Source organism: Mastigoproctus giganteus, chromosome 5, assembly GCF_048544385.1.
Source record: "Mastigoproctus giganteus isolate SK-2022 chromosome 5, ASM4854438v1, whole genome shotgun sequence".
In the NCBI taxonomy this organism is placed as follows: Eukaryota; Metazoa; Arthropoda; class Arachnida; order Uropygi; family Thelyphonidae; genus Mastigoproctus; species Mastigoproctus giganteus.
In genome coordinates this window covers 178100958-178222853 of record NC_143579.1, presented here as the reverse complement: position 1 = coordinate 178222853, position 121896 = coordinate 178100958, and the positions used below count along the sequence as shown (strand labels likewise).

Below are 121896 nucleotides of genomic sequence, written 5' to 3'. Positions count from 1 at the left end.
GTTCAGTGGTGATTAAAAAAGACAACCTTATTGATTTGTTTGTTTGTTATTTGGTTTTTAGGAGCATTAGCAACTAAGGCCATATTGCTCCGGGATATGCGGTGATCATACCTTTCCGCATCCTCCGTATTTGGTGGTGATGGGCTCGAACCCCGGTCTAATCAAGAAGCGTGTACTACGCACTGCTGCTCCTTCCCACCTGGCTACGGAGGCGCTTTATTGATTTGTAAAACTACTAATTCAAAATGAGTTTCTAAGGTAGCCGATGTTTAATTTTACAAAATAACTGACAGGTGTAATTGGTAGGTGCTAGATAAGAAAATAATAATAATAAATACTAATTTTGGACAACCCTGGGGAAACCTTGCCCAACCAAATGTGTACTGCGGAAACTAATAACTTGTTGTTTTTGGGCTCGGTGTGCATCAACATCTTTTACTATATTGTTTCAGTCGTCTATGTCTGTAGAAACGTTCACATGCCAATCTGAATGTTATTGGGCTGAAAAACTTGAAATAAACTACGGTGGGGGATGCCTACTCTCTTCGTTTAAGATCGAATAGCTGCACACCTGATTGAAGACACCTTTAAGAATTCCTTCAGTCATCGGCGGGATTCCAATCCAGATCTCTCCAAACGGGTAGTGAAACCAGTCTTCTTGCTATTCTATTGTTTAACACCCTTCTGATACTGAACTTTATGAGAAAAATTTATTACAGCCACCAAAAAAAAAAAAAAAAAAAAAAATGTTTGCTCTTTTAATATTATTGGAGTGTAAATCGTACCACCCTTGAGATTTAGATCACTGTGTGATTAGCAGTTCAATGTTAGTACCTGAAACACCTGCTTGTAGAAATGTTTGACTTTAACAGTAGGTACAAACAAATATTAATATCAATGAAGAGGGGCGACGATTAAGTCGTCAATGTCAATATCCTTTGTGCCATTTAATGCGGCAATCCAAGCCTTTTAGAAATTTCAGTGTGCTCTGAGCTTGTAAGTTGCCTATGCGTCGACCGCAATTTAGTTTAGTTCCAGCTTTCTATGAAATTGATGGAATTTTATGATCTTGAGTGTTCTCCAGAGATACCACAGTGTCGTTGATTTTTTTTTTTTTTTTTTTTTAGTGGAAGAATTTAGGCTCTTTACGTGAGAACTTTTAGGATTGATACAGTTTAAATTCCGATAATATTCAGGACTAATGTGCACTTTGTATATTCTATATATGCTCTCAGATCACGTAAGAGGCCCAAGAGTCTCACCAGAAATGCAGCAACTAAGAGAGCTTCCCCAGGATAAAAGGGCAGCTGTACAGTTTCCTTTGTCTGCTGTGGTTTTTTTTTTTTTTTTTTTTACTGTGTTTACGAAATTTGTGTTCATCTTGATCGGAATTAGTAAATAATAATTAACTTGAAGCATTATGAATATATTGTGTATATATTTCAAAATATCTCTTATATTTTTCAAATTGTGTGTGCATATATATATATATATAAAAACCTGACAACACTTATGCGATTGCCAGACGATAACGCTCAATTAATTCCATAAAAAGCATCGATGTAAATTATATATCCCAACATAAATCACCAAAAATTTGAAACGATATTTAATTTAGAAAACTATTTTTAGTGAAGACTGCATCATCATTAAAAACAGTTTTCCAAATTAGGACAAGCATGAAGTTTGACTGCCCTAAAATTTGGCGTCTTCTCTTCTAATGAAAACACTTCCTTATGGAAACGATTCAAGGTAAGATTAGCATTCTTGGAATACGGGAGGGTATATTTTTACGGAGAAAATCAGATAGATTTTACTTTTTCTTTTATCGCTATAATGTCTTCGTGAGAAATCCAATAAAAGCTGTCCTGCTGCGTTGCGAAATAAGGATCTGTGAATAGGACCATCCATATTCAATATAATTGGTTAGGGCGGAGCCATCCTGGAAAAAAACAATAAATTATTTCAATTGTAATTTGGAAGTACCGGTGTCCCTCGAGTCGCGCGATTAATCGTTCCTGGAAATCATCGCGTAAGACCAACGCGAATCTCGGAAATCGTTTTTCTGTAGAAAATTATGTACATAAGGTTGTGCCACATTCTGGATGGATCAGACTTAAATTTACTTACTCCTCTCTCTGTCCGGAAGTGTACTTGTTATTAATGTTTATTAGTATTTTATTAGAATAGGAATATAATTACAGATAAAATCATTTAAATGTGTTATATATCGTACATGCTGTACATATTAAATCCAGTAATAACTGATCGTGCAAAAATGACACATTGTAATTTTAAACAAGAATTATTGGTGGCAAAATTCGTCTAATGTCAAGGTGATGGGCAAATGCGGCTACTTTGGGTGATAATCAAATGAAACTGCCTTGGCGAGCAGGCTTTATATAGTATGCAATTCTAAACGCTTTACAGCATAATTTGCGTAGTTGTGAAAATTCCTGAAAATGTCCTAGTGGTCAATCGATTACAGGTTCTCGTTAACTCGAAAAATGTCACATATTTCGAAGAACGTTCCTACGCATATCTCTAACTGATGTAACTTGTGGGATACCTGAATCATCGAATTCTCGCCTTTCTGTAGAATTTTGAAAGTTTAAAATAAAGCATTTTGTTTTCCGACATACAAGTGATGCCATTGTGTCGCGAATGATTTTTTTTTTTTTTTTTTTAATGCTAGGTTCAACGTTTTCACCTATGTTTGGATCAGGAACTTGATTTAAACTTGATGGCTGTTTAAATCAAATACAATATTTTTTCCTGTTTAGTTTTTAATTTCTGTCGATTCAGAACTAGGAGGATGCAAAGTAGTTTAAAACATTATTGCCGAGCAGTCAAAGCTTGTGAAAGAGTGTCCCTTTTTTCTTGCCTCTCAAATCAGTGTTGCAGTAAATCAGAGTTTCTTTTTAAAAGTCAAGAAGGAATGCAAATCAAGTGGTCTGCACAACAGCATGTCTTCAGTATCCGTTTATGAGGATCTTCAGTTGAAATCAATTACTATTACTATTACCAGAGCAAACAAGGAAAAGTGGGTGGGGGAAAGGAAAATCCCTCGATCTAGGAAAGAACCGTCACTCCTCTTTTTGTTCTAAAAACATTTAAACTATCACATTCAGTTTTTCTAGCCTAAACTAGAGTGGGCCAGTGGAATTCTTTTCCGAGAGTTGTGTCTCTCCATAACTTTAACAACAGCAAGAATATAGTCTTTGCCGGGGGGGAGACAATTCTTAGTAAGTAAGGGCGTCTCTGAGAATAGCAGTCTTTTGTTTCTCGTGCTTTAGACATTTTCCCCACCAGGACCTCTTAGTACACACCTTTTCCATCTTGAACAGGAAACACTTGGTTTGAACCACGTTAAAGAATAATTTTCCCACCATGTTCGCTGCAGCTGTACTGGAAAGCTTCAAGCAGGCTCGAAACCTGGAAGAGATTAAAAATAGACAGATCGTAAGTTTGCTAATGTTTTAAAATTGCTCGTGGAAGCTAAATTTTACTTTTTTGCAATGCAGCCAAGTAAGCCAGAATTCTAATTAATTTGAAGGGAGTATAGTTGAAAAAGATATAAAGAGAGAAAAGTATTTTACTCTACAGACTTTTTAATTATTTTTAAGGAATGTAAAAAATGCATATGCAATTTAAGTCACTATAACGAACAAAATAAAGTCAAGTTAAATAATGAATTTAATTATAGAATATTGTGACAGTAATGATTTAATAAAGTATCAGTAACGCTCTTTGCAAGGCAAGCGAAATAATTTTTTATAGTTAGTAACCCAAGACCATCGAATTAGTTATAATTAATCTTCTGTTTATACTCCGGGACGACCACACGGTAAGGGTAGTTATGTACATGTATACTGTATACAGAGTATATATAAAAGTAGGTGCATATTGTCTGTTTAATTTATGACACACTGAAGTACATATTATATTGGAATGTGAATGTATCGTTTTTTCCTAAATCCAGTCGGATTTGGGTCCTATCTTCTGCAAGTGTTTTTTTTTTTATTATTATTATTATTATTATTATTATTTTTTTGATTTTGTAAACATTACTGTTGCTATTGTGAACACATGGAAATCTATCACACATCATAATGTAGGCGGTAATGTCTTGCAGTCATCTTTCTGACGGATATTTTTCTGGAAAGATCAATCCATTGTTCATATTTGTTATCCTTTGAGACTGGTTTGCCTCACAAATCATTCGTGATTTGTGAGGCAAATTATGACCTGCTCTGGCAGACAATCTGCCAGAGCAGGTCATGGGGTTTTGTCAATGATATACAGGAATTTTGCTATTCGGGAGAAGAATATTTAAAGCAATGGTCCAGGTCTGGAGGCCTCGTTTTAGGAATGATATACAGAGTTGCTAGAACGAGTACAGAGAAGGGCAAGATTGGTGAGGGGGAAAGAAGGGGTGCTCTTACCAAGAAAGGCTAAAATTCTGCAAATTGCAGTGTCTGGAGACTTAGGCACCTGCGAAGTGATCTGATTGAGGTGTATAAGGCCTTAAATGGGTTGAGCAGACTCAATGCTGATGAGATTCTTCCTCTTGCTCAGATTAGAAACCTGAGGGGGCATCAATTCAAATTGAGGAAGGACAGTTGTAGAATAGACGTTCAGAAAATTGCCTTTAGCCCGCGGGTGGTTGATTGCTGGAACAAACTTCCATCTGTCGTGGAAGTTAATAGCTTAAATGAATTCAAGGAAGAGCTGGAAAATCTTTTAGAGCGAATAGTTGTATGAAATGGATTTTTTTTTTTTTTTCCTTTTGCTGATGCTATATAAGCTTGCTTTCTTGCACAATATGCCTCTACTAATGCTAAATCTATATGTGACAAATGGAAAGTGAAAGCCTCCATGTCCAGGTTCGTTTTTTGGTGGTGCTCGTGCCCTATCTATAGAATTGTGTCGGGCTCTGCAGCGTCGGCAGCACAAAATTGATTTACCGTCTGTGATCTGAACTCTTTTTCGTGCGACAATTTCCCGTGAACTTGAATTGACCGACAGAACAGTTGGTCAATACCATTATCTGTTTCCTTTCCCCTCTGATTTCGAAGATATTGGGAGTTAATAAATTTGACGATGGGCGGCGTGGTGTGTCGTCATTAAAGAAAGAAAACACTATTGCAATCACATAATTTTTAGATTAAAGCCACTTGTCTGGTTTGTCCGCTCACAGTGGCTCTGGCTCAGAACCCCAATATGTACAGTATGGACAGACGCACTCCACTGATTTGGTACGTGAACAGCGTGTTCCGATATCTTGGATTTATTTTTAACGCGAATATTTTTTTTTAATGATGTCGTTTTTTTCTAATCAGAAAATTTATATAATCATAATTACTGAACTGTGGCTCTTGCAGTATCACAGTAGTTATAAATCACCGTCCTCCGACACGAGGTTAAAAATTCTGAGTTCGAATCCTCAGTAAAGGCAGCCCTGCACGCCTCAAACCAAGAGTTCAAACTTGCGATTAGCACTTCCGTACCAGTTAGAGTGCGCATACGTGCAGCAATTTTTTTTTTTTTTTTTTTTTTATAAACTTGCCTGTTTGTATATGACAAAGAATTTTTGTCTTCATGCAATCATATACTTTGTATATTACTGTATATTTTGTATATTATTGTATATTTAATCCTGTAAAAGTCTCTGGTCGAGCACGCATGTACTTTTGTTTATTGTACATTGTGTTCCTCGCACCTTAGTCTGTAAATATTTCACACCCTTCTGGCACAGAGCCGTCCCGGTGTGACCCAAGGTTTCTTGGGAAATAAACTGATTTTAATAATAATAATAATAATAATAATAATTCTGTGAAGCAACCCTGAAGCAATCTTGTCACTAGGTCAAGAAATTAAACAGCATAATAAATAAATTTTCGAAGTATCGATATACGTGACATATCGACATATTGGTTGCGATATATTCCTAGTATCGATATATGGTTTTTGATTATCATATGATCTATATATTGATTTTTATTATTTCTGCCATCCCTACTTCAACTAGCCCCAGTTGGCGTCTTCAGCATGGCAAGATTAGATTCTGCTGTTTAATCCTGACCTTGATGTTTCTGAAGGCATAGCCATGGTGGAGATCGTATCATCTGTCCATTCCTACTAACTTGTACAATTACTGCTTAAATTCAAACTACCACAACACCAGATTGAAGTTTTGTTTCAACATTCAGTTACTTCTGGCTGAAAGCAAATTTCCGGATATCTATCCTGCAACCATCCTTTTTCAATTTAAATTTATTTCCCTTTATGAATGGCATTCGAGAAAGAGTAAGGATGCCATCAGCATTTAGTTTGCTAAATCCATTTAAAGCCTTGAGCACTTCTCCTCGTAAGGGCCTAGGCTCTAAACCCTGCAGTTTGTAGAACTGAGGTCTTTCATGAGAAGAGCACGCTTTTGTACCCCTGACTAATCTTGTTGGTCTTGTCTACACCAGTTCCAACAGCTCCACATCCTTCCTACAATAAGGCTATAAGAAAAACATCAGTTTACTAGAAGATTTATTATACTGAACAGTAGTTAAGATGCGGCATAACCGTTGCAATATACAACGGGATAATGACCTCCTTGTCCCAGCAGGCAAGAAGGAAGGATATGTGACGGAAAAATTTTGTACCAGGCTCGCAAGTTGCTTTCGCATATGAACTCTTACTTCTTCACAAGTCACAACATCGATCTTTAAGTGTGATGAGGCTCATTTCAATTTTCTTATGGCCAGGTTATCAAACAAAATTGACGTATATGGGCTGAACAGCTTCAAATTCTCGTTCTTCTTAATAGGGAATCTTGTATTGGCTGTCAGTTGTAGTGCTTAATGGTGATTAATGCATTTAAATTTTAAAATTTTTTAGATCACTCAGCCGAATCATATTTTATTGAATAAAATCAGAGAAAGTTCAATCGAAAGCCAGTTAACCTTTCTGTGACTTTTGCAGTAAAATGAACTTGCTGACGGGAATCTCAAACGGATGTTTCAGATCAAGCCTTTTTGCGTTTAGATTGACCTGTACGCACATACGCGGGTTTCAAATAAATAAATAATATATAAATTTTCTTGAGTCCGTTACTTTTAAACTACATTTATTTGTAGAATGAAGGGCTGGTTGGCTCAAATTTACATTGCTAAATCCTACCACGACCATAAATTTATTTTCCAAGTATAACTGTTTTTTCAGACTTCTGTTTTATTTTTCTTCTATCTCGGGGATATACGAAATCTGTTCCTCGTTTTCTTCTCCAGAAATGACAGAGTTGACAGTTGGGTTTTCTTTAGCTGTTGATGTTCTTATTAAAGATCGATATCCACGTGAGTCAGGTTATTTGTCAATAACGTCTAGGGTAATTAATCCCCCCCACACCCACCTTTCAGGAATGCAAAGAAGAAATACGACATCATCCCGAGACAAAAACTCCCATCACTTGCTAATAAGCTTGCCGAGGTCTTCGCCTTTATGATTAGTTTTCCAATAAACTAAGAGGGAGGCTATGTACGAGTACACATGCAACCACTTGTAGTCGGGAGGTAATTTGATTTCTTACTTACTTCGCCTTACCTTTAATGAGCGGCTCGACAGTGACCTGCCACTTAAGAAACTGAAGTGACTTATCTCGAGATGCTGACTAGACTTGACTTCATTAGCGGCAAACAAATGGAGTTTTGCATCACTAAAGAATGTTTAACGTTCGAAGATCGGGAATGATGAAGTACCCTGGAAGTGACGGAAATGAGGGAGCTTTCTTGTACACTCCCTCTGCTGATTTTCGTACTTTGAAGTGAATGTGACGCATTCTCAGTTAGCGCAGTGCACTGGAGTAAACAAATTCTGCCCTTTCCGCAAGATTTTTGAGGGCACCCTTGATACTATACTATATTGGGTATAGTATACTCACATATACTATACCCAATCGTCCGACCCTCTTCACTATTTTCCCCTCCCCGCGGTGTCTTACATGGTAGTATAATGTAGTATAGTGTCCTGTCATTAGTGCAGTGATAGCTTTTGGCTTTCTACACTGTAGAAAAGGCCTGTTCTGATTCCTTTCGTAGACAGATATTGATGGATGCCTCTTGTCAGAAAATGAATTTTTATGGACTGTTTTCACACAACGGCTGAGTTAGCTGGTTATTAGCGAGCGGTTTATGTCCCTCCTCGCATGCCAGAATTTTTTTTTTTTTTTTTTAATGCAAGGACACAGTACAGTAGATACATATATAGAGTGGCTCGGTTATAGGGGTCCTTCTGTAGCCCCTCTCCCTTAGCTCCGATAAAATGAGCGATAGTTGTGGACATAGTTGTTTAAAATTTTCGCCAAGACAACTGCATTAAACCTCAGTACATTGTGTATATACAGTATGCTGCATGTAATTCTGTGGGTTGCCTGCTTTTTCGGGAAGATTTAAAAAAGTTTTCTGTGGGGAAAACAAGCATTGTCTTGATCTACTACGATGTCTCGAAGCCGCATCCTCCATCCCTTGGGAAGCTCTCAATAATTGCGATCTCCAGTTGGCTGTGGACCTCATGATCAGGTGGATCCGAACTATTGCCAGTTACGGAGCAACAAAGACTATCTGCATCACTCCCCGTTCAAGAGCTTGGTGGACACCTGCACTGAACAAAACCTTCCAAGAAAAACAAAATCTGCATAAGAGATGGAAAACGTCAGGCGCTGTGCAAGATCGGATTGCCTTCTCCAGAGCAAGGGCAGTGTTCAACCGCCAGAAATCATCTGCAATCAAAAAACATTTAAAAGCAATCCTACAAAAAGGCAAACCATTTTATGATTCTCGGCACACAGGAATTCCTAAAACACTGGACCTTGAACTGTGGATGTATGTTTGTATTTAACTGTCGAAGGGTGGCACCCAGACATACATCCATCTCCACCAATTTGGCATATAATACCATGTTCTCATAATGGTCTGTTAGTGTAAGTGTGTGTAATGTGTTGTAAAGTGAAACAAGCTACTCTGCCACCAGGTGATAGTCCATTAGGCAATTACCACCTGGTGCCCATCCCTGGCACGAGGAGTTAAGCCTGGGTCTACTAACTCTGGCGGTGCATATTGCACCTAGATCCCGCATCCACCAGTAAGTGTGCAAGACTTGTGGGTGCCAGCAGTCCCGCTACTGGGCTGCCCACACCCAAGATCCAAAATATCTTCCACGTTCTGGCCCAACTCAAGCGACGGCAACCCCACGATTGACGTTGGTATGTGTATGCATGTTGTGTGTATATATGTGCATGTGTGTATATATGTACTTGTATGCACGCATATATGCACCCAACTCAAGTGACGTCAACCCCACGATTGACGTTGGCACTAGGGCTTGCATAAAACCGAGAAATTTCAAAACCGAGTTTAACCGAAGTTTACTCATAAAACCGGTTTTAAAACCGATTTTCTCAGACTTAGAGAAAATAATTAAAAGCTTATAACACAGGTATTTATTTTATCTTGGGTAGATTTTACAAATCATAATCAAATCTTTTAAACAAAATCTATCACCTCATAAAGTAAAAAAAAATAAAAATAAATTAAAATGCTCCAAAAAAGTAACTAGTTTGAGATTAAACAAAATTACAAATTGTATTCAAATCCTTTGAATAAAAACTATCTTTTCGTATAGTAAACAAAAAAATAATAAGCCCTATAATAATAAATAAAAATAATGTGAAAAAAAACAGCTTAAAATATTTGTAAAATACTTTACAAATAGTAAAGTATTTAAAAATAAATACTTTACTATTTATTGCTCAGCTTTTTTCTGAAAATGAACCTTAAAAAAAAAAAAACAGTATATTAATCATTTTTCCTGATAGACTTGACCTTATTTTTGTGTTAAAGAGACCAGTGATCGAAAACACTCTCAGATTGGACACTTGTTGGTTTAATGGTCAGTAGTGCTCTATAAACTTTCTCCAGCTTTTCACTTCTACTGCTAGTTGCCTCCAAAATTTTAAATTCTTTGCTGATTTCCAATTCACTCGGATATTTTGAAGGCTCTTCAGTTACTCTTTATTACACTATCATACTCTCGCATGAGTGTATCTCCAACATCGGAACTAGACGAGTCTTTGTTTTCTTCTAAAAGAACAGTTCGTTTATTTTCAGTTTCTTCATTCAACGCTAAGACTCCTTCGGAATGTTTTGCAAATAATCTCTGATAAATCTCTTCAGCATGCTTTTTCAAAACTTGCTTACTTGGAAAATCAAAAGTTCTTGAACCTGAATCTTCTTTCCTAAACTTTTTGGGGTTGTGTAGATAGCTCAGCAAAGCCACAGTTGGGCAATTTCGTCTTGCATTGTAACACTGCAAAAGGCTTTGGTGAAACTTTAAAGCAAATGGGTTTTCTGCTGTATGAAGCTTAGCCAGCAGAAATTCTATTGAAGACTCTGCTTTAAGTAAGTCTGTATCTTCTGAGGTTATAGCCTTCAGAATCATTTCAACTGGTCGCAAAGTTTCACATAGCAATTCAAGTGTTTTACAGTCATCGTCAGACACAGCTTCAGTTGACAGTACTGCACAGAGCATTTGGAATGCAGTTTTTCAATTTAAAAAATCTCTCAATCATATAGAATGTGCTATCCCATCTAGTCTTGCAATCTAATATAAGTTTATATTCTTTCTTATTAAATTTTGCTTTAACAAAATTTTGTAATATGTCATTTTTGGTAGGCGATTTTCGAAAAAGCTTGCAACTTTTTCCGACTTTGTTAATAGTTTGTGCAATATTGGCCATTGGATTGAATAAATAAATGAGCTCATCGGTAAAGTCGGTTTGATAAAGCATGCCTTGCTGTCTTTCTTCAATTTCTTCACCATCACTACTTTCTTCATTATTTTCATTTTCTTCATTGTCTTTGGGAGACTCAGACTATGGAACCATAATTGATTACTTTTTCATAAAGTACATCTATAACTGACAGATGTATACAATGGGCTATACATTTTTGATGATTAGGCGTAATTTACTTGCCAAACTTAATCATCATTGCTGCTCCATCGGTGGTGCAGGCAACAATATCCTCATCCAAATTTAAACCAAATTCCTTCAAGTGTCCATTCACAATTTGCTCAGTTCTTCTGCTATCAAGTGAACCATTAATCTCAATAAGACCTAACGACCAATGATTGTCTTTTGAATGCGAATTTATATTCATATACCTTTTATTTTGTATAGACGTATATTCGTCTAGAGTCAATGAATACCGTGCACCCAAAACCAATGAATTTTTGAAATGCTGAATGAGTTCTTCTTTCTTAGTTTTATAATAATTCAGAACCATATTTTTAATGCCATTCACTGAGACTAGTGGTAATTTATCATTAATTTCTCTGAAGGTGAAGGCTTGATTGTATAAACTCACTCTTGGCAATTGAATTAAAAGAAAATCCATCTAAAGCAACTAATTTTGAAATCTCTTCTTCCATAGATTTTTTAACGATAAAGTTTTTTTAATGTTCTTACCATTTTTACGGGAGGTTCACTGTTATCTTGTTTAATGTCGATCTGATGCATTTTTTTTAAATGCAACATCAAAGATGATGTAGATCCTCCAGACGACTTCATTATCTTCTAACATTTCGAGCATTGTGCTTAATCTTTGCTTTTTCGAGCAAAATAATTCCATACATTTGATTTCATGTTAGACATATTAAGAGTAATAAATATTAATTAGTAGGAATTTATATCACCGACAATTTTAAATAAAAATATTGAAGATAACACAATACTATGAGTCACTCCCGCAAGCACTGAATGAAGGTCTAAACGAGGCAAGTTTCAAAATTTTCACGAGAGAAATTTTATTTATTTACTCGCAATTTTTTTTTCCCCAATTAAATCTATTGTATTTTCACAATTACATAAAAGCTAAATTTGGTGAAGCTGCTTTTTGGAGAACATTTGATCGCAAATTTAATAGGAATAAAGAAGAAAAAACTTTCTACGATCGAAATTTGATGCAATATTCAGCGAATCTGTTTCTAGTGGGTAACCATCAATAAGGCGCGTTCCATAACTTGCCTAGCGAACAAGATAGATGGAACGGAGAAATGTTGAGCATTTTCTTTTACGCTATCGGTCCGACTCAGTCGTAAATGAGTACACCTGCATCGTGCCATGATACAGGTGGGAAGATAAAAGGTACCGCTCCTAGATTTGGGCCACTTGCCCATGAGATTCGTACCTAAACATAAAATAAAATAAAAAACATGTGTAAAACATAAAGCAGTTGAACGATCCAGACAAACGAACAAACAAAAGAAAATGTGCGTAACAAAAAACTATATTCGAGGGCTAACTAAAAAAAATTCGAATCCGGTTTTAGAAGCTCGGTTTCGGTTTTAACAACTCAATATGAAAACCGGGTTTAACCGGTTTATAAAACCGGTTTGCAAGCCCTAGTTGGCACATGTATGCTGTGCATATGTGCATGTGTGTATATATGTGCTTGTGTGCACGCATATATGCATGCAATATAAATTAAATAAATATTTTTTTTTTTTGTTTTTAGGTCCTAGCCACTGAAATCTCAGGAAATTAGGTGGCAGAATTTGCCAGAGTAACTTAAGCCTACTGGGTTCCTGGTCTGCCTCCACGGGGCAAAGGTGGGGCAACGTTGTGCCTCAGCAGGGGTCCAGCGGCTAAACGACCAAATGAACAACGGTACACGGCACTACACATATACAATATCCATACTTTTAAATCTCTGGCATTTCCAGTAAACTGGTACACCCACAATGAAAACTACGCGGAGATGGGGGAAACCCCTGGTGCCGTCTGACACTACATACACCTTACCTTACACCCAAGAGCCAGCAAAAAAAACAAAAAAAAAAAAAACCATGCACCATTCTTACTAGTGAGTGCAACAATCCCGCCTCATGGTCATTCCACAAAGCCTGCAAAAAAAAAAAAAAAAAAAAAAAAGTTTTCTCCCCCCAAGACAGAATGCCTATCCATCCAGAAAAGGAGAAAGAAAAAGAAAAAAAAAAAAAAAAGGGTACAGGTCTCTCTACTCAGTATTAGTAACCACAGGTATACGCCTCCTTTTATTAAATATCAATCTGCAAAACCGTTGAAATTCTGCAAAATTCCTTTCATTAGACAGCCAAATTAATTCAGAACCCCTAATAAAATTAGGTACCAAATTAAATAAGTCTAATCTAAATTCGTCATACCAATTGCATTCACATAAGATATGATCCCATGTTTCCAACCCTCCACAAACACAGTAAGGATCTTCCACTAAACTAAATTGATGCGACTTACTTTTTAAGGAACCATGCCACGTAATCAAATATGAGCATTCCATACTTGGATAAAACCAGTGATGCAATTTGTTATTAAAATTAAATTCGACACTACGTATAAATAAATAAGTTACCCTACCAGTACTACTGGAATCCAACGGTCCTGCCATAATTTAATTAATTTCACCAAAATTTCTTTCTTCTGTTTGCTAATTGCGGAAGAAACTTCATTAGTAATCCCCATGAATGTAATTTGTTTTCCCTTACGTATAAAATAACAAAAAGCTCTATACACGACTGCCAAATCCAAAGGCAATACCCGCGCAATCACCTGTAGAGCATTAGTCGAAACAGTCTTACAAACACGCAAAATAGTTAACATTATTCTTTGTAATGATAATAGTTTTTGTTTAAATTTTACATTGACAGTACGAACGTACCAGATTGATGCAGCATACGACACAATCAGAATAAAAATAGCTTTATAATATAGATACAAAATGCGTTTACCTAATCCCCAATCTTTTCTGGTAACCCTAAATATAGAAGCAGTGTAATTTTTTATTTTCCTACTTAAATAATTCAAATGTTGTGAAAACAATAACTTATCATCCAAGATAACCCCTAAATATTTTACTTGGGAAACAAGAGGAATTTGTTTACTGTTTACTAATAATCGAGGTGGTCTGTTGTAGCCTAATTTTCCTTTCAATAACATCGTGACAGTTTTAGTAGATGAAATTTTTAAATTGTTTAATGTAGCCCAATCAGTCAAATCCTGAACAATAACCTCCATTCTACTTTCAAAGACTGTTCTAGATCTCCCTGTCACTCACAAAACCAAATCATCGGCATAAGCCACCTTATGACAATTAAGGATTGTTCTACTTAACCACTGGTTTAAGACCAGATTCCATGAAATAGGACTCAACACAGATGCCTGTGGACAACCGCGATCAATAACTCTATTAAATGTTAGATGTTGGGATCTTATAATAATCTGCCTATCCATTAATAACTTTTAATAATTTGGTATAACAAATCGTAACAATTTAATTCTCTTAATGAAAAAAGAACACTTTGATACCATCAAATGCTCCTTCGAAATCTATGAATAATGCTAGCACATATTTCTCACCAGAATTTACACTAAAATTAATCAAATCATGTATGGCTATTTCTCTTAACGTGGAGTAGTTGTTGTTTGGTAATCCACCGCATTTTGCAGAATTTTATGAGCTTGTCAATGTGGGGCTTGAAGGTCAGTTTGCAATCGAAGACGACTCCCAAGTCCGTATGTATATTTACCACTGGAAGGAGAATGCCATCTAGAAAAGCTTGGACTTCAGTGGGTTGGTGCTTCAAAGAAAAGACAATTTGGGCTGATTTTGCAGGATTAATAAGTAGTCCAAATTGATGGAGATAGGATCCTAAGTCGTGTAGCTTTCGATTGATCTTTTCATTAATCTGGGTGTATAGCTTAATATCGTCAGCATAGCAGGTTATGTCTTCTCTCTGTTGCACAAACGGAATAATGACTACAGTAATAATGCTCCGGAGAGGACTCCGCCTTGGGGAACTCCCGCAGTGATTTTTCTTGAGATTATATCGTGATCCGCTGTAAGAAGAATGATTCTGTCAGAAAGCAGGGTTGTGATAAACCACGTCACCTTTTATATGGAAGTAATTTTTTAGGAGGTGAACGAGGGAGGGAATGCTGATTGAGAAAGCAGCTTCCAGGTCGACGTACGTGACGGCGAGTTCTGCTTTAGCTTCTAGTGCTCTGAGAATGGTGCTGGTTATGGATGTTAAATTGGTGACTGTGGATCTTCCGGAAATGTCATAGTGAATTTGTGAGGGTTTGTGAGGCATGATTTGATTGGTGTTGGTTGAAAGTAATGCCTTCTCCATACGTTTCAAGAGGCTGGAAGAGCGAGAGATTGGCCTGAACTGTTTAATGTGGGATGCAGATTGGAATTTAGGATGTAGCCTCACAGCATGTCTGTTCCAGAGTTGAGTGGCAGAAGACAGAGAGTGGTAATCAATGGACACTGCTCAACGTGGACTAATGTTATTAGTGGAGTTCCTCAGGGTTCAGTGTTGGGTCCGTTGTTGTTTTCGGTGTTTATGAATGATATTGATGATGGGATATCAAGTTTAATGTCCAAGTTTGCAGATGATACAAAGGTTGGCAGGGTTGTTAAGGACACTACTGACGCTATGCTGCTGCAACAGGATCTGGAAAGGTTGAACAGATGGGCTGAGAGGTGGCAAATGAAGTTTAACATTGACAAATGTAAAGTACTACATATGGGAAACAGTAACCCCAGAGCAACGTATCAACTCTGCGGTACTACACTGACAGTGGTGGAGAATGAAAAGGACCTGGGGGTAATTGTGCAGGCAGATATGAAGTTCTCTGAGCAGTGCAGACGAGCTGCAAGAGTAGCTCATGGTGTCTTGTCAATGATATACAGGAATTTTTCCAGCAGGGATAAGGAGGTGATTATTCCATTGTATAAGGCAATGGTCAGGCCACACCTAGAGTACTGTATACAGGTCTGGAGGCCTCATTTCAAGAAGGATGTAGAGCTGCTGGAACGAGTACAGAGAAGGGCAACAAGATTAGTGAATGGAACAAAGGGGTGCTCTTACGAAGAAAGGCTTAAGTTTTGCAAATTACAGTGTCTGGAGACTAGGCACCAGCGAGGTGATCTGATAGAGGTGTATAAAGCCTTGAATGGTTTAAGCATGCTCAATGCTGATGGGATTCTTCCTCTAGCTCAGAAAAATCACCTGAGAGGGCATAAATTCAAATTGAGAAAAAGACAGATGTAGGATAGACGTGCGGAAATTTGCCTTTAGCCAGCGGGTGGTTGGTTGGTGGAACAGACTGCCATCCCTTGTGGTGGAGGTTGATAGCCTAAATAAGTTTAAGGCTCAGCTGGACAGGTATTTTGAACGAACAGAGGGGTGAAGTGGAAGTGGGTTTTTTTTTTTTTTGGCTGATGCTGCATAAGCTTGCTTTCTTGCATCATATGCCTCTACTAATGCTAATGCTAACTAATGCTAATATGCTGCGTTAAGACACATTTAAAAATTGAGAGTAGTGATCGATGGTAAACGTGCTGAGACACTTGATCACGAATTGTGGCACAAGGTCGGGGCCTGCGGTTGCGGTGGGTGGCAATCCATTTATAGCAGTTATAAGCTGTTTCCTGGTGATGCAAACGGTGGCGATCATATCCATTGGGACGTTTTTAACAGGTACGTTGTCTGGGTATGCTGGGGCCACATTGTTCGAGAACCATGCAATGTGATCCGACCTTGACGAACAGAAACTTGCTTCTTTTGAAACCTCACCTATTTCTCATCAAGTGAACTATATTCAAAATGCTATAATAAAAGCGTCATATAAGTCTTCTAGGAAAAAGAGGGTTAACCAGAAGACGTGCTCATGGTGGACGCAGGAGTTATCGCAGTTAAGAAGGGAAGTTCATCGAGCCCGTAGGTACTACCAAAGGCATAGAGACTGGCCCCAAGCCGACGTTAATCGTTTTTACCAGCAGTATTCTTCTTTGAGGAAAAGCTACGTGAAGGCCATTGCCTCTCGAAAGCGTGAAACGTGGATGAATTTCGTTCACACCTCTGGAAATGCTAACCCTTGGGGTCTTCAATACAAGATTGTAAGAGGAAAAACCTCTACTTCTAATATATTTGGCTCAATTGTGGCAGACTCCGTGGAAACACTGAACTGGCATGATTCTACAAATGCAATCTTAGATGCTCTTTTTCCGTTGGATGATCCTACCTCAGACTTACCTATTCACTCTAAAATCCGATCAGACAATGAATTGTATGTGTCCTCAACAACCACCGAACCTTTTACGTTGGATGAACTGCAGGCTGTCTCCCATAAAGTTAATGTTCAGAAGTGCCCAGGACTAGATCTTATAGAAAACATTTTTATCATCAGAGTCTTGAAATTAAAACCTTACATTCTTCTAAACTTATTCAACAGATGCCTTCAGGAAGAAACTTTTCCGGAAATTTGGAAGGTCGCTCTAGTTAAGTTGATCAGAAAGCCGGATAAGCCTCCTGGAGCGGCTAGATCGTACAGGCCGATCGCTCTGCTGGCTAACTTGGGTAAATTGCTAGAGCGACTAATGGCCATTAGATTGAATACCCTACTGGTAGAACAGGATCTGCTTTCAAGAAGTCAATATGGGTTCTGTCCCGGACGTTCCTGCGAGGATGCTCTTGTGGACTTTGTCTCTTCAGTTCAAAACTCAGTACATAAATATACCCTGGCCGTTTTCATCGACTTCGAGGGTGCCTTCGACTCCCTTTGGTGGGAGAGCGTCCTGGAGCGTCTGCGATCGGCTAGGTGCTCCAACCACCTTTACCTTTTAATCCGCAATTATTTTGCCAATAGAACCATAATAGTCAAGGCTAAACATAGCCAAGTATCAAGATCAGTATCTAGAGGGTGCCCACAAGGCTCTATATTGGGTCCTTTTACATGGAACATGGTGCTGCAGCAGTGGCTCTCCCGATCTTTCGGTAACGTCAAAATAATAGCGTATGCAGACGATCTCACCATCTTGGTAAATGGTAACTCTAGGGCCGATCTGGAAAATACCGCAAATTTTGTTCTCCGGGATCTCTACGATTGGACTGTGGCCAATAAGCTTAAAATCAGCTTGTCAAAAACAAAGATGATGATTCTTGGATCAAAGTTGGATATCACTCGTCCTCCGTTGGTCAAGATCAACAACATTCGTCTCCCCATAGTTAAAGAGTACAAGGTTCTAGGAGTGGTAATTGATTCCAGTCTCAATTTTATTCCTCATTTGACAAACTTATCATCTAAAATACGTAGATTTACTGGTGCAATTGTTAGGGTGTCCCGTGTTGAATGGGGGCTCTCCAGAAAAACTTTAAGGATTTATTACAATGCAGTTTTCCTCCCTCTAATCACGTATGCTGCCGGTGCATGGTTTCACAGGGCACGGCTCAAACACTTCTTTACAAAACTCGCCTCATTGCAGAGAACCATTTTGCGGTGTTTAGTTAAGGCATGCAGGACAGTCTCGACGCAAGCTCTGCAAGTACTAGCCGGAACATTACCTTTATTTATTTATTTATTTATTAAATCAGTTTATTTCCCAAAAAACCTTGGGTCACCCTGGGACGGCTCTGTGCCAGAAGGGTGTAAATATTTACAGACTAAGGTGCGAGGAACACATGCACAATAAACAAGAGTACATGCGTGCTCGACCCGAGACATTTACAGGATTAAATATACAATAATATACAAGATATACAGTAATATAAAAAAAAAAAAAAAAAAAAAAACCAACAGTCTGTCATATCCAGGAGCAGGTGAGTATTATAATTTCATAATCTGGTAGCAGTTCTTCAGGATTTCCTTCCTGTAGGGCTTGTCTTCACAGAACCTATCAGGGTGGATCCTAAATTTATTGAAGATCCGAAGACAATTGGCTGGAAACATGTTCCTCAGGGAATCAATGTTTGACAGCGTAAGACGTAGAGGAAGACAGGAGTCGGGGTGCTCCCCCCTTGCTCTCCTCGGGCCAGAGATTAATGTGGATACCGATGGAGCATCAATTCGCCTCGTTAGAAGCCGTGCGAGCGTGAAGACATTTTTTGTCATGATGATATGTCTCCAGGGAGTGGTGCCCAGATTTGCTTGTAGGATAGATCTGGAGATAGTTAGGGGGTGGCCTACCACCCTGTTCATCCATCTAAGCAACCAGTACTCTAAACTGAGATACTTTTGAAGGTATGAGGCAGGGGCAGATGACCAAATTTCTGAAGCATAGAGAGGAATCGGCGAAATACACCTCAGGATGTGCCGAACAAGCAGCGCTGGCTGATGCACACCAACGAGTTCTTGACGCACTGCCCAAAGAGCAGCGTACGTCTTCTGCCTCATCCTGGCAAAGTGAGGCTGAAAAGTGAGACCAACATCCCAGATGAGGCCAAGATCAGTATGAGAGGTCACCTTTTGCACCGGTTCCCCACTAACAAAGATTTGGATATCATTTTTGACTTTCTTCTTGGTTATCGTCAGTTGCGCTGATTTGGAAGGGCTCAGATGTAGCCCAATTGTGGCAGGATAACTTTCCAAGCTTAATATCTGCCTAGAAGCTTGTTCGTTGATATGTTGAATCTGATGACTATGATCTGAGCTCACGTAGAACTTCAGATCGTCGGCATAAGAGACAAAGTTCTGATTCTGAGCAAGGAAAGGCTCCAAAACTGCTGCAAACAGGATAGCTGACAGTACACTTCCTTGTGGGATGCCTCTTGAGACGTCAATAGTTACTTGAAAGTCATTGTGGGTCACAGACAGATGTCTAGGAAGTAAAATAGACTTCAAAATTTGAAGTAAGGTATCTGCCAGGCCGAAGTAGTGTTTCAGAATGGTAAAAAGAGCTGGGAGGTGTATTCTGTCATAAGCCGATTTTATGTCGAGGAATATGATATCAATCTGTGATTTGTTGTTAAGGGTGCGCTGAATTCTGAAGAGGGTATCAAGAAGATTGGTAGTTGTCGATCTCCTTTGTAGAACGGTATGCAGGTACTCGGGCCTGTGTGCAAAGCAATGCTGGGCAATTGTTGGCTGAATTACTTTTTCAAAAATTTTGAGTAAAGAGCAACTGATGGATATTGGTCGCAGGTCTTTAGGAGATTTGGGTTTCTTGATCTTTGGAATGGGCTTAACATGGTAGGTTTTCCAAATTGAAGGAACTATTCCAGATTGCAGAATTTGTCGGAAAAGGTGAAGGAGAAGGTCGATTATATATGGGCTGCAAATTTTGATAATAAAGAGTGGGAAACCATCTGGACCTACAGTGGCTTTGTTGGGTAGTTTATTGATGACATCAATTAGGGTCTCTCTAGTTATTTCTATTTCAGACAAGTATGCCCTAGGTAACCAGTCCTCCTGAGAGAGAGAGGAATCAGAGTCAGGAAAATCTGCCTGCAGTATGTTGAACTGTGCCCATTCCTGGACAAGCTTTTTATCAATGGCTAGATGATGATGATGTGAAAGGATCCTTCTACCACTCTTCAACCTATTGAGAACAGCTTGGTTTAGACTTGCAAGTTACTTATAGAGGCTTTTTATACAGGCTGAAAAGGCAGATTGAGACCAAATTTCTTGGAATAACCATCAACCTTCAAGAAGATGCTAAAAGAGAAAGAAGGAGACTGTGGAACGAGTTAGTAAACATTTGGCAGTCTCGATGGGATACAGCTCCCGTTGGTGCAACAACGAGAAAATTTATACCACAAGTTTCATTTCTCCTTGATAAACGTGTTCGATTGTGGTTCTGCATGGACATATTCACGTCGTACCTGTTGACAGGACATGGATCGATGAACCAGAGTCTTCTTAGGTTCAATTTATCACAAACAGACCTCTGTTCGTGTGGATCACCAGAGAGTTGGGATCACATCTTGTTTCATTGCTCCCTGTATGACGATCTCAGACTGCCTCTTCAAGCACTTACTAATTTTCAATCAGGACAGGAGTCGTCTCTGCTTCAAAGCTCGGAGTCATTTCAGATTCTTCAGGCTTTCGCTCAAGGCGTATTTCTTCGAAGGCGTTCAGTGTCGACAGATCTCAACAGAATGCAGCACAACGGTCCTGCTGATGAATAGCTGGTTAGATCTCCTTATAATACATAAACTCAAATCCTCAAGAAATGAAATTTTCCTCGGCCTGCAGACAAAATTAAGTGCTTTCTTCCTTTTTTTTTTTTTTTTTTTTTTAATTTTATTTATTTTATTATTTAGTTACATAAATGTTTTATTTTAATAATTTTGGTTCCAAATCCAGCACCACGGGTGATCCTTTTTTTTTTTTTTTTTTTTTTTCTCCCTCTGGAATGGGCCCCCAGAGGATCCTGGCCTACCTTCTGACAACATTAGGTGGGTCAGAGTCTCTCTTGAGACAGTACGTGCTTTACATGGACTGGCCCACCTTCCTGTGGTGTGGACGAGTACCCAGAATCATCTGTCCAGGTGACTGATGCTTCTGGGTAGCCAAGCGGCCAGAACAGAACAACAAAACACACACATAATACACACAAACCGACGTCACACACATATCTGGCCCATTTGTAGTGATACTCTTCTTCACAGAGATACGAGGCGGAGTTGAACAAACGTTCTAGGAGCCGCCCTTTACATATACACATGTCCATGTCCATCCACAGTTCAAGGTCCAGTGTTTTAGGAATTCCTGTGTGCCGAGAGTCATAAAATGGTTTGCCTTTTTGTATCACCTTGGTAAATAATCAATTAAATAGAAGAGTCAGTTCTTGGGATGTTGTTACAAATATGACTAACAGATTATTAATAATTATAAATGTATCATAAATTAGCAACACAGATATGTCAACAGATGATACTTTGAGATTTAATTATAAAAATATTAAGTGGGATAAATTTAAATGTGCTGTGTTACATAGTTTTTCAATTTATACTAGGGACAATTTTAAATTCATTAACTGCTTCTGAATATGCATTTTTTGTTCAATCTTCTGTTTTTAATTCTTTAAATTTGGCCGCTAAGAGGTTAGGGGTAGAAGTAATAATGAAGCATTAAGGTATAAAGAAATGTATAAAATTAAGAGGAGAGAATATCATAAGGCAATCTCTCAACACAAATTTAATGCATGGAAAGAATTGGTTTGTACTACTGGAAATAATGAGCCATGGGGATTGTTGTTTAAGTTAACCAGAAACAAGTTGAATGTTAATAATTTAATTAATACTGCGTATTCAAATGATACTGAGTCTGTTGATTGGTGCTCTACAATTGCTACTATTACTAGTACTTTATTTCTGAATGACAATTGTAGGGAAGATAGTGTACAGCAGCAACAAATTAGACAGGGGAATGAACAATATACTGGATAATCTGAGATGGAGTTGTTTACTATTGATGAAGTGAAATTTGTATGTTCTGTGGTTGGGGATAATAAAACACCTGGTTTAGACTTGATTGAAAATAATTGTGTCAAAAAGTTTGTTGAGTTGTGTTCAGAAATAATGGTTGATATGTATAATAATTTTTTATTCAAAGAAGTTTTTCCAGGATTTTGGAAAATTGCTCTGTTAAAATTATTACAAAATCCTGGCAAATTGTTGACTGATCCTAGGGGTTATAGATCCATTTGTTTGTTAGCAACTTTGGGCAAAATACTGGAAAGATTGTTGTTGTTAAGTCTAGAATAATTGTTCAATGAAGAAAATCTTCATTTTAAATATCAATATGGTTTTAAGGATCTGGATGTGACTCGGCGGTACATATACACCCCTGTATACTCCGTGGTGTTATACGCCTCAGAAATATGGGCATCTGCAGCCCCCCAATGGCGCCTCCGTAGCCAGGTGGGAAGGAGCAGCAGTGCGTAGCACACGCTTCTTGAGTAGACCCGGGTTCGAGCCCGTCACCACCAAATACGGAGGATGCGGAAAGGTCAGGGAATGACCACCGCATAACCCCGGAGCAATATGGCCTTAGTTGCTAATGCTCCTAAAAACCAAAAAACAAACAACAACAACAACAACAACAGCCCCCATCCCAATAATATCAAGCGCGTGTACTCCTCCGAATACTGGCTCCTTTGTTGGATCACACATAAAACATCATCATCCACCCCAGCAAAGAACAACTGCGATGGCAACCGCACCGAACTTTGCCCGACTGCCAAACCTTATAATGGAAAGACGCCTCACACTAACTGCCAAAATGACCACTGGAATAATCTCGGAGCCAAACATATATGAGAACTGTGCAGCTGGAGAATCCCTCAACCCGGACTAAGGTCAGCTCCAACACTTATAGCCAACCATAATAGATTAGCCCTTAGCGACCGTTTTCTCCCCAAGCAGATGCTTATCACAGTCCAAGAAATCGAAGGCGACCTCTACAAATTTGTCAAGGATCGCAAATACCGGAGAAAGATCCTTAATGACCTAAACTCAACCAGGCAAACTGCACAGTAATGTGGCAGTATAATAAATTTAAAAAGGATGTCTGTATAATATTGTATATAATGTCAAAAATACTGTATAATGTCTTTATGAGTATATTGTGAATAATTTAACTGAAACTTATTATATTGTTGGCCCTGGGGGATGAACCTGAACTTTGATGTGGGCCCCGTCCTCAAGGCCTTTGTCCACCAGCCAATGTGAAGCCCCTGCATTCCTGCTGTGAAGGGTACATTGTATACATCCTTTTGTACACAATAAAGATTATTTATTTATTTTATTTATTTCAAACGGGCATGATTGTGGGAGATTGTACGTCGGGTGCCTCCATATAGGAAATGGCACGTCTTGTCGGTTGCTCATGGCTAACTGTGGTTAAGAAGTACAAAGAATGGTGTCTAACTGGTCAAATCACCTCCCCCCCCGCAAACAAAACTGTAACGGTGGATGTTCGTAGTGAGCGAAGGGTGCAGCGCTTGTAGGGGCTAAACGGCAGGTCACTGTGTGACAGTTGGCATCGTAATACACTGTGGGGAATGCAAGAACAATATCTCAAATGACGATGCGCTGCACACTCAGACTTTTTCTCACGGAAGAAGTTTTCTTCCGTGAGAAAAAGGTGCTCATAATTTCGGAGATTTTCCTGTATCTTCGTGAATAGTCTAGTCCGGTGGTTGTCATACTGCCGACAGAGGCATGACATGTTATCAGTTTTCTTCACGGCCACAGAGACAGAATGGGTTTTATTCAATTCCAAGCGTGGTTAATTTATGTCTAATTGGGCCATGTCCTGTAAGCAGGAAGGTGACTTAGAGACCTGGAACAAACTAGGTAGGAGGCTTTGGGTATGTCACTGATACAGTTGGAATAATTTTTTTGGTAACAGCACCTTTTGTTGTTGAATCCCAGTGATATTGCCATATTTCACGCAGTTTGTCTGCTGTCCTCTTTTCTTGTTTTGGGTCATTTGCCATATCAAGCTGAATGCCAGCGACTGTGCAAGGGATCCCTTTTCTGAGTTTATGATGTAGTCCGCTCTTGATGACTTCAAGGTGGAGGGGCATACAGCCATCCAGGACCTTGAGAGCAGGGGTGCTTACTGTGCAACAAGCTCTTGTGATGGTTAAAAGCATAGAACGTTGGATAGAATCCAGTTTTTTGCGATTTCTGTCAAGGATAACTCTGTGACACGACACAGCTGCACCGTAGCAAAGTATGGGAAGGAAGATAACTCTGTAGATGAGAGAGAGAGAGAGAGAGAGGGGGCACTGCGTTTAAGTCCCCAGTTTACCCGGATGATGCGTGTAATCATGGCTGTGTACTTCCTTATCTTAGAGGTTACTGCTAATGGGGAAAAAAATGTTAGCTTTGCGTCTATCAAGATTCTGAGGTATTTAATCTCAGAGTGGAGCCTGATTGGTCTGTTTCCGATCTTGATTGTTGGAAGTCTTAAAATCTGCAAGGTTCCCTTCAACAGGATTTACTTGGACTTGTCCAGGACAGTGGACCAGAAGAATAGTCCCAGGACAGAGCCCCGTGAAACTTGCCTGGTGAAGCGCTGAAACTTTGCAGCAGCAGTAATTTTCTGTGGGTTAGGTATGATTGTATGATTTTGTATGAGCTGGTTGGGATGTTGAGCTAACGGAGCCTCCTAAGGAGACTGGGCCACCATATCCTATCGATTGCTCCCTTAAGTCAACAGTTATTGCCATAGAGTACTTGAAATCGATGGTTGTAGCTGTAGAGATCAGGTGGTGAATTGCGTCTACTCTACTGGTTCCTTGCTTGAATCCGAATTGAGTCGTTGAAGTTAGGTTCGCAGCTATGTAATGGCTGTTGAGTCTATAAAGTAGCAGTCTCTCCATTAATTTAGATAGCACGGGGAGGAGCGCTATCGGACGGTACGCTTTCAGGTTTTCTATGGTTTGTCTGGGCTTTTCAGGATTAATTTAAGGTGAGCATTCTTCCAGGTTGAAGGGAACTCACCATACTCGAGGGACCTATTCAAGATGGCGAGCAGCAGTAGAGGTTAGTAGTACTCTGCACATTTTTTAATGATATCTACCTCCAGTAGGTCATGGCCTGGAGTCTTTCCTTCCTAGTCTTGTGGAGGGCAGCTTGTAGTTCATCCATTGCGAATGGTTCTTGTGGACTAACTTACCGTTCATTGGGAAGATCTACCGGCAGCTCTTAGGAGATCATGTTGCAATTTTTCTTCCAAGACAATGCGCCGTGAAATTACTCATGAAACTACTGTTCACGAGTAGTTTCAGGAACACAGGGAAGATAGCCATCATGGCGCCTCCGTAGCCAGGTGGCCAGGAGCAGCAGTGCGTAGCACATGCTTCTTGATTAGACCGGGGTTCGAGCCCGTGACCACCAAATACGGAGGGTGCGGAAAGGTCAGGGAATGACCACCGCATATCCCTGGAGCAATATGGCCTTAGTTGTTAATGCTCCTAAAAACCAAAATAACAACAATAACAACATAGCCATCATGATTGGATGATATCTTCACATCAAAGGCGGATATTGTTGGGATATCAGAGACGTGGTGTCACACAGATGTTAGGAATGCAGAATGGTAAATTGGGTAGTACAATGTGTAAAGAAAGGCTAGGAAGGGAGGAGGAGTTGTGCTGTTCATTAAGAAAACCATAAAATCTAAGGACGTGCATCCAGTTGATATAGAGGGCAATGCAATGTTGAGTCAGTTTGGTGTGACATAAGCACTGGGAAAACAAAAATTAGAGTAGGAGTGTTTTAGAGGCCTAATGACTCTAATGAGTAGAACGAACAGTTGTACACACAAATAGAATGGGCACGTAAATCAGATTGTGTTATAATGGGGGATTTTATCTTCCCAGACATTGACTGGAACTTGTGGATTGGTCACTCGCACACTAGCGAGATTTTGTGGATTTATTAGATGATTGTTTTCTGCAGCAGCATGTTCGAGCGGCCACCAGAGAGTGTAATACTCTTGATCTGGTTATCAGCAGTGATTATTCGTGTATAAAGAATTTGAATTTTTACCAAAATTTTACCAAACCTTTCAGTCAAACATGTTAAAATAAGTGTTAAAAGTCAAAAGAGCAGATTTTAGCGCATGTAGGATTCTGAAAGACGAGGTATTCCAGTTTCCTCTTCTAATGTATTCCAGACATGCTTGTTAGCCACTCAGCTGAAGGATATCCTCACTTCAGAGGAATTCATCGATTAGCCAAATCCTTTGTGAAAGAGCATTATCATCCTTGAAAAAAAAATCCAGGCCCATGCCACCCCTGAAACGTTTACATAGGACAGAAGGGCTGCATCCCTATGCCTTGAGTAGTAAGAGGGATCGTTCTCAAAACTGTGTAGATCGACTCGGGCGTTCTTCATAATGCTCCCCAGACCATTGCCACATTAGTATCCTTTCGTTTAAGTTAGAATGGATGGAAAAGCATGTTTTGCATCTCTCCAGAAAGTAATCCGTCAAGAGTCCGCGTTCTGTGCAGTAAAGGACAATTTGGTGTACGAACGGCAAAATATGTTGTATACGATTATGCATGTTGCTGTGCTTTGCCCTGTGGATGGATTGTGCGTTGCAGTCCCGCCAGGAAAGCTCCTAACTTTTTTTTTTTCTGTCCAGTACACACTTTCTGAACATTGTCCAGTACGTCCGACTATCCCGGCAATTGCAAACATTTGGTTCCTTTCTTTTCGAAAGCCGACCGGGCTAGCTGGGGGTAAAGTGCCTGCCTGGCAACCCAAAGGTCTCGGGTTCGATTCCCGCCTCGGGCTTGAATCAAAGTACTGTAAACACCTTGGGAGGTGCATTATGGCCACAGAAGCCTATGCACTACCAAAAAAAAAAAAAAATCTTTTCGAAAAATTTTATTGATGATTTTTATGAATTCTTTTTGAATTATTTATATTGAGCAAAAATGTTTGCGTATGGAGCTAAAAAGCATTACAATTTATCGAGGTTTGCGAATTAACAAAGTAGTTTTTTTTTTTTTTTTTAATTGGTATTTTCAGTCTCTGAATATTTTAAAAAATTCGAATTACGCTGAATTTCGAAATGTTGGGGTTCGAATTAACAAGGTTATATTGTATTATCACACTTTCACTTTCAAGAAAATATTTTGCAAATGAATATATAAAGAGATTGACTTAAAATTGCTTCGGGATTGACCAGTCAATCCCGAATTTGGCCATCCCTGCCCTATAATGTCTAGCTTTTAGAACCAGATGAGATTCATTTTGGGATTCTCTTGTTCGACAAGTTGACTTTGAGACACCTCTCTTGTTTACTGATGTTTTTCCATTAATCGTGAAATTGACATGTTTAAGGATCTGGACACCTCAGCTTACGACACTTCTACCATTAGTCAATTAGTTCAAATTTTCAAACGTCTAATTTGCTTTCTACAAACAGAAAATAATAATCAGGTGCATTTTTTACCGCGTTAGATTAGAAATGAGTGATGCTGTTATGTATACTTTTCTATACTTCTTCATACTCTGAGGCTTTAGCCAACAAATGTCTTTTACACTAATCCATTGCACACCATCAGGCATCTCTCATATTGTGGAGTTATACTTCATAACTGAGTTGTCATTATTGCAACAATAGGAGGGTACCTGCCCATCCACCGATGAGGAGCCAATAAGCTTCGAAAGTGCCGTTTTGTTGGTGGTATCCGCCGAGAATAAGTAAAATAGTCTTCTCCATAGGTGAAGCGTTACTTATTCGAGGTAGTGTAATACCATAGCAACTCGTGAAGGTATTCACAATATCAGGCATAATAAAACGATGCATTAAAACTACCTGGGTAGTATAAATGATGTGTGTGCAGTAACCCCTGCATTAATAAACTTCTTCATACTCTGAGGCTTTAGCCAACAAATCTTTTACAATTCACTTCATGTTCTTTTCTTCCCTCTCCCAATAAAAACACGTTTTTTCACGCGTTAGTCCTCTGAAGAGGTGTGGGTTCGAATCCTTTAAGAATTCCTGGTATCTCTGACGGAGGAATTCGTAAAGGTCTTTTCAGTCAGGGCTTTAGTTAGCCGGTATCAGGCGGAGGGTGTACGGGTTTTCTCCGTGAGTTATTTCGAACCTTTCAACTCGCGCATCATGCAAATCAACGGTGAACACACATATGCATACGTAATAAAAACAACTAAATGAGACCTAAGTCGGTGATACACTGTATAGATGATATATATATTTTTTTTTTCATAAGCGATACGCGCGCGCACAAACACACACAAACCACAAGATAGATCTATTTCCCATGTTTCTGGAAAATGATTGGAATTATTAATACAGTTGAGAAATAATAATGCGTCGTCATTATTATTTCTTCTTTACATTACTGCTCAAAATGAATTCTGTACGGTGGTAGATATTTTATAATCTTAATGATATTTTTAGTGGAGATATTTTTCACATTTCCATACACTTCATTTAAAAATACGTTCGGAGAACTGCTAGTTAATAATACGAGTGAACTTTGGAGATTTTTGGGCACGTAGAGTACATTGACCATAGTACGTTAGTTCACTTGGCACTCCTACATAATATATATATATATATTTTTTAATCGGTTCTTTCTCTCCAAATATCGGTTGAAGGATCCATTTGTATGTGGTGCTGGCTAAGTCTAGAATAATTCAGGGAAACCACTACATTCTCCGCCTGAGATCTGTTAAGTACAACTGCGATTAAAGAAGTCTTTTAAAATTCCTTCAATCTTCCATGAGAGTTAAATACAGACTTTTCCAAACGGGTGGCATGTGGCGAACTTGCTATGTTGTCACAGAAAGATATAGAAATATGAGCATAAACTGGAAAATACAACTATAAAAGAAATGAATGTTTTGCTGATTAATATAAAGTATATTGTTTTATTATTTTGCATAAGAAGGCACTCAGCAACGGATAAATATGCCAAGAAATATTTTCTGCAATTAATGAAGTGGAGTTGAACTGGACAAGCCATGCTCAATCGATTGTGTAGGGCTAGGTTCATTCGAATCTGGACTTGTACAATCGATAAAGCATGATTTGCCGACTGAGTTAATGAGGCGTAGTATCCCCCCCCCTCCAAAGATAAGTTACCTCCCTACATATCGAAAATAAAAAATGGTAATAAAAAATGATATGATATCCAAAAAGAAAGGTTTTATTTATTTATTTATTTTTTATTCGTCACTTGCATATGTTTTCTCCACCCAGTTAGGCATTCAGTTGACAGACACGCGAGAATTATACATGTAATATTATATTTCAATTATTTTTACCGGTAATAGTAATTACTAAGAAATCCGACGTATAATTAAACTTGCGTTAGTACTAGTTTTCGGGTCTACACAGCAGGGCGCGCAGTTGAAATCTCTTGTTTGCTTTGTGATAATGGGAGTACAAGATGTCATGAACTGATGCACAACGAACCAACTTACAATCTGAACTTCAAGTCCTGAGCACCTCGAGGGCAAAAACGCTACTCGTGTTCAATTAGGTTGTCATTACGGGTTGTGCACTTTTGGAGTACACGCTTTCATATATACCTACTGCCCGCCAACTGATGCGAAAGGAAACTTGTCTGCTTCAAGCATTTCCATTGTTGAAGTCATTCACAGCTGTATGAAACAGGCTTTATCATGCAGGGCTTCCCCCCCCCCCTTCAATTCAAATAGTCACAGTTAACAGCTCGTACTATTCTGTAGATAACGCAGATTTTTTAACTGGTGGGAGGTGATTTCTAGTAATGTCTCTCTCCATCATGGTCTTTCTTCCAAGACATTGGGGTAATTTTTGTTGCAGGAAAAATAATAAATCTTGTCACTTTATTTTTTCCAATTTTTTGCTATTTACGAAAGAAATGAAACTTTCCCCTTTGAAAATTGTTCTTCAAGAAGTCAAAAGGGAATTCGCTATATTGTGCAATTTGTGCTGCACAGGTTAAGATTGTGCAATGTGGAGAGAATCTCTTTTTCTCTCAGTCTGTTTCCAATTCTGAAAAGTTTTCTAAATTAATAAACACAACTTGGTGAATGTGTTGACTTTTGTTCAGAATTTGCTAACATTGTACCTTGAGTATTTACTAACCCTATGAAGAATGATATCTTAGCGACACCTTAGAATTTCTCCAAGAGAAAGACAGGAAAATGGTGACACATTTTGCCAGTGTCTCTCAAGTTCGGAAGATTGCGGTTTAGAAGAGAAATTCTTGTTGACATTCAACAGCAAGATCTATGGGCTTTATTTTTAGATTAAGACAAATTAGTTAATGTACTGCACTGCGTACATTAACTGATTTGTCAGGTACGTTCAACTGTTTAAAAATTAATTGAATTTCTTTTTCTGTGATTAATCAAAGTTAAAAGTAAATATAGTTATCTTTTTATCAGTTAATTACTAATCAGGGTTATAACTTTATAGAATACTTATAACTCTATAGTTTATGTTCTCTAAACTTAGTTGTTCAGTTTAATTACAATTGCATAATATGTATTACTCTCCTCCTATACTTTTTTTTTAAGTTCTCCACTTGATTTCTGTCTCTCTCTATATATCTCTTCACAAGCGACACCACCAGCCCACGTGGCGACACCACCAGCCTACTAAACACACTGAATACTGAAATTAAAACCATGTTGAAAATTCATGGATTTCTTTTTTTCATACAAACTGTATAGAAAAAAGAAACAATAATTGCTGGATTTCCATTTGTCTGATTTTAATAAAATTTGGAATAGCTCGACAAATCTTTCTAAAAGAACTAACTATAACTTATGAAAATCCACCACTGGAAGTCGAGATGTTACATGCGGACCGATATGTTGAAGACAATAGTCGCTTATTAATAAATAATAATAGCTTTCTGTTTATACTCCAGGATGACTGCACGGTCAGAGGAGTTCACAAAATAGAGAGAATACAAGAAACAGCACCGTATTTAATAATCCTTGAGGTTGTCACAGACATTCTCTCAGATATGCCAGACAAGCTGTACTTGCTACCTGGGAGTCTAAAACGCTGATGGAACTGATATTCGGGTGACACTCAAGTCAAGTGGACCCAATTTCGGCGAAGTCCGGACGGTCTGTGACAACCAAATCCTCTGCTTGCACCTTCACGATGGTGGGACTGTTAGTAATCCTGGGTATAACCTCCATGCACAAGCACATGGTGGGTGACCACCCAGGTGTGAACCAACGTAAGCAGGGGTCGAGGTGTGGCGCCCACACCACATGGAGGAATGCCGCCCCTCTATGTTACCAGGCAGTACTAGGTGGTAGATGACTCTCATCAACCGGTGAAATACCACCACTTTGCTTATTGGAGGCTTGAAGTGGTGGAACCCATGTTTAGTCTCTAGAGCTAAGTTCCGGTCAACCCTTCCCTATCTCTTCCATCATGCAGTATGATTGATGACTTTTGAGGTTATGATGAACGTTGTGGCGAGATCCAATATTCCTTACATTTCGAGGGTACAGCTCTAAAACGGTTTTCGCAGGCCGGCCGCTAGTTAGTACACCGGACCGAACCTATTGGTAACTCTCTAGGAGGCTTCCGGATCAGCTAGTGTATAATCTTGCTACCTCTACTCTGCCAGATAGTGACTGGAGGGAGTCCGAGTAGTGTGTATGCGGGGAGCATTGTCGAGGCCACGTTATGTCAAGGATCTGGGTATATTCTTCCCACATGTACGCCATATCCAAAAATTTCATTACTTCATACAGCATGTCCCACCCACTTTTTCTTACTATTGAATACACCATGAATTGTCAAACTAATAGAACAAGCTTATCTGCGAAAAGATCTAAACCTCCCAAGGATTTCCTAATTCATTTCACAAATATACGTGGTCTCAATTCTAATCTCAACGATGTCCATTTCCACTTGCAGTCTGCCAAACCCCATGTACTTTTTCTGACAGAATCTCAGTTATCGGCTGATTCAATACATGTTCATCTCAGATACCCAAATTATTCGCTGTATGATTCCTTTCGCCTCAAAGGTGGTACTTGTGCATATGTCCGTTCTGATATTCCCTGTCAGAGACTTGGCAATTTGGAATCTCCTCTCTTTGATCTTCTCTGGCTTAAAATCTCTCTACCTCATTGTGTCAAATTCATCTGTTGTCTCTACCGTTCTCCCAACTCCACTAATCACTTGGAGCTCTTTGACTTCCTCTCGTTGCAACTTGACTTTCTCCAGTCCAACTTTCCTAACAGTGAGGTAATTTTCCTTGGTGATTTTAATGTTCACAACTCCAGCTGGCTTCCGTTTTCTAGTCACACCGACCCAGCAGGTCGAGATGCTGAGGCTTTTGCAATTACTAATGACCTAGCACAGATTGTTCATTTACCTACAAGAATACCGGACAATCCTAATCATACAGCCAATACGCTTGATCTTTTTCTCACAAACAACCCTTCTAAGTACACGGTCGAAGTGAGAGGTCCTTTAGGCACTTCAGATCACAACTTGGTGATTGTCTCTTCTCCAATGGAACCTTTATCTCATGGCTATTCTCAACCTCGTGTTGTTTGGCATTACAAGAATGCAAAATGGGATGACCTGCGAGACTTCTTTTCTTCTTTTCCTTGGTCGGATTACTGTTTCAAAACTCCTGATGTCAACGTTTGCTCAGATCGTGTCAGTGAAATTATTCTTGCAGGAATGGAATCCTTTATCCCACACTCCACTTTAAAATCTCGTCCTTTATCTAAACCTTGGTTTTCCAATAAATGTGCTAAGGCTGTTCAAGAGAAGAATGTTGCATATCGTAATTGGCTTGTTTCTAATTCTTCAGTTTCATTTTCTGCCTACACCAAAGCTCGCAACAATTGTAAAGCAGTTATTAATCAGTCCAAACTAGAGTTTGAACAGGCTAAGAGTAGAAAACTTGCTTCTTGCCCTAATGGTAGCCGAGCATTCTGGTCTCTTGCCAAAGCTATTGGCCGCAACTTTTGCCCATCTCTGCTTCCACCTCTGACCAAACCAGATGGTTCTGTTGTCACTTCAGCCAAGGATAAAGCTGACCTGCTAGCATCCCATTTTTCTTCCAGCTCATGTATTAATGAACTTGGTAAAACACCTCCCACCATTCCCAACACGCTCCATTCAATGCCTCCTGTGGTCTTCCGTCAAAAGGATATCAGAAGGATTTTGATGAATCTTGATGCTAAGAAAGCTCCAGGTCCTGATGGTATTTCTCCACTTGTTCTCAAAATCTGTGCTCCTGAACTTACTCCTATTCTTTGCCGCCTTTTTTCATTTTCTTATTCCAAAGGTGTTTTTCCTTCTGCTTGGAAATTTGCTCATATCCAGCCAGTTCCTAAAAAGGGTGACAAATCCCTCCCATCCAATTATCGTCCCATTGCAATTACTTCTACTCTTTCTAAAGTAATGGAGAAATCAATTAACTGCCAACTCTTAAACTACCTAGAAACCTTCCGTCTGATCAACGATCGCCAGTATGGATTCCGTCGGTGTCGATCCACTGGTGATATTCTGGCTTATGTTACCCATTTATGGACTACTTCAATGGAAAGGTTCGGTGAAACACAAGCAGTTGCTCTTGACATCTCAAAGGCTTTCGATCGTGTTTGGCATAAAGGTCTTCTAAACAAGCTTCCATCTTATGGTTTGCCAACTGTTTTTAGTAATTGGTTATCCAGTTTTCTCTCTGATCGCTCACTGAGGGTGATGGTAGATGGCTCTCTGTCTTCTAACTTCTCCACTAATGCCGGTGTCCCCCAAGGTTCAGTTCTTTCCCCCACTCTTTTCCTCTTGTATATCAATGACCTTCTTCCATTGACTGGAAATCCTATCCATAGTTTTGCCGATGATAGCACATTGCATTCAACTTTCCATTTTGAGAAACCTTGCCCTGCTCAATCAGCTTCAACTTCTCGAAAATCTGCTACCAATTCCTTAAATGCCGATCTTCAGGTAATTCTCCAGTGGGGCAAAGACAACTTAGTTGATTTCAACCCTTCTAAAACTCAGTCTTGTCTTATATCTCGCAAAAAGGATTCTTCTGCTCCTATGCTTATCTTTAGTGACCCTCCAATTTCTAGGCAAAAGGATATATCTCTTTTGGGGATTACCTTGACTTCTAATCTCTCTTGGCACAAGCACATTACAAATATTGCTTCCTCTGCATCTAAAAAACTTGGTTTTCTCTTTCGCTCTCGGCGTTACTTTTCTTCCAAACAGCTGCTCACTCTGTATAAATCGCAAATCCGCCCTGCCATGGAATATTGTTCCCACATTTGGGGTGGTGCCCCCAAAACCTCTCTCAGGCTTCTTGATTCCATTCAGAAGAGGGCAGTTAGGTTAATTAATGATTCATCTCTAACAGAGTCTCTCCACTCGCTTTCTCATAGACGTACTGTTTCTGCTGCATGCCTCTTCTACAGATATTTCCATGGGCACTGTTCTTCTGAATTGGCTTCTATAATTCCCGCTCTCTCTTTTTCAAAACAGTCCGAACACGTGCCGCCACCAGCCAACATCCATTTACTGTCCAACTTCAAACCCACAGAACCAACTTTTCATCTTCCTCATTTATTCATTCAACTGCCGTTTTCTGGAACAACCTTCCTTCATACGTATTTCCTGAAAATTACAATCTACAGAAGTTCAAGTCCAATGTCAACAAATATCTTCTTTCGTCTTCTCAACCTCCAACCCAAGCACGGTACTAAGTACTATAGGTTCTAATACCTCTCGTGTTTGGGGTTCACATAAAAAAAAAAAAAAAAATCACGCGGGCTCGAAGCACTTGTACTTAGGTTACTCTAAAACTGACTACTCGGCTACGTTGTCCTCAGACGCTTCTACAAAAAATTGTAACTTATAACTTAATCCATCATCCTGAAGATGTGGATGTATCTTCTCCAGGTTCTTTGTTCAACTCTATCGCACGCTGTAATTTTTTCCGCTGTCGAAATAGCTTATATCTTTCCTTTGTACTCAGTGGAGGTGATTTCGGTGGTCGCATTGCACGTATACGTCCTCTTTTCGCTTTACAACGCTCGCTATTAGTCTTCGATATGTAGAATTATAATCTTTTTTCGTTGAAATATTTTATTAAATACGGTGGTGAATGACGAAAGAAATAGCATGACGCAAACAGTAAGGGTACTGATTGGGTCATGAGTTGCTCGTGCCAGGTACGGAGTGGTACAATGGTGGGGAAGGATAAATCATTTCGTGTCGCATTTTCTTGCCGAATTTTGTCAATCCACTGACGCATTGCACCTGTGCGTGCTCTATACGCCTTAAAACGCACACTGCAGTGGACCTCCGCTTTACGATTGGTTCCCTGTACGATCAAATCACTTTACGACGATGAATCCATAACAAAATACTGTTCACTATACGATATCGCCGCATAGTGGTTAGGCGCGCCGGTTCATAGGTATACATGCTCTGAGTGACCGGGGTTCAAACCCGTGACGGCTAAATGCGGTGCTGTTTCTTATATTCTGTCTATCTTGTGAACTCGTTTGGTCCCGGAGTATAAACAGAAAATTTGTTTTATCTAGTAAGCACTGGTCATTGTGATCACGTTTACGAATTGAATTTTAATCTATTAACGGCCATTCTAATAAGCCAAAATAGGAGGAATATTATCCACAGGCTATAAAAAAAAAAAAAAAAAAAACACAGAGTTACATTTTTATTACCTCACCAATTAAAGAGAAATGAAGGCAAAGAGCCAACTACACCGGGTAGTCACAGGTTCACATGCTTCCATTTACTAACCGCCTAAACTTTCTATTATCGGTCGAGAACCGGTGCATTCTGCCTAGTACGGTGTCGACTGTTCAGAGTGGCTGTAATGCGTTTACTTATGTTTTAGCTTGCTCTGTCACAATTTCGTTGCGCATTTTTCAATCCACGAACGCAAGTTACTCCCATCTGAAAACTGCCTGGAGCGAGCTTAAAAAAATTGTCAATTCAAAATAGCGTTCACTGTACGATATGTAGTAAGCGCCGGTCGTTGTGATCACGTTTACGAATAGAAATTTAATTCTATTAACGGCGATTGTAATAAACGAAAATAGGAGGGATGTTATCCACAGGCTATAAAAGTAAAGATATAAAACACAGATTTACACTTTATTACCTTACCAATTAAATGACACATGAAAATCGGAAGAATATTTTTCACAGGTTAACAAAAGGGAAAAAAAACAAGAAAGGCAAAGTAAGTCCTCTACACTGTTTATTCCCAGTGTCACCTTCCCAGTTACTAATTTAACTTCGGTAATTTCACGAGAAACACAGCAATTGTTGGATAAATGCTGTGCTTGTCTGTATTGCAACGGTCGCATTTTCATTGCGTTTTTTGTAAATTCACGAACGCAAGTTACTTCCATCTGAAAACTGTCTGGAGCGCGCTTAAAGAAGTTTCACTTCAAAAAAAGTGTGCCGAGAACGCATAGCGAAAGTTAAGTGTAACTTCTTTAATCGAAAATTTATCACTTGACCGAGGATCCCGTATTGAACGTATGAATGCCGCCGGCAATGAATCTGCATGAATGGGAGCCTCGGAGATATGAAACGTTCCATTATTATTATTATTATCAATTTGTTTCTCTGTTGAAGAGACACCCCTGGGACAGCCATTGGCTAGAAAGGTGAGAGTTACATTCTAAGGTGTGAAGCGGACCCATGAGCAAAGGTTACAAAGTTCATGGGACGTTCACCCTGAAAGGTTGAATACAGAAAATTGGAATACATGAGTAATTATGATTTTATAATAGAATATTTACATTTTTGGCATCTTTGAACATCATAGAATATTTAAAATTTGACATCATCTGAGTTTGTCATCTAGAGTACCGAGAATATATAGTTTTTTGAGCCGAGTGGCTGTGCACTAGTTACAGGAGACGATAGAAGTCGGCAAAGGCTTGCAATCTATAGGCTTTTTCGTTACAGAGCTTTTCCGGTTCAATTCTCAGTTGATTGAAGAGTTCTATTGTGTTTGCTGGAAAAAGCAAGTTAGGCTGTCCAGGTTTTTTAAGTTGCTTTGAAGAGGATGTCTTGTTTCAGCAATTCTGGTGGCTTCTCGACGAGAGGTGGAACAAGCCGTCAATACTGGGAGCGTCTAATCTTCCTGTTAGCAGTTGGGCTAATGTGAAAATGTTCCTTCTGTTGATTGTCTGTTTCCAGGGAGGAATGTTGAGACTGGAAAGTAGGATGGCTCTAGAGATAGTAAATGGGTGGTTCGAGATTCTGTTCAGCCATCTCAAGAGCCAGTATTCAATACCAAGGAACGCTTTCAGGTTGCTAGATGGGGCGGAGGACCAAATCTGTGACGCATACAGTGGGATGGGAAGTATACATTTCAAGATATACTTTTTGACAAGATCTGGGTTTCTAATTCCAATTAACTCCTGTTTGGCAGCCCAGAGCGCTGCATATGTTTTAGCTTTGATGTAATCAAAGTGCTCGGAGAATATTAGTCCTTCATCCCATTTTAGGCCAAGGTCTATGTGCGATTTAACCTTTGGAACTTCGCATCCGCTTACCAGCATAGAGATATTGTTCCTGCTCTTTTTCTTTGTAATTGTCATTTGGGCGGATTTGCTTTGGTTTAAACGTAGTCCAATACAATAGAGGTAATGCTCCAGTTCATTTATTGTGTTATTGGCTTCTTGATTTGTTTGCTTAACTTGTAGATCTTTACATTTGACAAAGAATTTCAGGTCATCAGCATATGTAATGAAGTTGTCTTTATGGGATGCAAAAAATGGTTCCAGAGCTGCAGCAAATAACAGTGGGGAGAGAACGCCTCCCTGTGGCACTCCCTGCGAAATGGAGTAATGGGCAATAAAATCGTCATTACGAATTATGAGACGTCTTTCCTTCAGAATGCTACATAAAATCTTCAGGAGATTGCCTTGTATTTTGAAGTAGAAAGATAAAATTTGTTCCAGAGCCGTTATCGAGATATTGTCAAAAGCTGCGGATATGTCTAGGAAGATAATATCGAGCTGTTCCGTATTGTTGAGAGCTTTCTGCATCCGGAAAAGGTCTCAAGGAGATTTGTGGCGGTTGATCTTCCAGATAAGACGGAGTGTAGGTGCAGAGGACGATGCCCGAAGCAGTGTTGGGCGAGGGCTGAGAGAAGGGTCTTCTCAAAAATTTTCAAGATGGTGCAACTTATGGCTATGGGTCTATAGTCTTTGGCGTTTTGTGGTTTCTTTATTTTGTGAATGGGCCTGACTATGTAGCTGTTCCATATACAGGGGAGAGTACCTTTTTGAATGATTTGATTGAAAGTGTGATGCAACACCTCAATAATGTAAGGGCTGCTGATTTTTGCCATGAAAAGAGGGAAATTATCAGGACCAACAGTTGCTTTATTAGGAAGTTCATTTATTGGTTTCATGAGATTTTCTTTGGTAATTGTGATGGTTGTTAGAGGTGTTTTTCTTAGTAAGTTTGAAACGGATTCTTCTTTTTCTACGATTCGGTGAAGGAGATCAGTTATTCTCTTCCTGTTTTCTTCTGTTGCTAATTGGTTGGGCGCGGGAGGTTGTCCAAATGCCTTCTTGGACCATTCAGTGAAGATCTCGGTAATCATGAGACCCTTTTTTTCTGTTGTCCCGAACGATCCTTTTTCCTTGTTTGAGCTTTGATAGTACATCTGCGTAATGTGCGCTTGTCTTTTCAGCTTTATAAAGTGAGCACTCTCTTTTTTGTACAGAATGTGGTCATTAGGATGTCCTGTCTTCAGCCATTTCCTGTAAAGTCTTTGCTTTTCACGAAAGACATATTTTAACTGTGGATTAAACCAGTTTTTGGATTTCCCGGTTATCCTTATGATCTTCGATGCTCCTTCATATGCAATTTTTGTGAGCTTTAGGGCCAGTAGCTGGAGAGCTTCCTCTGCCGGCTTCGTGCTTAGTTCTTGCCATTTGTATTCTCGAAGTTCTTTGAGAATGATGTTTGGCTTGATGTATTTTAAAGAAAACGTCGTTCTGTGCATGCCGTTAAAATTTCCGCCGTCCCTCTGATTGGTTCCAGCAACATTGAGTGTGGTCTCTACAGCTATGGGATTGTGGTCTGACTTAAACCGAAACAAGTTATCTGCTAATCTAATACTGAGTGTATTGTAATAGACAACATCTAACCGCTGATTCCCTCTAGTTGCTGGAGTAACCAGCTGTTTCAGATTTAGTTGTGCAACAATAGAGTCAAGATTTCTTTTTGCGTCGGTATGTTTTGGAATTGGCATGTTATATCTCCTAAAAGGATCGTATCTACAGCTGGATTGAGGTTAATGGTAAGCCATGCAAGGAGTTCATTTCTTGAATCTCTGGTGTGCTCAGGAGGCAGGTGTATAAGGCAGATTTGTAATTTTATTTTCCCATTGAAAAAGGTAGCACAGGTGGCTTCAAAATTATCTGATTTGGAGAGGTGTTCCTTTGAATTCATCTTTATATAGGATCGTGGTTCCTCTACCCCGTTTTTCAGTTCTTCCAGTACCAATACATTTGTATCCAGGCGGATTAGCGAGAATGTTTAGTTGTCTGTTATTGCGTAACCGCATTTCAACAAGGCAAATGTAGTCAAAGTCAGCCATCATCATGCAGGTTTGTAGTGCGGGAAGCTTGTTGGAAATGCTTCGAAGTTCGGCAAGTGCTGTGGCATCGGATGATATGTAAAACAATTGACTTTGACTTTGACTGAGCCAGAATCACCTTGAGAGAGCAACGGCAACTGTTACGGGCCGACATTTGATTTACATCCTCATTTGGAAATGCTGTTTGAAGAAGTGCGTTATCTGCAGCTGCTACAATCTTCACCTTGTTCTTGAACCGAAGCCGACACATGGAACAGACTGAACTGAAATCATTATCCACGAATGTACGTTTAAACTGTGCGTGGATGCTTCGGTGTTTCTTAAAATCCTGTTGCTGCTCCGGCTGTGTATTACGTTTTGAACGATTTGATGGAATACTTCTGGCAGTCGGTTTTAGCTCCTTCGATTTTCGTTTATTTACGACTGGACTTCGAGGACTCTTCATCGTTTTCATTTGCAGTATCAACTTCCATGACTCCTTCGAAATTAATTTCTAACATTTCTGGGGAGATGTAAGCCTCTGAAGATGTGGATGTATCTTCTCCGGGTTCTTTGTTCAACTCTATCGCGCGTATACGTCCTCTTTTCGCCTTACAACGCTCGCTATTAGTCTTCGACATGTTGGATTATAATTTTTTTTTTCCGTTGAAATTTTTAATTAAATACGATGGTGAATGACGAAAGAAATAGCATGACGCAATCAGTAGGGGTACTGATTGGGTCATGAATCGCTGGTGCCAGGTACGGAGTGGTACAATGGTGGGGAGGGATAAATCATTTCATGTTGCATTTTCTTGGCGAATTTTGTCAATCCACGGACGCATTGCACCTGTACGTGCGCTATACGCCTTACAACGCACACTACAGTGGACCTCCGCCTTACGATTGGTTCCCTGTACGATCAAATCACATTACGACGATGGACAATCCATAACAAAATACCATTCACTATACGATATGCAGTAAGCGCCGGTCATTGTGATCACGTTTATGAAGTGAATTTTAATTCTATTAACGGCGATTCTAATAAGTGAAAATAGGAGGAATATTATCCACCGGCTAGCTTTACTTTTATAGATTTACACTTTATTACCTTACCAATTAAGAAAATTAAATGATACGTGAAAACCGGAAGAATATTTTTCCACAGGTTATTAACAAAAGAAAAATAATAAAGGAAGGCGTAACTACACCGGGTAATCCCAGGTGTAATTACATCTTCCCAATTATTAACCCAGCCTAACGCTGCTTAACTTCAGTAAGCATACGAAAACCGAGGGATTTAACTTAGTACGATAGTTGGTTGTTCAGAATGTAATGCGTGTACTTATGGCAACGGTCGCATTTTCGTTGTGTTTTTTGCCAATCCACGAACGCAAGTTACTTCCATCTGGAAACTGCCTGGAGCGCGCCTAAAGAAGTTTCACTTCAAAAATGTCGTTTTCAAAGAAGTATTATAGAGACTATACTACATTTTGTACGTGTGAAATTGTTACGCAACGTGCACATTTTGAATAATCAGAAAGATGGTGAAACGAAAGAAAATTTATGTTACCTCAGATACAAGAAATGAGAAAGGATTCCACGCGTACTGGCTTACCTGCTTACAGCAAAACACGGACTACATTTCTTTAGGACAGCTAGAGAAAACCCCTGCTACACTGCGAAATTTTCGCAACGGGTACAGCTAGTTACTTTTTATTTTATGATTTCTACAAAAGTGCTTTACCGACTAAATTTAAAATTGCCTAATCAAATGGTTTTTCTCGATAAAAAAGTTGTTTTCCGCCCTCCGCCTTGCTTCAAAACGTCATCGTTGTGTTTCTGCAACGAAGATAAGCCAATTAACAAAAAAAAAGGAGGAAAAAGAGGTTTTAGAGTAAGTAGAGGCGACACAAACTGCTCTCGTACAGTACGCATGTTCAGCAATTCTGCACAGCTGAACGTGTGCGTATTACAGCGCGAGCATCGCACACAACCGTTGTATTTGTTACGTTTTTTTTTTAAGTAAAATTGATTTACGTTAATTTCACAAATACACCTGAATGTAAACGGTAATATTTGTTCCAGTTTTAACATCAAACATTTGAACTTAAATACAACAAAAAGATTCAGACGACAAATAGTTTAAATCTAAAACTAAGCGAGATAGACTGCAGTCCTACCCAAGTGAAAAGTCTGAAAGTCTACAGAGTAGCTGTAATTAAAGTGCTTCACTTTGTCTGCCTGTATGTGGTAAACTATTACTCGCCGAGTGATGAAATTTGGAACAGACAGTTATCATCAATTAACATGCAGAAACGGAAGGCAGAAAAGCGACCAGGATCCTTTTGGCGTTCACACAGTCACACAACACAATTTGTTTAATCAAGTTTGAGTAAAGCATTGGTGCAAACTGGAAATGATGTGGTCATCGTCAAATGTGGCCCGAATCAAGTCTTTTACGGGCCAAATAATGAGTTTTGGAGCTCCATCTTATAAAAATAGTTGTGCCCAGACATCCTCTCTCTCTTGAAGCGCAGAAATATCGTATCAAAGAAGATCACAGTGACTTTCATCCGTAACGGTACACTGTTGGAATTAGAGAGAATAACACCATTTTCACCATAATCCAACAGTTATGGGTATTCACACGGCCACGCACCGATTATCCAGAAATGCACCTAACTTTAATAACCAAGGGCAGAGGAACAAATATATTTCGCTGCAATGCGGACCTGAGTCTGGAGCTTAATGAGTTACGTAACCCAAAGATTATCACCCAATATGCTTAAAGGTGTATCGTTCCGGCTATGATATAGATTTCTAGGAGCTAGTCTTTAGCTCCATCCTCATACCTAAAACGACACCTTAGATTCCAGTATTGGTTCCCATAGTGGCTAAATTAGGTTGCACCGAACCTGTTCACATCATATTGTGGAAGCATTTTATCATTTTAACATGTAACATCTAATACTGAGTCAGTTCGTGACTCATGAGCTAGACGCGCTGGATATCAATATCATAATCGTGCGCTCTAGGCGGAGAAGAGGAACCAACAGTTCTGCACTGACCAACTATTGGAGGAAACTGCGTAATCATTTGATTATCATTAACGTGTGCAATTCTGTTCAGATTGATCTCAAAAGCTGCGCTGTGCATGGGCAGAAGGTACTGGACCCAGATCTTTGCTAAAACCTTCTTTGGTGCAATTCTAACACCACAGAAGCCCAAAGTCACAGACTGACATTTCATCTAATCTGATAGTGTGACTGTTTGCATAGATGATTGTATTTTTATGTGAAGGCATTTTTTTTAAAAATACTTACTGTTTTTGTTAACGGCGATCTGCATGAATGGGAGCCTGGGAGATATGAAACGTTCCATTATCAAATCTAGTTTCGGTAAGTGCTGTGGCATCGGATTGAACTAATGCACTATTGGATTAATTCAGTTAATATCCAATAATTGAACAATTGGATATTAACTGAATTAACTACATTAACTATTTGTATAACATTTTGTGTGTATCCTAATGTATGCCTCACTGTATATGGCAGGAAAAAACAGGCGGCTCAAGGTCACTCTCTAGGCCTTTTCTTCCATAGTGTATGTAGTGAGAAGCTGTGTGAGCGTGTATATAGTGGGAAGCTGTGTGAGTGACCTTGAACTGCCCGTTGTTTTTTGCCCTGCTGAAGCATTTTGCTGTACTGAGGTGAAACTATGGTCTCAAATCTGCAATAAATAAGTTACAGGTCTGTTATCATTCATGCGCGGATAAGATTTGCATAAGATGCGCGCGTCACAAGTCACATCATTAGATTTGCTCCGCAGACTAATTTCACGGACATCAATAACATTCTGGCATCTGTGTGTTTCTTTCGTTTCGCATGATCTAGGCATCCCAAATTTCATACCTGCGCGACTTATAATTTGTCGCCTATAGGTGACCAAAAGTTACGCACTTGAGAAGCACCTGCATACAGTTAGTACCTTTCCATTTCCGAGTGTTGCATTCCCGAAGATGTCTGTTAACTGCAGATTGGAGATTGTATAAAATACATTGTATAAAATGTATTTTGGTACTGTATTGATATACATTATACAGTAGAATTTTGGCTATCCGAATTTATTTTATGATTTTTTAAGTCCTTTTAATTTTTCTTAATTTCATTCAAAGGAATTAATATTTCCCATGCAATTAAATTTCATGGGAAATATTAAACATCTAACCCCTCCTCTGATAAAACTAGGCTTCTTTCAATAATCACTCATCCTTGAACACCAGTTCACTCTGAAAACCTTTAGGAATAAATTGTTCTCTTTTGCAACGATATGAAAATATAAAATGCTGCCTCAATCTGACTTCAGCTAACAGAATCCATCTGTAATACAGTATTCTGATCTGCTGCAATAGAGATTGGCTATATAGTATATCGAGACAATTTCATTAAAAAAGGCCACGAAAATCAGGAATTACTTTCACAAAAATTTAGTCACACACCTCCTGAGGGAGAAAAATTTTAAAATAATGAAATAAAAGAGCAGTATCAAATGAAAATAAAATATATACGTATAACTGAGGGACGATAAAACATAAAACCAAAATAAATAAATAATTTTTCTGTTTACACTCCGGGACGACCACACAGTCAGAGGAGTTCACAAGATACGGAGAATACGAGAAACAGCATCGTATTTAGCAGTTACTGGACATGGCTCGTTGCTGGAGAGGCCTTCATCCTGCAGTGGATTGAAAATGAATGATGATGATGATGGACATGGGCCCTTCAGGAAAAAATTAACAGATCTGAGCATCGAACAAAACCCACTTTGCACATGTGGACAACCTAAAAGCTGGGAGCATGTAATGTACTACTGTCCTTATTATAAGGATTACAGAACAAGACTGATCACAAAAACACACGGAAACCTACACCATCAGGAATATCTTTTTCTGCAAGATGAGCTCTACTATCATGCCCTTACCGAGTTTGCTTAATCAACCTTTCATCTCAGACGTACTAATCAGACAACAGTCTCCTAGGCAACAGTTCGACAGTAGTACAAAGGGAATCCACCTAAACGCACTGCAAACCCCTACGGGGTAGGATAAACTAGTGCTTCTGCCGAGGTACGATACGCTGTAAACGCCATCCGGGGTAGGATTAACTTCAAACCTGCTGATACCTTCGGGTGTGGGATGACTTTGCACCTGTATACTGGAAGGTGGGTCAGGTGCTACAAACGCCTTCGAGTGTAAATGCCATATGGCACCTCATTGCAGGGTAACTGTTACCCTGCAGTCTTTTTTCTTTTCTTGGACCCCTGGGTGGGTGGGCTCTCCAGGCCAGGGGCTCAGCCTTCATTCCCTCTCTACTTCCGTCATCTGGAGGACGCCTTCTTTACACGTCCTTCTTCTTTCCTACTTTAACTTCCCCCTCTTTAGCTATCTCCTTCGAGCTCTTCTTCTTCTTCTTTTTTTTTTTTTTTAACTTGGTCTGTCAGGAAGCTCAGGAAATCCTGACAGAGGCCAGCCAGAGTATTATGGGCAACCTGGCTCATCTCCCAGTGGTGGTGGCGGGCAACGCGGGGTCCCATTAGGGGTTCTGCGGCCAAGAAGCCAGTGACATAACAACAGAACATAACGCTACTCTGACACAAACCAGACATTACACTTTTTCTGGCTATTACAGAAATTCTGTATTTCTTCACAAAGTTACCATGGCGCAGATGTGGGAAAACACCGGTGGCGCCGGCCACAAAACACTATTCCAACCTTTCGGTTAACAGCCGAACGCGCTAGCCAATTGCCCCACGCAAGCTGCGATCTAAAAGCGATAAAAATAAACCTACATATCCGTACTGTGATGGAATTCGATTGTCCACCTTTTATTCTTGTATATGATGGAGCAATGTCAGCTAATTTATTCTCCATATCCTGTTATATACTACCATACCAAAAGTATTCGGACTCATTGCGTTTGAAAAATCACGAGTTTCAATCTTTAACTCAATTAGGCGTAAGCTCACCCTTTGTCCCAATGAAAACACTGATCTTTTTGTGGAACACTTTCAACCAATTCGTTGTAACAGGCAGAAGGAACTTGTGTACACTCCCCCTCATTAAGTTGAAAGAGGAATGGGTACAAATTCCTCGCCATTATTGGCAGTGCCCTGATCCGGCATTCCACTTCGATCTGATTTAGGTTTGAACTTTAGGGCCGGCCAGGCGAGTTGCTGGACTTCGTTTTCCGCAAACCAGATTTTTATGCTGTTAGTTCTAGGTAAAAAGCACGTGCTGGAACGTGGAGGGAACAATTTCCATAGGACTGCCAGATCTGCGCCTCAAGAAGTACAGGATAGGAAACACTTCAAATGATGTCTGGTGTGATGCGGGGTATGTGACCAGCAGTTTCGCCATGAAATCGATGTCGTGCATCTCCTAACGGAGAATGAACTACTTATGCGTATATTCAAGCTTCAGCGTAATTATTTCTCACTTTGCTCTTACCATTTTCTTTAACAATCTGCCATTCTTATCTGCAGTTTTTGGTTCCTTAATCCGAACGCCTGCATTGTCCTCGTTCTTCCCTATTTTTTCCCAAATCGGCTACCGTTGAAAAACAAATATATGGCTCACGTAGGCAGTGATAAATTGCTGATATCACATCCTACTATTAAACCTCTTTGAAAGGCTATAAGCGATTTATTTTGCAATTTATTGCGCCAGTTGTCTTTGTTATTTCAATTGTCATTACCTCTGGTTTGTTTGTAGTTGGAACACTTACGGTACTTGTTCTTTTCCTTAGTGTCCACCGAGAAACATTGTGAAAAGAATTCGTTGAATGAATTCGCCTCAAACTGCTTTAATTTTTCATAAACTATTGTACCTTTTAAGACCACTGCATTTTAAGTCTAAGAAACTTTCGCTTTCTTTCTTTTAATATACAGGGTAGGTCATATGTCAGTTTTCCAAGAAGAGGTGGAAGTTATGGTTTTGCCAAAAACGGTTCTAAAAATTCATTTAAATATCGCAAATAAAATTATATAAATGCTGTATAATATTATTAATGTTATATTATATATATATAATTTTATTTATGATATTTAAATGAATTTTTAGTACCGTTTTTGGTAATATGAGCATGAAATTGGCTTCAAGAGCGCAAATTATTTTCCGATAACTGGCAATGCCCCGTCCTGTACAAAGTAATCTGTACCTAAATTAGTCCTCCTCTACGTTATGCGTGCATTCAGCTTTTTAATAAAGGCATCTTGTATGTCTTTATTTAACTATAGTTTGAAGGAGATTCCAAAAATGTTCGGAAAGATCCGAACATATTTGGAATCACCGTCAATTGTGCTGCAACGTTAGCCAGTTCTGAAAGGAGGGGGAAAGGTTGCCTTTTTGACTATTAATGATATATCATCACAGGCTTAGGACCTGGTGAAACGTTATTTATTTATAATAGATTTATTTAGATCTGAAATCATGGCTCCTTCTGGGAGGTTGGGGTGGGAGTGGGGAGTTCTAGTCCCTGAAATGTCACTTCTGCTGTGGATTTCAAAACTAACTTGCTTACTACATATTTCTGGCCGTCTGCCGGAAAAACACTCCGAGCAACAACAACCGCTATTCTGCCACGCAAACGTTCCGACCCATTGAGTGATAGAGTCGTAAAGCGTCCGCGCCTTTTGCGTTCCCCAGTGACAGAAAGCTGGGCGGGCGCTCCCGTACAAAGAGTTGAGCCAATAAAACAGCGCCAGTTTCGACGTGCTGTGGTCAGCTGTGACAAGGAGGCCTCTAGCGGGAGCTCCTGCGTCGCAAATCGAGCTGACTCATGCTGCCAGAGCACATGTTGAATGAATGGCGGGAGAAAGCATTGGCATCGTCGTCACGTCATTACGGACAGACTTTCGCAGTTAGAACGTTGTCGACTGGCGATTGTGCTCCATTTTATTAGTGATTTATCGGCATAACACTGTGATATGGACATAGTCACGGAGCCGACACGCAGAATAATCGAGATTATAGGGAACCGCAAAGAAAGGGAAGCCACCACATTAAACTATGCTGTTTTCCCGCTCTCGCTCAACCGTCTTTCCCGATTGCGCTTTCTCTTATTACTCGTCTGATTAGTGGATGTTGCTTGTTATTGATGCACTCAGTGTCCTAAAGAAAATAGTACTAAGCGTTCAAAATAAGTTGTGGGAGGTGGGTTATATTGACTGTTATCGTTTATATCACTGTTTCATTAATTACAATCATTTATAAATTACTGTTTGTACTGGGTACAGTCATCAATTCACCAAAACAGTTTACGACTTCTTCGTTACTGTTTGTACTGGGTACAGTCATCAATTCACCAAAACCGTTTACGACTTCATCGTAACTGTTTTTCTGGCTGCGGAAATACCAGCCCCAAAGTTAACTGTGGACAGAAATATTTTTGTGACAGTGTAAGAATTCGACCATTTAATGAGAAAACCGGTGAACGCATACTACCCCAGGGATTATTATGATCTTTATATATACGACATAATGTAAATTTACAGTTTGTGAACTAAAATATTAACGATAGGAATACTGAGGTGAATAAATCGAATATATATTTTTGTTAAAAGCTTATTTAACATGTGCAAATATTATAGGCCAGTTTCAAATCCTCTGACATTCTGCCATCCGGAATAATTACAAACGTGTTTGAACTTACAATCGGCAATAAACATCTTAACATTTTGGAAAACCTGTTTGGAAGTTTTGAGTTTATTTTAAAGAGCAAATTTGTCAACTGAAACTGATTTCCTCTTAATTAAAATATTTACAACATTTTATACAATTAACTTATTATGTTATAACATATTTGTTATTTGTCAGCATTTGTTAAATCAGTATTGTGCCTTCACTTTCGAGAAGCCTTAAGGGACATCATTTAATTATCATTGTGGCATTTTGTTATCATAAAATTAATGTGATTCACAACCTCTAGAAAGAATGGGAGAGCTCGAACAGGAACAAACTTGATTTGATTTGATTCTGGTCTCTGTGGGAGAGCCCTGGGATGCGCCCTGGGCAAATTCCTCACTTTCCTCGTCCTTATTACGATGCTTCTCTGTGGAATATGCTTTCTTCTTCTTCTTCTCCTGAAACTGCATTCGCTTCTTCTTATGGCCCGGTGGCCATCCTTCTTCCATTGCGACTGCTAATTTCATCTTCATATCCAATTGAAAAGAGACAAAAGTTGCGATCTCTCGAATTCTGGACATCAACGAAGGTATTGAGACGAGGGATAAGCAAACAGCATGTGGAGTTCTAGAATTTTGAGACCCTAATTTACAGTAGAATTTGTCACCAAGTGAAAAGTGGTCCACTTATATCGCAGCTAAAGAGATGATAGTGTTCACCAGTTCAAGGAACTGGTGGGCCCGTGAGCTTAATACAATGTGGTTCGATTAAATTACATGTTTGATATGTAACACTGTTTTGCAGGATGAGGGAAATACGCGCACTCACGCTTAAACCAATATATCGACTTGCCCTTTCATAACGATCTGCTTGGTTTCGTTTGCTCTTTGTTAGGGGTGTGTGTTTCATATAACATTTCAAATAGGCAGCAAGAACGGTGCATGCAGAAGGGATCAGCATGCAGTGATTCAATTTTTAACTACTGAATGGCAAAATAGCAGAATATTGACAGTGTGTATGGTGAAGGTTGCTGGTGTAAAGTGTGTTAGCTGTCTGACGGTACCAGGGGTTTCCCCCCATCTCCGCAAGGTAAAGGTTGCTAGTGAAAAACTACTGTCGCGGGGTGATCTAGAATATTTCCAGAAGGAATATGAAAAACATTCAATTGGCCGCGTTCTGGATAGCCCGCTACACGAAATCCATTGAGTATTGAATTATTGGATGTTGTGCCACGCGGTAACTGACACGTGACGCTTAGAGAAATTTTACAACTGGTGAACCGTATGGGAAGTGTCTGCGCCATTATTCATGCATTTGGTTACCGTGAAGTCGCAACTCATTGGGTTCTAAAGTTAGTGAAAGAAGAGCTTGAAAATAGAATTATCGCTTGAGCTCGTGTTAGGCTCTTACGAGGTCTATGAATTTTTTAATAAGGTTAGCATTAGTAGAGGCATATGATGCAAGAAAGCAAGCTTATATAACATCAGCCAAAAAAAAAAAAAAAAAAAAAAAAGAAACCCTTTCCTGTTTCACATATTCATTCACGCCAAACGTTCATCTAGTTCGGTCTTGAATTTATTTAAGCTGTCAATTTCCACAATGATAGATGGAAATTTGTTCCAGCAATCAACCACCCGCTGGCTAAAGGCAAACTTCCTTACATCTATTCTACAACTGTCTTTCTTCAGTTTGAATCTATGCCTCCTCAGGAATCTGAGCAAGAGAAAGAATTCCATCAGAATTCAGCGTGCTCAACCCATTCAATTCCTTATACACCTCAATCAGATCACCTCGCAGGTGCCTAGTCTTCAGCCGCTGCAGTTTGCAGAACTTAAGCCTTTCTTGGTAAGAGGCCCCTTCGTACCTCACTAATCTTGTTGCCCTTCTCTGTACACGCTCAAGCAGCTCTACATCCTTCCTAAAATGAGTCCCCCATACCTGTACGCAGTACTCAAGGCGTAGCCTGACCATTGCCTTATACAAGGGGATAATCACCTCCTTATCCCTGCTAGAAAGATTCCTATATATCATTGACAAAACCCCCATGAGCTAGTCTTGCAGCCTGTTTGCACTGTTAGCATAGGTTGTGGCAAGTACGAGGGGTATTTTAAAAGTTTATGATCTGTGAGTATGATGGGTTTATTTGAAGAGTCTGGTAACATGTTACTTTTCAACGTAATGCCCTTTGGGGGTAAACACAGTTTGCCACCCATACTGCAATGTGTTGATTCCAGATGAGAAGGTTTTCTCTTGAGCCTCCAGGAATGCGTCTTTTGCAGCAGTCACGTCACTGTCGGTGGGAAAATGGATGCCAGCCAGGTATTTTTTCAAATTAGGAAATAGATGTTAGTCCAGTTGATAGATCTGGTTGAATAAGGGGGGGTGGTGGAAGATTTCAAAGACACACTCATACAGTGCAGCCATGGTAATGATAGATTTGCGAGCAGGCGCATTGTCCTGCATTGTCCTGGTGGAACAAGACGCTGTTAGTGTCATTCCTGGATCACTCATCACCAAACCATGCACACTGTCAGCAACTTCTGGAGTGATGGACGTTGTAGATCTTCTACAGTGCGGGTCATCTCCCAGGCTCTTCCTGTTTCTTGAAATTCTGCTCCCCACTTCTTAACTATAGAATAGGAAGGGGCATCTGCCCCCAATGTTGTAACCATATCCTTGTGAATTGCCTTAAGTGACGTTAGTCCCTTTTACCCAAATTTTGGATGACTGCACGGTGATTGATTTTGTCCATCTTTCCTCATTCACGAAACTCTGTTGACTTCAGGAAGTAAATAAAAAAAATGAAAAAAACCGTTATTGAAACTGCAAAATTTGGTGGGTTACTATTTGAAGTGTTGTGCAATAAGTACAGAAATTTTTAACACTGCACCATTACTTTTTTATACCCAGACTATGCACTTTTTTGAACTGGAGTTTGAGCTTTCCAATATGTAGTGGAAACGTCTAATTCAACAAGAGTGACAAAATGTCGAATTATGGAAACGTTATGATAACTGTTTTATTCTTAAACTGTATTCTGAAATGTCGAACTCCTCCGCCTCATCTGCGAGCTAAAACGACCAGAACAACTGACAGAAGGAACTGTCTTGTTTGTCAGCGATGTGCTGGGATGCACTCAGACACCCTGTTTACAGTTTCGCATTATTACCATGCGACTTTCATGTTTTGGGTCCGTTGAAAAAAGCTTTAAAAGGACATAGTCTCTTATTCGGACGCCGATGTCGAAGAATTCGTATGAAGTTTGCAAAAAAGGAAAACTTTTAATATGGCATGTGATTATCATGCTGAAATCATCTAATATACTTTCTTTTTTTAGTGCCCATAATACTTTTTTCATGGGCATTCTATAAAGAAGTACCATGGAGAGGTTAAAGATTAGGAAACAAGAAGAAAGTTGTTCGCACTTTCGCTTCTGTAAGGTTGAATTTTTAAGCATAGTGTTTTGTGGCAGACGCCACCGGTGGTTTCCCACATCTGCGCCATGAATTTTCAATTAATACAAAAAAGTACAGAAAGAGGCGGTGGCAGCGGCGAAATTACCAGGTCCGCCATCGGGAGGAGGCCCCAAAGGTGTGTGATATATGTATTAAGTGCCCAAGCAACTAGGGCTATCAGACGTCAGTATTGTTTGTTGGACGAAAAGTTTGAGTTTCTGGGAGAAAAAGCCATGCAACTGTCTACTGAGACCAGCTCATAAAAATTCCTCGCGTCATTGGGATTCGAACTATTCCCTTTTTTTCAGTGTGGGTGACGGTGATTGTAACCACTAGGCTACCCGTAAGGACGGGCCCGAAGACTCAGGGGTGTCTATGACGATTGGTTTGGCATTGCTGTTAAAGAGAAGGGGGTATAGTTTGTGAATATAGCCAAGGGGCTCAGAAATTATAGTTTCGCTACCGAGTGGTAGTGTATATTAAACGCTAGACCAATTAAAGTACATTTTTTAAATAAAATTAAAGCCATGAGGCCCCATGTCTGTAATAGCACATGTTCTGCGGTCTCGCGTTGCTTGTTTGCTTTTTGAAAAACCCAAGTTTTCCAGCAAATAAAACCGGAGACTCCTAACCGAGACCCGGCTAACTCGGCCACGTTATAAAAAACATATAGAAGTACGTTGTTCCAGGGATTAGAAGTAAAAGGGAATATATGAGAAATAACAAAATTTTTGTTAGCGAATTTGGAGTTTAATCATTAGGACGAGACTAGCTGGTTGATGCACACCTTCTCAGATTGAGAAGGTGTGCATCAACCAGCTAGTCTCGTCTTTGGATTACCCAATACATACTAGCGTACTACTCATTTTAACAGATTGAAATCTGTTAAAATTAGTAGTACGCTAGTATGTATTGGGTAATCCAAAGACAAGACATTTGTTTAATATAGCGATCAGGCATAAAGAAAATGTATTTTTTTTTTTTTCCCCCGTTTCTTTTCTTCTGGTGTCTGTCTGACACAGGGAACAGAAGAAAAGTAAATTCATATTCTTCTTCTTTTTTTGAATGCTGTTAAACGTATTCTTTTCTATTAGCATGGATTAGTTAAGGATTGAGCATATAGAAGACTCGAAATGTTATAAAAAATAAATAAATAAAAAAGACAAACTGCCAAATTTTTATTGGTACAATTTTAGTGAAATTTGAAATTCCTTGACACCTTTATAAAATTTATGAAAATCCCGCCAATAGGAGTCGAGTTATATTTGGACGGACAGACAGAGTGAATAGTGAATGGAAGTTTTGCGGAAGTGAATAGGCCACTTGTATATTTGCGAACCCGCTTAAAACTAGTTATCTTCGTTCTTTATTTTATTCACATCTAGTAGTCCTCTCTTCTCTCTTCCCTGCCCTCAAACTACCACCATATGATATATATATATATATATCATATGGTGATATATATATATATATATATATATATGCTAAGCGCCTATTTTCTCCACCATGTCCTTCCGCCCACAAGTAACAGAGGGACTCCCAGTGGACGGATTTGAATGATTTATTATTATCAGTTTATTTATCCTATAGGATTCACCTCTGGATAGCCGTAAGCTATTTATAAGTCCTAATTAAGTACTAAATGCCACAAGTCCTCTTTACTCAGTGTTAAGTACTAAGTGAAACCTGTCCTATAAGTCATTTATAAAATCTTATCTACAACAACAACTTACATTCATAGTGTCTTTAAATTTACTATTGAGAGACATTCACTGTAAATGGAAGATAGTCTTGGGTGAGTGCTAGCAGGATCAACAGGATGACTAAGATACAAGACGGCCAACGTTATACAAAAGTCTCTGTTGATATAGGCTCCATTAGACTTAAGTGAGATCTGCTCTCTGTTATTCCTAGAGTTTTGGCTTCGTGATAGCTCAAAATCTCCTACAGACAGACAAAATTTGTTGTACTTGCATGCATAGAGATACTGAATGTAGTGTTCTTGTTTATACTCCGGCACGACCACCAGGTCAGTGGAGTTTACAATTAATCAATCAATACAAATGTTAATCGTATTTAGCAGTCACGGGCTTGAACCCCTGTCCACTCAAAGAGCGTGTACTACTGCACTCGGCTACGTCAGGCATAAAAGTGTATAGTGTTTCCTTAACTCCATGTAGCATATCCTGTTTCTTGTCAAACGGCATTGGGGTTCCCCCTAACTCCATGTATTTTGTGTCTCAGTACGATAAAAGAGATACTGAACAGTGATTATCAATTTGGAGATATTCTTCACAGTTGGGTCCCCAAAAACATGTCTTTGGTAAGCAGCAAAGCCTTTCAGCGTTAACCTTGAGTGTATTAAATATCTTGATTGTGTTTGCTGGGAAGTATTGCCGAAAACTGTCAAGCATGTTGAGCGAGGAGTAAAGGAGTAGTCGCTTTGGGCCGTGGGCTTGAAATTGTGTTGTCAATCTTTGGTGGCTCGAGCTTCCCAGTGAGAAGTTGAGCAAATTCCTTGGATAACAAGCAGTGTCCAAGGCTTGATGTTGAAGTTTGAATAGAGCGTGGCTCGTGAAATGGTGAAGGGATTCTCAGCGACTCTATTGAGCCGTCTTAGAAACCAATATTCTAGTCCGAAAACGGCTTTAAGGTGACAACTAGGAGCGGAGGACCAAATCTGCAGAGCGTATAGGGGTATGGGGACGACGCGTTTCATGATCTCCGGGCAACCCCCGTATAACGCGGTTTCGCTATAAAACGATTGATAAATTGTGTCAATCCTGGCACAACACGGTACTTATATAACACCATTAGAGAATTGCCACAAACGTCGCATAACACGGTATTGTTGAGCTGTTGTGCGGGGAAAACTCTGCTGTTATGTTGGATGTAATTTTTCACCATTTCCATTCTTTTTTTATGAATCCCCGCTGTTGACTCGTTAGTCGTTATGCAAAAAAAAAAAAGGGGGGGGGGGAAAGGGAAAAAAAAAAGTTTTTGATGATATGACTACTGAAGACGATCAAAGAAGTACTGGTAGAAAAAGAGGCTGGCAAAGAGGATTTGGTGGAAATGGCATTCGAGGTAAACCTAATCAGTTCAGAGGATGATAACACAGATGAAATTCTGAAGTTCTAAATTTTACTAAAAAGCATAGGGGAAGGCATAGACTTAGCCGAGCAGTTAGAATCTTATTTTCTGAATGCAGATCCTGCGACTGAAAGGAGCAAAAAGTTCAAAAGGGAGCTTCAAAAATACTTAGCTCCATACCATGCAATTTACAAAGATCTATCAAGCAAAAGCAAATAATCCCAGCATGCTGATTTTTTAAAGAGAGCAGAAGAGTTCAAAAGGTGAAGAATTCTGCAACAGAGAAAACGTTCTCGTTTGATTGTGCTTAGCAGCAATGAAGAGGAAGAAAACTAAATAAACGTACATTATCTGACATATGTATCACAGTTTATAAGACGTTTATTCAGTTATTACTATTTTTAATAAAAATTAAGTTTCCGATAGTTATAGTATATTTTTGTTAGCTTTTGGAACGTACCCCCCCCCCTTTTTTTGTACTGGATCTTAGTCCCGTATAATACGGTTTCGTACTAACCGAGATTTCTTAAGGTTTTTTTTTTTTTTTTTTTTTGTTAGTTGTTGGCGCATCGGCTTCTGTGGCCATAATGCACCTTCCAACGTTTTTTCATTTTACTCTGATCCAAGCCCGAGGCGGGATTAGAACTCGCGATCTTTGAAGTGTGGGCAACGTCGGGCCTCAGCTGGGATCTGGCGGCTAAATGGCCAGAAGAACAACTGTACACGACATCACACACCTCAAGATCCATATACTTTTAAATCTCTGGCCTTTACTGTGAACTGTATCACACCACAATATAAACTACGCGGAGATGGGGGAAACCCCTGGTGCCGTTCGATCCTAAACACATTTTACACTTTACCTTTGGGTTGCCAGGCAGGCACTTTACCCACCTGGCTAGCCCGGTCGGCAAGGTTTTTTTAGTAACTTAACTACCGTGTTATACGAGGGTTACCTGTATTTTTGCTTGTGAGCGCCAGGTTTCAGATTCCTACTAGTTCCTGTCTGGTAGCTCACAGAGCGGAATACGTTTTTAGATTTCATATGGATGAAGTGGGGTACAAAAGTTAGATCCTCATCCCACATTAGCCCAAGGTCCAAATGAGAGGTCATCTTCGAAACTGAAGCATCCCCCCCCCCCTCCACCGTAATTGGTAAGTTAGTTTTGGTTTTCCTGTTAGAGATCATGAACTGGACTGATTTGTTTGGGTTGAGTTCAGTCCAGTGTAATCAAAGTAGAGGCATTTGATGCAATATCCCATTGGCTTGTTGACATATTTCTTCTGCCGTTCGATGCCTACGGGAATTGATAAAAAATTTTAAGTCGTGCGCATATATCGTAAAGTTGTTGTTATTAGCTAAGAAAGGTTCCAGGGCAGCGACGAAGAGGGTGGCAAAGAGTACGTCACTGTGCGGAACAACCTTTGATATTGTGAAAGAGGCTTGTAAGCCCTGATGCTTAGGGGTAATTTTTTTCTCATTCGACATGCGGCTGAGTATTTATTTATTTATTTATTTTTTTTGTAGTAGGCTTCCTCCAATATTAAAATAGTTCTCCAAGATTATGGTGAGCACTGGTATAGAGGTATATGCAGCAGAGATGTCACGAAAAATGATGTCTAGCTGCTCTTTTCTGTTAAATATGTTTTGTATAAGTAGGAGAGTATCTTGGAGGTTGGTTGCTGTTGATCTGCATAGTAAAACTGAATGTAGAGGTTGAGGTGTGTGCGAAAACAGAAGGTGATTGAAGGCTGAGAGAATCCTCTTTTCAAAAATTTTTTGTAGGGTGAAACTGATTGCAATTGGCCTGTAGTCCTTGATTCTTTTAGGGTTCTTAACTTTAGTAACTGTTGAACAAAATAGTTGCACTATGCTTGTGGAAGTACTCCACTTTTGATAATTTCTTATTTTATATATATACAGTATATACTTTAATTAATGCTAGTACAATAGAAAGGGCATACACATACTTAAAAATAAAAAATGTCCTTCGTGCTGGGCGCCTCAAAGAGGAGTTTCCATAACATGTAGAGCTTACCGAAATTCGAGCACGAACTGCTTGATGGCAGAATAACACTAAGAAGCAAAAAAGCAAAGAGATTGTTTCCGACTTCTTTCGATATCCTGTCTATCGATATATGTATGCAGAATTCACTGTAGCTGGACATAATAACTACAGGAAATAACTTTGTGGCTTATTACGAAATATTTTATCTTTTAAGAATCCCCACAAAAGTAATCACATGGTGTTAAATCTGGGGAGCGCGGTGGCCATTCAATGGAACCCCGCTGTCCGATCCATCTACCTGGGAACTTTTCGTCTAAGAATTCGTGGGCAGTTTTTGCATAGTGAGCTGGTGATCCATCCTGCATAAAAAGCAATGCTGAAAATTGATTTTGGACTGCATTAATGGAATGGTTTTGTCTTTTACCAGTCTTTAGCTTACTCCTGTAACGGTTCCCTCAAAGAAAAAAAAAAAAAAAAGGTTCAAGAATATCTGCCCAAATTCCAAACCAGACTCAAGTAAGAAGCATTTAAATCCTTGTTAAAGAATAAATTGGCGATTGGCAGTTCCATTTAGTTTAAATGTGACTTCATCATCCACAAAACGTCAGCGACATCTGGATTTGGAACACTCACGGCCAAAAAAATGTTCGGCCAGTTCCAGTCTTCTGTCTGGGCGGCTTCATTCAAATTTCGTAGCAACATGGAATGGTAAATCTTGTATTTATACTGGTTTTACTTATTTTAAGTTCCAAACTTCGCTTTCTTTGAGATTGTTTCCGACTTCTTTCGATATCCTCTCTACATATATATGCAGAATTCACTGTAGCTGGACATAATTACCATAGGAAATTGCTTTGTGGCCTAATTATCCATCAAATGAAGTGGGCAAATTTTTTATTTATTTTTTGTTTGTGCTGTTGAAGCTTTTCTTCCTTGTGTCATGTTTGCAATAAGTAAATACATAAATAAATTCTTATTTGTCCTACCATAAATAAAAATAAGAAGATAAATATACATTGGTAAAGAGACAAATTCCCTTCACGACAGTAGACGCCTGGGGATTGACGCACTAAAATTGATAATGAATAATTGAATAATTTTTACTATTAACTGGTAGTTTACAAACGTACAATGTTGTCGTTACAAAGTTACAATACTAATACTGTCTATACTATAACGAGTATTAAAGAAGATAACAGTAACCTTCTTGATTTCTTAATATACTTCTTTTCTTTCCTACCCTCATCTCATCCGTGTTTATTAAACCTGTCCAAAAATTGTTATGTTGGGGTTACCCGAAAACTTCATGGGCCAGACAAATTATTGACTTCCAATTCCAAAAATTGTTGAAGATGACAAATGGATTTTAGGCTTTACACTTTCTGAACAGATAAGAAAGGATTGTTCAATAAAATATCAGTTTAATAAGATCACTTATCAGGTTCTTGGATACGTACTACAGTTCTTGATTTGTAAATATATAATGGAACATCTTCTTCCACAGAATAATTTGGATCTTCTCACACCAATTACAGAAGGACTGGAAGTACAAATTACATCTGACAATATATTCTTTGGCCATTAAAGATTATATTGTCAAAAATAATTTGGATGCTTTATCCTTTTGGCTGTCTCAGTATTTTTATCAAAGCATTTTTGAAGCAAAGAAGCATTTCATTTTGAAGCATTTCAGATACAAAGGATCTTGACGAAGAAAGTTTAGCCTTCTGGTTTACTGCTGTTAGACAATCTTTCAGAATGCTGTGAGAGGCGGGATAAATTATTTATTACATCTGAATATCGCTGTCAAAAAAGTTGCACTTCTGGGTTATGGGGTTTCAAATTCTTACAAGATTGAATTTCTCAAATAGAGAGCATTTTAACTTCTATTTCTGAAAGCTTCTTAAACTGAATTCCGGTGGAAATTTAAATCAGAGCAAGAACTTGAATCAGTTTATCCAGTGCCCTATTTTGAAGAAATCAGTTTATCCAGTGCCCTATTTTGAAGAAAAACACTGTGACATATGTATTTTTATACCTCTAAATAATGAAATTTCTGTGTAATATAAAAACAATCTCATGTCTATTGTGCCTATACGTTGCGTGCATTCGCTGGTCGATTTGCTTGTTTTTCTGGACGAAAAATCCGAGTTTCTGGGAGCGAAAAAATCTTGCTTTTCCACGGGGTGGAAAAAAACCCATAAAAGTTACTAGCGACATTCGAATCCGGATTTTTTTTTTTTTTTTCACTCCGTGTGTACCCAAAAAAACAACCCCACCTCTAATATTAGGGCCACCCAAGGATTGGCAAATGTACCTGTGTGTAGCATGTCTGTAAATTGCGTGGGTTTTCTGATCGCGTCGCCTGTTTTTCCAGACGAAAAACCCCGAGTTTCTGGAGATAAAGCCTTGCTCTCCTCGCCTGAGACCGAATAACTCAGCCACTGAGCGAAAAACGCCAATTCTCAAGACTTCGATGCTGAATCTCCAAAGCTGAATTATTTTCAGTATACGTGGACACTGAATTTGCATTTAACAGCGTTAATGTGAGACCCCTTTTACAGAAACATGAAACAATGGACTGTTCTGTCAACGCTCTTTTTCATTGCATCGTTTGTCTACAAGGGATGATATTTCATGTATGCAGATTAAGTTGCTTTCGAAAATTCGACCAGAGCACCCTGCACACACACACACATACACACACACACACACCACGACAACTATTAAAAATGAATTCTTTACAGATGGCGTTTCTGATCCCACTTTGGTTTAATGCTTTAGTATATTGAATGATCGGGATGTGGGGTTTTTCAGCATTGCAGAGCTAATAAACAAACTGTTTCGAAACGTGAAGTTAGGTATTATTAATTTATTTAATTTAATATAATTTAAATTAAATTTAATTTAATGTTATTGTTAATTTCCACTTCATGTCAGTCACTTAACATAATAAATCTTTATTGTCTGAACAGACTTCGTACAATGTTGACAATAACGACTAGCAATTTCCCGGTATTTTAGCAGTGACTGCAGCCCCTTGGTTGGAAGGTAGAATGTGAACCCTAGTTCATCCTCGCATATGTAACATGGGGAATATTTACAGGGTGGGGGGAGTACAGTTGGTACAAAATAAAAGTACATTTGTAGCAAGCAGACACATAAAAGAAATAATTAATTCTAAACAACTGGTGGTGTCATCCTAATGTGCAGTGATATAGCTATACCCACTGGGTACACCAACACATTTTACATGCTATTGTATAGAACTAAAAAAATATATACATATTCACTTTATTTTAAAATGCAGTCGTGCCTCAGCAAGGCGTAACTCTCTCTCTCTGCTAGTTTTATTTTCCTTCAGGCTACCTTTTATATGTTTTTTCTTCTTTTCTCAACTTCCATTTTGCATGAATCTTTTTTTAAGTGAACTATAGCAGCACCATCTACACGTTGATTGTCAGAATTGTGCTAGCAGTGATAAATGCCACGCAGTGTACATTAATTCTTCCTAGGTTTAATCGTGGGACTGATCTGAATATAAGGAAAGAATGGGGGAAGCGAAGGAGAAATAATGAGATTAGAGGGGAGCTGGACGGCTACAATTGTGGACTGAGTACATCTGTGCCCTCTACCAGAAAGAGAGGCGGGGTAGAAAGAAATAAAGAAGTTTGAGAATACAAAGCGGATCCCTACTTTTTTTTCCTACTTTTTTTTTATGATGAAAGAAGTCGCGATGGATTTTGCCAGAGGACAATTGATATATCATCCTCTCCGGGGCTAACTGGACTTCTCAAATACTCCTTGTATCAGTATTTACTTTGAATACTAACAGGTGTATTATTTGCTTTATGGTATGATGTGATGCAGTTCTGAGACGATATATTTCTGCTTCCGACGAGCCTTTGCAATTAGAATATAGGTCGGCAGTTGTCACGAGCCCTGACAAATTATGGGTCATAAAAAAAAGTTGTCATATTAGGGCCACCAGAAAATTATCTCATCTACCGTGTGTATTGTGTCCGTAAATTGCGTATGGCCTCTAGTCGGTTTTCTTGTTTGTTTTAGCTGGACGATAAATTAGAGTAAGTAGGGGAAAAGAAATTGCTGTCCTCTCCTGAGACCGGCTAACCCAGTCACAGAGTTAATAATAAATAATAAAAAAAAAACTATTGACGGGATTCGAACCGACCCTTTTCCATATCAGGAGGAGGACGATTATAACCATTGTGCTACCGCAAAAACAAATTATGGGCCATTGAGAATTGTCTTATTTTTTTAGACATAAGTTCAAACAACTGTGTATGACCAACGATTTGGTAGACCAAAGCTGCAGGCTGAAAGCTTTTTTTTTTTTTTTTTTTAACGCACACAAATGATTAGTCTATGTAGGTAGGCTCTTCTGTTACCTACTTGTCAACGTAGATAACAGAAGTTCCGCAAGCTTTGCCCGCAACTTATGATATGCAGAAAAAATGCAATAATATAATGAGGATATAATTATTATCAACGTTTTATTTTAGAACATGTTATCCTAGCTATATGTTCTTAAATAAAACGGGGGTGAAAATCGCCTTCCTCCTACACCAAGTAGAAAAAGCTCTGTTCGAATCATGTCAATGGCAAAAAAAAAAAAATATGCGCTTTTTACCGAATTAGTTGGAGTTGTTAGGAGTTAGATGTGTGATAAGTGCCAAAGCAACTAAGGATATGAGGCGTTAATATAGTACCCTCGTGGGTAGCCCAGTTGGTATAAGCACCATCTTCCCCACTCTGGGCCCTCGTGGGTAGCACAGTCAGTAGAATCACTGTCTTCTCTACACCGGGTGGAAAACACCTGAGTTTGAGTCCCGTCAATGACACGAGGAATTTTTATCGGACTTTTCACAATGTGGCTGAGTTAGTCGGTCTCAGGCGAGGGTAGCATGGTTTTTTTCTTCCGAAAACTTGTATTTTCGTCGAGCAAATAAGAAATCCATCGCAGAATACACGCAGTTTACAGACATAATATATACGGCGCATTAGCATTATGGCCTGAGTTGCTGATGCGCCTAAAACCCTACAATAGCCAATAAACAGCTGTAATTACTTGTATTTTTTGGACAGTTTGCTGCTTGCTGGACGAAAAATCAGCGTTTCTGGGAGATAAAAACCATGCAACCCTTGCCCAATACCGATTAATTCGATTCCAGGCGAGGATCTCAAGGTTTTATCTCCTGGAAATATGAATTTTTCGCCGAGAGAACAGGCAAACCGACCACAGGATACACGAAATTAACAGTTACAATATATTAGCATTAGCATTAGTAGAGGCATTTGATGCAAGAAAGCAAGCTTATGCAGCATCAGCCAAAAAAAAAAAAAAATAATAAAAAATAATAATAATAAATAAAAAATAACCACTTCCACTTCACCCCTCTGTTCGTTCGAAATACCTGTCCAGCTGAGCCTCAAACTTATTTAGGCTATCAACTTCCACGACAAGGGATGGAAGTCGGTTCCACCAACCAACCACCCGCTGGCTAAAGGCAAATTTCCTCACGTCTGTCTTACATTTGTCTTTCCTCAATTTGAATTTATGCCCTCTCAGGTGATTATTCTGAGCAAGAGGAAGAATTCCATCAGTATTGAGCATGCTCAAACCATTCAAGGCTTTATACACCTCTATCAGATCACCTCTCTGGTGCCTAGTCTCCAGACACTTTAATTTGCAAAACTTAAGCCTTTCTTCGTAAGAGCACCCCTTTGTTCCATTCACTAATCTTGTTGCCCTTCTCTGTACTCGTTCCAGCATCTCTACATCCTTCTTGAAATGAGGCCTCCAGACCTGTATACAGTACTCTAGGTGTGGCCTGACCATTGCCTTATACAAGGGAATAATCACCTCCTTATCCCTGCTAGAAAAATTCCTATATATCATCGACAATACACCATAAGCTACTCTTGCAGCCCGTCTGCACTGCTCAGAAAACTTCATATCTGCCTGCACAACCACCCCCAGGTCCCTTTCATTCTCAACCACTGCCAGTGTAGTACCACAGAGTTGATACGTTGCTCTTTGGTTGCTGTATCCCATATGTAGTACTTTACATTTGTCAATGTTAAACTTCATTTGCCACCTCTCAGCCCATCTTCTCAACCTTTCCAGATCCTGTTGCAGTAGCATAGTGTTAGTAGTGTCCTTGACAACCCTGCCAACCGTCGTATCGTCTGCAAACTTGGACATTAAGCTTGATATACCATCATCGATATCATTTATAAATACAGAAAACAATAATGGACCCAATACTGAACCCTGAGGGACTCCACTAATAACATTAGTCCACGATGAGCAGTGTCCATTGATCCATTGATATTGACAGCTCTTAGCCTCAGTTGCTTTGGCGCTTAACACACATACACACATAGCTGTCGTAATTAGTGACTTGCATCATTTATTAGAAGCACACATCATAAGCAGACCGCTTCGTATTTGAAACTCAAGCAGTTTCTTGTTCCAATTATATGTGATTTATAGATTTCATTGTCGTTGTTGTAGGATTTTAGGCGTATCAGCAACTTTGGCCATATTGCGCGGAATATAATGTCTGTAAATTGCATGTCCTGTGGTCAGTTTTGTGTGTGCTAGACGAAAAATTTGAGTTTCATTAGAAAAAAACATCTATCTTCGCCTGAGACAGACCGACTAACCCAGCTACGTTGCGAAAAAGACCCAATAAAAATTCCTCTCTTCGTTGACGGGATTAGAACTCAGGTCTTTTCCATCCTGTATGGGGAGGATTGTGCTGCCGACGGGAGCCAAGGATTTCATCCCTACAAGAATAATTTCACTGTCGCGATCTGAGGAAACGTGATCGGAAGATTTAAAACAGTAAAAGGAGGAATAAAAATAACGCAGATCATCCTATTTTGCATTCTTGTAATGCCAAACGATACGAAGCTGAGAAGACACGAGAGAGTGTTCTGAGGTTCCTAGAGGAACACTGCGCTTTGAAAGGTTGTTGGTGAGAAAAATATCAGGGGTGTTGCGTGTTCGGTTAGGATTGTCTGATATTCTAATAGATAAACAGACAAGATACATCGGAATAAAATTTATTCCAATCTATTAAATAAATGTTTTATTAGTAACTACAAGTATTTCGCATGTTTCGCCACATCAGCAACTTACGGTAAGGCCATATTGTGCTGTATATATTGTCTGTAAATTGCATGTGTTCCGTGGTTGATTTGCCTGTTTGCTGGACAAATCTGCGCGGGTGGTATCATCACAGTCCTTCCCACACCGGGTGGAAAAGGCCCAGGTTCGAATCCCTTGGATGACGTGAGGAACTTTTATGGGCATTTTCCACTCCGTGGCTGAATTAGTCGGTCTCAAGGGTAGATAGAAAGGTTTCTCTCCCCCCCCCGGAAACACTGGAGTTTTTCATCCAGCAAAGCAGGCAAATCGACCAGAGAACACACGCAATTTACAGACAGTACACCTGGGTAGGTGAAATAACTTTCCGGGTGACCCTAATAAATAGTTTTTTGTTTGCTGGACGAAAAACCCGAGTTTATGGGGAAAAAAAGAACATAAAAATTCCTCGCGTTACTGACGGCATTCAAACGCAGGTCTTTTCCACCCAGTGTGGGGAAAAACCTGCAAAGAAGTTCTCAAAAAAAGGACGGCAATTATACCGACAGTGCCATCCACGAGAGCATTATCTGGGCCTATACAGTATTAATCAAAGGACAAGTCAGCTTTTACTCATATTCCCACTGTAAATCACTAAATTTTCTGTTTATATTCCAGCACTACACTAATCAAAGGAGTGTACAATCAATATTTTTTGACAGTGAATACAACAATCATTAGCCATATTTAGCAGTCACGCGGACTTTAACCACCCTCTCAAATGCGTGTGATGCCACTCTTACGCATGGCCTCTCGAATATGTGGGATATTCTTGACAGGGGACGAATAGCCAAATATTTTAATTCGTGTATATTCGCTATCAGCAGGAATAGCAAAAATTCATCTCCGTGGACATTTTAAAACAGATTCCGCCTCTGAGCAGATCTCTAATACTTAGACATAGACTGAGGAAATTTTTTTAGAAGTCAAACGGAAAAGTAGTTGAATACATAAGAATAATCATAATTCATTAATATGCAGAAATGGTAAAAAAACAGCTGTTCGTACAGTCTCTCCATATTTGTGCAGGTACTCGTAGGTCAAATAGCCAGTTAGCTCTTCATATTTTATGAAATAATCTAACACCGCTGATAATTGATAACGTTATTCCAGGAGATCAATATGTATAAGGAAGTTATTATTAGTTATTACAAAATACACATGATAGTCTAACATTTACTGAAGTGCAGCTTGGTAGTTAATATTGTAAGGGTAAAAGAGTAATCGCCAAAACGTTTTATCTTAAAAAAAGTAAGAACAAGACATTCGTCACGTATTTATTAGTTTAGTATTAGTAACGGCCGCATGGTGCAAGAAAGCCTATGGCTTATGCTGCACCAGCCAAAAAAAAAAAAAAAAAAATTCCGAACAAAACAATGATAAAAACAAAAAATAAATAAATAAATAATAATAATAAATAAATAAATAAATAATAATAATTAATAAATAAAAAAATAAAATAAAAAATAAATAAAAAGGAAATTAAACCTATCATCCTATGCGCTTCCCTTACCCGAAAGTACTATCCAAATGACCTTTGAATTTCCCCAAACTGTCGGCCTCTACCACCCATGAAGGCAACTTATTCCAGTAATTTATAACCCGCTGGCTAAAATAAAACTTCCTGCAGTCCAATCTAAACATTTCCCCCCCGTAACTTGAATTTATGTCCCCTAGTTCTACCATCGTTTATAATCTTGAAAATTTTGTCCTCATTCATTTTGCTGATGCCTCTCAGAGCCTTAAACACCTCAATCAAATCTCCTCTAAGGTGTCTAGTTTCCAAACTCTGCAACCCACATATTCGAAGTCTTTCTTCATAAGGACGCCCTTTTGCCGATCTCACCAGGCGAGTTACCCTTCTTTGCACCCTTTCAAGAAGCTCGATGTCTTTTTTTAGGTGCGGTCTCCATACTTGAACACAGTATTCCAAGTGTGGTCTAACATAAGCCTTATATAATGGAATTATCACGTCCCTATCTCTACTTGCAAAAGTTCGATAGATCATCGATAGGACACCATGGGCCTTCCTTGCAACCTGTTTACAATGCTCAGAGAATTTCATGTCTGATCGTATCGTAACACCCAAGTCCCTTTCCTCCAGTACTGGGTTTAGTTGAACTCCACCAAGTGAATAAGTTTTTTTGGGATTACTGTTTCCCAGGTGTAATACCTTACACTTTGTTGGATTAAAGCACAGCTGCCATTTTTCTGACCATTCCTGAAGTCTATCTAGGTCTCTCTGAAGAAGCTCAGCTTGACAGTGATCATTAACTACTCTACCAATTTTAACATCATCTGCAAATTTAGACATCACGCCCTCTATCCCTTCATCAATGTCGTTTATGAAAATTAAAAACAACAGTGGTCCTAATACTGATCCTTGGGGAACCCCACTTCTTACATCAACCCAGTCTGGGGAATAGCCATTTATCACAACCCTCTGCCTCCTGTCCTGAAGCCATCCTTCTATCCATCTAAGGATTTTCCCAGTGATTCCAACCTGTTCCAGCTTATAAAGCAACCGCTCATGTGGGACTGAGTCAAAAGCTTTGCTGAAATCTAAATAAACAATGTCGAAATTATTCCCTAAATCCAGCTCGTGAGTGACCCTTTCGAAATAGCGAACCAGATTTGTTAAACATGATTTTCCCTTTACAAAACCATGCTGAGTATTCTTGAGAATTTCAATTCGATCCAAATGATCCTGAATTCCACCCTTGATCATTGCCTCCATGATTTTCCCTACTACTGAAGTCAGACTGACAGGTCGATAATTTCCAACTTCACTTTTAGAGCCACCCTTATGTATGGGAGATACATTTACACTTTTCCAATCCAAGGGAATCTCCCCAGAGTCTAGTGATGCTCGCATAATTAGCCTCAATGGTTCAATGCACTCGCTTGCCGCCTCTCTTAAGATTATAGGGTATATTCCATCAACTCCTGGAGCCTTACTGGTCTGTAGGCTCGAAAGTTTTTTCATTAAATAATCTTGCGAAATTTCAATATCATTAATTACATATTTTTTAACTTCGCTCCCACAATTTCCCATTGCCACAAAAGGCTTTTCATTTGTAAATATCGATGCAAAATAACTGTTGAGTTCATCTGCAACGGCAGCTGGTGTATTTATTACTATCCCCTTTCCCTTACGTAAAGGTCCGATTATTTTAGAGCAGTAGTTTTCAACCGGGATGCTTCGGCACCCTAGGGTGCCAAAACAACATTCCAGTGGTAACACGTAATTTGGGTTTAAGTTAAATAAACTTATTATTTTTTAAAATTTATATATTTATTTCATTATAAAACGGTGTACAGTATCCATTGTACGGTATCTTTTTAATTTTGTGGTCTCGTATAATTGATGTTTATTTAGTAAAAAAAATATTAAAATTATTACATAAGTATATGTAATTTGTATCATGAATTTTAATTTTTTTTATAATTATATTATTATAACTATCACATAACATATTTTTTAATATTAGATATGTATATACAAAGAGAGAGAATCGGATCTAACAGGAAGAAAATTGAGTAGGGGTGTCACAAAATAAAATAAATTACTTAAGGGTACCATTATTAAAAAGAAAAAAGTTGGAAACCACTGGTTTCCAACTTTTTTTCTTTTAGCACATTAGACATAATGTTCTAAAAGAAACATAATGTTCATAATGTTCTTTTAGAACATTAGACATAATGTTCTAAAAATACAGTAAATTTAATCCCGTCTCCTTTTCGAAAGAAAAGGGGAAGGAATTACTGAATGGGGATTATTTTGAAAATTAGAATCAACAGCAAGCTTTGTACCCGTGCAATATTCAGGCAACAGCTTTACAGAAACTTGAAAACGAAGTAATAATAATGGTGATAATAATAATAATAATGGCTTCGGCCAGAGAAAATTCAGCGGACTAGCAACAGTTTAACACTAACCTTTCCTAACAAAAACCAATTGACGTATTTTTGAATGCTCCCTTCATGTTAGAAATCTGTGCAAGATTGATTGACAAATTTTCTCTTCTCAAGAATATAGGAGCAGCTTTCCAATGAGATGCAAAGAAGGTAACTGTAGACAATTTCCACAGTTAATAAACAAACAATAACTAATTTTCTTTCAAACAATAGGCAATATGCAATACTCATATACTACTGTGCAGGTAATAAATAAATTTTCTGTTTATACTTCGGGACGGTCACATAGGAAAGTCATTTAGCAGTTATCCGATTTTAATTTACGATCAGTTCAAACGCGTCTAGGATTTGCGATTTGTACAGAGTGAACAGCTGTTTGGAAGAAAAGTAACGTTGAGAGTGAAAGAGAAAACCAAGTTTTTTTAGATGCAGAGGAAGCAATATTTGTAATGTGCTTGTGCAAAGAGAGATCAGAAGTCGGGTAATCCCCAAAAGAGATATATCATTTTGCCTAGAAATCGGAGTGTCACCAAAGATAAGCATAGGAGCAGAAGAATTCTTTTGGCGAGATATAACACAAGACTGAGTTTTAGAAGGGTTGAAATCAACTAAGTTGTCTATGCCCCACTGGAGAATTACTTGGAGATCGACATTTAAGAAATTGGTAGCAGATATTCGAGAAGTTGAAGCTGATTGGGCAGGGCATGATTTCTCAAAATGGAAAGTGGAATGCAATGTACTATCATCGGCAAACCTATGGATAGGATTTCCAGTCAATGGAAGAAGGTCATTAATATACAATAGGAAAAGAGTGGGGGAAAGAACTGAACCTTGGGGTACCAGCATTAGTGGAGAAGTTAGAAGACAGAGAGCCATCTACCATCACCCTCAGTGAGCGATCAGAGAGAAAACTGGATAACCAATTACAAAAAACAGATGGCAACCCATAAGATGAAAGTTTGTTTAGAAGACCTTTATGCCAAACACGATCGAAAGCCTTTGAGATATTAAAAGCAACTACTTGTGTTTCACCGAACCTTTCCATTGAATTAGTCCATAAATGTATAACATAAACCAGGATATTACCAGTAGATCGACATTGACGGAATCCATACTGGCGATCGTTGATCAGACGGAAGGTTTCTAGGTAGTTTAGAGTTGGCTGTTAATTGATTTCTCCCTTACTTTAGAAAGAGTAGAAGTAATTACAATGGGACGTTAATTGGATGGGAGGGATTTGTCACCATTTTTAGGATCTGGCTGGATATGAGCAAATTTCCATGCAGAAGGAAAAACACCTTTGGAATAAGAAAGTGAAAAAAGGCGGCAAAGAACAGGAGTAAATTCAGGAGCGCAGGTTTTGAGAACAAGTGGAGAAATACCATCAGGACCTGGAGCTTTCTTAGCATCAAGATTCGTCAAAATCCTTCTGACATTCTTTTGACGGAACACCACAGGAGGCATTGAATTGAGCATGTTGGGAACGGTGGGAGGTGTTTTACCAAGATCATTAATACATGAGTTGGAAGAAAAATGGGATGCTAGCAGATCAGCTTTACCCTTGGCTGAAGTGACAACAGAAACATCTGGTTTTGACAGAGGTGGGAACAGAGATGGGCAAAAGTTACGGCCAATAGCTTTGGCAAGAGACCAGAATGCTCGGCTACCATTAGGGCAAGAACATACACACGTATATATAAGATGGGGGCATTTATCTTCCCTATCGCAGGGAAGATAGATACCCTCATCGATTTCAAATATCATTGAAATCGATGGGGTGCCCAAACTTGTGGACCGTGAACAAAGTCGTACGAGATTTCCACTCCGGACTACCGTAAACAACTTAGTGTCTCAAAAAATATGTTCCCATGCAACACAATCAGTCTCTATAACGCTCTCGCTATAGATCCCTATAAATTTTGCAATGACAGCAGCTACAAGAATCACGCACTCAAGAATACCTACCAGTTCATTAATATATAGCATAGCAACCAATTATGATTTCGAACAGAAACCAAGTAACTTTCACGACCAGAAGGCCGCCGTAGACTAGTGGTCAGGCGCGCGGGTGCATAAGTACACGTGCCTTGAGTGACCGGGGTTCAAGCCCGTGACTACTGAATACGGTGCTGTTTCTTGTATTCTGTCTATCTTGTTAACTCCTCTGACCGTTTGGTCGTCCCGGAGTATAAACAGAAAATTTATTTATTTTATTTATTTTTCATAAAAACTTAACATACTCATTGGCAAACTTCCAGCTTTAAAGGCATGATGAAGCGCTCATTGCATCTTCAAAACGCGTTTAGTGAATATGGCATATAGACATTATGTAAAAATGTATGTAGTCCTAATCTGAATTTACAACTGTAAATAAGTATATAAATGTTATCCAGGTGATAGCCATAAATACAGGCTAATCTGTAAAAATCTATAAATGTTTTCATGTGTTCTGTAACCATTTACGTGAATATATATTTAGTCACATTCTGTAATAATTATAACTGTTATTTATCACGATGTTATGTTAGCTCAAACCTACAATCTTAATTCTAACACGAATGTAAGGGAATCTTGCAGAGATGGATGCATTTTAACTTTTATTATGCCTTGCTTAAATTCGGGCTGTGTAGGAGCAAGACCTTGTGTTTAAATAAACTGATGATGATGATGATGACGATGTCGGTCCTCCGTGAAAGGTAGTGGATTCGCCACTTGTCACTCGTTTGGAGAGGTCTGGGTTCGAATTCCGTCGATGACTGGAGGAATTTCTAAAATCCTTTTCAATCGAGGCTGTAGCTAGCCGATCTTAGACAGAGGGAATAGGGTTCTCTCCTGTGAGTTATTCCGGATTTTCCACCCTACACAAGTACCTGTACAGACATAACGCGCAAAGGGGAAATATGGTCGAAGATGCTGATATTCATTATTGGCTAATGAATTCTCCCTACACCGGTGTTATTTTTTTGTAAGCATGGCGCACACCGTTTTCAGTAGGGTCAGGCGCAAAAGGATAAGCACAGATCTCTTCGCTCACCAATAAAGTGAGCTAAGGTACAGCCTCACCTGCTACATTCCGTTGATATTCCCCTGTTCTTAACAATACCACTTTCTGTATCCAAAATTTTACAGTTCGCCTTTTTTTTTAACATATACGCGATTCAGTCCAGTCTCTTTAAACAAAAGAACACGACCGACTCGAAGAGCATGGGAGAAGGGGGGTGGAATTAGTAAGTAGTGCAGAGGAGAGGAATTCGTCCGCGCTCTACGCTTTTTCAATTAAACAGTTTGCGCGTGGACGTGTCGCTACCTCTGTGGAGTTTCGTGTTTTTTACTAACATTTATTTTTCCCGGATGTATTTTGGTTTTTTTTTTTTTTTTTTCATACAAAATTGTATAATATCCCACATAATCCATGTTGCAATATACAAACGTACGTTCAATCCATCAAAGCAGTAGTATTAATAATTTTAAAATGGCAATAAAACACTAATCTATATTACTATTTATTGTTAAACAATGATTTCGCTGATTTTAAAAAGTCATTGTTTGGTATATACCAGGGGTGGCCAACCTTTATGAGTGAGGAGCCAGATTCAGAAATTTTCAACTCTTTGGGCCAGTGAGAAAAATTTACAAAGGTATATCGCAATTATCCAGCTATTTTTCTCATATGCACGCCATATCATGACGTCTGTGTATGCCTAGAAACGCGTGTATATAAATAGGCCTTTAAAATACTTTTAAAATTACGAATGCAAAGAAAAAAATTTAATGTGTTATTATTTATTCAGTACACAAATAGGTAAATTGCATTTTTAGTTAGATATGTGGCATTATTTTTGCTGGCACAAAAATTCAATATTCGCTGGTACGCTTGACGTAACGATATGATGTGCATTGCATAAATGTTCATCTGTCGATAATGACCGTGACTTTGTATTTTTTCATCAATGAAAAAAAGACTTACACAACAATATGTGCAACCAAATACCGCAATAAGCCGAATAGCATGGCTGGAAAGATTGGGAAAGGATCCTTTGTTGATGTATTTTCTATACAAAGTGGGAATACCATTCTCAACAAAATCTCTCCTCAAATGACTGCTGGCTTGAACTTCAATTAATTCTAGCCGAAAGGTATTTTCTACTTCATCAACATTTATGCTGAATGGATCAGCAAATATTTTAAGCTCGAAATTACGATTCCGAACACCTGCAAATTTCTGATTGACTTCATCTATAAGGCCACTAATGCTGAGTGTTTTTTAAACTTTGTCATCAATGAATTATACCGGTTTTATCAACGGATATAAGTTTTTGCACTCTAAATTTATCTACCACACTTAATAAAAGGTTGGCTGGCTGGATGACAACCTTCGGCAGGCCGAATTATGGCCCGCGGACCGTATGTTGGGCAATCCTGGTATAAACGGATCAATATTATTATTATTTAGTAAATCAAAATATAGTAATTGCAGTAATTCAGAATATAATATTCTGAAGTTATCTGTTAAATTTTTTATTGCTTTTCTTTGAATTGTTTCTAGCTGCTCTATACATATATGGAGACAAATATCAGATAATACGTATACAGTATTTCAAAATTGGAATTACCATAGTTATAGTTTCCTAAGTGATATGATTTCAGACTTCATGAAAAACTTTCAGTAAGATCTAAGATTTGATAACCTCTTCTTGATATTATATTTATATGACTTTTAAATTTACAGTTTGAAGAGAATGAATCCCTACATATTTCATTCTGATTTTGTTAATAAAGGGATAGAATTTATCGTATGGTTATACATATAAAGGTTTTTGTGTGAATCAGCATAGGAAACCAAGAAAAACATTTTCATAACGTTTTGAAGATTACAGTGTTTGTTTTAGACCAACATTTATTTTACCCTTTATTATGGACCGTAAATGTTCAATAAGTACTGAAAATGAGTGTATGAAAAGATCATTACGTTGGAACAGAAGATAGAAGTAGAGTACTTTGGCAGACTTCATCGATTTTAATGTTGCGTAAATCGAAAATGAAGTTTACTGGTTTTTTCTTCTTATGTTTTATTGGATTATTTATTGTTTTTTTTCCCTATTGCCCTCTTTTCTATGGGACCCCGAAGTGTATTCAAACACAAATTGAACTTTAATCTAAGAGTTTATTGTTAGAATAAAGTGTTGAACTTCTAACTGTATAATTATATTACATTTGATCGCTATCACTTTTTAAATTATGTTGGCCTACAAGGTCAACATGCATTGAAGATTATCTCATTGTCGCTGCTGATCTAATCGATCAGCACCAAATACAGGGTGCTTGAGCTCGATGCCTTGCCAGACTTTGGAGAACAAATATTTACAAAGGAATTAGTGTTCAGTAGAATTTTTTTTTTTTTTTTTTTTTAAGAAAGGCTCTTTAACTTAGTTACTATAGCTTGGAAAAAACTAATTAATTTATTTCCAAAAAATTCAACAGCTTTAGTTCAAATATTGCACAACAGTTAAAACGTTTTTTCACTCTTTCTCCAGCTTTTTTTTTTTTTTTCTTTAATTCCGAAACTTGGAAGTGAATTAATTTCAGCTATGTGTTGACTATATTTTGTTGCTTCCGTTATCTTCTTATTACTATTTCGTCATTTTTTGCAGGTTAGGTATCTACCCTTTGTTTTTAGATTCTGTTTTCTTCTCAAATAAGCGCGAGTAAAAAAAAAAGAGCTTTTATAAATGAGAAATAAGGACAGTCCGTTGACAGCCGATATTTGACTGCAGGGAGATGGGATCACATAAACGATAACAATATTTTTTACTTGGGCCGTTAAGACACATCTCGGAAGACGACGGCGCAAATGTGGAATACGTCGTGGTGGCCTCGTTCAGTCAAGTGATGCTCAACTTCAGTTTAGCGGCGTGTAGAAACTACCACGGTTCTATTATTCCTCCCCTCCCCCATCCCTGACGGTCTACTTTCCACAATACATCCTTCTCCTTGACAAAGTCCCGATGGAATAAAAGATGCATAGGGCTCCACTAAGCCACGAGCCGTGTAAGACGGGAGATTCCGGCGAGGTAAGGGAAAAACGTGTCTGATTCCTCAAGGTTGCTATTGGCCTTGTCGCCACTCTCGTTCTTTCGTCATTGTGACAACTTTATTCGGAAGGTTCGCTGCGGGTGACAGTACGAACATAAAAACTTCCCCCTTTCCCCCCTGGATTGTGTGCGTGTGCGCGTGTGTGTGCTGACTAAAGCCGAGAAAAATTCTTTAGCATCATATAACCGGGTTTGTTATGGTAAGCTGAGGTATGTCGCGATCAGCGCCGACGATCCTCTGCCAAACTTTGTATTCGTGATGGTAGCAGAAGGAATGCGCATATGGCAAAGTGATGTGCTAAACGAAAATTTTTATGTAGTAAATTAAGTATATGTAATTTTATATTAAAAAATAAATAATAAAAAAAAACAAGAAAATACTATGTAACTGAAAAGGAAATTTTAGTTATTTACTTTACAGGCTGAAAAAGTTATTTTTAGTGCAAGTTGATATGCAGTTACTTGAAGGGAATCGGCTTTTCTTTTGGAGTTCTCTCTCTCTCTCTATGAAAAACTGAAGTGTTAAACAACAAGGTAAAGAAGTTTACCGAAAGTTAATTTCGAATTAACTCCTCTCCAAGAATGAAATAATTAAAAACAGGTTTGAGTGGTAAAGAAGTAATTTATCATCACCAACGGTCATCTTTAATTATCTGGCCTCCTACCACCAGGCTTACGCTGTGGTTTTTGTATGAGGAGGAGGAGGAAAATAAAGGACTGCGTCTGTCCGTTGAATGAGAGACTGACCTTCAGTGAATGATTCCCAAGAAGGAATCACGTAATTAGCCGAATTTTTGACAAGAGAGGCAAATATGGACTATAGGTGATATTTGTTTTCTGCACACTTAGATACGAACCTTCATAGCAAAAACACTGTACAAGGGTTAAAACTGCATAAATAATAAAATGAATCTGTACGTCTGAAACCAGGTTATATACAGTTTTATATGTATATATATATATAGTTCATGGGAGAGGAGCATGAAAATTATTCCAACATCAATACGAATACTGGCTAAAATACTGATAGGGTTGTAGATATTAAATTTCTTCTTGATTAGACCGGGGTTCGAGCCCGTCACCACCAAATACGAAGGATGCGGAAAGGTCAGGGACTGACCACCGCATATCCCGGAGCAATATGGCCTTAGTTGCTAATGCTCCTAAAAATCAAACAACAACAACAACAACATATTAAATTTCAAGCGTTATCTGAAACATGCAATAGCGTACTCTGCTCATTTAAAAGCCTAATGCCATCGGTACTCGATAATTCATTAAACAGATTATTAGTTCAGAAAACTGGAGCTTTCCTACTCCATGGATTGCGTCGCACAATTTAAAAATAGCGTGACGTAATTCCCTACACCTAACACAACCAGTGTGCCGCGAAAAATTTAAGATGTGCCTCAAAAATTTAACACGTTCATCTCCACCATCGAGTTTTCTGATGTGTGGCTCTTGCTCTTACAGTCCGAAATCAAGCCAAAAAGTCTTCCAAAATTGCAAGGTACTGAAGATTTCCGCATCTGCCTATCTGCTGTCAGATTCGGGATTCAATGTAGGAGTTAATCAGTCTGGGACTCTGGCGAACATAAGCATTAAAAGCTAAAAACCTTTTGCTCCTCACATTATATGCATTGGTCCTGGTCCCTCTCCCCGCGATCTTGGGGAACAGGAGCAACTGTACATCTGGTTGAAGAAGAGTATAGGAACTGATAATCCTCTCTGTGCATCAACTAAGCCCTATATAATAACTCAAAATACATGCTACACAAAATGTAAAGTTGTGTGTCACACATTTTGTGTAGTTCACAAAATGTGTGAAAATGATCAACTTAGGTCGTATTTTTAATGCCGATTTGCATTTTGTGGTGGCTGAAAACCTGAATAATTCAATAGTCACCGACAACCATCGAATCCCACCCTGTTCAAATGAGTTATAAGTGGCGGAAACACTGAGGGCGAAAGGTGAATTGACACTTTTAAACTACATATTGTCCTGAAAGGGAAAATCAACACATCAAACTAGCGGCAATGTAATATTCTGATAACGGCGTTGGTGTCCAGTGAAACATTGCGAGTTTCGAAAGTACGCAGCAGAGTAGTGCTACAAGACCAAAAATAAAAAAAAAAAACTACAGAAACGATGAAATGAAACATCCGACCAGTAAAACGAAGCCTTTTGTGCAATATGCTTATAAATGATATGCACTAACATGTTAAGTATTGCTAACAATTGTTAATAGTACTTTAGCAATATTATACAGCTATACATCGTATAACAGTTATATGATATGCAAATGTCTGTCACCTCAAATGTAAGAAAATAACTGAATACTGGGACGTAATTACATGAATCCACGGCTGTGCTCAAGGACCGATTTCTATGGATGCGTTGTTAATACTGTTAGTAGTAGTAGCTGAACAACGACACTCATGGTGGCTGCTTCGACAGATCAAGGCGGTGCATCAGAAGTTTGCTGAAATGACAGCATACCACTTTGAAGTCCAACGTAGCCGAGTGATTAGCACGGGAATGCAGCAACTTGCATTTTTGAGTTGACTGTGGGCCGAGCCCGGGTGACTACTGAATACCGTAATGATTATATTCTTGCCAACATGATTAATTTGTGAACTGCTCTCTGACTTAATGATCGTGCTGGGCTACAAGTAGAACATTTATTTATTTTATTTTACCTAAGAGTCTTAAGACTATTAAGATTTAATGGTGATCTGAACACAAAAAGTGCTCTAGTATCGTGGTTAAGTTCAAAAGCCAGAAATCTGTAGGCATTCTTCAAGTCAACTTCCAAGAAATATGTGAAGGAAGGGCTGTTCTGGAGAACGGAAATGGATAGAATGAAAAGAATAAAAGTCAGTTTGACGAGTTTGGAGTTGAACTGTGAAAAGATGCTGGCCGACTGCACGTGTTATAACTGGTTTAGAGAAAAGTGCGAGGAATTAGGATTCCAGTCTGGGGAGAGCGCCCATTGAATTATCTGTAGAAAAGGAAATAGCAGAAACTGAACATCTGTATGACGGTGAATGGGGCGGAATGAATTTGTGAAAGGGATAGCTCGAAGGAGGGGGGGGGGATTCTTTCGTAGAGAAAATATTCTCCTCCAGTAGCACTATACGCTTTGTTTGTTCTTCCCTTTTCACGTCCTCGTCAATGTCTTCTGCCATTTTATTCATCCAGTCTTGTTTTGCTTCCTGACATTTGGTTGTAATTAGGTTCTTTGTGTATCTATAGTTCTCCTGACCTTCCTCTGTGGATATTTTCCTATATTTGTTACGTCTTTGTATGAGTTCTAGTATTTCTTCCGTGATCCATGGTTTCCTTGGACCAAGGCTCCTCCTTCTTAATGTCTCCTGTATTACTTTTAATATACCGTGCTTTATCAAATCCCAGTTGATCTCTCTCTCCTGTTTTGTTAGCTATGATTTCATTTGTTTAGGCCCCGAATGATTAAATTCATCTGCCGTACTGTGTCTTATGTCTGTTAATTGCGTGTGTTCTACGGTCGATTTGTTTGTTTGCTGGACGAAAAACCCCAGATTCTTGGGGGAAAAAACCTTTAACCTGAAAAAAGCCCATTAAAGTTCCTCGCGTCATCGACGGGATTAGAACCCGGGCCTTTTCCTTTTCCCGGTGAAGGGAGGACGGTGACGATACCACTGTGCTACACACGCAGACAGGTGAAAAGTACAAACTAAAATAAGCAAAAACGTCCTAGTGAACATCGGGCCGCAAATGAACCGTTTCCGATATAATGCACATTTTCTGTTAAGATCTGCCACTGACTATGGTAGCACAAGTTTAGCAAAAAGCTATGAATCCTTTGCTAAGGGTGGTTTTATTAAACGTAAGATAATTCATTTTCAATTTTTGGTTTCAACACCACAGGATTTTACAGATGTTACAGGATGTTACAAAAAATGTTCAAAATGCTGTCCTTGCATCCGTACGCAGCTTTGTAACCTTTTTTTGCATTGAGTTGCGAATCATCTCAGGCATTCCTGGTTATTTCTGATTTGCTGAAAGGCTCCTTTAACCCGACGCTGCAATTCCTCAACTGTGTTAATGTCAGAAGTGTACACCGAGCTTTTTACATGACCCCAGATACAAAAATCCATAGGATTTGAGTCTGCTGATCTGGGAGTCCACATTACAGGCACACCTCTACCTATCTACCATTGACCATACCTTCTAGTTAGATACCGAGTCACAACTCGAGAAAAATGTGCCGGTGCGCCATCATGCATAAACCTCATGTTCTGGTGTTGCTGAAGTGGAACATTATCATCATCAAGGAGGTCTGGAAGAACATTCTGCAGGAACTGAAGGTATAGCTCTCCTGTTAGCCTGTTCGGCAGCAAGTGTGGTCCAATTAGACTGTCTCCTAGTAGGCCTGCACAGACATCCAGACATTCAACGAGAAACGTCGCTGATGTCGTGACTCGTGAATTGCATTAGGATTTTCGTTTGACCAAACGTGACAGTTATGAAAATTATAAATACCATTACGAGAAAACCCAGCTTCGTCAGTGAACAAAATGTTGTTTAAAAATTGGGGGTTCAGGACACACTGTTGTTGCATCTACTGGCAGAAGTTCACTCTAGGAGGATAGTCTGTATTGCTGAGACCTTGTACACGCTGGATGTGGTAGGGGTACAGTAATTGGCGATGTAAAATTCTCCACACACTGCTATGATTCAGTACACGCTGTTGCAGAGCAACCCTCCTTGTCGAAATTCCTGGATTTTGTTCTATTCTTTCTAACACTCCATCTGGAAACCTCCAAGGCCAAGTACGAACAGACCGTCTTTATAGACTTTGAGGGGGCCTTTGACCGGATATGGTGAGAGTTCGCTCTTGACAGGCTGCGCTCTGCTGATTGCCCACCACAACTCTACTGGTTAATCAGGAACCACTTCACCGACAGAACCCTTACAGTATACAGGCAAGACATAAGCAACTAACACGACCAATTTACAGAGGATGCCCATAGGGTTCCGTATTGGGCCCCTTAATCTGGAACCTGGTTCTTCAGGACTGACTTCGCCGCGGCTTCGACAGTACCAAGATCATTGCATTCGCAGACGATCTCACCATAATCTTTTCGGGCCGCTCTCGACGAGCCCTTGAGACCACTGCAAACCGCGTTCTTGACGACCTTGCCGACTAGACTCAAACCAATAAGCTCCTAATCAATATGATTAGGAAACAAATCAATCAAAAAAACTGATCAAAAACCAATATGATGATCTTTGGAGCCAAACTCGACCTTCAAAGGCCTCCCCAGGTTAAAATCCAAGGCACACAGTTGCCTCTTGTGACCCAAACCCCGAGTCCTAGGGGTCATAATTGACCATAGACTTACTTCCCTCCCTCATCTTCAGAATTTCAACATAAAAGTAAGAAACTTCTCAGCCTCAATAGTCAGGATCTCCAGGAGTGACTGGGGGCTCTCCAAGCGCCCAATACTCCTTTACTACAAGACGGTGTTCCTCCCCATAGCTACGTTTGCTGCAGGGGTGTTGTTTCACCGAGAAATCAAGTGTAAAATTAAGGAGAAGCTGAACTCTGTCCAACGGGGACTTCTCCTGGCAATCCATTGGATCTGCAGAACAGTCTCCACAGCGGCAACACAAGTCATTGCAGGGGTTCTTCCTCTGGGCCTCTTTGTAGTTTATAGGGGACTATGCTACAGAATACGGAGGAGGATTCCTGCAGCAATCCTAGGCATCCACCTTAACTTAGACATGGACGTGAAAAGAGAGAAGCTGTGCTGCTATAATGAGCTAGTTCATATATGGCAGAAGCGATGAGACATAACAACAAGGGGCTAGTCACGAAAAGCTTCATACCGGATGTTACCTTTGAAATGGTAAAATCTGTTACGAAATGGTTTACTTTCACGATGGAAATCTCCTATCTAGTCACAGAATACGGGGCCCTCATTGAGAAATTGTTTCAATTTAGACTTTCAGAGTCAGATCTTTGTTTCTGTGGAGCGAAGGAGAACTGGTCCCACATACTCTTCGACTGTGCACTATATAATGAATTCAGAGAAAAGCTGAGGAATAACATCCAGAGATTCTCCTCAACTGCAATGGAACAGCTAATTCAAACAGCAAGTAATCTTACAAAAGAAGTTTTTGCAAGATTACTTGCAAAAGGCCTTTGCAAAAGAAGTTTTTGCTCGAAGGAAGAGGTTTATTCTTGGGGGGAACTCGGTTTTGCCCCAGATCAATCAAGTCTGAAGATAAAATTGGACAATAAGATTCGTTTCACCAAGAAGAGCTGGACAATACTTAGAGTTTAAAAGTCTGTTTTTGATGTTAGAGTTCTTGATAGCCACAATTGTTTAAGATATGGATGAGTTGCTAGTGTAAATTTTATGCGTTGTTGGTTTTTAATTAATTTAGATATTTTATGTTTTTACAATGTTGTATTTATTTATTTTATGAAAGATATAAGATATTCAGTTGAGAGTTGTTAGGCGGATTTTAACTTATGTTCTGGGTGCCGCCTTTATTTTTAATAAAAAAAAAATAATAAAAAAGAATATTCTTTACTCAACATCAGGTGTTATGCTTCTGAGCGTACCTGCTCGTACTCCATGTGCGAAGCGCCCATGTTCTCTAAGGCGCTGATATACCCTCATGAATGTGCGCCTGTTGGGCTGCCTTCGGCGGAGAAATGCTTCTTGGTACAAACGTGTAGTCTCGAATGCACTGCCGTTGGCTTTACCATACATGAAGTGCATGTCCGCATACTCTTCGTTGCTGTAACCTCTTTCCATGTTGAGTATCATTTGACAAGTTCTAGTATGCCTGCTACGTCTCAGAGCATTGAGAGAGGAGAAAGGGAGAGAATGAGTACAGTATAACCTAACCTAAACAAACAAGTCAGTGGTGGATCCGAACTCTGTACAGTTCACCTTGTCAGTGGTGGATCCCAACTAGAAATGTGCAATATCTCGACAACTATTCACTTAAAGACCCATGTTTACTAGGCTTTTTTTGCATATTGTAGTCTGTACCTTTAAATTATTGACCGTCACTTTTGAAACACCCTGTATATCCCGCATATTGCTAACTCTTATATTGCACACCATTTTGCTGATTGGCTGTAGAGGGTTGGTTCAATTTAGACTAAATAAATAAAAAATACTCTCATGTCTACGTACTAAATCAATCTTAGGTAACAGTTTAAACTTCAACATTACAAAATTGTTTTCTTCCCTAATGATCATTAATATGTACAATCTTCTTTTAGTAGTGATCCGATTAGAACAATTTACCTAGGCGTGAACTCAATATTAGGGAGGGAAAAAGAAATCAACAACGCATGAAAATCCTTGGGTGATACTCACCTTTGTATCTTCCCACCGTGACTGTGGCGCACTGTACAAAGAAAAGAAAAATAATTTTGTAGCAATAAAATCTGTGCTTGGAGGTCGCGCGTTGTTTAAGGGACCCTGAATTTCAAGAGCAACAGGCTCTATCTTTCTTGATTTTCCCCCCTGTGGGGATATATTAAAGAACGAGCATTTGTGAACAATCCACACTCATCTAAAAAACTAAAGGGCACCGTTACTTAAGGACAACTGCTCTGTACTAAACTTTTACATTGAAGTCTGTATTAGAAAAAAATTTTTTTTCCCCTAGTTTGTACTGATATCTCATTACTTCATTCATATGCAACATCTTCATTACTTCGGAATTGCGTTCTACTTCGATTGCAACAACGTCAAAACAACAATCAGAGGCGATAGTGCTTTATTGCATATGAATATTCGTATTTTTCAACAGAATGATGTTTTTGCCGTAATAGTATAAGGCAGTTCATTGTAGAAGTGTTTTATTTCATTTATTATTATTATTTGTCCGAATAACAGTAGAACAGTTCAAGAGTACATCTTGGTGCAAAGATGAAGGAATTACCAGAAATTCTGTCGGGAGACACAGAAAGGTCATATGTCGCAAATTTTGTGACATATACCCTTTCTGTTAGTGATAGTAGGTCACCACCGCATGCAATATCTATTTACTCTCCTCCGAAGAAACTGAAAAAAGCCAACAGTACTACAGTTGCTTAACTTTTATATTTGCTCTTTAAGTTTGCTTTGTTCAGAGGAAATTAAACAGGAAGGCCTGCTGCTTTTTGTAACGGCGCCTTCCTCCCGTATGAAAAATCAGCAGAAGCCCTTCACGTTCTCTTCTCCAACATCATCAACCAGACTTGCTTGGTAAAAGCACTGAATAAAGACACAGAAGTGCCAGCTACTTTCTGCTCGTTTGTTTTGACCTCCGTTATGCAGAAAAGTTCTGATATTTCATAAGTTCAGTTATTTAAGAAAATGGCACTTTTAAACTACTGCCAAAGCTATTGTATTTCTAAAAAAGCGGAAGTCATCGATTTCGGCTGCTTCTGCTGCACCCCCAACTTCGACAGGAGCTCTGAAATCATGAAATATTCCAACTGAATACACGAATTAAATCAGTATTTCAAAATCAATTATGTTTATGATCTGCTTCGTTTGCTCATTTTTTGAAGCTGGTATGTGCATCATATCTGTGAAAAAATAAATTAATAATTTAATTGCAAGCGATTAGAGTAGTGCGAAAGATATTGTCAGTGTTTCTAATAGTATCTTAAAAAATTAGTAAAGAATAAATAAATATTAAAATATTTATTTTAAAATAACAGTCAGCAATAAAATATAATTAAGTAGGCAATGTCTTAATTTTTTATGCTTTTTTTAAAATTTGATAATGAATATATATCGGTTTTCAAAACTCGACAGAAGTACATATTGCGGAAACCCAGGGAAATATTTCAATGGAACTTCTCATGGTCATTATGTGTGAATACTTTGGTAATCAGAACTTGAGAATTAATTACATTAATAAAAACTAATGGTAAATGATAATGAATACACATGCGCAAATCATTGTGGGCTGCATACTGTGAAGAATGAGGACATGAATAAAATATTAATTGCTGGTAAATATGGGAGTACGGTCACACACACCTTTCCCCCCCTCCCGCTGTAGCACAAATCTTACATCGACGTATATAGTATTCATAAGGCGAAATCAACACTCTAGTCTTTAATGATGCCTGACAGTCTACAAGAAAACATCTAATTCTTTGAGAGATTGTGGTGACAGTTGGAGGGTAGCGATACGTCTCCCAAGAACATATCAAGCAAGTTCTGTAGGAATGAGTTCAGAAGATTGCATTGACCATGCCATATGGCCATTGTATTTGTGTTCTTGTATGCAATGCCAGTGATCGCCCACAAAACTGCTATTTGTATCACTGCGGATATCGCAGAACTCTGCAGAAGCCAGATGGTGTGCTAATTGTGTCAGGTATCATGAGTTGTGTGTTGTTCATCTGTCCGCTTAGTTACTAGGAGGCACGATCACCAAGGAAGGACTCTCCCAGCACCCGTCCATCGGCACAGGGAGCCGGGAAGGAGAGTAGAGGGACATTGCTGTATCGCAAAGCCAGAGGAGGGAAAGGCTGAAGGGACACTCACTGGACCGCCTCATTACAGTCGCAACAGGAACATGACAAGCCCAAAGTAATAATGTTCATCTCCTAGCCCTCCTCCAATGAGTGTATTTCTCGAATCACTCTGTGCAGCAAAGTTGGACTTATCTGCATACACTGCCATTGTTGGGCTTGTATAACACGCTGTGTATTATACACTAATTGAGGCCTTCTCTTCTATGACGCAGACTGAAGAAAACGCACCATTGGTCGTGTTTCATAGAGTCTACCCTCGCGAAACGCATCCATCATGTGGTAGAGCAGATTTAGACGTTCCTCTGGCGACCCTGAAGTCGGAACATAGTCGGGGTGTTGTCAACCAGTCTTCGTGTCATATTTGAAGCTTATTGTCTTCGAAGGTTGTTCTTATTGGTTTACTTCCACCAGATCTGGCACTAGTCTTTGACTCATGGAACCTTCTCCAAAGTCTGTGAACCGCTACACCACCAACATTGAGCCATCTGACTACATCCACTTGAGGCTGACTAGCTTTAAGGTTTTAAAAAGTTCTTCGTCCTAAACACTCAAGCAGATGGTTCCCTTAAGATATTTTTAACACATGAGCATTTCTGATGTAAGGATCATTTTAATATAGAAGCCTGTACGGTAAGCGACTCCATTCAGTGGCAGCTCACAACGGCGATAAAATGAATATTACGACCTTTTAATGTAATGGAGTGCTACTGTCTTCACCATGTACGCACGACCTTGCATGACTGATTGGTTCGCTAAACGAAAAATAAATTGCTTTCTTAAAGTGTATTTTGCTCGATAGGTTACATCACAGGGTGGAGTCAGGCCACGCTAATTTGCTTGCGATATGTGCAATCAGCGACATCTGTTCGGTGTGTGATGATCGGTTCATTGCATGCTCGTAGTATAGGGGAGACCTGGTTGATTGCAGCATGGGTGAATGCTATCATTTCCAGTTTCCCGCCTGTCCTCGTTGCTATAGCGGCCAAGAAATGTCTCAGTAATGCATCATCGTGTATACTATATGGAACGGAAGGATTTTGTTTTCGGTTGCGAATTGTTTGTGTTGTAGGTTCTAACGTTTTTCCTTATAATAAAGCAAACCAAAATTATGTTGTCAGTTTCTTAGGCGCATTCACAAGTGCGTACTGTCTTCACCATGTCCGTCCGTCCTCATGTAACAATTTGACTTACAATGGACGGATATTCACGAAATTCTGTATTTAGCTCTTTTAGAAAAATTTGAATAGCCATCCTAAATTTCATTAAAATGAGACAAACAGAAATTCAGCTATTATTTCTTTTTTTCCCCTTACAGTTTATATATATCTTCTTCTTCTTCGGTGTATCAGTCTATCGACTGGTTTGCCCCTTTGACGAGCTGTCTCTATTTCTCCCGGTCTTGTGCTATGTGTTTCACTTCTGCATAGCTTCGAAGCCCAGTTTCCTTCAGAATTGTATTTATGATGGTGTTTCTTGGTCTTTCTTGTTTTCCTTTTCCCGGTATCTTGCCTCCCAGCACATCCAGTAACATTCCTCTATGCCTCATGGTGTGTCCAATCCATTGTAGCCGCTGTCTTCTGATTCTTCTTAGCAATTCTCTTTCTTCTCCTACACGTTGTAAAACCATATTATTACTCAGTTTTTCTGCCCAGCCAGTCTTTTCCATTCTCCGCCAGCATCACATCTCAAAAGCCTCTAGTTTTTTCAAGTTGGTTTTGTTTAATATCCATGTCTCTGATGAATACAAAGCAATTGATGAAATGTATGTTTCATAATTCTTTTTCTTAGATCTAGTGACATATTTATTTGGCTTAGTAAAGAGATTTTACCTCTAAATGCTTGTTTTGCCATCGCAATTCTTGAACCGATTTCACTGTGGCAAGATGAATCTTGTGTTATAATCTGTCTTAGATATTTGAATTTTGTTACCTGTTCTATTTTTTCTCCATCAGTTTCAATCTGAAATTGTTTTGGCTTTTTACTTATCATCATAATCTTTGTTTTATTAGTGTTAATCTTCATTCCATATTTCTTCACTTTCTTAGTTAACTGTTTTAGCGTATTGGATAACATTCTTGGGCTACCTGGAAGAATTACCTGATCATCTGCAAACCTGATTGTGCTAAGTGTTCTTCCGCCTATCTTTATACCTAACTTTTTACCATCAAATGCTTCTTTCACTATTAATTCTGCAAATATATTAAATAAACCTGGGGAAAGTAGGCATCCTTGCCTCATTCCTCTCCCTATTTTTGCTGTTTCTGTCAATTCTCCATTTAACTCGATGATGGCCTTTTGTCTTTTATACATATCAAATATTAGCCTAATTAATCTTTGTGGACATCCCATGTTTTCTAGTAGAAGAAAAAGCTCATTCCAAATTACCATGTCAAATGCTTTTGTATAGTCAATGAAGCACACATACAGATTCCTGACATTGTTTATCATTCTTTCGCATAATAATCTTAAAGTTCCTACTATTGCTTCTTTTGTAGATAAGTTCTTTCTGAACCCACATTGTGTATTATAATCCTACATCGAACACTAAAGAGTGTTCGATGTGGGAAAAGTGTTCTATTCGTATTTTTAGGATTTTTTAAGAGAATTTTTGATGCATGTGATATGAGGCTGATGGTTCTGTAGTCTCTTCATTCGGTTGGTGCAGATGTTTTTGGTATTGGTATTATGACGGTGTACAATGTTCTTCTGGCCATTTTCCTTCACTGTATGCTTTCAAAATCAATCCAAATAGTGATTGCTTGACTTGATCTCCACTGTTCTTTATTAATTCTCTGTAATATTATCTATACCAGGAGCTTTATTGTTAGGAAATAACTTTAAAGCTAGCTCAAATTCTTCTTTTAATATTTGATCTTGTTTTAAGTTTTGTTGTTCTCCTTTCTCATCATATTTCCAAGTGTAACTACATGATTCCATGTATAGATCCTCTATATACTTTCTCCATGTCTCTTGTTGTTCTTTTGCATCGAGAATGGCATTATCTTTTTTTATTTCTGATTGCTCTGGAGCGAATTCCATTACATTTTCTTGTTATTTCTTTAATTTTCTTGTGGGCCCTATCTGTTTGTCCATACTGCAGTAAGGTTTCGATTTCTTGGCATTGTTCTGTCCACCGTTTATCTTTTGCTTTTCTGCATTCTCTATTAATTTCATTTTTGAGAGCACGGTAATTATTTTTTCCATCGTTTGTTTTCATATTTTTGAAGATTTTTCTTTGATCCATCATTTGAAGGATGCTATCCATGGTTTTCTTTTCGCCTTGTTTCCATTTCCCAGAAATTTATGAGCTGCTTTGTTTATAGTTTCTTTAATGTTATTCCACATCTGGTCAATATTGTTTATCATACTGTCCTTATTTACCTCATTATAGCTGTTTGTAGTATTCTGGAAGAGCATTCTTATTGCTTCATTCTTTAGTTTTTCTAGGTTCCATTTATTATTTATTTTCTTTCCATTAATTTTCTTCATCTTTAGTTCTGTTATCATTTTCACCATTGAATGGTCACTGTCCACATCTGCTCCTGGAAAAGACATGGCCTTTTTTACCTGATTGCGGTATCTTTGTTTCACCAGAATGTAGTCTAACTGATATCTACGAGAATCTCCAGAATTTTTCCACGTATACTTACGTCGTAGTGGTGCCTGAAACCAAGTGTTGGCCACTACAAATCTTTCTTGACTACAGAAATCAATTAGTCGTTGTCCCCTCAAATTTCTTGCTCCTAGCCCGAAATCTCCCACAACTGCATTCCAGTCTCCCATTATAATATAATGGGAGACTGGAAAGCGAAGACTAATATATATATATATGAAATTACTGAAAGTCTTAGCAAACAAGAAAGAAATTAAAAATAAAAAAATTAAAAAAAATGTACTTAAATAAACTGGATTGTGGATCCCGGATACTACAGAAATCGTAGAAAAACTGGCAACCATAATGAATTAATTGCATTTTATTTCAGGTAATTTGTTTTCTGGCATACAGGTGCTCTCAATTCTTCCATGGTAATTACACCTGAAAGTTCCGCTCCCGTACCTAATACACTGATAATAACATTTTTGTCTACATATGTATATATACACACATATACATAGGTGTTTCAAAAATTATGGTCAATACTTTAAAGGTGAAAAGTACAAACTAAAATAAGCAAAAAAAAAGTCACAGCGAACATCGGGCTGCAAATGAACCGTTTTCGAGATAATGCACATCTTCTGTTAAGATCCGCCATTGACTATGGGAGCACTAGTTTAGCAAAAAGCTGTGGATCCTTTGCTAAGGGTGGTTTTATTAAACATAAGATAATACATTTTTAATTTTTGGTTTCAACACCACAGGTTTTTGCAGATGTTACATGTTACAGGATGTTCTTTCTAAGACCCTTTCCTCAACATCAGGTGTTATGCTTCTGAGCCTACCTGCCCCATGTGCGAAGCGCCCATGTTCTCTAAGGCGTTGATGTACCGTGATGAATGTGCGCCTGTTCGGCTGCCTTCGGCGGAGAAATGCTTCTTGGTACAAACGTGTAGTCTCGAATGCACTGCCGTTGGCTTTACCATACATGAAGTGCATGTCCGCATACTCTTCGTTGCTGTAACTTCTTTCCATGTTGACTATCCTTTGCCAAGTACTAGGATGCCTGCTACGTCTCAAGCATTGAGAGAGAAGAAAGGGAGAGAATGAGCATAACCTAACCTAAACAAACAAGTCAGTGGTAGATCCCAACTCTGTACAGTTCACATTGTCAGTGGTGGATCCCAACTAGAAATGTACAATATCTCGAAAACGATTCACTTAAGGACCCATGTTTACTAGGCTTTTTTAGTATATTGTAGTCTGTACAGTTCACCTTTAAATTATTGACCATCACTTTTGAAACGCTATACATATCATAGTGAAGCGTGGTTTTAATGCACTATTCTTAGATTAGACATTTATATAGACTGCCCTACATTAATATCCCGACACCCCTCTTTGGATGGGGAAACAGGTCCTATGCATGCAACACCTCACAGAACCTGCTATAAATATGCACACTGGGCTTCGAACAGACAATTGCAAAAGTGAGCATTCAAGATGACAGGTTCAACAGAATTAACAGACTTCCAACGTGGAATCGTTGTAGGATGCCACATAAGCAAGCGTTCTGTACGAGACATTGCAGTCACTCTGGGAATCCTTAGGTCAACGGTTAGTGACGTCATATGCAAATGGAAGAGGAATGGGACTGAATCTGTCAAAAAACGGCCTGGTAAACCCCGAAAAATAACAGAACGGGATAAGAAAATTTTGCGAACTGTGCGCCAAATCGTAATTTTCCATTGTCTCAAGTCGTACGAACCCTCTGTGAGAGTATTGAGACTAATGTCAGCACTAGTACAATACGAAGGACACTCTATGATATGGGTTACAATGGTCGTGCAGCTGTTCATAAGCCATTGATCATCTCAACAAATGCTAGACGCCGATTAACATGGTGTAAGGAGCGCGATTCCTGGACTGTAGAGCGGTGGAAAACAGTCCTATGGACAGACGAGTCGAGGTTCGCCCTCTACCAGTCTGATGACCGTTCCTGGTTGTGGCGAATGCCAGGGGAACAGTTCCTTCCTGATTGATTTATTAAATTAAATTAAATTAAATTGAATTATTTAAATTATTTTTCTGATGCAGCAAAAGCCTAGGGCTTCCTTGTACCATATCAAAAATGCTAATACTCGTATGTGGAAAATAAGTAACAAAATGAGTGCATTACGTAAGTTTCCAATCTATGCAAAGGACAGAGCATATAAAGTTCCCGAGAGAGGTATAAAGAGGTATGGCAGTAAAGTTCCCGGACTGGTGGTGACATGTTCGATTAGTTCGAAAATAAAAGGAAGTTGTATGTTGTAGTTCAAACTTCCTCTAACAGATGATGGTTCTGAGATTTTCCAGTAGGCTGACAAGTTGCAAGTAACAACCAGTTTCGTTAGTAGCGCTAACGTTCTCTTTCACACTTTTGCAATGGAGCAACGAATGGTTTTCAAATTTTGCTTTAAACTGGGAAAATATGCAATAGAAAGATATGAAAAACTGTTTATGGTAATGAATTGCTAAATCGTACCAGTGTGTTTCAATGGCGTAAGCGATTCAAAGACGGACGTGAGAACGTTCGCGATGACCCAAAAAGTGGGCGTCCGTCAACTTCTCGAAATGAGAACAGAGTTGCAAAAGTTTCGGAAATGTGGCAAGAGATCGTCGTTTAACCCTCAGAATGATAGCTGATGAGTTGGATATAAATAAGGAGACGAGTCATCAAATTTTGCATGAATATTTAGGGAAAAGGAAGATCTATGCAAAATTTGTGCACAGCCTCACGGATGAACAAAAGCAAGGAAGAGTGTCATCATGCGAAGACTTCATCCAGACTTGTCAAGATAATCCTAATTTCCTAGACTGTCACCTGAGATGAGTGTTGGGTGTTTCAGCACGACCCGGAGACGAAGCGTCAGAGCATGCAGTGGACTTCAAAATCATCACCAAGGCCCAAAGGATTCCGTTTACAGAAGTCCAGGTTCAAAACGATGCTAATCGTATTTTTCAACAAACAGGATGTGATTCACAAGGAATTTGTACTGAAGGGGAGAGAGTCAGTACTACATTTTATGGACAAGCGCTTCAAAGACTACTGAAGTTCCTTTTCCGGATGAGGCAGCAATTTCGAGAGAAAGGCAGCTGGTGTTTGTTGTACAACAATGCTCCCGCCCACTTGTTGTGAAGACATTTCTGACGAAACATGGCATTGTATAGATCAACCGTCCACCCTACTCTACTGATCTAGCAGCGGCGGACTTCTTCATCTTTCCCAAGGTGAAAATTGTCCTTAAAGGAAAGAGATTTCAGGTTATTGAGGACATAAAGAAAAACGTAACTGCCGAACTGAACATCATCTCTTTGGACGCCTTCGCTAACTCTTTTTAGAAACTTGTAGAAACTTGAAACGGTGTAATAAGTACCTTCAGTCAGGTGGTGATTACTTTGAATAAAAATAAAATATTTTTGAGATCCTTCACTCTGTGTGCTTTTTTTGTCACCACTCCGGAAACTTTATTGCCCCACCTCGTATGTACAATTAACATATTGCTCCAACTAAACAAGTTTTTCCAGGTTGCTCTACTGTACATAAGATCATTCCGCATGTTATTTTGATAGTAATTTTTTTCATTCATCTCTTGATGTAATCTATTCATCTGGATAAAACATTAAGGAATGTGTTTGTCCACGTGTAATAATATCTTATATTAGGGAAGATTTTAACAATTCAGTACTTATAAAATAAGTACATAACAGTATGTCTGTCCCTCAGCCATTTTATCCATTAAAACTACCTGTATGTCAGTTGCATTTAACTTTCCTTAAACTAAGTCCAGGCGCATTTAGCCGCAGTAGCTCTTGCGACATGAATTCTTAAATCAATCAATCAAACTAAAGATCGGCCACTATCTTCTATGCATTGAGGTATCAGTAATGCCGAATCACGTTAGGATGGTGTTAAATCTCAACGTTATGTCTGACGTAGCCGAGTGGTCATGACCGAGAGTGCAATAGCACGCGTTTTTTGAGTGGACCGCGGTTCAAGCCCGTGACTACTAAATACAAGTAATGTTTGTACTGATGATTTATTGTAAACTCAACTGACCTGGTGGTCGTGCCGGAGTATAAACAAAATTTTTTTTTTTTAAGTGAAATTGCGTATTATTAGCCATTCATTATAAAGAATTTGTTGGGGCCATTCACAAATTACGTAACCTAAGGAGGGAAAGCCCCACAAACGTTACGGGACAGGCGTTTCATTATGGATAAACGATATCTTAAATCGAATTACCATAATTCTTTACGTAAAGCAAGATGATGAAACACGATTTATTATGTAACATGCAAAATAAGCGTAATATTTCAGGCATTTACTGATGTATTGATCGCACTACAGGAGAATACTGTGTGTACTACAGGAGAATACCAATAAACGAGTGAAAGCGAAAAGAATTTCAGTTCTTATCAAAGCCAGTTGATGCAATAGCCTTCTTATGCTTATATTCGTTATTATATTTTGTCGCTATGTGTGCAGTCATTAGCAAATATTACATTGATGAGTACCTAACTTATCCTCAGGGTAAACGAATAATAATCACTGAAACGGCTTCTGGGTAATGGGACAGATTGCATATAAATAGAAATATACTAGTACGGCATAAATTTTTGGTGTGATGACAGAGGAACCTAATTGTTAAGTGCTTCAGAACTGAAATATGAGATACTTATGCCCTTTACGTTTCTTGTAAACTAAGATTTGCTAATGGTTACTTGCACATAAATAAAAAAAAAGGTAAGCACGGAAGACTTTTTGTCTTCCTTCACAGAATAGTGATTTGGCGAAATGGTGAGGGCTGGGTCCGAATGCCGTTGGAGATTGTTGTTGTAGTATGGTTTTAGGCGCATCAGCGACTAAGGCCATGTTGCTCCGTATATATACACTCTGTAAATTGCGTATGTTCTGTGGTCGATTTCCTGTTTGCTGGACGAAAAATCCGAGTTTCCGGGAGAAAAAGAACCATGCTACCCTCGCCTTAAACCGACTAACTCAGCCACGTTGTATAAAGGGCACTTAAAAATTCATCCCGTTATCGACGAGACTCGAACTCAGATCTTTTCCATCCGGTGTGGGGAGAACAACGGTCCCACCAACTGTGCTACCCACGAGGACCCGTTGGAAATTGGAGGAATTCTTTAAGGGCTTGTTCAGTCAAAGCCGTAGTTACTCGTAGTTGATGAAGGGAGTAGGCCTCCCCGTGAGTTATTCCAAGATTTTTCAACCGCAGAACATGAAAATGCCTGTGAACTCACTCTTGTACAGAGCAATATGCTCCATAAAAGCAATAACATACTTTATAGTTATGATTGAATGCTTAAAGATTGGTTAATTAGCTACTTCACATTGTTCACAATGTGAAGCAGGTAATTAACTACTTCACAGTTTGTATATGACTACATAATTTTCGACTAGGTAATGTTAAATAACTGAAAAATAATGTGTAACCGCAATGCACTGCCCTCGCTGTACACTTAAAACTTAAGCAGTTAAAATCTTTTTAAATACTTTATCTATTAATACATATATGTTTAAATACTTAATGTTCGTTGTGAAAATTGATATTATCTATCAGTTTTTACAATGAAAGAAGGTAAATTTTCAAAATCTCTTCTCCCCATACCGAGATTTTTGTTATGCCTATGATGGTAGCATTTAGTTTATTTGTTAATATTAATGAAAAGTAGATATTTTATTACGATAATAAGATTCTTTTTTCTCTAGTGTTGATATCGATGATCCATTTTCTATTTTCAGTCGGGAGACTATTCTTTTTCTAGTTATGATGATCGCTGCACTTAATTAGCATTTTTCGTATCCTTGTTTTTTTATTTCATCGAGAGTTATTTTTTATATATTGATGATTTGATCGAGCAAGTGAACTACTCTGAGCAATTATTTTCATCGAGTATAAGTTAATAGTCGATGGAAAATATCAGTTCTTTATTAAGTATAATGGTAATAATTGCTCAAGAAGTCTTGGAAGTAAATTCCTTAATTAGATTATGTGATTGAGTAAAGCTATTATGCTTTTTCGGCATGTTTTTTTTTTTTTTTTAATAACTAAGTTATAACGCGATTGTCTTCCGAACAGCTTGTATATACATGGGTGTACCCAATACATCTTGTTACGAATAGAATTTGAAAGGAAGTTTTTTTATGTGTGTGTGCATGGGGAAAGAGAGGGAGAGAACAAAGAGCGAGCGATATGGGAGTATATTGTTTTTATCTCTCTTTATCGTGTTTAGAATAAAATCATCAATGGCATTTCAGGTACATATAGACGGTGACCGGAATCGAGTAATTAGTACTATAGTAAGGAGAATTTCTTTAGACGGGTCAAGGTCATTTACTAGCCATTCCGTGATGCATTCACGATATAATTCCACTCCCTTCTCATCAACAAATTGTTGGTCTAAGAAATGCGCTGGTTACGTAAGCAGTTGGCGCCACGAATTATGCGGGTGAACCAACGAATGACCGCCTAAAGAATTTCTCTCCCCTATAGTACACAATTACTCACTTATCATGTTCGAACCCGAGTTTACTACAAAATGCATAATGTTTTTGTGTTTTATCTATCTTTTGAACTTCTCTGACCCTTATATAACTATTCCGGAATATAAACAGAAAGTGTATTTGTTTCTTTTTTAAAGTAGAATATTTAAAATGATTTATTGGTTGTTACACTTTCGTTGAAGTGTAACATTCGGTAATAATCTCATTAGCTGGAGTTTTGATATTAAATGTCCTGCAAAGCATCGATTTAAATCCCTTGAACTTTTAGAAATGGAACTCCTTGAAATGTAATCCAATTAAACTGTTTCTGTGAAAATAAAATAGCACTTCTACAGACATAAAACCCACCTACCTGTTTTCAATGACAGGACTTTTGTATCATCCTGTATATAATATTTATTTATTTGCCTGTAGACAACCGCCGACTATTACAGTTATCTGCAGGCAAATTGTCTGTCCGGCAACAGAAACACATCCCTGTTTGTTTGTGTGTGAGCGCAAAGCGCAAAATCAACTGTAGGTTTCAGGCGTCGGTATATTTTGTCTATATGTATTGTAGCTAGACGAAAAACTCGAGATTGTGGGAGATAAGACCATGCAACCCTCTCCCCGGATCGACTAACTCGGCTGCATTGCGAGGGGGAAAAAAAAAGCCGTTACTCTCCCGTTAAGACGGTATTCGAACCCAGGCCATTTCCATACAGTGTAGAAATCATAACCACTGTGCAAACTGCGAGAGCGCGGCCTTAATACTGCCGTACACAAATGTACAGCCAACCCTAAGTGACTACTAATTATGATTAAAGATTGTTTCCTATAAAAAATTTAACCTTCTGACCTACGTGGCGGTGAACTACGTATTCAAGGAAGATGGAGCGCCTCATTTCGCCGAAGTGTTACATTCTGTAATCTCGTTAACTAGAGTTTTGATATTAAATGACTTCCCCAAAGCACCGATTTAAATCCCTGTAACTTTTGGTAATGGAACTTCTGGAAAGACAGTGATTACAAACCTACACTTCGAATTTATTAGAATTGAAATGTGCTGTTAGAAGGCGGTTATCAATATTGATCCAGAACACCTGAATAATTCTGTGAGTAATTTTATTTCGCTACTATCCTTAATAATTGAAAATGAAGGTGAGCATATGGAACGTTTGATTCATGGCTATGGATACTTTGCCTCAGACAGATTTTGCAATGTTCTGTATTCTCTTCCCTTCCCTTGAGGTAATACAATATAAAATTTAAATTCATCACGGGAAGTTATTTTATGGTCACCCTGTATATTAATGAATTATTCACAAAACGGCGTGTCGAGGAATAAGCAAGATCGTTTTAAAAGAAATGATTGATTCTGCGATGGTCGGGTACATTGGAACTTTTTTTATACTTCATATGTAAAAGTGTCACAATTACATATTCGTGGAAAATGCAGTTTCAGTTTTCTTGTTGTTACTGTAATTGTTAGCTACAGAACCTTTTAGACCTTCGTGCAACCCTAGGATTCCGCGGAACACAATTTCAGAAACTGAAGTAAGGCATTCTCAGTTACGAAAACTCACTAGAAAGAAAGCTATAAAACTCTGCAGCAGTTTGATAAAAGTGAGATAGAACTGCATAGCTGTGGTCAAATGTCGAGTATCTGTCAGCCTGAATCTTTTCAAACCAAAATACATCCAATGGAACATTTTAAAATAACATTTATCGTACCGCAACTACTTTTAAATATTCCATCAGATAAAAGACGAAGGTACATGTAGTAAGAAAAAGTGTGTGTGGGGGGGGGGGGACATACTGTATGAAGTAATGAAATTTTTGGATATGGCGTACACATGGTAAGAATATACCCAGATCCTCGACATAACGTAGTCTCGACAATTCCCCCTCATACACACTACTCGGACTCCCTCCAGTCACTATTTGGCAGGGTACAGGTAGCAAGATTATATACACTAGCTGATCCGGAAGCCTCCTAAAGAGTTACCAATAGGTTCGGTCCGGTGTACTAACTAGCGGCCGGCCTGCGAATACCGTTTTAGAGCTGTACCCTCGAAATGTAAGGAAGATTGGATTTCGCCATGATGTCCATCATAACCTCAAAAGTCATCAGTCATACTGCATGATGGAAGAGATAGGGAATGGTTGACCGGAACTTAGCTCTGGAGACTAAACATGGGTTCCACCACTTCAAGTCTCCAATAAGCAAAGCGGTGGTATTGCACTGGTTGATGAGAGTCATCTACCACCTAGTATTGCCTGGTAACACAGAGGGGCGGCATTCCTCCATGTGGTGTGGGCGCCACACCTCGACCCCTGCTTATGTTGGTTCACACCTGGGTGGTCACCCACAGTGTGCTTATGCATGGGGGTTATACCCAGGATTACTAACAGTTCCACCATTGTGAAGGTGCAAGCAGAGGATTTGGCTGTCACAGACCGTTCGGACTTCGCCGAAATTGGGTCCACTTGACTTGAGTGTCACCCGAATATCAGTTCCATCAGTTCAGCGTTCAGCGTTTTAGACTCCCAGGTAGCAAATACAGCTTGTCTGGCATATCTGAGAGAATGTCTGTGACAACCTCCTCAAGGTAGTACTGGTAGTATTATTAATTCCTATTTTATTCGATAATGTTTATTATCGAATATAAAATTATTTATACGTATTTATTTATATACGGCACCTCCGTAGCCAGGTGGGCAAGAGCAGCAGTACTTGCTTCTTGATTTAGATCTGGGTTCGAGCCCGTGACCACCAAATACGGAGGATGCGGAAAAGTCAGGGAATAACCACCGCATATCCCCGGAGCAATATGGCCTTAGTTGCTAATGCTCCTAAAATCCAAATAACAACATTTATTTATATAATATTATTTTATTAAATAGTGGGGGTTTCTTTTCCTCAAAAGCATGCTAAGATTAAATAAACAAGCTAGATACTGTACGCAGTGCATTACATTTCGGTGAGTTTTGATTTTTATTTTTTTAAAATAAATTTAATCTTTTCTTTTTCTGTTTATAGAAATGAAAAGGAAGTAACTAGTTATCTTGTTACCAATTAATAACTAATTAATTAGCCAATAATATATAAAAGTAAATGGTTTCACTGCATTGCGCATACCTCACAATCATGTTCAGTCAATTTTTTTGTAATACTGTACTTTACTTATTTTCTTGGCTTTAATAAAAATTGAAATACAATACCTATTTTACGTTCCTGATATGATAAGCAAATAGTGATAAGTCATGATTTTTGTATTTAGTAAACTGATAAAAAGGAAAATGAGCTCTTTAGAAAAAGCAACAACTTGCACATGGGCATTGCTTAGAATTCCTGGAACATTTTTTTTTTCCCTCTGCGCATCCGTTATATTATCCATTTGTTCCTCCACTGAGCACACGACAACAAAATGTAGCATTAAGTGATTCGGGTACAATGTACAGTATATGAATAGCCTGGGGAGTATTTATGGAGGAAAAAAATAAATAATAATTGCCGGATTTTTATATTTCAGATTTTAATGAAACTTGGGAAGGCTCGACAAAGACAAATCTTTCTAAAAGATCGAAATATAGAATAACACGAAATTCATCCACTGGGAGTTAAACTGTTCGATGAGAATGGCCGGTTATCGTAAAATGAATAGATGCTTTATGCAGGTGCGAAGGCGTCTAATAAATGAACTAATTTGTATTGTTTATATGATGCTATATTTTATTGAATTTTAACTGTATACTAATCTACGACATTGAGATCTCCACCATCATTTATATCAATGATTCAATGACTGTTGCTAAATCAGCAATAACCAACTATTACTGATAATTGCTACTCAACTTCTTGACCCACAGTTGCATTCTGATCGCAGAGCTATCTGCGAACAACTTTTCCTTTAATCTGAAAAACTCATTCCTCCAATAAATATAAGAAAAAGATGCTCTCGAAGAATATTATAGCCAATCTGACGTTGTCCTACTTTACATATGTATCTACGAAACTTTCTCCGTCAAGGTGACGACGATTTTAGCTTTTTCGAGGCAGCTAGTCCGTATATGCGACCGGTCTACCGGTGTGTCAAGTTCAATGGGGTGCTACCCATATAGATTAGAGGCAGCCTATAGGGCCACATAAATTCAAGGGAAAAAATCGTTTAAAAAATAAAAATGAAACAGATGAAAAAAAGAATAAACAAGTAAAATAAAATGTCATTATTTCAATTCCCGTATGCTACTGAGGGCTTATGACTTAATTCATTTCTCTACATTTCTGAGAATTTATTAATATTTCAAATCTTTCAATATCTTTGCAGTAAAATTTTTATTTTACTGCAAAATTTCGCTCAATTATTTTGATTTGCGACATGGAGTCAAGGTGATCCATTCTGCAATTTTGATAATCAGTAACTTAGCCAAAGAGCAAAGTGTTTCACAGTTTGCAAAAAAACATCAGCTAACATCTTTCTCTCCGTGGTGTTGTGGGAGTCCAATTCAATAGTTTGCAGAGGACACCAATTGCTAGCAGCTATTTTGAGGCGGCTCTGACCCTTATATAGCTATTCCGGAATACTGATCTTCTACGTATTGCAGGAGTTGACAGAATACGGTTACCTCGGTCCTCTGCTTGAATATTTATTTCACATATTGCAGTTTTTTTTTTTAATGTTTCCATCGCATATTTCAAAACTTCGCTAGTCCTTTATTGATGCTGTTTAACGTTTTATCTCATACTAGTTGTATCCAGCGTAACATATAATAAATAAATTTTAAATTTTCTGTTTATACTCCGGGACAACCAAACGGTCAGAGGAGTTCACAAGATAGACAGAATACAAGAAACAGCACCGTATTCAGTAGTCACGGGCTTGAACCCCGGTCACTCAAGGCACTTATGCACAAGTACTTATGCACCCGCGCGCCTAACCACTAGGCTACAGATATATGCCATCTTTCTGATTATGGCGTAAATAGTTTAATCTAGATCCTTCAGTCTTCACCATTCTAGTTTAGCGATGCTATAATTTTACAGTATTCACATGTGGGATATATGCATATGTCTCTATTTGCAGGTGGTTCCCCGTCTTCTCCAACATATATTGCAGCAACCTCGGTTTTGAATGTAGGTGCATTGTATCGTCTCTTATCTAAGGCCGGATCTTTATAAATGCCATGCGCATATTCATCATTGGATTGGCCTGGGTTATTTTATGCATTTGTTTATATGACTCAGCAAATGGGTTAACTTGTTGCAGCATCTCGTCCAATTGTTGCATTACTTCGGGCCATACACCCTTAGTTTGATTGTTTTTCAAGCCGTTTTATTGTTGTTATTGCTTCAGCAGAATCGAAAATATTAAGTTGTCCATATCCTGGCTTATTTGCCTCTTGGATATAGCGGTGAGACCAATCTGGCTGTGTATTCTAAAACAGTATGGACCATTTCCAGGCGGTGATTTAATCTCTGCGCCCATTGATGCGAACGCCATTGCTGAGTTGTACTCTCGTATATGTTCGCTGTAGTTATTTGCTTCACGCGTATCCCCTGTAAGCAGCTCTTAATAGAGCAGGAGTCTCAGACAGTGGGTCAAGTGAACCTTTCCATAATGACAGCATTTAGTGTATTTATTCGATGTGTTTAACTCATGTTTCCAATATCTTGCATTGCAATACTCACAGTTGTAACACATATTTCCTATGTCATGCTCCTCCACATTAATTACAGCTTGTTGATTATTCGCATCCGGTATTTCTGTTTGATTGCGTTTTGCCCGGCTACTCATTTCCAATCTTGCTTCTCTTTCTTCAATATTTTCTTCCGTCTTCGTAGTCGCAGAGTCTCGTTTCGGTCTCTTAGTCTATTAGATCTCTCTCCTCTAATGTTTCACTAGCATTTCTTCTACATTTTCTCAAAGTTCTTACACACTGTTCAGCCACTTTACACTTCTTATTAAAATTGAAGACAGATAAAATAAATAGTTAAAATGAACATACATCGATAGCTTTCTGGTATAGCTTGCCTTTCTTCAGTCGAAAAATGTTAGCACAAAAATTAATAAAGAATGCCCGGTGGTGGTCATGAGAGGTGAACGGGTGCTGGCAACAATTAGCAGTTGGAAAATTTGGGCAGCATACCTAAGCGTTTTATATAGATTCGGATGATTGTTGTTGCTGGATATTTTATTGTATTAGAGTTTGCATCCTTTACACCAGTGAAACGTAGTTCAAACCTGAGGTTACATTTAACAGCCAAAATACGAGGATTCCGAGCAGCAAGAATTTTCATGCGATCTATGAGACGAAATCCTCGACATTCTCTTGAACGTATGGTGTGAACTATCCAGGTCACGAATAATCGGATTAAGTTTCTTTAAAAACTAGATTCTGAAGGCTACCTTCAGCTTTTTTTCTCTGAATTCTGAAGTTTATTTCCAGATTTTTCATTTTTTATTTAACCAGATAACAGAGAGTTCCAAGAAGATTACTTCCGGCAAGATGGTTTCAACATTCCTTACTTCTCATGTTGCAGCGGCTGAGATTACCTCGGTGTTTGTAGATCATGTTATGAGTTGTGACCTCAGAGATTTCAGATCTTGAAATTTCCATGTTTCTTGTGATACACGAGTGCATCCTTTTGAAAACAATCTGTATTCATTTTAGAAACCTTAAAAAGAACATTTCTAACCTCAGTGAACGCATTTCTTTGAGGTTATTTCTGGCAATATATGTAGCAGTGTTTCAAGTGGTTGAATAGGGCGTTGTCCCTGGAAATACTTGTTCCACAAGTGATCCAAGTATATATAGTTTTTTTTTTTTTTTTTAGAAGCTAATTTGAGGTGGTGGAGGGAGGGAAAGCTAAAATCATTGTTCCATATTTTATCATCACTAAATTTTTACTGTGATGTATTTTCCTTGCGTAAGTTTTGAATTACATTTTCTGGTTTTTTTTTACTTCTGTCTTCTCCAAACTTTTCTCTCTCTTTTAAACTCTCCTCTGATTTTTCTGACCGTCGTGTTAATAGAAACATAAAATTTATTTATACATTAATTTTTTACCTTATCTTTCATTGAAAAAAAAAAGAAAAAAACTTATTTTCTCGTATTTATATAAATAAACAATTACTCATTTAGTGCCAATAATACAGGCAAACCCATCACGTTCTTATTGCTAGCGAGAGAAAGGATATTTTTTCGCCTCCAGCAATTTAATGGAAAGTTTTACACGTTAGGGGAAGAGCATCAGAACACGTTCGTAAAAAGAACTGGAGCATCACCTTGTATAGAGTAGTCTGCATTTAAGTGGACGACTTTGAACTGGTCGGAGCTTCTTTTGGTAAGTGGCAGTGACGCACCCTGAAATTTTGCTTATGGAGGAGTGGGGATCGTACATTCACATTAGTAGCCTTTACAAGCGTCGATACATGACGGTACAATTACGTAATATAAAACAAAATGTTGTGGGGACTTTCCTCCTAACTCCCCCCCCCCCCCAACACCGCTTGTGTGTACCTGTAACAAGGCGAAAACAAACGCTGTAGTCTGCCTCAATGAATCTCTTCGAACACTGATCAGGGGAAATTCTGGAACTCGGGAGTATGCCGTATTGAAGGTTGAGCCACTTTATACGAGAATGAAACTTGTGTAAAGCATTTTGTAGACTGGGCTATTATTAACGTATTGCTGTGGGCGGAACCTGATTTCAATTTCTACCATCTGGGCTTTCTGTATTGCTGAAGCCTGTTTTCGTGTAGATCAATTGTAATGCATTGTTGGGAAATAATCTATTTGGCTTAGCCTGTTAAACCTGGATGTATACAGATGTTTGCGTCTGAAATTATCTATCTATGGCTTGCGTTACATTGATCACTGCTATAAGTTTAAATAAGTTTTCTCTTTATACTATAAGGTCAGAGGAGTTGATTTTTGTTGTGATAAGTTTGGAAAATAGTGTAGTACTGCTCGTTATCTGGAGGTAAAAGTTTAATTTTAAGATTTTCAAAAATCTAGGACCGTCAGATAGTAAACGGATATCCCAACTTTAAAGGTACAAGAATTTTGTAGGGTCAAAGCTCAGGCTAAGAATTTATGTATTTATTATTATTTATTTATTTTTTTAATGTTGTATGTCGTGCTCCAGATCAAATTTCAGCTATTTGTAGGGATGGTATAATACATCTCGGAACATGCTTTTTGTTAATTGATGTACTCTAGATCTAGGCGGTTTCTTGCTTAATAACCCGTCTAGCGTTTTTTGTTTCTGAGAGAGAAAAAAAAAAAAGAAGCATATAGTGGTTGTTAAAGGAGAGGTTCTTGTCAAGTACAGTGTCAAAACCACTGTTGAAATCCGTCATTGAGACTGGGTTTACTGAATGTTCATAAGTTGAATAGGACTATTGTGAAAGGAGTAAGTGATTTGAGCAGATTTATTCATATTGAGGTAGAGTTAAGGGAATGAAGATAAGTGACTATAGTTGTTATTAAATGATTTCCCTCATGCTTATTTTGCCATATCTTCAAGTTTGGAGGTGGTGAAGATTTTTAAATCATCGAAATATGATTTCACATGCCGAAATATTTGAAGATGGAGTACTATTGGTAGTATTACATATTGCGTAGTTTAGATCAGTAGTTCCCAATTGATGTGCCTCGGCATATTGGTGCTCTGCGAGATAAGGGAAAACTCAATTGAGTTCAGTGGTTAGGTGTACCCTAAACGTTTAACTTCAAGTGACAAGATGACTTGAGTGACAAAGGATTGGGAACCTCTGGTTTAAATGGTAATGTCATCATACGTGTAATATATAAGACCTTAATTTAAGCCCTCGAGACTAGCATGAGTGTTACGATTGCTGTTTCTCCACGCTGACTGGAAAATAACTGGATTCGATTCCTGTCTTGACAGGAGAAATAACTCTCATGAACTTTTTTCACACCGTAGGGGAGTTTTCTGTTTCGTGTGATGCTGCATGTTCTTTTTTTCTTTTTTCTCGAAAATTCTGGCTGTTTATTCAGTAAACGGTTAAATCAACCGTAAGATACACGCTATTTACAGACATAATACGCTGCGTCTTCACGGCTCCTTCATCCTTCATCTACAGCGAGAGATTCAAATACGAGAGAATTGTTATGAACTTGTGGACCTTTAAATTTTCTGAAAGCCAGTAAGTGTTCTTGGACGGGCCACATCGTCCATTGGTTAATATACGCGACCCCAAGTAATGGAGTTCTGGGTTCGAGCCTACACTACCACGAAAAACGCAAGCATATTCTGAACTGGGTGCCGGGCGATGGAAAAAAAGTTTTGGCTGTCCTTTATTTGATGTAACTGAAATAAACTGAAAATTTATTTATTAGTTTCTTTGGTAAAAAATCAAAACAACAACAACATACAAGAATAGAATAAAAATTATAATTTGGACGGCCACAGAGGGTCAAAGGAGTTTGTGCTACCATATTTTGTGGTATCATGTGGATTTGAACACGCGGCATAAGCAGTACCGAATTTAGGTAGTCTGGTGGTGGGGGGGAGATCTGGCGCACATATTTTAAAAGGCCGTAAAAATAATATCGGAAGGGATCCCCGAATCAAAGGAATTGCACTGTTTCGGAATCCATCATGACTTTGGACCAACACCACGAGGTGAGGTATATCCGGATGATCTCACCGACTAGATCACCCGGATATACTGGAACGTTTCCACCAAATGCGGTTCTCCTTTCTTTTGACAAAATTCAAATTATTTTAACGACACTGGAGCTTGTCACTGATGCCCATATATGTGTATTTTGTGTGCAGAAATGTCTGTGTATGTGAGTGTTTTCGGGGTTTTTTAGCAGAAATATCTGTATATATGAGTGTTTTCGGGGGTTGATTTGCATGTTTTTCGTGCCGAATAACCGTAGGGGGAAAATTCTGTTCCTTCCGACTGAGATCGGTTACACCTTCGACTGAAGAGGAATTTACAAATTTCTCTAGTCTTCAACGGGAATCGATTCCAAACCTCTTCAAATGAGTGGCAAACCAGCGATGTTTTGTGCCGACCGAGCTGCTCCGACGGATCATTTGTTTTGGCAGCTGGACTGAGCAAAAAAAAGTCATTCTTATATTCGCCTAATACAAATAATAATTCGCCTAATACAAATAATATTTTATCTCCTTTGATTGTAATACACATTTTTTTTTTTAATCGTAAAATACTGCATATATATGTAAGCTGATATTTCATTGCAGCTGCTAAAAATTGCTTCTCAGAAGCTTCGAACATTTTGTATTCGGACAGCGATATACATATGAGCTTTAATGGTTTCACAAGAATTTGCACTTTCACTTTTCGGTTACTTTGAAGAATCCTATAAAACTCAACATCTGTGTTCTTATTCATATTTCTGAAGTTGCCGACCGGGCTAGCCGGGTGGGTAAAGTGTCTGCCTGGCAACTTAAAGGTCGCGGGTTCGAATCCCGCCTCGGGCTTGGATAAAAGTAGAAAATGCAAAAACCTTGGGTGATGCAATATGGCCACAGAAGCCGATGCGCCAACAACTAACAAAAAAAAAAAAAAAAGAAAAAGAAAAAAAAATTCTGAAGCATTAGAGTCAGAAAACGATCGGGTGTTACAAGGGATACGAGAGAGATTTCAATATCTTCCGTTCTCACCTGGTTTCAGTCTATTCCAAAAAACTGGAATGCAAGAGGACACTTTTTCATGGATTACGCATATACGGTAAAGCTTACAAAATACTGTTCTGACACTATGAGATGCAATAATTTGGAATAAACAGTTTTAAGTGTACTGTACTGCTTTGAGAACGCTTAAAATTTGTTGTGTTTAGAATGATACAAAAAGTTTTCCTTACCTTTCGTCACAGTCGCAGTGGCTGATGGTATGGAACCTATAGTTGAAGAAGTTATACTTATGGATGAATCCCTCAACAGTGTGTGGACAGTGGTCGTGATCACGACAGCAGCGGTCGGCTGCAGCGTTGTAACCCAACTCATTGAATTTTCGAGCGGAGCTGCCGGACCCACACCAGTTGGTGCCAGGATAAAGGAACAAGTCCCGCTTCATGCGTTTCAGAAAGCTAGCCGAGAAGCCGTGACTTTGGTGACGAATGGCTGCTCGAACGCGACGGTGCAGGTCATGACACTGACTTCTCAAGTTTCGGTAGTCGGTGAGGAGTGCCAGGTCGGCCGTCAGTTTTCCGACATTCCGTCGGGGTAACAGTTGAAAGGTGTAGTTCGTGTCCGCGTCGCCCATGCAGCATGGAACCAGAGGTTCAGAACTGTTCGCTTTGTGTCTGGACACATGCGAACAACTACCCCTTTCGGCAAAATTACGAAGGAATGCAGCTATAGTGTGAGCATCCCGGAGGTACTCGCAGTCCCGTAACTCCCATCCGGAGTCATAGATGAGTTGAATGAAATGTCGACCATCGGTGACTTGTCGGAGCACGAGACCCTGTCGACTTTCGATATTGTTAATCTCGTCGTCGCTGCCGTCCGGTGCCTGTATTTCGACCGCAGTTTCGATCGCTGTCACCCGTCCCCAGTGAACCCGTCTCTCTACTTCCCCGTCGGATAGGTGCTGCGTGCATACGAAATTAGGCACGTTCTCCGTCCAGTGACGCTTTCTTCCGTGAATCGTGCACACTACTAACAAGACAGCCAGAACAAGCTCGCGTCCACGTGCAGCGTTCATCGTGACATCGCTAGTAGGGTGACATGGGACGCATAAGATGTCCGTAGATGCCTGCGGTACGGTCAGCAGCTGGCACCGAGTTCTTATAGAAGCCCTTCTGCCGTTATAAGCTAAAGGTCCGCACCTTCCACTCGGACACCCCGCCAAGCCACGAACTGTCGAATGGAGCGTGACGCACGCGAGCGAGCCCAAAGGAACGACGTCTACGGCCTGGAGGTTGGGTGGTTCAGGTCATCGGCAGTATCAGCCAAACATACCGATGGGGGCGCTAGTGAGGTGTACCAATTTTCGTGGTTATAAAAAAATGAAGGGAAAAACAATGTAAAAAGAAGAAATCTCAAGAGTGGGATCTCAGCACGCCGTCATCTCCATAGTTCATTCTGTAACGTTCTAATATGATTAACGCGGTGATTGGACATTTCAGCACATGGGGAGGGAGAGAGGGAAAGAGAGAGGGAGGAGGGAGGGAAAGCCAGAGAGAGAGAGAGAGAGAGAGAGAGAGAGAGAGAGTTGTATGAGCAACGATGCTGGGGCAACAAAAACAGGATGCCTCTTTTACTGCTTACCACAGTTAGGTTCCTCTGTTCAAAATAGAGTATATTATTGTATTTTTGCAGTGTCGATTCGTGAAATAAACTCTCATCATTGCTCACACGGCATGACACGCGGCGGTCAATATTGCCGTCCTGGTAACGATGATGAGCTCTGAAAAATGAGCAGAACTTGAAACAAATTTTCCACTTCGTACAAAGCTCTGTATACTCATAATTTAAAATTGTAGTATGTGTGTGTATGTGTATTTATTTATATTTGGCATGCCTTATAGGACAATTTACACGCTTATTACGATGTGTATGAAGCAAACAAAAAACAATAAAGTTGGAAATTATTTTGTTTACTGATGAAAAATTTAAATTATTGGTGAAAGTCTATGCTACGAGTGCTGTAAAGTATTGTTAAGCACTGGCCAAAGTCGTTTTTTTTTACGTAGCGCTGATCTTTTATTGCAGAGTTACCTTAGTATTGCATTGCTCCAGCGGAGAGGTATATATATCATTGTTTTATATAAGTATTTGCCACCTCCCAGTATCGAGTTTTATTTTTTTTGATCAGAAAAAAAAACAAAAAAAAACTGCAAATCTCGAAAAACGCCTCTTATGGACACTAGACGAAACAAAAAATTTGGTAGAAAGGAAAGAAAGTTAGACGTGATACTTGAACCACTCGAATGAAACAGAAGAGGACACTAAAACCAATAAACCTCACAATCTCAAATCATCTCAGGGCTGACACGCCCACCAAAACCCGAGTTTCGACTCTTTTGAAGTTAATGTGGTCAACGTCACGATCTCAAAACTCAACCTTATTTTAGTTCTAGGTTGACAAGTCTACTCAGACCCGGGTTTCAACGCTGCTCGGAACCTCATCAGTAGGCAGGTAGGCATTGTGAAGACCTTAGCATTCCGGTCACAAGTATCCACAGTACATGTATATGAGATGTGAGAGGGTGCGCAAAAATAAAATTAAGGAATCTAAAACGATTGGCGTAGTGCAATACCAAGGCAGCTCGTGGAAAATGTGCTTCCGCAATATGAGATCAGTGCACTTGGTAGAAAACTTAGTTTGCTGAATACTACGTAAGAAAAACGGCTTTATAAATGTATATTGATATAAAAGCAGACTATAAGTAATATGAAAACATCAAAATAATAATGAACTTTATATTTATGTAGTCGAATCCGTACATCAGTTTTTTTAACCGATTTTATAAATTCTTTTAAATCATAAAGGATTTAAGCAATATTAGTTAACGGGCTCTTGCGCTCATTTTATGTACGAAAGATTCCAAGAAATTGTCCTTTCAATTTATTTTATTTTTTTAAATTTGTTTTGCTACATAAAGACTGGTGAACATAACAGACCGTTGATAAAAATTGAGCTATGGCTAAGCTTATGGATAATTCGGAGTCCATTTAATATGCATTTAAGTTTAAGAAGACAATGCCTCAAATAGGCTAAGTACATATACAGTACACATAAAAAGCTGAAATAAAAAGGCTTTCACATGGCATCATAGAGGGTGCCCTAGCGATTTTCCCTCCTATTCACTTCAACTCTCAACATATGGATCTCATTAGTAATAGTCTACCTGGCTTGGGATGTTTGGGCTGTTACTTTCCATCTTCCATTGGCATATGAGATTTCCAACAGTTGATTTTGGTTGTTCTCTTTCCGCTGTCTGGAGAGTGTAGAGTGTGTTAGCGTCAAACAGCACAAGGAGTTTCCCCATCTCCGCGTACTATACATTGTGGGTGTGAAACAGAACACTGTCAATGCCAGAGGTTTAAAAGTGTATGGATTTTTTTTTTTTTTTTTTTAGGAGCATTAGCAACTAAGGCCATATTGCTCCGGGATATGCGGTGGTCATTCCCTGACCTTTCCGCATCCTCCGTATTTGGTGGTGACGGCTCGAACCCCGGTCTAATCAAGAAGAATGTGCTACGCACTGCTGCTCCTTCCCACCTGGCTACGGAGGCGCCTATGGATTTCGTACATGTGTAGTGTCGTGTACCGTTGTTCCTCTGGTCATTTAGCCGCTGGGTCCCTAATGGGACCCAACGTTGTCCACACTGCGCCCCGTGGAGGCAGACCAGGTACACCAGTATTATAGTAAATAACTATTTACTCTGGCAGGTCTGCCACCTAATTTCCTGAGATTTCAGTGGCTAGGACCTTAAAAAAAAAAAAAAAACGTTATAGATAGGGGTCAACTTAATAACATCAAATCGCATAACTAGTACTCCTTTTGGAGTACTAGTTATGCGATTTGATGTTATTAAGTTTTTGGGTGTAGGGCTCAAGCAATTTAGAGATGATTCGGACACTAGTAGTTGTAAGTTAGAGAGGGGGGGTGGGGAGACTGAAGGCTGGGGAGAAAAGACAGAGATAAGAGGTCCATAGAGAAGATGTCCCCCAAATCAGTGGAGCAGGTCCATGTCCCACCAGAGGGAAAAGAGGGGCTGAGAGGGGGGGGGGGAACCGGAGAGTGGAGCAAAGGACCACGCAAGGGAGCGTGGCTAGGAATTCCTAATGGCAGCATCTGAGCTGTACTGATGGTTGTGTCACTCTTGGGACGAACCAAGGAAGGAGTTGTATGGCACTATTCCCACGGAGGTTTACGGTTGAGGTAAAGTTCGTTGCCTGGCAAAAAGGTCTTGGGCAAACTTGGAAAAGGCGCGGTAGTGTTGCTCGTGTTCCAGAAGATGGTTTTCTTGATCCTGCGGAAGGTAATGAATCTGTGTAATGAGAATGCGTCGGAGATCTTCGTAAAGCGGCCAGTGGTACATAAGGTGGTCCCAGGTTTCCTGGGATCCACAGTTACACAGAGGGTTGTCTGTTATATGGAAGGAAGTCAGTTTTGCACGAATGGAACCGTGCCCTGTGAGAAGGAAGGTGGTTTGTAGGCCCGGGGGGAACCATGTCGGGCATTTGGGATAAACTGTTTGGACTTTTGGAAGAAATTTTCGGGTTATAGCCCCCTTTGTAGACTCCGTCCACCTAGTTGCCAGAATGGGGATTTCCGCAATGTGACAACCTACTATCATAACTCTTTCTATGGGGCCTATTCTTGTTCCATATACCTGTCATTAAGCGCACATGCCGTTCATATCCTGTTTTTAACTGGTACCTCCACCTACCTGTGATATTACATTTAGAATTAACCATTACTTTCCAGGTACAGGGGCGTCCCAATAAAGTTGGAGGATACTGTATATGATGCCAAAACAATAAAAATAAACTGATTAAAAGCAATACGAATCGGACCAGAGCTTCAGTGCCAACGATACCTTTTAGGCAGAGGAAAATGGATCATCATCCTCCTCCTCCCGAACATTGCTTTAAAGTTTATATCCAGAACCCCCAAAATTCTTAACCCTTGCAGTTCGCATAGAGGTTATGATCATCATATGAAAAAAAAAAAAAAAAAAGACTTGTTCGAATCCCGTCTAGACAGGAACTTTATCGGTTTTTTTTTTTTTTTTTTTTGCAACGTGGCCCGAATTAGTCGGTTTCGGGCGAGGGTTTCATAGTTGTATTTCCCAGAAACTCGGGTTTTAGGTTTTCCTTCTATCACCCAGGCGAATCGCCCAAAAAATACACAATACGCTGATGCTCTAATTAGTTTGGCACTTAACAACCACCTATTACCGAAAGTCTTAAAGCATCCCGGTGGGCAGCACTTACTTTAAAAGCCATTTCTGTAGGAATAGCAGGGTGAAATACTTGAACAAGTTCGTTAAATTCATTAGTTTGTAATGCACACAGCAGAACGAATTTGGCTTTTGCAATGAGTTTCTGTGGTATTGCACTACTTTCAAACAGATGGCTTTGCTAAAAGAGTAATTTTCCATTTGTTTAAAAGATGAGACATTGCTACGACAGACTGTTTCAATCTGTCGTAGCAATGTCTCACTGGTCTCCCATCGTCACATAGAACGTGATCTCTAATCACAACGCTCAGACAAGACAGTTATAAATAAGTTATTCGACCCTCGTGGTAGCACAGTAGTTAAACCATTGTCTCTCAACACCGCGTGGAAAAGGTCTAAGTTCGAATTCCTCAGCGACGCGAGAAATTTATGGGCTTTTCACATCGTGGCTGAGTTAGTTGGGCTGGGGCGATGGTTGCGTGTTTTTTTTTTTTTTTTTCCTAGAAACTAGTGTATTTTTTCCCCAGCAAACAGGCAAACCAACCGAAGAATACAGGCAGACATAATATTCCGATGCCTCATAGCCTTAGTTGTTTTTTCACTTAACACGGACACGTACATACGCACTTTGCATAAAGTTATTAGATGTGAGTTGCCATGCAGTATATGAAGTCAGAGCAACAAACTTGTAGCTAACGCCATATGGCCTAAGAGAAATTATAAAAAGTTTGCAGGAGTTTAAAGAGTTTAAATTGTGTTGGCCGCATGAAAGGACAAGATAGTTCTGCAAACTTCTCAAAATTTTTATTGTTAGGATGGTTTGCTAATAGTTCTAATCTGAACTTAATCATAAACCATTGACAACTGATGGTGGAAAGTAGCTACACGGAACAAAAAAAAAAAAAAAAAAAAAGGAATTGCGACCATTGTACTTTTTTAGTACCATGAATAACTGAATCTTTCATTAAAGATATGATCCACAGCAAGTTAAAATTTGTCAAGCAAATACTTATTTTTCTTGAAAAATGGAATAATATAATACAATATTATAGTATTAAAATAAAAATAAACTTTCTGTTTGCACTTCGGAACGGCCGCCTGGTCAGAAGAGTTCTCAAGATCGAGAGAGAATACAAGTAACAGCATCGTATTTAGCAGTCATGCGGTTTGAATCACGCACACTCAAAACTCGTGTATTCATGTACCCTCACGTCTGGCCATTCTATTACGGCGGTCTTAAATAAATTTTTGTTTATACTCCAGAATGGTGACAGGAGTTGACAAAATAGACAGAAAATATAAGAAACTGTGCCATATTTAGCAGTCGACACAATCTTGAACCACGGGTACTCAAAGTTCTTATAGTTATGGTTGTATGTTGAAAAATTTGTTCTCTGTAATATCACTCGTCAGTTATATTTAGCCTTCTTTCGAAACATGAGATTACACATGTGTTTCAGTTGCATTATTCGCTGTACACTACCTCTCAAAAGATTTTGAACAAATAATTTTGAAGAAATTTAATTTTTGTTAAAGAAATTAGGAACATGTGTCGTCACCTTAGCAATTAGTGTCCTTGAAAGACTTCAGAACAGTTTGGAATTGCCACCGGCTGCAATTTGGGGCATTCTCTTTCAGTTCGATCACTGTCGGAACCGAAGAATACGACGTACCATCTGGCCCTAAAAAACAGTGCTATGGGATTCATTCAAATCCGGATTTTTGGATGGCTCTCTTTCAATTCTGTGACGTCTCCATTTCCATAGAATTGACAGAGAGTGTAGCGATATTATGGGACTGTCTGTTCAAACTTTAATATAAGACGTTGCATTGATAGTTTCAGCTCCGCGTCTAACGGTGCTAGTTAAAACTACGTGAAGCAGCCCTACAATAGGACGCTTTCTCCTCTGAACTTCATTATTGGGATGATGCGGTAAGTGACATTCTTCAAACCCAGATCCGACATTGGTCCTGATCACTGTGTAGCGATGCTCGTAGCTTCATGACCTATTTCTGTTTGTCCCGAGTCCATGAACAATGGACAACGCACCACTCAAAACATTTGGCATTTGTTGGTATTGTATGGGAGCCTCGAACCTCCAAATGTAAGATTTTATGAAGATATCTCCAGGAATGCTAACCGTCTTCTTCAGAATTCATCAAATTCTCTCTTTCAATTTTTAATTTTCTTGCCTTACCATATTGTAATTATAGAAGCCCAAAGTTGTATCAACTTTGATCTTCCATAATTTCACGACCTCAGCACTGTTGACTTCGAACGGCTCCAGCGGAGTCAGCAGCAGACAAATTGATGACACATTAACTGACAATCATACCTCTTTGAAACGTTTTTATACTTCTATCTTATTCTGCCTGCTACGGATGTTTTCTACAAACTTTTATACTTGATTCTTATCTGCACATATGCCTGGCTCACCTCGTTAACTACCTTATTTTGTTTCATAAACTACTCTCGTAGCCTTGCGAGAACCTAATCAGCACGATACATCCCTGTTTGCCACTTCTGAGAGGTGTGGGTTCTATTCCCATCGATGACTACAAGATTTTTTAAAGTTCTCTTAAATCGAAGCTGTAGTTAGCCGATCTTATGCGGAGCGTGTAGCGTTCCCCCGTGCCTTATTCTGGGTTTTTCACCCTTTACAACGTACAAATCGGAACGTGAACCTTATACAGACGTGTTATACCCTAGTTTGAGCGCATTCTTTGTGGATGTTAATAGTTATTTATTTATTAGATCTGTTTATTGCTCTGCTCAAGAGCCACCCTTTGGAAAGCAGTAAGCTATGGAGGGGTGATATTTATATTCAAAGGTTAAGGCAGGGACATGTATTCGGGGGTTTCCTGGAGCATATGTATGCTTAACATGAAAGGTACAGAATTTACAGAAGTTTTTTATTTTTCATTTTTGAAAATTGTGGAATACTGATATCCAAAATTAAGAAGGATATTATTTTATCAAAATAATATCCTTTATCATGTTATCGTGGAGCACGATAACATGATATAAAGGATTTAGGCAGTCCATCACAGGTTGTTGTCTGTAGTATCTCTTCAATCTTAACTATCTTAGCGCTCACTGCCAGGAGTCTTTGTCGTAATAGATGTAGAGGAAGGGAATCAGTAACGGCTTCACTTTATTTTATTTATATTTATCGTGTCATCGGAAGCATTGTCGTGGCAAGTTATTTTCCTTCTGGTGGTGCCCTTGTGAGTCATACCGGTAGATGAGAGAGAGAAGAGCGGCAAATAGGGTTGATGATAGGACTCCCCCCTTGTGGGATACCCCTATTATTAATGCATGTTGTCCGAAAGTGGCGATGCCAGCGGTTGAGATGTCTATGCTCCAGGACTGATTTAATGACGCTGAGAGTATTTACTGTGATGTTTAAGTAATGCTGGAGAATGGTCAATAGAGCTCTTATGTCTATTTTGTCATAGGCCGATTTTACATCAAAGAAAATAACGTCAATCTGTGTCCTGTCGTTGAGGACTTTCTGGATGTTGATAAGGGTGTCCATGAAGTTGCTATTAGTAGATCTCTCCTTAATCACGGTATGGAGGTACGGGGACTTGTGATTGAAACAGTGGTCTGCAATGAAGGGCTGAATTACTTTTTCAAAAATCTTAAGGAACCCACAGCTGATAGAAATAAGCCTGCAATCTTGTGGCCACTTGGGGTCTCTGCATTTAGGGACAGCACGGACAAAGTACGTGTTCCAGATCTTCGGGAGCTTTACACTTTCTAGGTTTTTATTGAAAATATGGACCAGGAGGTCTATAAAATATATACTACAGATTTTTATTAGAAACAGGAAACCGGTCGGGGCCCACTACAGCTTTCAGTGATAGTTTTTTTTTTTTTGACGATCTCGATCAGATAGCTTCGGGTTATGGTTAGGATTGATATTGGATTGAAGGAGGGCCAAAAAGTGTAACAGGGTGTTGTGAATGTGATTAGTCAGTCTGTTGAAAAGTGAGCTCTGTCCATTCCTTAAATATTTCTTCCTTCATAGTGATTTCCCTGTGGCTCTGTTTTTGGTGAATTTTAGATCTTTTCAGTTTATCCAGGACAAGTTGGTTGCAAGCGAGTCTTTTCTGTCTTAAGAAGAGAGCTCTTGCCTTTTAATAGGCACGGAAGTCTTCGACATCAGCAGATTTTCTCCAGCGTCGGTAGGCCTTCTGTTTCTGGAGAAAAGTTTGTTTGATTGTTCGATTAAACCATGCGGAGGTTCTAGAGGTGATGCATATTTCTCTTGCAGCTCCCTCTTTGGCTATTCCATAATCTCTTCTAACAGCAGTATTAATTTATTTATAAAACTACTATAATGCTCGTCTCAGTGGCTAACACTTACATTTATGAAATGAGAGCTCATTACCAAAAAGCCCAATAAGAAAATAAATTGTTACCTGCAAAGAATCCTCATTAGATACATGTAGATGTATCTAATGAGGATGTCGATTAAACCAAGAATACCGGATCTTTCAAGGCCGGAAGAGGTCGAGATGAATCAGTGTATTAAAACACACTTCTCTATAATTTCTTTTTCTTTCTTTCTTTCTTTCTTTCTTATATACCTTATATTAAGTTACCAACATCATATTAGGTAAGTGGTCATAATGTTTTGGCTCATCGGTGTAGTTATATAATGTAAAACATTTTTTTTTGGGAGAGGGAGCCTCCTTAGCTCTCCTTCCCCACCTCCGTGGGTGCACCTATGTATCGATGGATGTTGATTAGTTAACTGTTATAAAGGCGGAATTACAGATGCCGATTCAAAAAGATAGCCACCGTGAAAAAATATATAGAAAAGGTATGCGGAAGAAATTTAATGTATGGGTAATGTGGAGCGAGTTCGTAGATGTTCATTAATTAACATTGTTCTCTTTTGAATGGAGTCTAAGAGCCTAATAGCGGTTTTGGAAACACAAGCTCACATGGGGGAACATTATTCCATGGCAGAATGGATTTGTGATTTTTTTTCAGGATCAGAAGTTGTTTATAAGAAAAATAACCAGAAAGAGAAAAAGAGAAAATTTAGTTTCTTCGATGCAGAGCATTATTGTGGTATGCATATGCCAAGAAAGGTTAGAAATGAGTGTTATTGAAGAAGTGCATGGGAATAGCAAATTTTATTTAATTTTATTTTTTTTTTGGAGAGAAAATATGGGTTATTATTATTATTATCTGTTTATTTCTCTGTTGAGGAGACACCCCTGGGATAGCCATTGGCTAGAAGGGTGTGAGTTACATTCTAAGGTGTGAAGCGGACCCCATGAGCTAAAGGTCACAAAATGGGACGTTAACCCTGAAAGGTTGAATCCACAATTTTGAAATTCATAAGTAATTATGATTTTATAATAGAATATTTAAAATTTTGGCATCTTTGACATCATAGAATATTTAAAATTTTGACTCTTTAGGTTGACATCTAGAACACTGAGAATATATAGTTAAAAGGGATCAAAATTAAATGCAGTTTTTGAGCCGAGTGACTGTGCACTACAGTTGCACAAGACGATAGGAGTCGGCAAAGACTTTCAATCTATAGGCTTTTTCGTTACAGAGCTTTTCCGGTTCAATTCTTAGTTGATTGAAGAGTTCTAGTGTGTTTTCTGGAAAAAAGCGACTTAGGCTGCCGAGGTTTTTTAAGTTGCTTTGAAGAGGGTGTCTTGTTTCAGCATTCCTGGTGGATTCTCGACGAGAGTGAAATTAGCCGCAATACTCGGAGCGTCTAATCTTCTGGCGCACTATGGCCATAGTTGCCGATGTTCCCAATAAATCCCGAAACAAACAAACAAACAACAGTCTAATCTTCCTGTTAGCAGTTGGGCTAATGTGAAAATGTTTCTTGTGTTAATTGTCTGTTTCCAGGGAGGAATGCTGAGATTGGAAAGTAGGATTTGGGTAAACTGTCTTTCTTTATTGCTTAAACTGTAGTTGTATGAGTTTTTCTACTTTTTGAAAATTGACGATCTTATCATGATAAATCCGAATATGGCGTCCGAATATGACTTTAAATTCTAGAACATGCAAATCAGGAAAACTATAGAAGTGCACACTTAAACAGCACCATTCGTTTCTAATCTGACGCGGTAAAGCACACATTCGATTAAGTTTTTGTTTGGAAGATTCAGAGCGGTGGATGGATGATAGGAGGACAGCCGCAAGCTTCAGTTGGCCGATTGATTATTTGTTTTTTTATTTGTTTTTTTGTGGTTTGTGTTGTTACACTACATTGCTGATAGTGTGTCAGTTTATGTGGTATGCTATTTCACATAGCTTTATCGTTCACGGGTCAATTTGTGCGAGCCGTTACTCCCTCCGTCTCCATTAGCGAATAACTATAGCTTACATTGAAGAGACTTCTAAGAATTCCTCCAATCTCTTATACCTCTGCTGAACAGAATGATCTCTCCATTGTTATTTACATCTGTAGTTCAGCCAAATGAACAGTAGTGACGCAACGGTTACTTTTTGAAATACAGTATGTGGTTTGGTGAATATTGATATGATAACAGCAGTTACCATTAGTGTTAGCGGAAGAGTAATGTGATGGATGGAGGTTAGAAGTGAATATACAACTGATTTTTCCAGTTTCTTGTGCTTTATTGGACATTTAGTACTCTAATGAGTGTATTTTGTATTTTCTCAACCGTTGTTATAGCGGACTTCAGTAGCCTTATTTTTTCTTCTTATTTTTATTCCAACTTTCTCTCCCAAAAGAAGGGAGTGTTTGAGCTGCCTGATTTTTAGATAGAAAGAAAGTATTTTTCTTATTATGCTTTTTTATTGTCCATGTAAGTTATGTGTCTCATTGTAATCCTTTCCCCATCTTTTGTGTGTACAGATACCTTTGTGAAATATTACATAGGGAGGAAAGAAAGGTGTAATCTTAATAAAATTTAATATCCATCTATGAAGTTTAGGTTAACTGCCTTATGAAATTGTAGGCTTGCGGATCGAACTTTAAAGCAGTCGAGCGAAGGGGAGAGGGGGTAAAATAAAAATCAAGTCTTGAGGCATCATTTTCGGTCGAATGATCGCGAATATGAATGCAAGCCTCTGGGTAGTTCTTGCCCTCCCGATCCATAAAGTGCATTTTATTTGTCGCTCTACCTAGTAGTACATCTTATCGTCATTGGAAAATGAAAGTGCTCGTGAACCAGTTAATGGCAAGTTTAAGTTTTATCCCAGGCAGTTAAAAACGAGAGAGAGAAAGTTTACGGTTTCTTGGAAATAGCGATGTCAGTCGTAGGTCACTTGTATGGGCTGTATTTTGTTCTTGTGCGATGGATTTTCAACATTTAAATTGCGATATAAAATTACAACGCAGCACAGCACTAAATTAGAAGCCATAGTAAAACTTTTTTCGTCCTTTGTTGCAGGTTCGATTTAGGATAATACAAAACACTTAGCATTTCTGTCTTAGTCAAATATCGTTTGGTAATTCTTTTATTTCAGTGACTGTCCTAACTTTCGCATGTTCATTTTGTGGTATTCTCCATTGAGAATTTCTTGAGAAAATTCAGTCCAAAATTAGCGAAAACATGAAAAAAATCTCAGCAGTTGAAAAAATCCAGTCGCATTTTATCGAATTGTTTATTACAGCCACATTAAATGTTGACAAATAAATAAATAAATAAATGCTGAATACAGCACAACATATTTTTTAAGAAGTAAACTCACTTTTTACCTAACAGAAACTTCCAAAGTGATATCTTGCATACAAACTGTATAGAACAAACGGTTACACAAACAACGATTAACTTATTGGTGCAGTTCAGAGAAGTGATAGAACTACCAGCAGAGGTATTCACCCCAGTTTTTTAACAACTGATTCGCTTCGGCTGTTCTTCGGTTATTCGGTGTCCATACGCAAACCGACGACCGGTCCGAAGGCAAGTGGCCACCAATAGAGAATAAATCTAGCGTTTACGGGTACTTGTGCCCGTAAACGCTAGATTTACCCCTTGAAAAATCAAGCAACGGAAGATTACTCGCAGATCAGACACACATCTTAAGACTTTCACAACCCACACACACAGACTAGCTTCCAGTTTAGATTTGCCTTGCTTTCGAATAAGTCTGTTATTAACGCACCTCTGGAGACGGCCAAGTAAAATAGAAATACAGTATTTATTTATTCTGCCAAAAACGTATCGTAAACTGGCAGACAGCAAACATCTGCCATTAATTTCAGGTGACTTGCTGGCAATTGAAAATTGATGAAAAGTTTTTTAACAACTGGTTCGGGGTTCTAAATTTTTAATTCTACTGAGCGGACCGGACTACAGGTAGCACATAATGGAGAGATCAGTCCTGAAGAAGAAGCTATCATTCCATCCTAGGAAGAATTAATATAAACCCTGGAGCTAATGAATAATAAGTTTTTTTACACATCAGAAAACATGGCTTTAAAAACGGCCAACAAGTGCAGTGACCATTGCTTCGAAGTACGAAAAAAAAATCGACTCAACTTTAGAATTATTTTTCATTTTAATCCGCTTTTGTGCATATCTTGTTTATTTTTCAGAACATTTATGGTTTTATAGTGTTAGATGTACATTTATAGTGTTGACAAAAATGGCTAGGAAATCTTTGTCACCTTGATTGCTTTCACGTTAAGAGAATATTATTAAAGCTTGAATAAGCGTATTTTGTACTCAGCTTTCAATGAATCGTAATTTTTCCTGTAGGCAGAGCGCGTCATGTGTGCTTATTATTTAATACAGGTCTGAGTAGCATGATGTTTAACGCGTTCCTAGGAAACGACGGTTTACGTAACATAATTTCCTATTTCCTATTTTAAAACTTATAGTTAGGTTCCCTAGGGGAAATGGAGAGTGGTCTGTAAAACTGCAATACTGTACGTTTAAATACTGTATGTAGATTAACATTACAAAGATAAATAGTAATATTAATTTATAATTTTCGAGTAAACCTCTTGAAAGTGAAGAGACTCGAAAATACAAGCAATTATTAAACTCAGAACAGAAGTCAAGAACAGGAGTCAACGAAGTTTAAAGGAATAATCAGCATATTCATGTTTATTACATGCGTCCCAATTCTTATATAAGGCTCCGTGAATGTCCAAATTCTAAACTGAATATCTGTTTAGAATCACGCGCACTACAGATGCTGCCACCCACCTACTTTTCTCTCATCACTTTCTACTAAAACTCGTTTGTCGTGAACAGAAAGGGGAAAGCGGAAGGTTCAAGGATACTATCCATCTCGTCTTTCCAGTTTGCCTTGGGAGGTGTAATTTACACTGCACGTTATCTTGAAGTGACACCTCCTTCCTGGAGGAAACCCTCGAAACATGATGAAGATGAAAGGACATGCTTTGAGCCTTTTCTGCAACCTAAGGAAGCAGTCGCCATAAACAACTCATGCAAATATTGTATTTGTGTAAAGATGCTTCTTCGCGTAAAGACCATGCATAAGGAAGTGCCGTGGGTCTGTTCCAACACTCAACGCATATCAACTTTGATTTTTTTTTTTTTTTTTTTTGAATACCTAGAAATTCTCAGCGTGTCTAGGCTTTACTGTGAACTGTAAGAAAACGCAAGAATTATTCATACAAGACAACCAACTGTCTTCGAAGTGAAATGGCAAATAAAAATTGTTTTATTTATTTATTTTCAGTATTTAAACAAGACAGAGTAAATCAAAACCGCCCATTATTCTAACATAAATTATACCACCACATAAATTACTGGGATAAGGCAAAATTCAACAAATCTCCTTGGATATTTACCTTAAAAATAATTGATTTCTCAATGTGGAAAGCATAATCCAACTAATTGCAAGAATATCACTTGAGAAAGCTGCGCCTCAATACCCTGATAAAACTAAAATAAATCCTCCGAAAAGTTTCTAACAATGCGGTGTCTGCGCTGAATGAACAGCTGAAATTTGGTTGTACCTGTTACTTCCTGGAATTATATATTTCGTATATTGTATTGGGCAAATACTATCCTTTTTTAGCAATATTCATTTGCTTTCCACTCCTTTGGAAGACTGGATTCAAATCACGTTGCCGACTGGAGGATTATCTTAAGGCCCCACCTCTCTCTCTTTTTCTCGATGGCCCTCGCTCTTGGAACTCTAGTTTGCCTGCCTCAGACGGAGGTGCAGGGTTTATCCCCGTGAATTATTTCAGTCATAAACTCCTGCCTCTTGAAAAACAGGCCCAAGAGAGCGAGACCATCCTTACTTCCTATCAATTATCCCTTTTCACTCTCTTTTTTTTGGAACCCTTTTTATGAAAATCTAAATCTTCCAAGGAGCTCTAATATCTTTAAAAATACTGTATATAACTATTACAATAAATTAAAAACTTTAATGCACGTGTACTAATTAAAGTCAGTGGCCCAAAATTAATGGAACATTTGAATAACCTCGGGGATCCCTTTGAGAAGGACTAGGATCCTCCGTAACACACTTGAAACAGATCTGAACCTTGAATATTTCTTAATTTGTATTAAAATATTGTTAACAAATCTCAAAAATCCTCATCCAAGTGACTGTTTCAACATGTTTTGCCTCTTTTTCATTAACAAACGAAAATAACCATAACAAAGATCGTAACATCGCCTCATTAAAAACTCACTGAACCTCAGTAAGCTCTCATTGAACTCAGGGTTCAGCGGAATATAGTTTGAAAAACTTATGCTCTTCTGTTCGATGCGTCGTACAACGACTTGGCTCTCATTTTCGTTTCCTGGAACAGTTAGGACGTTGACGTCTGCACACAATATAAAGTTTTTCATATCAATGTTTTTTTGGTGCAATACTGACAGCCTCGGATTGCAACTAGCTGTAGATGATTTTATTTATTTGAAAAATAATAACGGTTACAAATTAATTTTGCTAAATGCAATAGTAAACAGTTCATTGATCAAGACTGAATAGCCGATTTCCATAATATAAACTATAGATGACACTGGTCAACACGTAAAATGTTACGAAAACGAAAATATCCAGTCTTGACTAATTTTATGCTGCTGAACACAAAAATCACATTAAAATTTGTCGTTTGGCTCTTGTTTTCGAATTAAGGTTGGGGTTTCATATTAGCGAGTTAATCTACATTATCAACTACGGCTCTCGGCAGAACTCATGGCAACACCGCCCTAATGGTAGCCGAGCATTCTGGTCTCTTGCCAAAGCTATTGGCCGCAACTTTTGCCCATCTCTGCTCCCACCTCTGTCCAAACCAGATGGTTCTGTTGTCATTTCAGCCAAGGATAAAGCTGACCTTCTAGCATCCCATTTTTCTTCCAACTCATGTATTAATGATCATGGTAAAACACGTCCCTCCATTCCCAACACGTTCCATTCAATGCCTCCTGTGGTGTTCCGTCAAAAGGATGTCAGAAGGATTTTGACGAATCTTGATGCTAAGACAGCTCCAGGTCCCGATGGTATTTTTCCACTTGTTCTCAAAATCTGTGCTCCTGAACTTAGTCCTATTCTTTGCCGCTTTTTTCATTTTCTTATTCCAAAGGTGTTTTTCCTTGTGCTTGGAAATTTGCTCCTATCCAGCCAGTTCCTAAAAAGGGTGACAAATCCCTCCCATCCAATTATCGTCCCATTGCAATTACTTCTACTCTTTCTAAAGTAATGGAGAAATCCATTAACTACCAACTCTTAAACTACCTAGAAACCTTCCGTCAGTGTCGATCCACTGGTGATATTCTGGCTTATGTTACCCATTTATGGACTAATTCAATGGAAAGGTTCGATGAAACACAAGTAGTTTATTTTAATATCTCAAAGGCTTTCGATCGTGTTTGGCATAAAGGTCTTCTAAACAAGCTTCCATCTTATGGTTTGCCAACTGTTTTTAGTAATTGGTTATCCAGTTTTCTCTCTGATCGCTCACTGAGGGTGAT

The 121896-nt window shown here is 38.8% G+C and overlaps 1 protein-coding gene across 1 annotated transcript; it reads right to left on the bottom strand.

Annotated features, from left to right (window-relative positions):
- Nucleotides 1-2846: 2846 nt before the first annotated feature.
- On the bottom strand, nucleotides 2847-105901 carry LOC150085871 (group 3 secretory phospholipase A2-like). Its single transcript, XM_090373548.1, has 2 exons — nucleotides 104922-105901; nucleotides 2847-3435 (listed from the first exon to the last, which is right to left on the bottom strand). Exons 1-2 carry the CDS (start codon nucleotides 105761-105763, stop codon nucleotides 3243-3245), a joined length of 1035 nt encoding a protein of 344 aa, XP_090229674.1. The 5' UTR covers nucleotides 105764-105901; the 3' UTR covers nucleotides 2847-3242.
- Between the last annotated feature and the right edge of the window lie 15995 nt (nucleotides 105902-121896).

Coding starts and splice junctions, on each gene's coding strand:
- LOC150085871 (XM_090373548.1), bottom strand. CDS start 105,763: ATGAACGCTGCACGTGGACGCGAGCTTGTTCTGGCTGTCTTGTTAGTA. Junction 3,436..104,921: donor CACTGCGACTGTGACGAAAG/GTAAGGAAAACT, acceptor AATCTCTTCCAG/GTTTCGAGCCTGCTTGAAGC.